We start from the raw sequence: 131,964 nt of genomic DNA, 5'->3' as shown, positions 1-131,964 counted from the left end.
GTTTGGTGGATTTCACATCGTGCTGAGAAGACATGAGCTAGACAATTACAAAATAATGGAGTTGGTTGAGAACTTTCCAGTGAAACTTTTTCCACTATAAAATACTTATTTGTTAACTTCTGTTTTTTCTTTTGTTTGTTGTTTGGTTTCATTTTTAATAGGATGCAGCCAATTTCAATGGATTGCCTGCTTTTGAAATGTTCTAGGGAAAAAAATCCAACTTGTCTTAAGATACTATCGTAACTTTTTTTTTTTTTTTAAAGTCCATTTTTGGTTCAAATAACTTCCATTCAGAAAGCATAAATACAAAAAAAAAAAAAAAAAAATCAATACAAAAAATGAAAAGGCTTTTAAAAAAATGCATATTGGTTACCCAGTCTCACCTGGGTGGAAGGAAAGAGGTCATAAAACTCTTCAGATATTGACTGTCCAGCAAATTTTTAGAAAGGAAAAGGAAGCATCCTCTCGCTCACCTGCTCATTATCAGTTTCATTTGTGCAATAGGCACAAGAGCCCTAATCTGCGATCACTGGACATACAACAGTGTCTGTACACAACGGTCAGGGAGCCATTTGCTAGAGAAAATACCTCTTAGGCATGTGCTTGCAACATTGGCCTAAAATCCTATGCAAACCTTGTTCTCCTTCATTGCTAGCTTGCCTCAGGGATGTTTTGGGTGGTCAAGCACAGGGTGTCAGGGCAGGCTACACATCAGGGCAGAGCATTGGAATCAGTCCTGCTTGGGCAGTACCTGAAGAAATTGCCTATAACAGAGCTAAAAATAGATGTTGGTGACAAAGCCAGCCGAGTGCTGCTACTCAAACACCTCATTGTAAATTTGCACAGGGCCAGGGAGAGGCTGTATGACTTATGCGCAGCCTTGAGCAGAGGACAGAAAAGAGACACACTATACTAAACCAAACATAAGCCAATTTCCATAGCACTTCACAGAGGACAGAAATGCCCATGTTTTTTTGTTTTGGGCATGCTTGTGTCATACTCCAGATAATCGGTGTGATTATGTTTTTATGAACACTTACAGAAATGCTACTCTAATAATTAGAACCCTATAAATGGGAACTATTTAAAAAAAACCAGGAGAAATATATATTTTAAAATATAAATTGTAAAATATGTGTCAACCTCTGTGCAGACACAGTTCAGAGTGGAAAGGGTTGAAAACTGAAAACCAAAGGTGTTTGCAAAGCAATATGAAGCCACAGCAATAAATGAAGATGAGGCACATCATGCTTCATCTGTCAAAAGTAGGGCATCCTCCTAGGAACATCGTAGAAACATAATTTTCTCTATAACAGGTTCCTTATTTAAACGGGTTGAAGGCCTCTTTGGATACAGTTGTTTCTGCCTATTCTGATAAAAGCAAGAGCCAGGGGGACTATCTCAGAAGACCTTTTGAACAGCCACAGTAAAATGAGATTCTTCCCAGCCCAGGTGTGCACAGCCCTGGGGCTTCAGTCTTTGTTAGATTTTATAGACGCAGCTGTAATAATAATTATAGTAACAGGTATTATACTGGGGAAAAAAAAATACTACTTAATTATTAATTAGTTGTTTGTGGTTACAGAGTCACAATCTCAGATGTACTTCTCCTGACATGTATTGCGCAATGGACAAGATAAAAAATAGAGATGGGAGGAAAGGAGTGAAATCCCTTATGCAAAGTTGCAAACTGCGTGAAGGGAGAAAAATTTAATTGGTTCTTATGCCTTTGCTCTGCATCCAGAAGTATCTTTGCACCCCTCTGGGAGAACACTTGGTTCTTATAACAGTTACTGTTGATGCTGTGATGTCCAGTTTTGCATGTCCTTGAACACAGAAGAGCCACCTTTGAGATGTTTCCCAAGGGCATAGGAGAACAGTCTTATTTCCTTGCTCTGATTGCAGTGGTCATGGCTGGCATAGAGCTGCCCTCCTCATCCTCCACAAAGGCTCTTCAAATGAAGTGAACAAAGAAATATGACAAAGAACTCCAGCTTGGTGCAGTGCAAGCTGAAAAGAGCAGAGCAGCACTGCTCTGCTAACACTGTCTGACATCCCCATCACGTTAGCTCCTCTCCATCACTCCCGATTAGCATGCATCTTACCGAAGGTGCTGGGAAAGTCACTTTGCAATAACATTACTGCATATGAATACTAACCTGAAATGAGAGGAGCCTTACAAAGGAATCTGCTAATCTGATTGCAAAGGCCTAATGTGACAAAGCCCCAAAGGACAAGGAAGGGACAGGCAGAAGTTTCCATGCACTTTTTCCATCCTCCCCTCTCTCTCCTGCTCTACATTTTGTGCAGAAGGGGCAAAAAATAACAGACTTGGATTAAATTCTATACAATCCACTGCACTTCCTGTTATGCTGACACTTAGGATAAGCAATGGATAAGCAATAAATATACTAAATAATAAAAAAAATTTCCATCCTTGGTTGTTCATTGCCAGGAAAAGCCCTGAGACTCTAGTTTAAAGTAATTTCAGTTGCATAGCCTATCTACTGCTGTATTACCTTTTCCCTGCTCTTCAAAGTTATCTCCTCCAAGGGGGTTATTTTCCATTAGGTTATGGGCCTAATCATGAAACAGTAATTCCTCAGGAGCCCAGATAATGCTGATTATCTTCTAATGAGATAAAGTACCTCTCATCTCTAGGTCACTGCCTTGAAAACATCTCCAGCTCCTCAGTGGCTAAAAGTGATCACAGTCTGTTGATGACAAAATATGTTAATGGTGGTGGCTACTGCTTCCAAAAAACAAAACACTTAAAGGAAGAAGCTAGATGAAAATATATAACTTAGGAAGGGAGGGCTATGATTTTTATCCTTAATTTCTGCTGGTTTTCAGCAGGTCAGCAGCTCATCTGAAACAAATTCAAAACTAACCTTCAACCCAGGGCAAATATAAGCCCAATAACAATTTTTGAATACATCTCACCTGTATATTTGTTAAGAAATTATATTAGGGTGAAACTTGGGTTTTTTCCACACTATCATACCTGTAGTGAATTAAACATCAGTAAAGAAATCCAAAATAGAACCAAACAAAAAAATCAGTAAAAACGAAAATTTCATTTAACACAATTCCATCACTTATTCATTGGGTTTTGTATGTATTTCTATATGGTGTTCTGACAAATCAGTGGAAGTCATGCACCACATAACATAAAATTTAAAAAAAATAATAATTCAGGATTTCTCATTTCATAATAAGATGTAGAAACAAGTTTTTGTACCAAGCTTAAACAAAATGAAATAGAAATTTCCTAGTTTTCCATGAATTGAAAAACTATATTTCAATGTCTCTAATATTTGCATGCCTTCTTCATATGCATATACGCAGAAATATGTACAACTAAAAATATTTTTCAGTCTCATTGAAAAAGTTGAAGACCAGGGTGTTGACATGCTGGATATTATACAAAAGCAGGCACAGAAGCTGAAGTATAAACTATGTAACTACCATCTCCTTACTACAAACTTTTCTCTCAAGATTCATATATAAATTTGTATTCGATGTAATTGTGCAGAAAGCATGGTTTCAGCAGATGGAAAAAAAGAAATCTACAATTTTAAACCTCAGGAAAATGCTGAAAAGGTACTATTTCCCTGTATGGAGCACAGATTTGCAGTCCATTTTTATTCTGTTCCTCATCTGGGAGGAGGTCGCTCAGCACCAACACCCAGGCTGTCCTTCATGCCTGGTGCAAATGTGCCTCTCCAGACACCTGGGAACAATGGATCCTTGTAAGGGTTTATGCCAGGTGAGCAAGGGCAAGAAAGACCCTTGTAAGGCAAGAGGGGAGCCCTCCACTCTGCGCAGCCCAAGTGCCAAATTCCCTGCACTGCCCTGTTTCAGGAACACAGCTCTATATATTGATCAGCACAATACAGCTGTCCACCCACGTGGTTATTAATGGATAATAAACAGCTCAAGCACCCACAAACAGCATTTTTCTTAGTAAGCACCGGCCTGGAATCAATTAAATAACAAGAAGAGCTCTAAAAAGTACCATCAATTGCAAAAGTTATTACACTCTCAGGATGTTTCACTGAAAACTCCCAGACACAGGAATCGGATGTCAAATGCTGCTGTGTCTCAATCAGAAGTTTTGAGCAGGGTCAGTGCCCCTTGTGGGCACTATGCAGTGCTGAGCTGCAGGTCTGTGCAGAGCCATCATCTCCCCAGGTTCCTCCCTGTTTAGCAACCTGGACTGACTACTGCATGATCTTAAAGAGTGAGAGAGAAAACTAGAGCAGCCTGAAGGGAGAACAGAGAACAAAGCACAAAAAAAATTATCTACAACTGGCTTCCAGTAAGGAGCAAACCCTGTTTGCTGGCCAAAAGGCCCCCAAATATTGTGTATCTTCCAAGGGAGGTATGAGCAAACATGCGCTGTCCTATTTTCACTGCTTCATTTAATAGGTTACTGTTGGTACATGTAAAAAAGGCAAGGATATCAAAATACCCAGCAAACTCAACTGATTTTAAGACCTATGCAACAAAGAACTACATAGATGTAACATCTATGTTCAGGAAAAACCAAGACAAATTTTATTTTCCTGGTTGTTTTACTTAGCAATAAACAAGTTATTTTAAGTAGCCCCACCTATGTTCTGTAATGTAAGGCAACTTCCATCCTGGCTTGATCACATTTCTCATACTGAGATCGTAACGGGCACATCAGAATGGAAAGGTGATTGACTTCAGGTCACCAGTCTACAGCAAGGGGAAAAAGTGAGCAAACCTCTTCAGCAGAAGTGAGCAACACCAAGCAGGTCTCATTTCCCTTGTGCCCGTACTTCTGACATAAGAAATAGTCCAGAAGTTTCAGAAAGAATTATAATACAGGGAGACAACAAAACATACCCAACTTACCTATACTTTCGGCCAAAAGGACAGAGGAGCAACCATACAAAATGGTAGAGAAAAATATTCTACTTAAATGAGTAAGAACTTGCATGGTAGCTGAGCAAGGACTTCAAGTATGCAAGTATGACTCTGAGTATGTAAGTATTGGCTGCAGGCTCCCTGTGTAGTAGAACCACAGGTGAAGAATTAGGTAGAGGACTGAAGAAACATGCCTAGTGCCTAAATACCTGCAGCTGCATTGCCAGAGCTGTCTCTGCCTTCTGAGTGCTGATCAGGGAGGCTCCTTGTTCATTCCCGAGCTCTGCTGAGACCCAGAAACTCATAAACCAGTATTCCACTGCCTGTCTGGCCTGAGGCAATACATATTCTTGAAGCAAACCTCCCAGCTAGGCTCTGCTGAGTGATCCACTATTAGTAGTCCTCCCCCATGACCATGGCACTTGAGCAGAGCATGTCAGTCTGGGCTCCCATGCTCCTGGAGTGATGAATGCAGGGCAGTGCCTCACAGCCATGCTCCACACTGGCAGTGAGACCCAACCATCAGCAGTGTTTCCTCTTATCTCCTAGCTGAACTTTTCCTCCTTTCCAAGAACTAATTAAATCAGTCTGGAGTAAAAGAATGACTTCTTACCCCCTGGATACCTGAAGTTACGATACTCACCTGGGGCAGAAAACACCTGTGGATGCTTTGATATTAGCTGGGCCACCCACCAGCACTGACTTTTCCCCTTTCTTTCAGTGCTTCAACCACAAATTTAGGTGGTTGCTCTGTTGAACCCAATAAGCAGAAGAGCTTTAGATGAATCAGTTGGTCTTACAGGTTCAAATGGAAATTGGATGCTTGAATCTTCTTGGACATGACAGATGGGGATGCAAACCAAGGTTTTATGGAGCTAGGCAAGTTTTTTCTGGACCACTGAAGTATTACTTCAAATCTGAGAAATAGGCAGCAAACTGGGACAAAGTTGCAGCAAACTGGAGCAAAGTCACAGCAAAATGGGGCAAAGTCACATCAAGGAATACAAAGTAGAAGAAAGTGTTCAATTTTATTATTATTTACCTCACTATCTCCAGTCAACTGAAAAAAGCAGCTCCTTCCCGGCAAATCTGCTTTCAGGTCTTCTCCCAGGAACTCAGCTCCTGAAAAAGGGAGATTTTCAGGGCCCTTTCATTGAAGGGAAGCGTGCCAAAAGATCTGGCACTGTAGTGCCTAAATTCTTATGTGGCTCTGAGTTTATTAATGAGGTAGATGGATGTTTTGAAGGTCTGCATCTGAACACGTCCCAGGAGGTCCATTCCTATCCATGACAAATATTGGAAGCAATTCAAACCCAACAGTATAACCACAGCAGTAGCATGGAAAAAAGTTAAGCTTACTTTCAGTGCTCCAAGAAAGCAGTATATTCCTCATGACACATTCATCATTACAAATGTGTCTGCAGCTGAAAATGATCATTGCTTGCTGTTTAATCAGAGAAAAATGCATTGCAACAATAAATCTTTCCCTTGGAGGAGTTTCACAGGCGGCTCTCTCAGCTGGGGACCCCAGGCTGCCACCCAGGATGCTTCACCACCTGTCCAATGCTTCAGGCTCTTGAAATCAGGATCCAATGGGGTTTCTTCTCTTCAGCCTTAGAAGAGGGATGTTTTGTATGCAGCTCTGAAACCTGCTTTGCTAGCCAATCACAAACACAAGGTAGGCTAATAATAATTACAAACAGAAACAGGCCTGATAGTGGAGATGACGAATCAAGTCAGGTTTCATTGCTCAGCACTTTTTTTTAATTAAAATGAAGCTCTTGATCTCACCCAACTCTTCCCAGCCCTTTCACCCTTTCTCTTTCCTCTTCTACCATCCTTCAGCTTTTACCTCAGGGAAAGATCTACTGGCAACCATTTGCCTTGTGCTGAGGAGCACAGGCTTCTGGAGTCACAGAGATGCCAGTGGTGGTGCTCTCACTGTGCAAGAGAATGCATTTGGCCAGTAACTTGCTTCCTTGTAGGCAGTTATCTTCCTCAAAAAACAAGTTTCAGAGGTTATGAGACCCCTATTAATCTTTAGGAGTATCTGAAATGGGATGCCAAAACAGACAGAGGTGGATTCTGAAACCTTTTCTCTTCTGAAGTCACAGCATACAAATTTTTGAAAAGAATGCATTTAGGTGATTACTACAGTTTTCCAGCTGAGATGTTTTTTGGATGGCACTAATTATTTTAGAAATAAAACAACAGTTCAGGCAGAGACTCAGATAATCCAAAGCATGTACTGAACTTTGTTTGAAACTTAATCCATTTGCAAGCTTCTCGTTTTACACTAGATGAAGCAATGTTCAAAAGAAATGTATTTTTAACACTGTGTTAGATTCACTGCACAGTAAGAAAGCATGAGGGGTGTCATTCAAGAATGCCATCTCTGTGGTTTTAGGTTCACCACCTCTCCATATTCCTAGGAGCTTTCCTCATTTTTGCCATGGTTAGTAGAAAACAAAGAGGATGCTTTGAAAACAGCTCGGCATGCATTTATAGTTAAAATCTTCTTATAATCTTTTTCTTTCATCTCTGGGGAAAGTTGCATGGATGCATCTCTGCGTAACCTTTGGAACTGTCCTATAAAATCTCAGTGAAAAAAGAAGAGTGAAATTGGGCAAAATAATCTGTTTCCTGTGCAGAAATCATCACTGATACTGGTGAGATTCAGCATTATTGTTCTCTTGTAATCAGCTATAACCTTATTCAGCAGTGAGTTGCTCTGATACTAGTTTGCCTCCATCATTTGTCTTTATCACGGCAATTTGGTACTCTTTATTAAGCATAACTAATGAACATTCAGATAAACAAGAATCTACAATATTTTTTTTCTATCGTGTCTCTAGAACGAAGATTACTGCTTAGCAAAACTTCAAAGAAGAAAGCTGGCATGTGAACCCAGGGCCTGTGTGCCCTTCAGTACAGGGAAAAGTACCAGAGAGTGAGTTAGGATTCTTCTCTCAAAATCCTGTCATTTGAACTCAGATGACAAAGTACAGACTCTTTCAGTGCTGGAATGAAAAATACATATTTAAGTCAAGCAAAGATATTTGTCTAAAGTTGCTCAGAAACTATACCTGGGAAATAAGATTTAGAATGAATAATAGAACTATTTTCATGAAAATGTCAAAAAAGAGCCCAGATTTTGAAAAAATCACCTAGATTTTATTTTAGTAAATGGAAAATGTTATGAGAGGAATGAACAAACAAGCTTTTTTTCATTTAAATAGATTTTGACAGGCTGTCTAGTGATCCATCATTTTGTTTAACCTAACATTTTTATTATTATAATTCACAGTAATTTATGAGTTAAAAAAGGTACTGCAGAATTTTATCTAGAAAAGACTAATATGATCACTTAATCTGACCTTTTGCATAAAACAGACAATGGGATACCATCAAGTGATTCCTACAGCAAGTTCACAAATTCCACTTGAATTAAACTGTATTTTATAGAAAAACTTTCTGGTGAATCTTGAGACAGCTTAAAAAATCCTGGTTTAATGACAGCAGTTGCTAGCAGATATAATCCACTTCCCTAAAAGACTCTTCAGTGATTGATTATCCTTATCTTAAACATTTGCCATTGATTTCTGTTCTGAATCTGAATAGCTTCAGCTCCCAAATGTGAGAGCCTTTTTGCAGTTATTTATGCCTTCAGAAGGTTAAAATATTGTCTCTTGGTAAATCTGTTCCTCTTATAGGCACTTATCTACTGTGAACAGGCACCGTTTACCTTTAAACTAAAAAGTCTGAATGTCATGAGTTTTTGTAGTAAAGAAGATTTTCCAGGACTCCAATATTTCTTGTAGCTCTTTTCTAAACATTTCAGTTTGCCAATGTGCTTTCTTAATATAAAATAGAGCTGATTGCAAATACTGTTTTATTTGAAACACCTTTTCTCAATGAAAGCCAAAGCTTTCCATTGAAACATATCGATTTGCAGGAGATTTCTTAACTGCCTCAGAATTAGGCCAACAATGAAAATATTTTCCAGGCATGTGGCTTACACATGTTCAAGTCATACCAGTTCAAAGCAAAGATCTTGAATCTTTAGTTCCTGTAATCTGAGGGATTGACCTAATCACTAAAACAGCAGTGTTCTATGTTGTAGTTGGAGTTATTGCAGTTTTTGTAACTCAGTGAAATTTAGACCCAAAATAAGAAAAACAGTAGTTCATAATGTGTCATGAAATACCTCTCCTGCCAGCACTCCTGATGTGAAAATCTTGTGTTCAAATCCCTGATCCAAACCCAGCAAAGCAGACACCCACAAGGATTGAGCCATGACCTGGTAGGAAGCACCACCATCGGGGTGTCCTTCTGAGGGACTGTCCAAAAAGACAAACATGCCCAGGCTTTGCTGCAGCACTCCCATGGGATGGGAGTTTTGCGGTGGCAGGGAAAAGAGGCAACTGTGGCTTAGGACCATCAAGGAAGCTCAAATGCTCCAGGTGCCAAGATGTACCCAGGCTTCAAGACACCCTGCGGGGCACTCAATCCATCCACTTGAATTCAAGTCCATGATGGCCCAGAGGAGCAGTACCACTACTTGTCACAGGTTAGTTTAACTTCATTTGTGTTCTCTAGCTTTCACACAACAAAACTCCAACAATTTCAGTTTGCAGGACTAAAAACAATGACTATGCCTTGAAACACCCTGCAAAAACAGATTTCCTGCTTTTCAGATAATCTTGGTTTTAGATACAAAAGCTGTATACAGTTTTGCTACATATAGTGATAACCACCTCTGCTTCTGATTGATCTTTATTTACACAATGACTGCATAGATTCTTTTCTTGCTACTACATCATCATTAGAGCTCATGTTGCAATGATTATCCACTCCAATACTTCATCCTATATCTCATAATGCTTTTTAAAATACAGCCTTCTTCTTATATAAATATGGCCTATAATTTTCATTCCTAGATGAATAACCTTGCATTTCGCTGGATTAAAAAAATATGTTTGTTGTTCAGCTGATCCCCCTATGCTGTCATCAACCTACAGCTTTGGAAAGTTTCCGCACATCTTCTCCTCCCAGCTGGAGACAAGATTTCCACAGCAGATGTGACTGAGGAAACAGAGTAAAGGGAAAGGGAGAAGGACGAAGAGGATGAAAACAGAAAATCTAGGGAGATTTGCCCTTCCTTACATACAGAAAGGTAATTCTGAAAACTGCAGTGAAAAGAATTCTAGTTCTTAATCATCTACTAGGTATCTTTCCCATTCAGGAAAAACAGACCCTGAGAAATGTGGAGCATCCCACACCTTCTAGAGTACCATCTCACTCTGTAAATTAGCATTAATACCATTCATCCCTTCTGCTGCTTCAGTCCCTCATACAGGCAATCAATTTTGAAAGGTAATCACGTCCTTCTTCCTCTCCCTGTGACAACAAATAAAAAGCAGTCCAGCAGGGAGATTTTATATCTCTGTGTGTGGGGTTGTCTATGTTTTCCCAAGATACAGATATAATAACTGGGCCTCAGGCAAAGAGAAAGAGAGACAGAGAAAGAATATGTGCCTAAAGGCACTCAGCTTGGCAACTTATCTAGGTCCTGCACAACTCTTCCAGGTAAAGGTATGGTTCAGCTGAATTGTTCTATGTCCAAAACATATGGGAGTCAGGCTCTTATTTTTCTGAAGCACAGGGTGGCATTTCATGGTTGGTTTTTTTTGTTGTTGTTTTGGTTGTTTTGGTTTGTTTGTTTTGGTTTTGGTTGTTTGTTTGGGGTTTTTGTTTGTTTGTTTGTTTGATTTTGCCTTTTTATGACTATTCAATTTGTGCTGTGTATTTTAGTACTTGTTCCAGCCTCCTAAAACAGAACAGCTTTCCCAGAAGAATGATAGGAACTAGTGAAGTGACTGTCTCTGTCCTAGGCAACATGGATGTACAAAGGAGCCTTTTCTGTTTGGCCTGTACTTTATGAAACTCTATTCCTAACTCCCAGCTCCCCTTAAAGTGTAGCTTTTCAAAGATGTGCATGAGCAATGTTGCAGGATTACACCCTATATGTACCAATTTGCCTGTGGAGTTTGTCTTTTCAGTATACTCACATATAGTGTATTATCTGCAGTTCATCAGCTTGAACGGACCTCTCTCATCAGTGTCTGTTTTTCCTATTTATCTATGGATGAACCCAAGGGATTTATTCACCGAAGCTTTTTTCCCAAGAAAACTTACAGCTTCTAACCTGCAGAGAGTGATCCCTTAAGCACTCACTGTGCTGTTTAGGCTCTCAAATTACCCTTCCATTGCAGAAGACAGTAACTTTCTGTCTTTTTTTGAAGACCCCAAAAAGTTTTTCATGGAATGCAGTTTCCTACAAAGCTCATTTTTGCCAACTAGTAACAAGTTTGTTTTTTTTTTTTTTTCTCTACCTTTAATTCATCTGCCCAAAGATAATGGACTTCCAGGGCCCACATAGCACAGCCCAAAGGAGCAGGCTATAACCCTCAATGAAAAAGCATAATGTGAGTAAACAAGAAAATGTGTTCAATATGTACAAGTGGTGTGACTACAGGTTGATCCACACTCTCCCAGTCCCTACTGGTAAAATGGTTTTACTCCTCATGGAAATACTTTCGTGGTCATACAGTCCAAATTTCAAAGTGATGATCTTTGGGAAATTTTTTTAAAATCCCAGAGTTAAAAAAATTCTCTCCAAAACTGCCAACACTCTCACCCTTTAACTGTAAAGAAAGCCCAATCTGTTGGTTTAAAAGTTTCTAAATACAAGCCAAATAAATTCCCAGGGAAAACAGACAACTTTTATGAAAGCTATATTAAAGGGAGAGAGCTAACATACCTATAAAATTGTATTTGAACAGGAAGATTCTCATTAACTCTAATTGCATGTTTTAAAAAGTGCAATATTTTCTTGGTCTCACAAACCACTGCATGTGCAAAAAGAAAATACAGAGAGCTCTACCTTCCCTGAGGCAGTGGTCAAAGGGAGAGCCTTTAATACAATGCCTGTAAAAGACACTGAGACAGCTCATGTCAGATGGGAGTAGCTCTCTATCATCCATTTCCCAAACGCTGAGCCTCCAGTCTCAGCAGTGAGGTGGCATGGGCTGTGGATGCTGTCACACAGCTACACAGGCACAACATCATTTCACACTAGGAAAACAATCAGTGTCACAGCAGATTAACATAAACCCCTTTTCTTTTCCAAAGTGGGGAATTTCTTGATTACCATAAGCTCCAACCTCATTAAAATATCACAAGGAAAAGGATATTTCTGACATTTCCAGTGCTTTCAGTTTTTTAATTCACTCATCCTCACCAGAAGCAGTTATCAAGAGTGTGGGAGGACAACTCCTGTTAACCAGAAGCAGCCTTCAAGGGCGAACAGCTCTGATCCAGGCTCTTGAGAAGGGGGAGAGACAATCCCCAAATGAAGTTAATCTTCAAAGGGTAGCATGGAGACTATTCTGAGCAAAAGCAAATGTGTTACCCCCTCAAGTTTAACATGCCTCTATTTCTTGTTTTTCAGCTTCTGAATCAAGTAAGAATATAAACTGAGAAGTTTTGTGGGGGCTTTTTTTTGGTGTTTTTTTTTTTTCTGAGTTACTGCTTTTGGACTCTATTGAGCAACACATCACAAAAAAAAAATGCTCAGAAAAATGAACAGTGTATGAGTTAGTGTGCATACAAAGTATGGATAAAATACTAGCAACCTTGTGAAAGGTGGGATGGCAGAAGGACAGTGGAAAAAGTCGCATGGAGCTACTAGCTTACCAGTTTGCAGTTGTTATGATGTATATGGGGAATGTCACTAGAAGAACATTTGATTCGCCTCCAGCTGAGGTGAACCAAAGAAATCCTGTTTAATTCAGACAGATTGTTTCAAGCTTTCACAAAAACAAACAAACAAACAAACAAACCCAAAGAAAACAAAACCCAAAGCAAACAAAAACAAACAAACAAACAAACAAAAAAAACCAAATCAACAAACAAAAAACCCACAACAAACCAAAACACACCAAAACAAACTAAACCAAACCAAAAAAACCCAAACCCAGACAGGCGGTGGCTTAGGGAGAAATGTGATGGATTTTTGGTAGGAATATGAGAATATGCATCTCTCCATTTAAAGCAACTTGGCTGCTATTTTTAAGCATTATATGTATTATTGGGCTGACTGAGCTACAGAGGGGGTGGAATCCAGTCCGGTGGTATAGTTCATTGACTCCAACAATGCTCTCCCGATCACTAGAATATGTGGGATTAGATTAATATCAAACAGAAACTGCATTTTGAGCAAAAACCTGAAGCTTTACCGCTTATTTTCCCTCTGCACTGGATTAAAGGCCAGAACTCTTTGAGATATTTGGTAAAAACAGACAGATTGTTCTTGAAGATCAGTGCAGGGCAGAGTGTCCAAGTTCAGGTCCCTGCTGTTCTGGAATTTGCTTTGTCCTTAGCACAAGCCCCCCACAGCAAGCTATAATATCAGTCTCCAGGGGGTTATCCATTTGGCACTGCTGCGCATTCCTTGCACATGCAACAAATAAGTTTTGAGCAAACGAGACCATGAACCAGACAGGTTCTGTTGCTCTCACATGTTGACATTAGCTGAGAATCTAGAGAGTTCAAGTAACCCACCCCAAGCAACAGTAGGGATAAAAAGATTTTTTTGTTTGAAACTGAAATGCAATGACTAAATAAGTAAATAGTATTTCATACATATCCTATCACACAGACATATAAAGGGTATTCAGCCAACAATTACATTTATTAAGGAAAATGAAAAGTGCATATGATATGAAGTACTGTATAAATAAAATGTTTCAAAAGAAATTAACTTAGTGAGCCATGAAATCTTATCCAAGTTACCAAAATTAATTAGCTAAATTCACATAGGTATTTTTAAAATATCAATAGATGTGAATGTCTACAGGAGCACAGGTTTAGTAGAAGGAGAGCACCTTCTCCATTATAGTCTTTCTTTAACCCTAATTATTGACATTAAACTATCTCATTATATACCTTATATAAGGAGGTCAAATATTACAATATTGCTTTATGTTAATCTAAGTTATAAAATAATTTAATCAGCTGTTTTGTAATCAGACCAAGCTCTTCTCACTTGTGTCTCTAAAGTTACCCAGTTATCTAACTTCCTAATATACTAACTTGAGTTAAACTTGCATGAGCTGCCTCTATTTTTACTCATTTACGCAAAATTACTATCCCAATTTTTATCTTGTTCTATCCCTAATGGTTTCAATATACAATTTCCTGTACTGTCATATGCAAAATCTTACACTCAGACCTACCAAAAGATTTAGGATTGAGTGATAGCTCTACTAATTCACATGTGCACTTTGACCAAAAGCACCTTCGGTCTGATGTGCCATCTTGGCAAATCTGCTCTATTGAGGAAAAAAAAACAAACCTCTGTTATGAAAGGAATTTCCAGAAATACATATTATTCAAGATATTTGCAAATTATTAAAATAACATTATCTGTTCTGCTCTAATGAGGCTTTGAATTTTTAAGTAATAGAAAAACACAAAAAGAAATAGCACAAACTTGTTAAAACAAGTTACTTACTTAATGCCTAATGAATGTCTCTAATTGAGCAGCTAGGTCATTTCACTTTGAGTCAGTTAGCACAAAGGATCCAAGACATGTCCCCTCTAGGATTCTTCATATCTTTTGTTGTTCTAAATACACAATCAAAGAACAAAACCAAGTGCATCCAAGTCATCTAAAAATCATTTCAGAGACAACCTGTAATTTTGCTCGTCATGCAGAGTGCACTACTGTATTACTTGTGAATGGAAATTTATGCATATTCAAATCCCAAATAGCTAACAGGCTTTGGCTGTTTTTCCTTTGGTCCTTTCCATTAAGTAATCATGGAAAATTTAGAAGTTCAGTTTTGCATAAGAAGTCAGATCTTTATTGATTAATGAACCGATAGTGAATTGCCAGGGTACATATGTTATCCCTCTGAAGAGAACATGCCTTTACATCATCATGGGCTAGATGCCACTTAATTCAGTGTAAGGCCAGAGAAGGGTCCAACTTCTAGTTTCCTCCAGCACACAGAATAAGGACTCATTTACCCGAAAACATTAGTTGCTCACCTCTGTTTTACACTCAATTTTCACTTGTCTATATTAGGTAGACGTAATTACAGCCATATCTAAACATACTCTCTTTTGCAACCCCTTTAAACTGCTGTAAACAAATGATGCTTCGGGACAAAAAAATTAAACCCAAGGAAACAAAATTCACTGGCATGGGAGCATGGGACTATTAATCCCAGGGTTGTGGGTCATGCCCCACGTTAGGTACTAAAAAGAACAATTGTGTATTAACCACAGTTGGCAGCTCAGCCTCACACAGCTGCTCATTTGCTCTCCCAGTGGGATGGAGGAGAAAACCAGAAGGGTTGAGATAAAGACAGTTTCATAGGTAAAGCAAAAGTTGCATATGCAAAATAAGGAATTAATTCACTACTTCCTATTGGCAAGCAGATGTTTAGTCATTTCCAGGAAAGCAGGATTCCATCATGCATAACAGTTATTTGGGAAGACAAGCACTAGAATTCCAAACGTCCCTCTTCTTTTTTCTTCCCTCAGCTTTTATTGCTGAGCACAACACCATAAGGTATGGAATATCCCTTTCGTCCATTGGGATCACCTCTCCCAGCTGTGTCCTCTCCCAAATTCTTGTGCACTCCCACTCTGCAGCATGAGAAGCAGAAAAAACCTTGATGCTGTCCTGATGATGTTCTCAACACTCTTTTCATCACAAATGCAAAACTTAGCATGGCACAAGCCATTACAGTATGAAGAAAATTAACTATCTCCATATCTTTTCAAGCCTACTCACTTAATTGGAACATAGATGAATAGAAATTTGAATTCAAAGTTACAATTCCATGTTCTGAATCCCAGGTATGGTGCCTGCTTCTGCCTCACCTTGCATTTTCTCTGCACATCTGTGAGAGGGAAATCGAGAAACTGAGATTATAAACATGAGCTATTTTTTGTTGGAAATGCACACACGTCTTGGGAAAGCATTGTGAGCAGATGGCTTTCTGAAGTGAAGCCCCATGCAGGTGCAAACTGCTCAAACTACCCTCCACAATTCCTTCACCTCAGCCCTCTCCATTTTCAGCTGCCCCAGTAGAAGCCAGAGACCACCAGAGAGGCTGGGCTGGCTGCTTATGCTTCAACTCATCTACTCTGTCAACACTGGGGCTGAGATAATTTATAATTTCTTTACAGGTTTTAACGAGGAAACCACCACCTCCTCCCTATTTTTATTTTCTTTCACCTCCCCTTCAGGGACAAATTGAATATTGTTCTTTACATGTAGAGAATTGCTAATTAAATGAAGTCACCTCTCTCTCTGTATGCCCACAGTCTTCTAATACTTTTACAAGGTGTCACACAAAACAAGTATTAGTCCTAGGCAACTGAAGAGAGCAAAATAAAGTTGAGCGAAATAAATGCACTTACACTCATGGTTCTCAAACGATTGATTATAGCTTATTACAGGATCCAGTGACATCTAATGAACCTTCAAGAGGATTTTAGAAGACAATCACCATGCTGTTATTCTGTGGATAGTCTCAAAAGCATGTGGCTAATAGAGAAGGCACTTAAAAATGGAAGACCTCTTTTAAATTGAGTGCACTACATGTCACAAAGCTAGTAGGAGCCTTTTATTCCCACCAAATGCAAGAAAGATGGGAAAATTTTTACCTGATAAACAAGTCCCAAGCAAGTGAGATAATTACAGCTACACTTGTCTTGGGGATTACATGTGCCACAGAGCATAAGAAAGAGATCCAAATGCCCCACCTCATTCTTCATTCCTACCTCTCTACTACATTTCTGAAGATTATAAATTACAGGAAACTGCAGGGAAATGGTTTGCTAAGTCCTTCCTCCCTTCCCTCTTTAGTGAATTGCCAGGTCCATATTATGTAATAACTCCCTTTTAATCCTCTGTCAAGGTTAATAATTTGCCCCTAATACTGAGATGATAAATGTATGAGGCTAACACTTGCATAATTGTTCCTCCCTGTCTAGATATTAAGTTCTGAAGGTGAGAAAGTAATAAGATTTTGTACATTTATGGTTACAGTGGAACGGAAAAATCTTTGCTTCATCTTACATGCACTTTGGGATATGTGCATGTATGACAATTTACATTGTGTGTATGCATATATGTGGACACAGGCTGGTTCCTTGGTAGGTGTGTGAGTATGCATCTTTTTTATGGCCTACTTTTCCAACAGAATATCTGCTGGCATTTGATAGTTTATGTATGTTTATTCATTGTGCACTAAAACTTCCAGTCATACATGGTCCTTCAAAGGCTCCCATAGCCCTGTCTGGGGTTTTGTTTTTGTTTTTTTTTGCAGAAAAACAGTTGCTGCCCACAGGAATGCCTTAAAGGAAAGGGAGAGCTTGTTTCCAGTGTCAGTTTTTATGCAATAAAACCTCTTTCACTGCCTCACCAGAGAAATAAATCTGTAACTTGTAGCTACTCTACAGGTTATTCTGAAATAGGTCAGTGACATGTTGACAAATGAACTGTATTCAGTCTTGCCTAATGCTAAAGCTGCATGGAACTTCAACTTCCTTGAGAGATGCAGGAAATAACAAGGTGGAACAATTTGAATACTATCACATACAATGTGCCCAAAATTCATCTTCACCTTCACGATCTCCTTGTATCACCTCTGACTTACGCCAATTCGCCATCAATTTAGAGAATAATTTTCTCCATGTGGAAACTAGAGATCAGCAGGTACGACTCCATCAGGATACAATGAGTACATTTAAGAAGCATCTTTGACTTGTTACAATCTTTCAAGATCTATTGTTGCAGTACAGCTGTTTCAGGAAGTAGATTTCCGAAGAGAGAGACAGACAGATGTCTTTTAAGACGTTGTGACGCATCCCTCAGTCACTCTGTTAAGTGCACTTCCAGTGATATGCCACAATGCCTTGTAGAAGATTGCAATTGGTGAGTACAACAATTGTGCCAAGTCTAATTAAGAGAATTATGAAAGCAGAAATTTGAAGTCAAAGCAGAGAATAATTTAAACCTCAAGAGTTCTAAAAAAAGCTAGACTGGTACAGATGATGGGTAGCTAGTTTTTGCTCTCTTTCTCAAAGTTTCTTGCTCTTCATTTCTCCATCTGTGCGTTAGTTAAAGTCTAGTTCAAATAACTGAAAAAATACTTTTGTTTAACAGAACCCTCAAAATATTATCTTAGATTTCCTGACAATTCTAATTCTTCACTTTTTGGGGTGGAGGAAAACATTGTAGGTGGATGAGGAAAAAGAATTAATATATGTGGCTACTAATTTACTGATACACCATATCAGAGATGGAAATATTCACAATGAATTTTTGTTTTTCTCCACAATATTGAAAATTTTAAAAATAAACAAAACACAAACCCAGCAATAACTTCTAGCAACAGCAAATTTTCCAGCTTCCTGAGTCCACCTGGGGAGGTAAAAATACTGTAATGTGAATTTGTATCCTGCTTTCTTTTAACTAAAGGAAACATTACCTAAAACAGTATTATCATTGGTTTAGTCACAGCATTTTTCACTTGGAGATTTCAGAACATTGCCAGTATTTATTTTTCCACTGGGCTCATCCTCAAGCTCTTTCTGAATACGCATAAATAAATTCCTGCCATATATACTCACTTTTATCAACAACAGTTAAATTGCTCTGGTCATAAGAGCCTATAAATTAACATTAACAAAGACGTTATGCTTTCATTGCGATCATTCCTCAAACAAAAATACTCCAAACACTCAAGAGAACTGGCCCAGGCAAAACTTTGAGGTATAGGAAAGAACAGAAGGATTTCACAGATCCATCTGAGTCCTAAAACATGAAAAGCCAAAATTTAGACCATCCTGGATGCATGTTGTAGTAATTTTAAAGCAAGAAACTCCTCTGCAGTCCACAGAAGCATTCACATGTCAGCAAAAGGGTTGTGTGCCGCTTTGCTCACAGCCACAGGAAAAGCTGGTCACAGGGTAATGGCTCAAATTGCTACACATGAGGAAGCAAGACCAACACTATGGATTTTGCACCATTTCAGTCTATTGCTGGTGTCAGGAAGAGAGTTTGAAGCTACTTAACACTTCACTTTCCTTCCTTAGCCCTTGGTCTGCTGGCAGCCTAGTCCTTGCTTCCTTCAACTGTTGCTTTATCTGGAGAACAGATGAATGAAGCACTTCCCCAAAGCTGAAACAGCAGAAAAAGTATTCCCTCATCCTTGCAATAAGATGTGCGTGCTGCTGTTGTCTGTGTCTGCACTTTGCTCGGAGTGGAGCTACCAAGGTTTCCAGCACAGTGAGCACAAAGAGGCCTCCATCACCCAATACACCTGACAGGCTGGGATAGCCCTTGCCTACAGCTTTCTGGCTTTCTCATCCACTCTTCTGGTTTGCAGTTAAGCAGCTGCACAAGAAAATAAAGACAAATGTTTTACCCTTTTCCCCCCACAAATTGGTAATTATAATTTCTTTCTAGTGCACAGTTACTGAGAAAAAAAAAAATTAAAGCCAGCAATCAGTGAAAAATTCTTGAACAAAAATAAGTGACTGATTATTCAGTAAGCAGTGCCTCACAGACATAGCCATAAATAATGCCAGGGTACCACTGTGACAGTCTAGTCTGGCCAGCAGCACAACACAGGTCATTTGACTTTGAGGAGTGAATTATTTCTGTGTGGACAAGTGTGTCCTCTATGGAAGAATGATCACTTTTAATGACTCAGTTTGCAGGAATGGAGAATCCACCAAAATTCAACAGAAATTCTTCCAGGCTTAACTGCATCCATGGTTTAAAATGTGCCTCACATTTTAAGGAATTTTCTCTCAGGTATGTCATTTGAAATGTTCAGATTGCTAGATGGCTTCAAGTTCAGAAAAAATGCAAATAAGCTTTCTGCAAAACAGAATGCATTGCTTGCCTAGAATACCTTTTATTATTTTGTTGGGGGCGGGGGGGGGTGTTTGTTTTGTTTTGGTTTTGTTTTTTAATGTTTGAAAAATATAACACTCAAACTGACACATCTGCCTGACTTCCAGTCTGTGTATTTGAGGTGTCCTGTAGAAGCACATAGGGCCTTTGCTTTTCCTTTAGTATTTTTACCACTTGGAACTGCTAACAATGTATGTGTGCTGGCTAACACTCCCCTGCAGGAACCTGGAGTGATCGGAATGTTTACCTCACTGGACAAGCTTCCTGTAAAATCTTATTCCTTATTACAATAAAGCACCTACCCTTGTTTGACCCCGCATTTGATGTCAAGATAATATGTTGCTAAGGATGTCACAGGCTCAGCATAATTTTCCTTCACTAGCAACTTAAATGCAGTCAAAGGAGGAGATGGGTTCAGAGAACACAAGATCCAATTTAATTGCAAATATCTATAAAATTAGTGAGAGTTAACTTAGTTTATGACTTATGAATAAAAAAGAGCTAGGATTTCAATTTCTAGTGTGGCCGTTGATCTTACTGTCTGGCATAGACATATACTTCTGCACTCCTTATGTATGTGATAAGTTAGTGTAACAACACAACACCAGCCCTATCCATTTATTTCAGAAGGAACTAGCATATTTACATATCTTACATTCACATATTATGTAACAAGAATACTATATTCAATCAATGGCAATACTCTTCAATTTTCTCTTCACTGAAAAATGTGCATCAACGACTACTACACTTTTTGTGTATTTCAGATAAAATAATAAAAAAAGAAAATTCTTATTTTCATATTTTGCTTTGCAAACTAAGGAGAAAACCCCACATTTTTTCCAGTGCAAGTTGGTTTTCTTCTAGTTTAAGGTTTATGTCTTCGAAAGTCCCTTTAATGGGATGTTTTGGTATCTGTCTTCACTAACTACAAAAAATCTTTTTCCTTTGGAACACAGAAAAAATGTGGAAAATGAAGTTTTGTAAATATTTAAAATACGAAAGAAACAGCTTTAGCTGTGACAATGCTAAATAGCTTTAGGTTTTGCAATACAATTGCACTAAATAGATTCATCCTCCCTAGCATCTTCTAATACTAAAAAATTGACCTATGCCAGTGAACACGGTATTGACACCACGTATCTTCAAAGAGATAAGAGAATTGACTGGTGGTTTATGAGCTCTAGTTCAGCAGAGGACCCTGTGAGAAGCATCTGCAACTCAAGTGTAACTGAGTGCTGAGATTTTTGCCTGAGAAGGGTAGGAGGTCAGTGTCATGCAGGATCCAGAGTCATTTATTTCCTTTGAACTAGATGACAACTGATGCTTCTCTAAAATTTTGCCCCCATCAGCACAAGGCCCGCAGACAAGATGCAGTCACTGTGATCTTTACAGAAGAGGAAAAATGGTGATCTCCAATTCGAAGTACTAACAATTGTTTGGAAAACCTTCACACAGGAAACGCATTTTTTGCAAGTAGATCAAATTCAGGGTAAATCAAACTGATGCCTCTCCTCTGCCACCTCCCACTGTCATTGACAGTTGTTGTTAACAACAATGAAATCAAACATCACAGATACTGTACTGCTTTAAATACTCAGATAAAATGCTACACCATGTACTTACATTTTTATGTCACTGTCATCTTTTACATCACTCTTAATGGCACAGCACAAGTCATTTCTCCACATGCCCACAAATCAGACAGGAAGTTCACAGGTGTATTTGTCTATTGTCATCCTTTATGTAAAGTGTAACATGTTAGCAAACGGTAGAGTGGTGAGTACAAATGATGAGAAATAACTTTAGATAAGACTAAAACTTATGCGCTAGAAGGCTTCACCAAAGATCATGTTAAATGCACTATTCTAAGAGAAAATATAGTATACTCATTAGATAGTTTCCAAATGGAACTAATTAACTTCTTAGGATGCTAACTGTACTCATTTTCTGAACTGTCCTCTTATACTCTTCCATAGCCTTTAGGTAAACTGCCAAAGTTCCTTATACAGCTGAACGTAACCAGATCCTCCAAAGGGTAAAACAGTCACAGTAGGACTCAAGACTGGATTAAAGTTTTGTTTCACCTCCTAAGAGACTGCTTGTTGCATTGATTTTTCTCAGTAATTATAATTGGTTCTTTTTCTTCCCTAAATGAGATATTTTCTTTGCATCATATCTCTTCCTACTGTCAAAGTCAATCTCTGTCCTTCTTTCCTGCCTTCATTTATTTCTTCAAATCATAGGCCACCTTCGGTGTCGATGAAGTCTAAAGGATTTTAGGACAATACAGAACAAAGATGTGACTTTGAAGGTATGAAAGGTTTATCACTATAATCTGTGTGCCATAAGATGCTATTATAAAAGGCACAAATGCCTATGACTGTGACAGTTTACATGGCACACACGACAATTCATAATAAATTATAACCTCTTTCTAGGGATGAAGTTATTTAGGTCAACTGGCTGTGACTCTAAAAATAATTATAAAAAAAAATAAATTGACATACCATATAACCAAATCAGAAATGGAGTAGTGAACCAGCCTATGGTTCTGCACCAGCTCTGGCTCCAGCTCTCTTTTTCCCATGTCATATTCTTTTTCATTGCAAATTATTTAACTCAGTTACAAAACAGACTTCATCAAACCGCAAAAGAGAGATATTATTTTAAAGAAAGTGAACCCTACTCTGTTCCCTAAAAGCAAGACTCAGTAAAAAGAACAAAACTTACAAAACCAAACCAAGCCACTGCACAAAATTCTGTAAGGTTGTATTGATAAATAATATTTGTATTGATCTAGCCAAAGCCTAGATTAGTAGCTATAAATTGTCAAAATCATCTTCACAAATTTTCAGATGACCTGGATTTGGCAAGCTTGCCAATCAGTTCAGATACATTTTCTCTTTGGACATATAAGCATAAGACATCTGTTATTCATAGGTGAAAGTGTCAGGCACCTGTGCTGCACTGATGCTCTAATCAACCCATGCAAGCCAGGCAGAAGAGCATCCAGTTATTATTTGACCAGTGTTGGAGAGAAAAGGACTTAGAATATTCTGGTAGACCAGGGGGTTTTTCAGGGTCACCACACCTCTAGGAATGAAATGCCCAATGACAAATCAAATTACTTGGAGTCCTTTTTATCACTTGAATGATAGGATATTTCTCTTAAAACATGGTTGTAATAAAATGTAAAGTTAACAAATACGAAACAACAAAGCAATTTATTGTAATACTACTTTGCAATATATATGCTTCTTCAGCATCTCAGCTTTCACCTCAGTTTCTCCTGTGCTAAATTAGAATATCTCCATCTGTTAAAATACTCTCTCTCTTGTTTTTGCGGCCTTTTCTATCTCCTTCTCTCTTGCCCTCAGAAGAAGAGGAGAGCACAGAGCTCCATCTTCATTAATACCAAGTTAACAGTATTCCTGCTAGAGTCATTTCCCCATTTCTTTCTGTAACTACCACCTAAAGGCTGTAATCAAAAAGGTAAAATTGGGAAAGAGGACTCAAATCCACCTCTATACCATTAATTTCTGAGTGGTTACTCTCCCAGGCAAGATAATTTCCTAACATACAGTCCTTATATTTTTTTCCTAAGCTTCAATTAATTGGACTTCCTTATTCTGGTGCACATGTAAAAATAGATACTGATATCTTTACTGCATAAGTGACTTCATCACTGACACTGGCTCCTCTCAGAGTAAGTTACCTGTTAGTGTAAGAGTACCACAGGTGTAACTTGTTGCTGGTAGAAATGGTAAAATATAGATCTTTGGAAAAAATTTTGAATGAAGATGGAGTGACAGAGAGACCACATTGCAAAGAGAGAGCATTTTCTCCAAATAGCAGAGAGATACAAGGAGGGTGAGCCCACAGATTTCCCCTCTGGAGGAGTATCTCCTTCCCTACAGTTGTCTTTAGAGATGGAGCTTCTTAGGAAAATGTTGATCTGGAAAATTTGCTTGAACCTTCCAACCTGACCCTGCAAAGTCATGTTCAGGTGGGGATTAATTTCGTGCTCTACTGGGATAAGACACCACAGTCATCAGACCAGCAATTCAGATTTCAGAGATTTCAGATCACCAAGAAGAAGAGCATATAACAAACCTCATTAAAACCTCAGTGTATCCTTCTGCAATGCTAATATCTGAGAGATCAAGGACCTCATCAGGATATGGCCTCCTTATTTCAAAACAATGAGATTTCCAGTTTGGAAAACCCCTATTCGTCCACAGAGTACCTCAGTGGATCACTGCACGGATTTATTCTGCCCCAGTGGTGACACAAGCCTTTCTGCATTTGCCAAGTCAGTGATGGCTTCCATTAGCTATGGAAAGGTTGCCATAACTAATCTCACTAATAACAGCAATTTCAGGCCTCAGTTGCTTAATGGACTCACAAGACGCATACAGCTAGAGATTTCCTTCATTCACTGTCAAAGCTCAGGTCAAAAATAATCTCAAGAGACCTCAAACTTGACCTTTTCAAAATTTTATGCTTGTCAAACTCTAGTGTAGATGAATTATCAATGCAAGCACTAGGAGAGCAACAGTTCAATGTGTGCAATACTGACTCAGATATACAGAAGTTTGTGTGTCAGCAGAATCAGAAACAGAATGATCCATCAGTGGTGCCCACAACAGACGTGTCTAACTCCCATCCAAAATGGACCCATTACCATTAGCATATCCTTGAATTCATTCTTCACTTTCTACGTGTAAGAGCAATCAGGCAAACAGTAATGTAATGCCATCCGTATTGCCTCCCACTCCTCAACAATTAACTTTCCTTTTAAAAGCCTGCTACAGGCTATAGCCACTGTGAGAAAGAATTGCAAATCGTGCAGGAAACATATTTCCCCTCAGGGAAGGAGTGGGATGTAATTTTATTCCTTAACATTATAAATTATGCTTTTCTTTGCTTTAAAGGTTAGAAAATGCAGTGAAGATTAATAACATCACTGTTATCAATTACGACCCACCAAAATACAAGTTTCCACAATAAGGAGGGAGTATTCTCAGTGGGAGACTATTCTGCTGGTGAGGAGAAATGACTTAGGAAATAGCTATGCTTTAGTCAACTGACAGAAAGCAATTAGAGCTTCTCTCCAGCACTTAGAAAATAGGCAATAGTATAATTGACTCCTTGTACTTTTTGAAATAAACCAGCCAGGCAATGCATAGGAAACAAAACCATGATACCTTGTGTCAAACCGCAGTCACAAAACCTGCGGAACAAAATGGTAGAAAAGAAATAAAGCAAGACTGAGGGCAGTAAGACGACCCTGGCATCAGTAGCGGATTAGATACCCAGACTGGCAGCCCACTTGTAAATAATAATGTAACTGTACTTAACATAGCATATGAAAATATTTCACTTTAGGAATCTACCCTCAAGTGTTATGTATTATTTATATTTTGTGCATGTACATGTATGAGGGGACAAAGATAATTTATGAACAGGCTGAACACACAGTCCATGTGATACAAGCGACACACCTGCAGTAGAGACAATATCATTTCCAAGAGTTAGATGTTGGATCTAAAAAGCTTAGGTCCTAGACCACTGAGCATTGAGCATCATAGATACCTATAGGAGGAGGCTGTTGGGTTCTGAGGATCTTTGTACAGTTTGTAGACAGTCTGGAACACATGAGGCATATTTTGAGTGTATATTCATAGAATTAGACAAATGGGGAATGTGAATTAAGGAATTAAGGTGTTATGCCATCAGCTTTTGTTGGCAGGCCAGTGAAAATCAGAAGATCCATAAAGGTTTTAATCTGGAAAACGTGGTGGTCAAACTACAGTCCCTTTCCTTACTACAACCACTTTTTGCTCATGTTCGACTAGAAAGAAAAACACACACAAAAAAAAAAAAAAAACCAAACCAAAACCAAAAACACAAAAACAAGAACAAGAACAAACAAACAAAAAAATCCCAAACCAACAACAACAAAGTGTATGACTCAGTTTACACCCGCTGCAGAATCATCTCAGTACATCCTTTGTGGCTTGTGGCATTTACTTATATTTCTAGGGTTTCGATGGTCATTTTTTCAACAATAATGCAATAAAATTATATTTTACAGTTCTAGTGGCTGGTCTGTTCTTCTTGTATTCTAGGTTTCCTGTAAAGTTTTTGGGTCAAAATACAAATGCATTTTTTGTTACTAGTTGAAATTCAAGTGATATTAAATACTATTTGGAACTAGAAAGCAGTGATTTTCAATTAACATTAAATAGGAAAGTGTTTAATATCAATTGTTATTAAATGGGCACATTAGCATTAAATTAATGCTAAATAGCATAGACAAACTTTTCCATTAGGCAAGCCAATATTAAGTGTATTCAATCTTTTACAGTATGCACTAATCAGTCTCAGGTTTCCTCAGCTGAAAGATGCTTCTTGATAAATGGACATTTATCCCATTTATGCCCTTTTAGCTACCAATTCCATCTGATCTCCATTATAAATACTCACTAGAAAAGACGTTCTTGTAAATTTTGCTGTGCATTAATTCTATGACTCCTGACGACTAATTGTCCTTTCCTTTGAACCTTTTCTTTGAGCTTTATCTCACACGTACCATTAATCAGTCTTTGCTGTTCCACGGGATGAATTCCTAGTGGTTAATACTTCTCCAATTTAAATGAGGGTTAACTGCAGACATAAATAAAACAATATTTCATAGGGAAGACACAAATTCAGAAAAAGGCTAGATATTGTTAGAAAGACAACCAGCCCTATAACATACTCCTCACTTTTAGGAATTGACAGCTTCCAAGATTCAGGAATCATTTTCAAAAGTGAGCACTGTGTGAATCAAAAAATGGTTGCATCAAGATATTTGTTCACTGGAAAACCTCGCTACTGGCTGAATGAAAAAAAGATGTTGAGCTGCATGGGGGAAAGGGTACATCCCATGTGCTTTACTGAGACAAAAAAACCTAAGAGGACTATATGTGTTGGACCATATCTGAAACCTCCATGTTTGGCTAGTCTTGAAGACAGAGTACCAGACTCCTTTGTGTGTCTGAGATTCAGAAGCTTCTCTGAAACCTTATTCGTTGGGTATGTTAAGATACATCTTGAAATCTGAATTATTCGTAATCAAAGTCTTGTGTTTTTTAGACACCAGGTGGGCCTTAAGCCATAGAGTGGACAAGACCTCTTGGATCTCTGAGTCCCATCTCCTGTTCTCACAGAGATCATATTCTTAATCTCCTCAAATAAATTTGTTAAGTTAAAAGTTATCGTGGGAGTCCCTCAAAAGAGGCAACTATGTCTGGCATCTTGAGTTTGGAATTGAAATATCTTCCCAGTAAGGAATCAAAGACATAAGCAGTGTATTAATGAAATCATGGTATAAACATACTTATATTTTAAAAGGAACATTTTCATTTTTCTCATGTAATGATGGGGAGTTCAATAGCTTAAAATGTATTTTTCAGTGAGTCTGTAAAAGCCTCAGCCTTCATGTTCTCATACAGATGAGCTGTTTTAGTCAGAATAAGCAGCAATTCTTGCAGTCTGCAAACATATAGTCTTAATGAATTCCCTTCAGAGAGAAAATAAAATCGCATTATACAGGAATTTTGTGCAAAACAGCTTGTCCTGTATTTGTGAAGCGGCAGCACGTTACAAAACTGGTGCGACAGTTTGATGAGTTTCCATGGGAACAGCTAGACTTGAATGCATGGGTGCACAAGCAAGCTTGCCAGGTGCCCATTATTGGTTTGGAGGAAGAAAAAATTACATTTCCATGACAGCTACAGATTAGCTGAGCAAGTCGCTTTCCAAAGTGATGTACTTGCAAAAATAGATAAGCGTCGACCAGACTAAAATTTGTTTGCACTCTCTACAGCAAGCTGCGTAATTTGATCTCCCCTTGAAAATGTCCAGATTGCAGTTTCTGCTCATTGACTGTTTCACCCAGGATACTATGGTCTTCTGCTGCAAGGTAATTTTCTGGAAAAAACTCATAACACTGCAGGTAGGATGAAGAAACTAAAATTGAAATGGAAGAGTTATTCCCTCAAAGAGAACCACACAAACATTTTGGACACCAGTGAGATATGTAATAGGATGAACCACAAATAGGGCTTATTTGAGAATCCTTTACATTCACTACACTTGTCTGTTGAGCTGCTTTTAAAAATACAAATATAACCAGGCCTTCAGCTAGCGTAAATCACCACTGCATTGATGAAATCAGTGTAATACTGAAAGATTCCCTAAACTGGAGATTTGACACAGTATTCTTCAATGGGCAGATATATTAATAGATTAGGAACAAAGGGCCGACTGAATTGTACCTGTTGCCTCATGTATGCTTTCTAAGTGTTAGTCTGTTTCCTTGGCTACCTCCTTGCATACAACTTATATTTGAATAAGCAATGCGAATGTCAGAATGTCATGGTCACACCAAGTGAGAAAGGGATTAAACGGTTCAGGAGGTAAAGACAACAAGTTTTAAACCTCTGAAAAACTGCATAGAAATATGACTAGGGTAACTGTCCCTGATTGCAGGTTGATTTACTTTGGGATCCAACAAATAAGTCTTCTCAGATGCCACTGTAAAAGTGCTAGGGATATGTGAACCAAACCTCACAGAAGTCAATTCACCAGTTCCAGCTGACAGGGAATTTGGTTTTATACACTGGGGAGTACTCAGGGAGGAGAAAAATGGACTGTAAGGAAGACGTGCATAAGAGGAATTACAGAGATCTTGAAGAACCTGGCCTAAATCCAAAGAACACAGTGCGCGGGTAGAAACTCAGATGTTTCATTGTTTTGTCTAGGTCCATGAGTCTCTTGCACAGTTGGGAGTGAAAACTTTGTCAGTATCTAAGAATCTTCTAATACTCGGTTTCTGGGAAAACCAACTTTTAAACAGACTGCCTACAGGGCTTGTGCTCTGGGAAACAATAACCAACTGGCGAACCATGCAGGACATAATTGTATCCCAGGAGCTTGCTTTTCTGGAGGGTGTCTGCAGTCAGAGCATTTACAAGAGATGGAAAAGAAGAGAGCACTGCATTTTACCCAGACCAAAGAAACCTCATAAGTACTTAGGCTTATTCCTATATAAGCCAAAACAGCCTAGTAAGTCACCTAATATGAGAGGTCCATTGAGGAGTCACTGAACAAAAGCTGAAGACTTTCATGAATGGACCCTCTGAGCTCTGCCATTGCCCAGAGGGACCAGTCTTGCACAACTGTTAGCCCAGATGGTGATCTCAGATTTTGGATCACTATACTATTAATTAAAGTCTTGCCTATAACAAGTCCAACAATTCAGGAACATTTTTTAACAGATTTTTAGGCATATATTTAAAATGGCTTTGTAACCTCCCCTCAAATTCAGCAAAGACTTTTCACTTAGATTATTCATTCCATTCAAATTCAAAAATCTGGAGGACTACCTGTATTTGTAATATGTACCTGTGATCTGGATGTCTGAACTCCTAACACAGTCATTGGAGATCTAGCACTGCTTCATTTGTCTACATATAGGCCCATAGTGCTGTTTCAATTATCCTGTGGTATCTTTCCTGACTTTCATTTATGCACAGAAGAGCACAGGATTCCCTTGTGCCAGTGCAAAGATGATACTTTGTATACCTTAAAGAAATTTCTGTTGGTTAGATATTTACAAAAAGACAGCTAAATAAAACACTGATCCTTCTCTTATTAGAATGGGTACTTAAGCACCCAGCTTGCATGGAGATATCTCTCTCAGATTCCTAATATAGGTGTCTACAGTCTGGAGCTGAATCTCATTCTTACTTCTGGCCTCTCTTCCTAAACCATGGTTCCTTGCTTACAGCAAATGGTATCTCTAGCATCAGGTATTGATGCCAATAATAAGTGATTGTTTAAAAAAAAACTATATTTCACACAGCAGTCTCCTAATTATATATGCATATGGCTATATATTAATTCAAGGATATCCTTTTAAAAAGACCAGCAGCTCCACAGAGATTAACACCAATAGTCAATGAAGCCTAGGTCTAAACATATTTTTAAAAACACTTGCTTAATATTTCATTAATTATTCCTTTTCAAAATGCATGTTGTGCCTCTCTTAAAGAAGTGGGTTACTGCATCTACTTGAAATATTGATCTGAACCATTCTGAAGGGTCCAGCTATGAGTCCTTTTAAGGGGTAGCTACTGAGACACACCACTGTTGCAGACGTTATTTCTTTTCACACTACTTCTGTTGCAGATGAGCCACCTATGTTATAACAGTAAAGGAGGCGGGAATGAGTGCTAACACTACACAGAGGGCAGCTGGCAGAGATACAAAACAGTCTCTGAGCCCCATACATTGTCCAGTGGGCTGAGAACAGGACAATGTAACAGCGTTGGAAAAAGCACAGATGAGTGTTTTGTACACACATCCATTATAGCACGTGGTACTTTTCTGTTCTTCAACTAAATCACAGCTTCAGGATATAAAATGATGGGACAAAAAGAACCTTGTACAAATGTATTTAGTATAGTGGCTGAATGAGCTGACTCTGGAGAATCTTGCATGTTCCAGCAATTTTTCCTTTCTGTTTTTGTTTTTTTTTTTTTGACACTAATTCTGTCTCTGGCTTCCTATAATATATAATTGATATGGAAATTAAAGCATGAGTGAAGATCAAACAAAAAGTCACAGTACTTGCACTGTGTTATTCTTCCTTTCCTGGATGAAGTAATTTGTATTACAGTAATGCAAACTCAGTTACACCAAGCAAATATCTATGTCTGAAACCAAAGACACAAGACTGGACAGAAAGATGTCAGCTGAAGGATTTTCAGAAGATTTTTGGGTTAATAAAAATTATACCTTTACATATTTCTGAAGCCAAAGTTCAAACCAGGAAGCCTTTTAACCTCAAAGTGCTACATTTTTGAAAGGAAACAAAAGACAAGACCTGTTAGCAGGACCCTGTAACTGTAACATGCATGTAATGTTTATTATAGTTCTTATCTCTTTAATGATAAGAAGCCTTTATGAAATGGGAGATTAACTAACTCACCTGTTCTTAGCTGGAAATGACACCTGGCAACCCTTTCAAGCCTAGAAGATAAAGAAAGCATTGGTCACATAATGAGTCTTGAATGTAGCAAAGGGTTGTTCTACACTAGATATAACCACTATCTCCATGGCATAAGAGTATCAGAAAAGCAGATTAAAAAAAAAAAAAAAGAATTATGAGAATTATGGAAACAAGAAAAGAAACACAAAACAATTCTGAAAAAGTACATTAAATTTCCCAGTGGACATCCAGAGTTTTAAGAGGCTTAAACTTAGCCATACGCTCTTACAGATATACATATCATCCAAATGCTGCAGTCATATGAGAATGTCTCAACATACAATGCCCTCCCCCCAGCTCTATAGAGGATTACACAAAAAAAGACTCTTAGATTTCCACAGGCCTGAAACACACTTTGAATTCAGGCTTTACAGTTTTCACTCATACTGACATGAGATGTTGTGAAAAAATATTTTTGGCTGTGTGACAGCAAATTAATTAGTATATGAATAATGAGTCGACCAGAGTGATAACATTCTTGTCTTTAGTGTGACAAGGCAAGAATATGATGAAGCACTAAGGCATGCCATGGACTTCTTGCAAGTTCTACTTTACCTTTAAAAATGCTTCTCAGCTGTTTTGGGTGGATTTTGCAAGGGACAGCAAACATTCTTGCTGAAATTGTTATTGTTTCTGCAGATGTTGAGAGGGCTTCCTTCAGGGAAGGACTGCACTCATGAGGACCTGGGAGTAGCTTGTGTTCTCATGGAAGCTTCACTTGGAAGACAGATATGCTGTTTTGTGAACCAGTAACCTGAATATGGGACACAGATGTGCACAATGTAAAATGTACATTCAGTTTGTCTGACTTAATTCTTCAGAGTTAGCCACAGCGGAGATATCTCAGGAATAGAACAACTACCAGGAGCCAGCTAAGGACTCGCAAATTCTTTGATTCATCAAATAATTATGCACATAGTTTTGGACTTTAACCAAACAATAGATAGATAGAAAGGCTTAAAACAAAGTCCATACTTAAATGTTGGCATGTACTACAAGTCTTCCAGAACTGGGGCACAAGCCAGTAGGAAAAGTTGCCCCATGTTAATCTCATCTGGGAGTTATGTACTCTGTTGCAGCTTTATAACACGTGAAGCACAATTTGGGAGAACAGTTTCCCCATTGTACATGAAGATGCAGTTCACTTCTCAGTAACACTTCATAACTATAGGCTGTTCAATTAAAGTTTGAGTGTGACAGGATTTTTTCAGATTGGCTTACTGTATCCCTCGAATTCATACAATCGTTGGAGTGCTGGCTGAAAGGGATGTCCAGATGCCTGTGGTCCCACCTCCCATAAGAAGCAAGGCTGTTACCAACACTAGATCAGATCAGCTATTGTTTTGTCTAGCTGAGTCCTGAGAACCTCCAAGGACAGAGAGTCCCTGACCACTTTGGGTAACCTGTTCCAGCGATGCACCACCCTCCTATTGAAGAAGTTTTACCTAATGTCTAACCTGAACCTCCAGTGTTGCAACATATGACTGTTGCTCCTTGTTACACAATCTCCCACTGTTGAGAAGAGTTTGTCTCAGGCATTTCTGTAGACCAAGTAGTTGTATGATGCTGTTAATTTGACCTATAGTCTCTTCATCAGGCTAGGCTAGCCCGCTCTCCAACCCCTCCTTGTTGGTCTGTGCTCCAGGCCCCTACTTATTATATTAGTCCCCTGACCCTCTCTAGTCTCTCCCATTCCCTCTTGGGCTGCAGAGTCTACAAACTCAAAACCGTTTCAAGTGCAGCTTCTCCAGTGTGAAATTATCACCTCCCCTTGGACTGCTGACCATGCTGCCCCGGCATTGGTCACCGTGCCATTTGTGTTGCTTGCAATGGGAGTGCACTTCTAACTCACAGCTTGGCCATAGTAACTCCCAGGTCCTTTTCAGCCAGTCTGCTTCCAGCCTGTGCTGATGCCTGATGTTATTCCTACCCGGGTGCAGATCTTTGCACTCTCCTTCTTGTACTTCATGAAGCTCCTGTTGGCCCAATTCTCAGGTTTCTTCGGATTGTAACTCTGTTGTTCAGCATGTTAAGCATTCCTCCATTTTATCATCATCTGAAAATTTGCTAAGAGTACATTCTGTCCCCAAAGTTGAGTAATTAATGTTAATACAAGCTACAGGAATTAGTACTGATTAGATGTTATTCTGTGGTGCTCCCAAAGCTCATGTGAGAAAAATGAAACATCCCAGTCAGGATTTCTAGTTGTCAAGAAAAAACCAAGTATGGAATGCCAGAGTCCGCAAAGCAGAAACATCTGCTGAATAGTTCTTGCTTGTTGTAGCACAGTGTACTCAGGATGATTGCAAAATGAAAAGAGAAAAAGACGTGCTCATAAAGAATTAATGAGAGCAGAATAGATAAACTTGCTAATAAAATGTGAATGAGAACTGGCAGTGTGGACAATATTTGCCATTTTTGTCTGTAGTATTATTATTCTAGCTGAATTCTTCACTGCGGATTTATCCTTTGCAATGAACAACATACCTTTGAGGTACTTCAGAAGTAGAAACTGAAAACAAACCTTTGCAGTCTCTAGTGGTTTTGTCAGAGGTTCTTCCATATATGTAAGGAATCAGTTTTTCTCTAGCAAGAGAATATTTTCCCAGGTGAGTGAGGGCTAACGATACCACCAAGGATAAAGTGCAGCTTTCTAGGAGTTAGGCTCAACTGCACACAGAAGAAAAAGAAAGAAAACCAGCTTTTGTGCTGTGCACTGACTAATGATTTCTTAAAGCAACTTCCTTGATTCAGTCTTCTTCTTCAGAAAAGGTATAAATCACGTTACTTTCACTTATCTCAAGTAACTGCCTTTCGGTAGCTTAGAACAGCTCTCTATTACTCCTGATGCTACCCTCCACATATCAACTTCCTTCAGGACAAGAAAGCTTCAGTGTTTAGTATCACACTTTATTGCAGGTTGATCACGGCAAGGGAAAGGAGTATTTGAGACCCACATGAGAGGAGTTTCTTTTGATGGAACTGAGGACTTTTATGTCTCCAAAAACAATATTCACACAGTTTTTCTCTTGAAAAAGGGAAGTAAAAGCCTATGAAACAGGTCCCTCAAGCCTGCATCAGGACTAGGTGAGTGATCAGTTTTTTCAGGGAACATGTTGATCCCAACTCCATTTCAGGCACAGCAAGCCTATTCTGTGCCAGGGTAACTCCATCAAAATACACAGTTACATGATTTCACCACCAAGAGGCTCCCATGTCAGCTCCTACAACTTGAAAATCAGCTTGCATCACACTACACATTAGCCTGTATGTCTGAAGGACCACTGAGGAAGGGCTGTCTGTTCCTCTGGTGACACAACGCTCTACCTTTACGCATGCTTTACCATTTGCATGGGGCCGTCAATATAGGCCATCCACACTGCATTTGCACACTCAAAGCAGTGGCATAGTCCTCCTTGCACTAATAAATATTTAATCCACAAAAGTGAAAAAACTACAGTCAGTTTTTTTGAGACTATTTCTCTATTCAAATGATTTGATGCATGCAGAAATTCAGCTCAATTCCTGCTCTCAATCGAGCTGATATAGGCTCACTCAAATTAGTGTTATAAATCAGGTGGCAGTGATTTGCAGGGCAAAGAACTACTTTTCCTTCAAACTGTTTTTGTTGACTACTGGAGATTAACTTCAGACACATTTTGTGAAGCGTCTCCACTCAGGCTATGCTAAAAGACCCAGGGAGCACTTGCAAAGACAAGAAGCATGAAGTGATCAAGATTGTTTTTCATTTGAAGCTTAATACATGACAGTAACTTAGCCTTTTACAGTAAACTTTGGCCTTCAATACAAAGCATTGACTAGTCTAGAGCCTCACACATGCTCCATCAGAAGCACAACTGCAAAAGCATTTCACTGCAAAGAGCAGCCCCAACAAGAAGCAGCTCTCCTCAAGGTGAAGATTTGCCCCAAAATGCTGAGTCAAGGAGAATCTGAGAAACTCTCCGTTGACCCCAGGAATACATTGCCATTTGCTTTCCCCATATATGGTATATCCACCCATTTTAATTCATGTCTCTTCTTGATCTGGTGCTAAACTGTTCAATCCTTCCTCTCAGTGAAGAACATTTACTCAATTGAGAATTATAGATGCAAGGGAGAACTCACTATCAAAAGCAGCTGTTGCAATGGGTTGGCTTACATTTGTTTGCAGGACACCTTGTGGACTCTGACTGGAGTGTCTGGGGAAGTCACCTACCTCCTCTGGGCCTGTCCCTTGCCAGCTGTTGTCATGTGATTTGGCTTTTATCATCAATTAGTACAAATTATTCCTGAGCTAAGTCTATACAATACATGAACTCACAGGTTCATTTCCTTGCAGGTGTGTGCTCAGCAGAGGTCAGTCCATAAAAGCTGCCATCAGCTATTGTCAAATCAGAAAAGAGAAATGTTGTTATTGTGAATTGTGATTCTTTTTTCCACTGGCTATGAATCAGTGCTCTCCTTCTTGTTTATTGAGTTACAGAATATTGGCAAAATGATGCCATTATGCTCATGGAATGTTCTTTCAAATTTTTTATACTAACACTGCACCTACTGTTATTGTGTAACTGCATTTCCTCTGGATTGAGACAACCTGCACTGTGGCATATCTCACAATCTAAGAACTAAAGCAATAAGAGTGTCTCAATCAAAAGCAATGGCCAGGCATAAGGGAACAAGAAGACATAAATTACCTAGAGCTATTTGTTCTAGTGTGCTCTTCCTTGGTGTTCCCATCCTCATGGTACTATATGGCTGGCCTCAAACGCCTCCTCAAAGTGCCAGCTGTTCTCCCTGCCCCAGCAGTTGCTCTCAGCAGACTGCTTCCCACCAAGCCCCAGCCTTTTCCCTGTAGAGAAGCAGCCCTGGTCAGCCATGCTCAGCTCCCTCTGCCTCCACACAGTGCTCCCCCAGGGAGGCACCAGGAACAGGGAGCCACTTTGCTGCAGCTCAGCACCAGGCAGAGGTTTGGGCAATCTTCCCTGAACATAGGCTTACATTTCTGCAGACCCGTGAGGTTAACACAGGAAGTTATGATTATGATATTGAATAAAGATTAACGAGGACGATATGAAATGCAGGGGTGCCACTGGAGAATATACAGCAGACATAAAATATTCACTCCCTCAAAAGATGAACCAGTGTCTAGACAAGAAGAGAGACTGACTTCCTCTCACCTAATTGTAACTGTCTACAACACGGACACTTGTAGAAGAGCTAGGTATGCCAGGCTCACTCTGCAGAAAATAGAGAAAACACAGTCATTTCCAGAGGAGCAATCCTCTCAACCTTTTCAGTGTCTCCTTTTGGATAAGGCACAGTGTACTCAAAGCTTCCCACTGCTCCTCAGAGTCTGCAAAAGGGGTCCAGGGTGATGCTGCTGATCACTATATGACAAGTCATCCTTCTAGCTCAGAGCTCTGTTATTCAAAGGCGAATGGTTCAAATCAGAAAGAAAAGAAAAGCTTTCTGAAGAGCCTGAAACTGTGACCTTTCTGGCATATTCAGCTTGCAAGAACTGGATGCCTTCCAAGAGAATTGTCCCTCGCTCTGAGACGCTGATGGAAGAAGAATTACTTACACAAGTCCAGCCCTGTCACCAGCAGCTCTAGCAGCTCTAAGCTCCTGGCACACAAAAACCTGAGCTCAGGACCTGGGGACAAGCATATTGAATGTAAAAGAAAACAAAGGTGGTGTCCATGTGGGAAGTGAGACCTGGAGAACAAGGAACTGTAGATGATGATGTCATAACCAATGCACCCAATGGCTGCTTATCCAGTGGCATAAAGGTTGGGTACATCTTTGTCACAAACCTGCAAAGGATCTCTGGACTAAGATGGTTTCTGAGTGAACTTCTGTCTCCTGGAAGACAGTGAGTCTGGTATAAATTAGGAGAAAGAGGAGCTCCTACAGCATCTTCTGATTAAAAAACAGGGCTTGACTGGATACTGAAGAGAAACTTGGCTGATATTTGCTGTCTGGAAAAGTAACAACTGAGAAGAAAGGCTAGGAAAGAGATATTTTTCCAGCTGTAAACTCAATTGCTGTTCCAGATGGTGGCATAAGAAAGTCACAATATAATCACAGAGTATTTGCATCCCTGTGTATTCTGGTGATTGGATGCTACTTACAACTTGCTCCCTTCTACAAAAACAAAAGGTGTCACAATCAAAGAGGCATATAAGCTGAAACTATTCTCTTACAAAAGCAGGTTGCTTTCTGAAGATCTCAGTTCATCTCTCTGTTCCCCACCCTGTTCATATAACCCATAAAATATTGTCTTCCTAAATATGATAATTGCACCAGGCAGGGAACAAGTGACCTGCATAAGAAAGTAACAAATCAGGAATGCTTCTCCAAAACTCTCCACTAAGAACCATCTAAATGATATGAAAGGGTAAAGTAAGAAGGAGGCAATGTCCCGGTCTGGAGCCGTCATCATGCAATGAATGTCAGAATGACGCTATTGGTGTAAAAAGGTCCAGATCTGCCGCTGAACACTGACGTATGAAACTGCCCAGCTACCAGGGGTTTGCGTATTGCATGGCATAAAAGCTCACTTCACTAAATCTGCAGTGCCATTTTTTAGAATCAAAACAATATTTTTGTCTGAGGAATATAGCAGTCTCTTCCACTGCCTGTTTATCAGGCAGATCCAAGCAGACAATGCAGAGGAGCAGGCCAACTGGAGCCTTGGTATTAATAGCCGTGAAGAAAAGAAATTATCATGTCTAATATATTTATGGACAGATGGCCTGCTTATAACACAGTAAATCCTTCATTCCAGTTTCAGTCTATAAAATAAGGCCTCTGCTACAAAATAAAACATACCAAATAATTACTTGGGACCCCTGCTTCCTTTCCAGGGGCAAATCCCGTTACAGAGATAAGTTTCCACTTTTCCCGGCTGTTTAAATCAGCAGCTTTTGTTATGTTGACACAGAAGGTTTAACATCATAATTTTCTATTCCAACATCCATTGTTTTCCTATTGAATGTGACTCCCTCTGCTCAATTTTAGTTGCCCTCCTTCAATCCCAAGCAGTCCATGAGAGCCCCTGCAGAAAGCAGTAGCTTGCAGCAAAACCCTTACAGGAACAATTCCCCTGTTCCCTCCCACCACCACTCCACCAGCGTCTGTGAAATCTCAGCAGTTTGGACTTGTCAAGCTGCACTAGAGTTTTATGTAGCCTCAGCTTGAAAGAAGCCAGACAAGGTGAAAAGGAGTGGAATTTTTTCCAGCTCCTCTTGTTTTTGACAAGTTGACGGTTTTATATGGGAAAAAAATGAGAATACGATGATTAAAAAAAAAAAAAAAGAAAAAGAAAAAAGAGAAGTAATAATTAGAGAAAATGAATGAGAGGGGGTTAATCACATGATAGCTGAGAGGCAGTGAATCACTGCTGGCATGTGTCATGATGGCATCTCTGGACTGTGCTGAAATGTCTTGCATTAAAAAGCCATATGTACCCCCTTGAGTTGCTGGGTGATGTGCTGGGCAAACTGGCCATTCTGAGACACAGCTAAAGGCAGCTTGAATGTTTTTAGATTGCCTTTAAATCTCATTGGTTTCCTAGCAAGTGCATGCATCCGCTAGAGTTTTGAATATGACCTTGGAAGGGCAAAGTGTAAGGCACGCTGTGGCAGGGTGCCCTCCTAGACTGTCACAGCTCCAGGTTCCTCCATGTGCTCAAATCTAACAAGCCTGATCCTGAATTCCCTGTCTTCCCTGCTACATTGCTATGATGATTAATAATAGAACAAGCTTCTGTGTTGTCTTCCCTTTTCTCACTCCTACAGTCTTTTATTTAGATTGTTGCTAATAGCTGTGGCTGCTGTTTTTCCAGCATCTTAGAAATCTTTACAGTATCCAAAACTCACATTGGCCTTTCTATTCTTACTGCCAAATCCCTTTGTTACTGCTTTTGTTGGCTGATAGTGCACTATGATTCAGTCATCTACCATTTAGTACATACTTACGCTGGCATGGACTATAACATATCTCAGATGACCTTTAAACCATCTAGCCTGGGCACTGGTAGCAGCCTAACTATTATAAACTGAGACACACAGTAAATTAATCCATGCAGGAACGCAGCTGAAAAACTGCATGATTCTGTGGCCAGCCCATGGGATACCATGATTAAAAATGCCTCAAATATCCATATACTTGCAAAGTACAAAGTGAATATAACCATAGTTTTCTGAGGAGCACCACAGGCACACATATCCCCTCCTTCCAATGCACTTTATGTTGAAATAAAGCAAAAGTTCAGTACAACGTTAAAGATTAAAACCTAGCAGCAAAAGCATTAAATTAGAAACAGAAGATACTCATCCCTCAGTAAGTTGTGTTCATCTATAAAGTAAGATATAGATTTTGTGTCCTTAAAAATATATGGAACTAAACTCTGCACTGAAGTGACTCTCATTTTCTCCTTCCCACCTCTTCCTGCCATGTTTTGACTTTGTGGCTGACTTCACACCAGTGTAGGGATCGTAATTTTCACGTCTTAATTTTGTGACTTCCACTCATTGAAATCCTCATCTGTGAAGCTGCATGTTATTTCACCACGAAAAGCTCCTGAAGTCAAAAACACAGCAGCCAAACAGCAGAATGATGGCAGCTTGAATGAAAAGCAATAGCAAAACAATAAGGCTCAGCCTGGTCCTGTCAATCTGCCATGCTCAGCCAGGCTGCTGTTAGCAGGGCTCTGAAAGGGCTCACTGGAGCTGTGACTAGCAGGCAGTTCTGTCTCCTGATAAAGAAAGCAGACGTGCTGCAATTCCTTGTAATCTGTGATGCTGGATTTCACATCTTCCACAATTCGATCAGTTTTTTATTGTAGAGAATAGAGGGTGGAGAACAGAAGGGAAGAGCCTGGATAAAAAAAAAAATCTTTTATTCTTCCCTTCTTTGGACAGTCTGCTTTGGTTTATTTAATCTTGACAGTAGGAAAGGACAAAATAGCCTGCCTTAGGACTCATGTAAACATTATTAGCAGAAAAGATTTTGTTTGCTCTTCCCTTCATGATTGAAAGCTACAAGTTATTAACATCAGCTGTCATTTTTAAAAAGGCAGAGTATCAACTGGTCTCTTGACTGTGCATTTTAGATACAGCTGTACCTAACAGTTGTCAGTGTTCAAAAAGCCAGACACCAACATCAGCCTGGCAAAAGAAGTATAGAAGAGTAACACTAAGCAGCAAATAAAATATCGCTGAGGTAACAGTGCCCACACCACCCTCTTTCTTCCCTCCTCTCTGTCCAGACTTCCTACTTGTGTTATTTTAAAGTGTTTTCCAAATTCAGTTCTTAATGACACAGAGGTTTACAATAGAAAAGTCCTACAGTACTTGCTGACCCAAATATGCTCAGCTCCTGCAAGCCTATTCATTTCTCTTGACTCTCATGAAGTGATACCAGGAGAAACCACCACAAAACTGGCCGATGCTGCAGCTTTCCACAGCTCTGCTGTCCTCCCTGCCCATAATACGGCTCAGCGAGAAAGCTCTGACAGCTCAGGAGCTCCACGCTCTGCTGGTCCTGCACACAGAGCTCCTCTTCTAACCATATTCATCCACGTACCTGAGCCACCATGCGGCCTTCAGAGCTCCTCTGCTGTGATGGGAGCCACCACCCCTCCTGCTCTGCTTGTCCCAGCTGGAGACAAACTCATTTTTGTTCTCTACCTGGTAGCACTGAATATCCTTTCCTACCTAACAGATTCCCAGTTCCTCTCCCTACTGGGACCTCTAAGCTTCACTTTTCATTGCCACTGGGTACTCTTTTCCAGGGAGTGGGACACGGATATGCTTGATGCTGCTCATGATTGCTTGGCTATGAATGCTTCAAGCTCTTTTTCTGCCCCTATGTAAAAATCACATGAACAGAGCTGGAAACAGAGATACAGCATTAGAATTATTCTAGAACATTTCCACTGACAGAGTATTTCTGGAGCATCACCTTGATCCCAGAATACTTATTGTTTAACCAAAGCAGATTTTTTGCAGGGGGGTCAGTTTGTGCAAATGTAAACCTCTCCTCAATTCTGGAACAGTTATTGCACAAATGCTTTTTGCTCAATAGCTATTCTTTCAATTGCCCCACACTATCATGAGAAAGAAGAAAGAGAAGAAATTCATAGCAGGAGGGAATTGTGGTCAGACCATTCCTAAGTGAAGCTGGATTGACGAAGAGTGCCTGCTCCAGTCTATTTTTTCTTTGTTACCCTTCAGAGAAAACTTCCAAATCAGATGGCTTTCATTGCCTTGCTGTCAGGTTAGTAACTGATTCTACCACCTCATTAACCAATCCATTCCCAAATTAAATATGGACTGGGTTCAACAGGAAGGGGTAAAGTAGACAAGTGTAATGCAAGTGCAATTGGTTTTAATGTGATGTAATGTCAGTAAATGCTCTGCATTAGTGTTCCAGGGAAATCTGTCTGGTCTCCTACCTAACTGCCCGCAGAGGATGTTAGCTTATGGAAGAACATATACAGAGGAAGCTTTTTGATTATTACCCTGGTATAAATGTCAGAATCAAATTACTTTGGGATGGGGAAAGGACATTGAATAAAATGAAATGTCTAGGATGGCAGTGTGCTTTTTTTTACTTATATCATAAAGCAGATTTGCCCTCACTTACCTAAGGTTTTACAAGCACAATGCTATGACTTGCAGTCTCATTTTCCCCCCAACATTGTCTCAATCCTCACTTGATTTTCCAGTAAAGGTGGCAAGGGATAAGACTGTGCCAAATGCAAAAATGGGATGGAAGGGGCCACATTACCTTATGGCAAGTGTAATGGGGAACTCCTGGAGATTGCCAAGTGGCAAGAGCTCAGCCACAAGTGCTGCTAGATCAGGGAGCACCAGAGGAGACAAAAGCGAGCATGAAGGTGTCCCAGTCAGAGACTGCCCTGAGCAGTGACCCTGCAAAGCACTGTACTGTGTGCCAGAGACCCTTTGGAAAGTAACAACAAAGGTCTTGTGCAACAAAGGTCAGGTGCCAGCCTGGCTGGCACCAAAACATCTTCACTAGTCTACCTACCAAATGATGTTTTTCTAGTCTATTCCTTGTAGGGAGGAGATGATGGTTTTGCTGGGAGAGCTGGTCAGCTCTTGAGCTGCCCGCTGGAAGTCTGCAAAATCACAGCGGATTGACTTGTTGTCAGCGTGTTTGCAGTAGGAGGCCATCTTAAATGGCAGAGATGGCTAAATGCTGAAAATGTGTTTTCACAGCTGTGATAGTGAGAGGGGATAAATTCATGGAGTGCACTTTGTCCTTGAAAATTTCATGACAACGTAAAGAATGGGAGTTACGAAAAAAGTCAGTAATGACGTATTCATGGCAGAAATAGGTGGAGAATAAATAATTTCACTCTAAGGTAACGATGTGTCTTTCAATCAAATTCATTTGGATGACTCTATTTTTTTTGCATTGACTGAAGAGAAATGCTTCAAGTTATTACTAGTCCCACTGAACTACCTGGACCTTTCCACTTCCCTTGAAAGCTCGTGGGTTTTTTTTCAGCAAAACACAGACACAGCAGTAAAATTTTACTGTTTGCTCATGGGGTCACAGTACATGCCAGCCCTTGTCAGCAATAGCTGGTTTGCATTCAAAGTATATGCCACCACTTTATAAAATCAGCAAAAGTTCAAATTGTAACTACACTACAGGGAAAAAAAAGGCAGATAAGTGCATTCCCTAGGCAGAAAAACTATCTTCCAGTTCATATTTCAGAGCAGGCAAAATAATTAACTATACAGGGGTGTTCACCTGTTACTAAAGCTTTCCAGCATACTAGAACTGAAATAAAGCATTTCCTAACTGATGAAAATGAGGGCATGATGGTTCAATTCTTTTGATTGTCAGGCTCCCACGTAGCTCGGTGGAAATTTAGCCAAAAGCAAAAAGTCAGGGAGCCCCAGATAAAACCAAAAACTCTCAATAAATCAAGTGTAAAATGTCTTCCACTAATACTAATTCAGATTATAAATGGGTTCTATCTGAATGCACAGATGCCCTTTTTCTGCTTGCTTTCTGGAAAAAATCCAACCGTGTGGTTTGCTGGCAAAAATGTCAGAATAAATAGCTCATTTATGTCAATTTTTGAATCAGAAAATGTTATCATTCCTGCCAGTGGGGCAACTCTAATAGTTTTGCAGACTCACTTATGGACAGAGACACAGCCCGTGCCATACTGTGTGTGTCCAGCTAAAAAACAACCAATGCAGCACAAGCTTTCACATAGCAAATCCCCGCAGGAAGATGCTTGCAATTAACTTCCAATAATTAATACCTCCCATGTAGAACAGCATATAGGAGCTGTTCAAGAACAACAGAGCTATAGGAGAGTGGGATCAAAAGAAGAAAAATAAGTGGGAATGATTTGCTCATTTAGAAAAATGTTAGTGAATGTAGGATAAATATAGCAGCTTAAAAAACATTGACACAGGGTTGATACATGACATCTTAGGCTGTACTCAAGCCTGTGGCAAGGCTCTCCCTCATGCCTAGAGGAAAGGAGTGCAGAAGATGTGGAAGAGTGGCAGCAGTCCTCACCTTCATGCTCTGCAGCAGCAGGACACCCTGCCAGGCTCTCTGGCCATGTCTCTGGGCACTGGTGCCTCTGGGCTGTCTGCTCCCTTTGTTTTCCTCGAGCTCTGTTTCACTGCACGCGCTGACACCAGATTGCTGTTGATGAGAAACAGAAGGAAAGCTTGTCTAATAAAGGTTGCAGTAAGGGACTCAATGGCTTACAGTTAAACATTGGAAACATTACAGAAAACATAAGGAGAGACAACCAGGTAAGAGCTGAAGTCCAGTAACTTCTGTATGCTGCCTCCACCTGGTCAAAATTTGTGGCCTTTTTTTTTTTTTTGTTATTGCCCCTCAACACCTCTGTTTTATCTCCAATTTTTCGCCTTTTTTTGCCTGGTGGGGATGGTACTGTGAAATAGTTTTAGGGGTCAAGCATCAGACCAGCCCTAAGAACTGTCAATACACACAGTGTCTGGTAGCACCAAGAGAAAAAATAAGGTCAGGGCAAGTAAAACAATCTCTCAACTCCTAATTCATGCCTACTGCCAACTCAACAGCTGCATCTTGGAGAATACCTAAATTACAGGTGGTAACTTCACGTATAGCAATCCTGAATGGATTTTTTTTCCTATTAATTTGCCCAGTCACTCTTTGGACCTGTTTAAATTCTTAGCTGATGTAACAGCCTGCCAGAAACAGTTCCACAATTTAAAGCACACCCTTAGTTTTCAAAAGAGAACCCACCAAATATACAGATAGGCTACGTAAAAATATATTTAGATATAGGTTATATATCAAAATCTATATGTGTATATATGCCTCTATGTATACGTAGTCATGTATTTATATATATCCGTACATAGTCAAGTTGGTCTTAGATCATCTCAGTGTGTCACATACCATGCAAGTCTTAGCACGTTGGCCAGCTTGTAGGACAGAAGAACCAGCTGTCCTGTTGCTCTCTTACTACTTAACATTAACCTCTGTCCTGGGTAATACCACTTCTTACTGTTCCCTGTCTTACCTAGACTTTTGTCTGCCCCTTCTATGTACATGAAAACAGTGCTGATGACTCATGTTCCATTCCTCCACTGTGTTTAGTGTTTTTCCCCTACATGTACCTGACAGCCTCCCTGGTTGGAGCTGGTGGGGCATGTTTCCAGCTGGCCTCCTGGTCTAGGTGGCAGTCGCATGTACTGGGCATTTCTTGGAAACTAATAGCAGTGTTCTACATTTTGTACCTTATGAAAAAAATACGACCTGCATAATCATTACATAAAACAGTAATCTCCAACATATTCTCCACTTGCGCTAGATAGCAAATGGACTCTGCACAACACCGTTAACATAAACAGTTGATAAAGAAATAAAGCAGACTGAAAACATCCGCTATATTCCTTTTCACCATGCCACTTCATTTCTTTACAGCCCACTCTTGCAGAGAAATGGAGAGAAAAGCTGTGCCAAATGGTGCTTGTAAACACAATGCCTCTTGCAGAGCATCCTGCCCCTGAGATGTTGCAGTTTGGTAAAGAAACATCCAGGATTAGGTCAAACCCAGTCATTCCCCAGAGGACCAAAAGCCATTATGGGAGAAGCTATGTGAAGTAGGGCTCAATGCTCTTCCAAATCAGCTTTTCTGAAAAGCAATTAGTGTTAGCTCTTATTCAGGGGCCATGTTTTCTTTCAGTTGCATGGAAAGAATCCTGATTTGCTTTTAATATTTTTCAACATGCAAGCAGATAAAAAGGAGTTTGGAAGGTTTAAAGAAGTCACACAGAGAAAGCCAGTGAGAAGAGAAAAGCCTTTACCTCCATCCCATGACTGTTGAATATGTTTCACGGAGCAGTCTCTTCTGACAAGGTGATGACTAGGAAGTAGGTAGCTTGAAGAGGCATAATGAGCTATGATAGAGAGCAGAGTATCTCAGCAGAGGTATCACACCAAAGAACAGCAAGTTAAATTCCCTAAGCTCTTGGTATCATATGAGCCTGACATGCTCAAGTTTTGCTGGATGTTTACAGGGATAAATGATTCTAAGGAAGCTGAGTTTATTTCAGCTTTTTGTTCCAAGTCAAAAGGTACCTGCAATCCATTCTCTTCCCCATTAAAATTTCTTGATGCAGAGCTATGAACTTGTGAGCAGTAGTCTGTCTAATTTTATGAGTGCTGTTTTGCAAGCCTACCTGGCAGACTATGAAAACAAACTTCTCAGGAAAAGATGCTTTCTCTGGCAGGAGGCCAGGGCATGCACTGCAAGTGCTAGATACACGTAGGAAGAAAACGTATCCTGTCATCTCTGCAACTTGCCAGGCAAAACTTCCTTCGAAACTGCGGACCAAGCTTGAAAGTTTATTTTTCTTTTGGCTCATTTTCTTTGTGCACTTCACTGTGAATATGACACTTTTTTAAACCAGTGTTTATTCAGATTTTCTCATTTTGTTCTTTCCTCACATGATTCAAGTTGACTTTATGGTGTAGATAGCAGTTACAGCTTTTTGTCACTGGGGTGGAATGACTGCAAACGACAAACCACATCTACAAATTGCCCAACTCTGTTACCACCTTTTTTACAAATAGAAAGCTGTGACTTTTAGGAATGTCACTTTAGTATTTCCAAAATTACATGATGGTTGGCAGTATAAAAATTCAGATTCTTGCATACACAATTTTTCTTTTTCCATGTAAATGTATAAAGTGACTTTTCAGGTCTAAAGGCAGCTTTACCTTCTCCTGTACCCATTTTTGGTGGGAATTTGTGTGTGTTGTCTTTTTCCTATACTTTTTTCCATCTCCCATCTCCCTGAATATCTGATCTGTCTAGTCCTGCTAGGAGGTCTCTAGGACCTGTTGGTTTCACAGGTCAGAGACAAGGCCAGTTTTGCACAGCTTGAAGAAGAAGGCTCAAATTCAGGTATTTGAGAGGAATGTAAGCCAAAGCCAAAATGGATTATGTTTTTTCTCATACTGTGTAAAAAATTATTAGCATGAAGACTAGTGTGGTAGGAATACAAGAAATCGCAGGAATGGTATATAGCCTATAAAGTTTATGAAGTCCATTAACAGCGTTGATTTGCTGTTGTTGCTTTGCAGATGGAAGTCCCTCACTGAGTGAACAGTTAGCTTATAGAGGTACCTTTATTTGGTGTTCTAGTCATCAGGCATGTAACCTCTAAGTAAAGCAGCTCTGACAACCAGCAACCATGTTACTATGGTACTCCAGGTACATTTGCTACAATTCAGATTGTGATGACAAAATTGAATGAATAAACCTGTGTATGTAATTTGGTTTCCCCTTCCCTGCTCAAGAACACAAAGTGATCTCTATGCCTACCACTCCCGCTACTGCCTTTAAGAATGTGACATGTTCCTCTTGTTTCCCTCAGTTCTCTCCCATCACAGACTTCAGCTATGCTCACTAACTTACTTCTTCCATCACTGATTGAGCCAGGTCAACTTACATATTCTGAAAATCAGGTGGTCTTTCCAAAACACATGACTGTGATGGAAGATGTGTTTGCTTTATGATTTCTCATTTCCTTTCGGCTTAACCTCTCCATCTCACCTCTCATGTTTTATATTTCAAAGAGGCGTTTGCTTGCAGAATCTCTGTTTCAGAGTTCCTGAAAGTTCTCATCTGATTTCAATTGGAAAATCTCTCCACAGGTGAAAGTGCTGTATCGGAAGAGAAAAAGCTGCACCAGCAGAGATTACAGAGTGCCTGAGAATTAGTGATAGCAGGACTAGTAATTCATATCAGATAACTGAAACCTTTTTACTATAAAGCATTCCAAAGTGAGCTGTTGTTAAACACATGAGGGAAAAAAAAATGAAGAACATGCCATCAGAAGGTTTGCCAAATGAACAGATTTCCCCACTTCTCCCAACAGGTCACATCCTTTGGAAACTACTGCTTGAGGTGGCCTGATCTTGTCCCAGTGAGTCCTGATCTCCACACTGAATACCATATCATGCTCAATCAACTGACTACAGAGCTTTAAATTCACAATATAGGAAAGGCTATCTCTGTTCACTGTCTTGGCCACCACATCTAAGAAATTTCAAGCACTTTTGGAACTAGTTGACAAGGACCCTGGCAGCCAAAATGTCTGATTGTCTCTAGCTCAGTTCTTACACACCTGCAAAGCAACAGGTGGGAGAAGTTTGAGATGGAAGGCAGTTTGGTATCTTCAGTTGCATCTTATCCACAAAAAACACAAGTCTGTTCTGATTTCCAGGTTTGGGCTTAGATCCTCAACGGTATTGTTAGGCACCTAATGAAGTCTTACAGTGTTTCAGCATGTGAGTCAGAAAAAAAAAAAATGGTGACTACAATCCTCACATCATCATCAGTTGTTAAATCTAGGAAACAGTAAATCTAGAAGCTTATCTGAGCTCCTACCACTTTGAAGCTTCTGGCTGCTCAGGACTTTGTACTAAGGGTCCAGCTTACCTGGACTAATTCCTTCTTCAGGTCTCAGACTGCGTATTTCCTGCTGGTTTGCTCTTCACCTCCAGAAAAGCCCAGTCAGTAGGCAATACTGTTCTCAGGGACACAAGGAGAGTTAAGGCCATCTGGACATAGTCCTGGGTGCTTCAACACACCTGAGGGATGGAACACTTAGTTCAGCACATCTTTTAGCTCCGACAGCTGGATGTTCAGTTGCTAGAGGCAGTAATTTTCACAGCCCAGCCTACTGTATCTGATACAGAAAAGAAGACAGTTTTTTATTTGCCTAGATTGCTAAAATCGTACTCAAAAACTATAATTTAAAAGTGAGTTTAGCCTTTCTTTTGAGAGATGACATGATTTGGCTCTGAGGCAAAAAGAGCACCAACCTAAAACACGTCAGGAATCATGTAGCAAATTCAGTGCCCCAACCCATCAGCTCTAAATTGTGTTTAATTCTGTGTTTCTGAAGGTCCCTGACAGTGGCTGACCTCTGGATGAACAGCACAGCCTGCCAGCTGCAGCCCCAGGCCTCCTTTATTTGACGCTCGTACCTCCTACCTGGCACTGAAAGCACAGATCTAAATATGTGGTTTTGTCCTGGCAGAGGCTCTTGCATGCCAGTCATTTGGCTTAGAGCTCTTGTCATTGCAGCCACTGATATGGATGCAGGGGGAAGTGCGTTGGGCTGGCAGGAGCTCGTCTGTGCCAGAGAGCAAGCAAGAAACTGGGGTGTGAATAAGAGGGGCCTGTGGCTACTGTGATTTTTTTTTCCAAGTTTATGTAGCCCCTTTCAACTGAGGAATTTAGAGAGATTTTTTTTGGCTAGATCAGCTTTTTGCAGAGAAAAGTAGTTAAGATACCAGTTTTAGGTCTCTCAGGAGATGCTGAATGCCTTGTGGGATAAAGCCCTAAATCTGTCAACAGGCAATGCTAGATAAGGAGTGGTCCTGCAGAGCTATTCCCAAACCATCCCCATTCGTGCCCCACGGCCCCTTCCTGCGCTCACTTGTTTCCAGGAATTACTGGCCTGCTGTTGAGAAATGCGGCTTTGCTCTGGTTCCCAGCATGGCCATGAAAGAAGTGGGGGCATCTGCATCCACATGCCCATTCATCCGGGAAGAGGAGCTTCCCCTCACACCTGCTGTGTGGCACAAAGGACCCAGAGCCTGGCGGGGTGCACAGCCCCTCGCCTGGCCTCCCTCCCTCCCTCGACTGAGGCAAACAAGCAAACAAAAGCGGGGATTTTCTCTCCCCTCTGCCTCAATATGGATGTCAGGGTCCAAGCAGGAGGCAGCGAGCTCTCCTCTTTCACCTCTCTCCTGCTCTCCAGTATCACTCAGAACTGTACAATGTGGGCAGTCCTCCCATCCCTCTGAAAATAAAGATTTGCATTAGGACTTCAGATCAAATCACTCGCTGCTGCGATTTGCAGCCTTAGCCAACTCGCCCTTTTTTTTTTTTTTGGGCCCTGTCATCAAAGCTGTTAAGATCCCTTACTTTCAAAATTCCTAATTACATTTTAAGTGCTGGCCTTCAGTGTTGCTAGCTATCTTAATGGCAGGGCAAACTATCAAGAGAAACTCAGGTCAGCCTAATACATTTCATTTCCCTAAACTCCCTCCAGAGCTAGTGAGGAATCCTCATTCCTTCATGACATCTTTCAGATTTGGTAAATTAGTCCTTTACTCTGAATCACTTTCTGAATAGACTTGTCATGCTGCATTGACTACAGAGGGAGCCTAAGTAAAACCTCTGAGATAAACCTTCCTCCCCTCCCCCCAGGAATGAGGGGTACTTAGCATTGACAAACTGCATAGAAGTTTCTGTACCAAAGGTGTTAACTGAGAGTGTATTACTAAACTACAGCACAAAGCACAATAATGGCTGTTAAATTGTTGTTGGCATTGCTAATAACAATGGAAAATAAAGTATATTTCTAGAGTGTTTTTGATCTCCCTTGGTGAAATCCATCAGCTCCAGGGACTCATAGCATAAATGCCACAAAGTAGGAAGGCGGCTGCTTTTTCTTCCTCTAAAGGCTTGTCATTCTGCCTTTATTGTAACACTTTATTGTGACCCTAATGTTAAGGTCGCAGAGCACTTACTCTTTAGGGTACATGCTGCACTGGAAGAAAATTTACTGGTCTTTTTCTTCCCATGACGGTAGATAGAGCAGTGGCTTATTTAGGGAGCTTTCCTGATAAGACAGCAAGTAGCAGTGATGATACACAGACCCAGTTCAAATTCAACTACTTACAAAACAATCTTTATCAGAGGGAGCATATGTTTTGTCTTTGAGACACTCAGTTGTGCAGGCGACTTGATGGACTCCTGTCATCAAAGAAGGACAAGAGAAAAGAGACCAAATGTGGTACTTCACTCCCAGCTAAGGACAAACGGAGACCTGGTCCTGCTCCTCCTTGAGTTTTTGCACTAGGAAGTGTCCTGTTGAATCAGTAGGACTCTCTGCAGCACATAAAGCACAGCACTTGTGTAAATTGTTACAGGACTGAGATATTACATATTCTAGGATCTTTATACATTATATCATGAGTCTCAAGACATTTCTCCAGGCTGAAAATGGGCCACTTCACATTCAGAATATATCCAAAATCAGGTCCTGAATTCAACATAAATATTTTTTACTATACCTTGTCAGAAGACAAGAGAAGAAATCTCCGGCTTTCTTTGCAGCCAGTTCCATTAACTGCCCAGGTAATCCTATTTTTGGGACATCACTTCAGTCTGGACCCATTTTTGTCTCTTTCTCTGACACATATACCTAGTCTTTTGTTGTGTTGATCTTTACATCGGGGATTCTATTCCGACCTTGCTAAATCACCTCTCTTCCTCAACATTTCTTCCCAAAACTTCCAGCCCCATAGACGTTTGGAGACTACTTACAACAGTGACTCTGTGCAATTGCAGACATCATGGACATGTCCCTTCCCAGGTAATCATTCACTCCCCAATTCTGGGTGAGCAGTATGTGACCTAAGCCCAAACAGAGAGTGGAAGGAAGAAAGCAAGCAAGGAAGGAATGGAAAGAGAGGGAGAAAAGCCGATAGGGATAATAGTGCCCTCTGTGACATCTATTTGGCCACTACCTCAACCATAAATACTTTGACAAGAAAGTGGAAGTCAGTCCATTCTTGCAGTTGGAGATTCTCTTTGCACCAAGCACATCCCCAGGCAGCACCTTCGTCAGACTGAGGCCCACTGTGCACCCTGGAGTGACACCAACTGTACTCGACTGAGGCTGAGTAGCTAGGTTCCATGATCATCTATAATGGATAATAGAAATACAAGAATTAGTGTAATAAAAAAGCTAAGGCTTTTCATACAGAAAAAATACATATGCATATATATATAATTACTTGGGTGCAGAACTCTTTTATTATGAACAGTAAGATTTTTCAAGATGTATATCAGGGTAAAAAAAAAAAACGGAACAACAGCCCACATTTCAAAATGCAATAGTATGCAAGTTAATTATCATTGTTATGGAAAGCTCTTTTCCTTCCCTTTATCCCCAGCATACTACATTTTTCTTTTATTCTTCCTCCAGAACCTCCAGTAACAAACAGTTAGCCACTGCTAAATATCTGTCAATTAACTGAAAATGTTTATGATTTTACATCTACATATATATTTAAGAAGGATGCTTTCTTGCACACTGGTCTTGGTAGGTTTTATCTACTGAACAGGACAAAAACCAGTTACCGACCTTTACAGATTCAAGCTCTTATCATTTGCTCCTGGGGTAGAAATAGAGGGAAGCAGCAAATTAAAAGGACTACAGTGTAACAGAGACTGAATAAATACAAATAAAACATATTCTTTGCCAATGGAGACAATAATTTCAAAGCGATAAGGTAGCAGTGGAGCCTTCTGTAATGCAGGGTACCTGGAAGGGATGGAAATACTTTCTGTAAAAGACTGTGTGTGTGTACATACATTTGTGTGTGTGTATGTGTGCTTATATTTCATGTCAAATCTCACAAATGTAATGATCTTTCTTAATAAATGCTCTCAGTAAACAGTGATGATTTTATAACAGACTTGTGTTTTACTATAAGAATACAGGTTTTTTTCTTTCATTTGGGTTTCTCTAGAGATGATCAGCATAGGCTAAGCGAGATAAACAGAGAGAGGACCTCTGTGTAGGTGACTTCCACATCACCATAAAATATGACAATGGACAAAGAGTTGTATTAGTACTTTGTGAGAATGCTTCATCTTGAACACAAACAGTTGATTGTGCAAATTCTCTCTTCTCAGTGAAAATTAGGTGTTGCTCTGTCGCAAGGCAAAGGTGGGTGTGTCTCTGTGTGTGTGCACGTGTGACTATCATGCATTTGAGTATTAATTACAATTCTACCTGTGCAAGGCCAGAGGGATGACGAAGCACAAACAGTTTTCTAACTTCAGTTGTAGTAGTGCATAGGTTGAGCTCCAGGCTCTTGCAATTCTCAAAGTGGCCTTCACGCTGCTAGTGGTTAGTTTTGAGGGAAGATCTCATCTTACTCACTGCTGGTGGTCCTCCTTGCATCCATACACCCACTTAATGAACCACTACTCCCAGAAGATTGGAGCACAGAGTGGCAGGAGAACTTGAGTCTCTTCTGCACAAAGTCCTCTCCGTTCATATAATCCACGTATAACGAAAAGAGGCTACGTAAAGACAGAGATGGCCTTCTAAGACCCTATTCCATGAATGTAACCCACCAGAAAACACCTGATCTAAAAGCTCTTTGCTAGGCCTGTCTATCGCTTAGTCAGCATTTGGGGACAGAGATGGGATGGACAGGAGAAAATAGAGACCTGTGTTCCCTGCATGATGAACCTTTGGGAAGCTAAGCATGACTTGAGACAATTCTCAAGCACCCCAGGCTCACTGATGAGATCAGAGAGCTCCCACAGAAGAACAATAACATCCTAAAACTCATTATTCAGTAACCTAAACACGTAACTAATTGCCAAGTAGCATATAAGAAATGAATTGAAATTTTTATTTTGTAATTAAGGAATAGTGAGTACTCAGTCTCCTTTCCAATGGTAGGATTTAGGTTGCTGAGTTCATTAGTGGTTTGAAGAATACACTGTCAGTTTTCATATCTTATAATACTTCACTTTCTTCCAAATAGTTTCAGAAGCCTGTATAAATCTCCCAGTCTTGTAAACAGTGCGAAGCATCTCCTTCTTTTGGCAGTGAGTGATGGAATGGCTTGTATGGAGTAATTAATTACTCTGACATTTTAGCTAACAGTTGGACACAGAAACAAAACCAGGAAAAGTATTTGGAAAAGAAAGTAGATTTAGGAGAAAAGGATAGTGAAAGAACAAAAAAAAAAAAAAGGAGAAGAAATTAACATGCAACGAGCATTACCTGAATTTCTGCATAATTCTATTTACTCCATTAATGTAATTTAACTCCTTTGCTCTACTCTTGAGACTTAATCATCTCTCATGGAATGCACACACTCATTAAAGTCACTGTTAAAGCAGAACAACTGAGCATGACAGGGCTGGGGATAAAGTTTTCCCACTGTTTAGCTGACAGAGTAATTTAAACAAAAAAAAAAAATCAAACTCCTCATCTGTAACCCATCTTCTGTGTCAATATTATACAGGTTGAAATAACTGTGTACTGAAACAAACTGCTTTACAGAACTGCTAAATGTCAGGAATTGGGGCAGACAGACTTCAGTATGCACAAACCAAATAACTGTTGCCTGCTAGAATCGTTTTCTGGCAGATTTCTTTCTACAGACTGGCACTGTCACTACAGGTGACAAGCAACACCTATAGCTGACAGGAAATTAGTACAATAAAGGAAAAACACTAAGTACACTTGGAATTAATTTCAGAAACTTCAGAAGTCCCCTACAGCTTTCACAACCAAATGAGAACACCACACTTCTGTGTATTAGTTTATTTAATTCTTTATCGCCACTAAGAGCAAGTAAATTATGTTGATACAATTGGTAAACATATACATTTGCTAGAGTCTCCCACAATCCCACAGAACTAAGGGAAACATTGAGGGATGTTACAGGATTAATGCTTTCATTCTACAATATGGATATATGGCTTTCATAAAGTTTAAAAAAAATCAAAAAGGTAACACACTGCTAGCTTACAAAATCAATATACAAACTGAAAAAAAAAAAAAAAGAACAGGAAAAAGAGAGTAACCCATGAGAAGATATCATATAGCAATGGTTTAATAGATATATACAGAATCAGAAATCCATTGAACACAATATTCAGGCTTTAACTTGTTATTTTGACTTTAATTTCTTCTTTCTGTTTAACACCCAAACTACAAATATCAAGATGATTTCTGTTTTACCTTTTTTTTTTTTCATATTTTTTTCCCATTTTTCTTAATTTTTTTTATTGGCAGTAAAAGAGCTTTTTTATGCCAGGATTTCTATGCTCACACCTATTTGAAGCAGTTCATCCACTTTGAAGCTTTGAACAAAGCCCTTCCACATACTTGGTGTGACAGAAGAGAACATCACTCTGATACTAAGTCCTATTGGCCATTTCATTGGCATGCATTTTCCATTTTCCTTGGACACAGCTATCCCTAAACTGATATGCTGAGGAATGGAAAGAAACCTAGCTGTTCATACTTGATACTACAATTTTATCCTCGTGTAAATAACAACATAGGACAAAAAATTCTTTCACTACTTTATCTTGAAAACATGGCAGCACTAGTTATGAGACATATTTTGAGTTACAGATGCACTTTTTTATAGAGATTTGCTTCTCCATATATGGACATATGTATGTATGCATGTATATTTAGAGAGCTGCAGTGTCTGATGCCAACATACTCATTAGGTGGTTTCTAGTTCCAAGCGGCAGCAGCACTAGCCTGCATCTGCTTCAGGTTCCCTCAGCAACCACAGCACACACTGGATTATCAGAGCCATTCCCTTCACCTGTCAAAATCTAGATGAACTATATAACTATAATATGGGAAGTGTAATGAATGATTTAATGAGAAAAGTTAAATATTGTCTTATTGCCAGGTAGATTAGGGTGAGGGAATTCAAACACTGTAATTAACTGAATGAAATTGGGTATGGGTAAGACAGCCCTGTAGATGCTATCCATTTTCCTGCATTTATATTACAGAATTCAGGGATAAAGCTTTTGTACAGTCCTTAACTTTGAATGACCTTCTGAAATGGGAATACTTGGGAGCCTCTGTTTTATCTCATCAGTGAATTCATACACTGGACACATGCTCTCAGTTTTGCTGTGAGTTTTGTCATTGTGGGAGTTTTTTGTTTAAAGAAAGGAATAAGAACTGTAAGTACATTTTTTTCACAGGCAACTCACTCAAAGCCAAGTGATTGAAAGGTTAAGAGATACCTACTGAGTACACCAAGACACTACATATTTAAATGGCAAACTGCAGAAAGGGCAAAAGGAATGCACAGCCCCACCAATGAGATGGTGATTGCTGATAATAGTTGAATTCTCATGTTTTCCAGGAAATATCTAATTTCCACTCAGGTCAGAGTGATGAGGCACAAGGCAGACAGTCATTTTTGAAGAGGAGCAGAAAGGGAACATTAGGAAAATGATTAGATTTCAGCACTGTTTAGTTTTGGTCCAAAAGCACACAGTTTTCTGCTGCTAGGAACAAGACTGCCTAGACCTTCTCCAAACGCAAACACCCATAGGGAGAAGTGGCTCTCTTTGCACTCTGCTTTGCTCAGGCAAGTTTTCCACTATCCCTGAAGCTCTATGTGCCATGTCTTTTCCCTTTAATGTGATGGTAAAAGAGAACACGACAGGAAAGAACGCAGCTTCTTGCTGCTGTTTATCTAGATAAGGTGTTTTTCTAATTAAGGGTAGACATTCTTTCATCATAATCTCTGATTTTTGATCAAATGTGATCCATTTCTGTTCCCTAGGAATTTTTGCCCAAGTTGAGCTACAACAAAGGTTTTATCTGCAGGTCACCCTCCCAGTTACTGCAGGAAATCTCTTAGCTCATGCTCATATTTCCTTGTTCATTGTCATCTTCTGATTAACAAGTTGCTTCTGTGTCTTTTAATCTTAGAAGGACACAATGAGTGGTACCTAATGGTAGGGGCTTGTTGAGGCTGTTTTGCAACAATCCAGTAAGAAATGGAGAACACAGGCTCAAGCATGAAGAAGGATCAACAATATCCACAGAAGTTTGGCTCAGAGGTAGAGTGCCTTTGCAGAACTGACAGAAAACCTACAAATACTAGAAAAATTAGTGGGGAAATTAGTGGGGAAAGGCAGATAACAGGTATAAACTGTGCCCACAAAGGAGAGAACACAGCCAGAAGTTCACAGAAGATGCTGTCCTAGAGAGTTTAAAAAGACTGAATGCAAGATACCTACACCCGTTGACATCCTGCTTCCCCTTCCTATAAAAACCTGGAGATGCTAAAGACTATTGTCTTATATCAAAATAGTGTACCTCACTAATATTTTGCTTTAGAAAAGTAGCAGTTTTACATTGTTAATGCTGTTGAACTTCTTAGGCTGAGGCAAAGTCATGTTGGCTTTTGTCTCACCCTCATCATTGACATTAGACTAAGGAAACTCATATAAAGATCATATGTTAATGGAGTCCATTAAACAAATGGGAATGCCATACAATGTTTATCTTCCGGTGCTATCTGCTAACAGCATGGTTAGTATTGGGGGTTTCATAGGCTTGTTTCCATAAAGAGTCTCCATTCACTTCCCCTTAGTTCATCCTAATGTTCTGTTGTTTTACTTGAATTCTCCATTGTCACATGCCAAGTGGTGGAGGATGTACACCAAAGTTACAGAAAAGTTATGTTTTCTCCTATCAACATCATCATAACTTGTACTCCTAAACCAGAAAAGACAGACATGCTATGTCTCATTTTGACATTGCATCCTGTTGGACACGTTCTTTTGAGATCGGAGTGGAATTTTACTTCTCCGTATTTTTAGTAACATTCTACATCTGATTAGTTTTCATTAAGGCACAAATCAAGGAAAGACTGAAAACAAATGTGCCAACCAGTAATCCTGCCTTTCCTACTCAAGAAGCATGCAAAAGAAGTTTGTATAAAATGCTCCTGACTCCATACCTGTCTCTTCTTTATAAAGTCTCCAACACAGTCTGTTGATATGTTTTATAATTATTATTCTTCTTTCATTTCTCATTATTTTTCTCCTTTGAAAAACAGTATAGCCCAGAATACGATTATGGAATTAGATGATGATAATCAGTAAGTTACAACTTACTGTCTACCTGCATGTACAAGAAATGTTTTCCCTTCCTGGAGCCTGGCCCTGTGGTTTTGCTGTATTTAATATACTGTTAAATAGGCCAGGCTGACAAGCAATGATTCTTTTTCAAGATGGGCACTTCTGTCAGGAGACATGTCAAAGTCAGAAAATGCCCCAGTTCTCAAATATTGTTCTGACTCAAAATATAGACAGGTCTAATTGCTTAGAAACATGGGTCAGCCTATGTAGAGGAAAGGAAAGGAGCTATACCCAAATTTCTCTAAGTTTAAAGCTGCTGGGGCCCAGAGTCTGGATGCATATTTAACCTTAGCTGTTGTTCAGCAACTCATCCCTCTCTTTTCTGAGAGATCTGAGTCTTCAGAAAAAGGCTGTTATTTAGGGATTTCTGTCATCTCCCCATATCATATTACAGCTGTAGCAAATGAAGATAGAAACTGCTTCTTGAGAGGGACATTAATGAAACAAGCTTCAGTCAGTTAAACTAGCTAAGCAACACATCTATGCTAAGTCATTTTCCATTGTAAGAGGATAGCACCAAGAGGGAAAAACACATATTTCATCTGAAGTAGCTGCCCCCACAGCACTGTCAGACAAGCTTGCCTCCCAAAGAAGGGAGGGTAAAAGATTAGAAAGCAAGTAGGGAGAAATTTCAGAATTACTCAGGTGGAAACTGAGCAAGATGGACTGAGAAGAAGATTTGTTCAGAATCTTGCCTCTTGCTTTCTTGATAATATCACTAGTGAAGCAACTGCCCCTATCAGGTACCAGGCACCTCCTTTCAGAGCTGACCTAACTGACCTATTCCACTCAACCTTCCTCTGTGTTCTGCCATGGATTACTTTTATCATCTCCTTCATAGCCAGTTTCCATAGAATGTTTTCTGCTGGTTTCTTGGAAACTTTCTTCATTGTTTACAAACTATGACATACACAACTCCAATTACTGTCAACAATAAGATGTCAGTACAGATCCAAATATATGTGGCTGAGTAATACAAAGAAAGCATTCTCTTATTTCCCACCCTTTGCTACCAGGACTGCTGCACTTTGTTCTGGTCCTAACACGGCATTTTTTTGTTTGTTTGTTTGTTTTCTGTAAACTCTCTCCATGAAGGCCCTACACCACTATCGCAAGAATGGGAACTTGACCTGGCCTCCTTCAAAAACTGTTACGAATGTTCTTTTAACAAGACAGATTGGCAATTAATTATGAGGGCCATAAGGTGTCAGAGGAAACACAGGGGAATTTGTATTTTCTTCTTACTCACAGAGGTGGATATTGGAAGTCACATCTAAGGCTTGCTAAAGGATAGTCAAGGTGTTGGTCTCAGCATCATTCCCAACTCCTGCCAGCTCCCTATGTAATATGGACTAGATTACTCAGTGTAAGACCATGGTGCAACAGCATTTGCACTCAAAGTTGAACCACTTTAAGTGAACTGATGCAGCATTTAGACAGACAAACCTTTGGTGAGTGAAAAAGCTTCTTTCTCCCTTTGATTTCAATCAGACCTACCAATCCATTAGTTTAAGTCTGAGGCACAAACACTGGCAGACCTGATTAGACCATGAACAAACCAAATAGCACCCAGAACCACCCAAATATGAACCTTTCTATTATATTTTGGATTTGGTCATTGCACGTCCACCACATCATGAGGACATTTTTTACTATACCACTGGTTTAGGTATGTCTAATAGTGTAGTCAAAATAACAAGAACATCAACACAGACTGCAAAACACACCCAAGGAGTCTGGGAAATACTTGTATGGCTAATCTATCTTAAGCTATGTGCAGCCATGGCTAGCTGGCTTCAAAAGGGTTTGGGAATGTCTACAGAAGGACTTGCCTCACTGTGAGTTCAAATCAGCCGCACCCTCCATGTGAGAAAAAAGAGGGTGAGCTCTGCAGTGGTTATGATTTTTTTTTTGTTTATTGCATAGAAAAGGGGAGTGATACGTTAGTTTGGAAAAGGACTCTCTGCTTGCCTACAAGCTAATTCTAAAAGAGCGATGTGATTTACTCAAATGAACACACCCTGCTGCAGCTTGGCTAAAGTCAGTGGGTACCCACAGGAGTACAAGGGAGCAAGCCTGCAGCCTACACAAACAATAAAGCTTATTTCCAGCTGTTGAACTGTAAGATTTAGAATTTAAAAGCAATGATTTTGAAACTAATTTGGGCACTGAAGTCCCTCATGTTCCCTCTAAAAAGCCTGGTCTGATGGTTTTTAGTTTGTTAAACGACCCTTTAGCTGTGGACAGACCAGGCCTTTGTCAGATCTTTTTTCTACTTTGTGATTATTCTCAGAACTTATCATTTAAAATAGGTTAAATTAAACTGAAAATCAGTATTTTTTTTTTTTTTCCTGCAGACAATTTAAAAAAATTAAAACCACGGAACTATTTTTATGTTGATTGAACTTTTCCAAGGTCCTCTTTCTTACATAAAAATGAAAGAAAGCGACAGGTACTGGTTTATATTTCCCTTCTGTTTTACTAACAGAGAAAAAAAAAAAAAATTCCTGTTGGTTTCAAGTCCCACAAATTGTCCTTTTTTTGGTCAAAAATAGGAACTATCTCAGGCAGTTTCCAAAGAGATTTCTTCCGTTTCTTCCCACCAGACATACTATTTTTCAACCATCAACAGGAAGATTCCAGCTGATACAAAAGGGAGTTGGGTCAGGCAGAATCACAACAATTCCAACTAGATTTTTTGTGAAAGGGATATTCTCCCTTCTGGGAAACTAAACAAACAGAAGAAAGTATTTTTCAGCTTTTACAGGTAAACCAGAAGAAACTACCACCCACCAGCACAGCTATGCTAAAAAACGGAAAGTTTTGCTATTACTTCGTTTGGAAAAATCACTGCTAGAAAACAGTGAAAAAGTAAGACTCTTCTATATCCAACTGTTCAAACATTTCATAATTTTGACTGCCAACATCCAAAATATGGCCAAGGATAGGAGTGCTACTGTTTTTTACACAGAGATGGTGGCATTTTGGAATGAACATTCACCACACATCCAAAAAAAAAACAACAAAAAAAATCTATGCCTCTAAATACTCAACAAAATGCCCCCATCCTTTCCTTAAACAAATAATTTCATACAGTTATCCAGATGCAATAAGAACTTAAGAAACAAGCCTGGTTTTTTTTTCAGATGTAAGGTCCCAGTCTTAAATATAATTGCATCCAGCCAGACTCCTGTGTTCACACAGGGCACCACTGGCTTCAGCACTGCTCCACACAGGTTCAGGTTCTGCTTGCATGGAGTAATTACCAGATTGAGACCTATGGCAAGACTAGAGAAAAAAATATTTTAAAAACCTCTACATTGTTCAATATACAATAGACATAATTTTCTAAATGAGTTTGGAGTCCTTTATTATAGGCCTCTAAAAATTGTTGTTAGGGTTATACATTAAAAATACTAAAGTAATTAAAAAAAGATTTTTTTTTCTGTGTTTGCTTGTTTCCTTCTATGGTACCATTAATCTATAAATAATTTTAGGATAAAATGCCTAGGTATAAATGAAACTGTTAACCAATTGTGTTTGCTGATGTTCCTTTCTCACACTGCCCAAGTTGACTCCTTTAATCCAGCATCTTCTCTTGTTTCTTGCCTTCCTTTTTCTTCTTCTTGGATTCTGTCAAGATAACAATAACCATAAAAAATTAGCATCTAACAGTCACTGCAATAAATTGCATTCAATGCCCCTGACAGTTCCACTGGTTTACTCTATGCATATAAGAAGTAATTTTGATTCCTCGTTCTGAACAAGGAAAGGGAAAACAAGAGGAAAAGAAGAAAAAAGGAAAAAAAAAAAAAAAAAAGAGACATTGAGTTGCTAGAGAAGGTGGAAACGGGGGTGCATGTCCAGTTTGGAACCCTTCCTATCTGAGCAGCTGACCCTGTTTAGCATGCAAAGCATTGTCTCAGGAACTCGCTTTGAAAATAAGAAAACAGCAGGCAGCTCCTGGAGAAACCAGGTCATGGCTCAGTGGAGAGCTGGAAGAAATCTCTGCACACCCTCCCCACACACATACCCTTCCCTTCGCTTCCTTTCTATTTAATTGTTAGTCATTGGCTTTCTCTGAATACAAGAGCAACTCCAGAGCATGGTGAGAAAGCTCACTCATTTCTTCAGCTTCTCCATCGCCAAACCTTCGCCCTTTGTCTGGGACAAACACCTACATACAACTTGAGAGGCAAGTGAAGCCATGAGAGCATAGTCTGTCCAGCCAGCTGGTGCCGATAGGACAGGGAAGGGACTGGGGAACATCTGCTTCTCTGATTAATTTGGGGTAAATAAGGGAATGACGTGCAGGTACAAGTGAAAGTTTATAAATTAAACTACCATCTGCAGTATCTTTCACTGTGCTTTAGGGCAGTGTGGTGGTGTACAGGTAAAAGAAATTCACAGAGGGGCCTAAAAATAAATATTAAGAGGATTAGGTACTCTTGCATCACATGTCACCTTGTAATAAGGGAAAAAACAGTTCTCACTGGGAATGTAAATAAATCCTTGTGGATCCCACCACAAAACACAACACCAACAGGCACTACAGAGAGATGGAAACTGAGTTGCTATGAAGTATCTTTCCTGGAACCAAAACAGCAAGCAAGCAGACCCACGTTTGCCTTAACCCAGACTTCACTTTCTTCCTTTAAACCCTGTCTTTGTTTCTTCCTTCTCAAAAAACATCACCTCTCCATGCCTGTCTCCACCCTCCAAAAAAAACCAAACAAAAAACAAAATAAAAAGCACAACCAAAACAAAACAAAACAAAAAAAACCAACCAACCAAACAAACAAAAAAACCTAACAAGCAGAGAAAAAAAAAAGTCTCTCCGATTAAATAACAAATATCACCATAAATGAGAAGACAAGCATTTGGCCCTTAGTGTGGTATTATTTTTTCTGAGTATTAATCTTTTTTTCTCTGACCATAGACAGTCAAGCAATCATCAGCTCTGGTAAAACTGGCTTACTTGCATTAAAGCCAAGGGAGCTGCACTGACATCTTTCAGCTATGGATAGGGTCAGTGTATCTCTAGAAGAAGGGACGTTTAGGTCATCGCATTTCTTTCATGGTTGTTTTTCCTGGTTTTTAGTGTTTCAAAACAACATTTTTTTCTTCATCTTTTTCAACAAGATAAAAATCTTTTCCAGTAATTCCTTAGTCAGAGCAATATAAAATACCTGTTTCATGTTTAGTCACATAATCTGCTCTAAAACCTTACAATCGTTGCTTAACATTTAAAGGCATAATAATTCAAAACAATAAGTAATTTGTAAGTCTGAAAATGTGAACATGATATTATTATTATTATTATTATTATTATTATTATATTTACCCATCTTTGTATTTGCATGCACGTATCTATGCACAACTGTAGTCTGGTGCCATTCACAAAATCTGGCACTATTTACAAACTGTCATTCCAAAATGTCCTTTTCCATTAAGTTAATAGCCGATCTGCTTTCAGCTAAAGCTTTTTCCGTCCTACAAATTTGCTGTCTCCCCTCCTATTCTGTTTTACCCAGCCCCACCCCCCGCTTCCTCTAATTTTCACTCTATAACACTGACCCTCTTGGATTCTGCATTGATTGTGCTCTCTCTTGCACTCTCTGCCCCACCTCCAACACTACTTTTTGTGAAAGAAACAGCAGCATTTTGTCAATAAGACCAACACTGGAATTTGTGAAATCTGTTTAGACTCAGCATAAGCAGAAAGGTGTTTTCTGCAGACTTCAGCTAAACTCACTAAAAGCCAAGGAGACACATGAACATGGACAGACCACCAACAGGACTCTGGAGGTGTTTAAAAGATGTGTAGATGAGGTTCTGAGTGACACGGTTTAGACGTGGACTTGACAGTGTCAGGTTAACAGTTGGACTCGATCTTAAAGGTGTTTTCCATCCAAAATGATTCTATGATTCTATGCCTTCTCCACTTCGGACCAGGCTTCCTTCACCTCCAGGAAATACTTAGTTTTACCATCCTTGTGCACCCTTGCAGTAAAACAAAAGTACCCAAAGAGCTATGTATGTTCCAGAATATTAATGAGGGTGACAAAACTGTCCTATTTTTTGTGTCTGTTTTACAGCATACACTTTCCTCCTTTCCTCTTGTCCCACAGTGAGAGGCTGCCTAGCCATGCCCTTGCTCAGATGGAGGCCAGAATCCTAGACCAGGGTACATGCAGACAGCAAATTCAGAATACCAATCCTTAACATTTTGTGATTCTGTGTGAATACCTGGCAGTTCCTGCAGGGCACGGCAACCAAGCATTGCACAGCCATCCCACTCCCCTCAGCACCCAGAGCATTTCCAGTGAGATAAGAACACCCACACAGCATTGTACAAATAGCCTTGCAAGAGCAAACTGTGTCGATGCACACACACCAGATTATCTAATCATTCATCACCTGAATAACCCTATGAATAGTTGTATGCCTAAGAGTTACTTGCAGGATTAAAAGGTGTGTGGTCATGGACTAGCACTGGACCCACTTCTGTGGGTCTGTGATGACCAGTAACAAATATTCCAGTAAGCATCTTACTGTTTAAACAAATTAATTTGATAAGCAGAATTTTTCTATGCAATTTGGAATGGCAGCAGCCTTCTTTAAATAGCAATCTTTATTCTGGAGCCTCATTCTTACTGTAGAAGCAGCAAAAGAAAGTAATTATGTTGAACGGGAGCCACATACCATTTGAAGCCACTCTTAATGTATAAGGCACAAAAGGGAGGTAATTACATTTTAAGAGAAGCCAAGCTTTGTAAGGCAAGATTTGCAGGTATTTATTTTAACTTGTTGAGAAGAAGGTAACAATTCAATCATGGCACTACTGAACTCCTATATATAAATGCCAAGCAGTGTCCCCAAAAGCAACAGAAATTATCCAAAATAGCAAAAGCTGTGCTGATGGCAGGTTAAAGCAAAGAATTTCCGCAGCAGGTGTTCAGGACACAGTTTTTCCAGGAACTAGCACTCAGTCCCACTGAGTGCAGAGGAAGGCAGGTTTTCTAAAGGGCTCTCTACTTCTCATTGTGGCAAATTTTCCAACACATACGGTTGCTATGGTGGTACAGGGCAATGGAACCATTTGGTGCAGGACAATTTTGAATTTTGGGGTTGAAATGCCAAACCACATGGAAGGGGCAGTCTTGACTTTGACAAAGCCATGGATTTTACCCCTTGATCAAAAAAAAATAATCTCACCCTAAAGCACTTCACCCAGCCCCAAGGAACAGAAATTTTACTATCTTGTGATTTCTACGCTTGTAGAAATAAATCCCTTGATTTCCGAAATACCCTTTAAATACAGCATTTCTTCTGCTTACAGAGAAAGAGAATCTTTCATGGCTAATTCCTTTTCCTTCTATTTTCCTGCATTATATAAAGCATTTATGTATTCCAAATGAGTTTAAGAAAGAAAAACTACATTATGATAGCAATTTTGTTCCATAATGAACTACTCTGAAAAGCCTATTTAAGCAACACACAGTTCTACTGGATGGAAAAAAGGCAATGCTCCACTAGCTAAACAGCAGTAGAAGGCAACTTTCCAATTAATCAATGACCTTGATGTGACTTTTACTTCATTAATATATTACAATTGATTATATCCCTATACTTTAGCTCTGTGCTGTTTAATGACTTTCTGTAGTTGCCTGTAAGTGTTTCTTGATTTCTCCACTCTTCCAGTCACTCCTCTCCATCAAGTTGTGTTCTGTTTCTCACTTTGCTAGATTTCCATTTTGGACAGACCTGTATTTGTTCCCAGTTGAACATATGATGGACCCAATTTAAACCTAAAGGATGGAGCTGCATCACATGAGCCAGGAAGGCATGCTGCAACGTGTGTTATGAAGGAGGGAACAGCTAGATTTATGCCTGTCAGAAACACCACTATATCTGACAAAGAAACGGGCCAAAGAGCCACTCATGGAAAATATTTCACCCATTTCTTTTCTCATTGGAATTGTAGGAAGAAATAAATCCAAGGAAAAATTAATCCAGTCTATTCTAAAAGCATCCACAAGGGTCCTAAATTATCTTAGACACACAGAAGCCATTGCTTGAACCTGACATTTGGATGCAAGATCTAAAAAAATTTCACTTTTAACAGCCTTATATAAAACTCACCAGGAATTATAGGAAGTTTTTTATAAGAGGTAATTTGTTGAAGCCAAGGATTTCCATCAGAAAAGTTTAATTTTGGTGATTTCCATCATTCAAAAATGTAGGAGAATAAGCTTCAAAATTGTCTACACAGAGACACATGCATGTTCTCATTTTGCTAGGTGGCCTACTTGCCCAAAGACAAAGATCAGGAAAGTCTGATCTCACTTTCTTTGAGTTACATGTATCTAAGATGTTAGTGCCTTAAGACTAAGTATTTGGAAGATTTCAATGGATAAAATTTTCAAGTGAAGCTTGTTTTGCAATTGGAGATTGCTGAAGGGGTCTGGCTAACTGGAAGGTGATTTCCAGAAGTAACTGCTCTTCTGTTTGCTGCTGCTTCTCATCTGCCTGTGACACATTTGTACAGCTCCCTCTGTAGGGTATGGACTTTCTTACTGTTCTTTGTCATGTTGTGTGCCCAGCACAAGAGGGACCCAGTCTCAGCTGGCTTTTCAGCCCTCTTTCTATGCTGTACACAAGATCCCTCTTAATGCCAGTGAGACAGATGCAGGCACAGACTGACACATTCAGAGTTTACTATCTGCATTCGTACTTTTGCAGGAGATCGCTGGAAACAAAAGTATTAAGAATTCATTTAGAGTTTGGCATATACCTGTATAGAGAAAAGATCACACTTTGAGGCAGTGTATGTGTCAAACTGAGATCTATATCATATATAAATATATATTCTATATCAATAGTTATTTAGCAGAAAGTTATTTGTGATATACTGTGAAGAGAGACCCCATTTTGTTTAATTAGTTTTTGAAAACCAGGCATGCGCATTTCTCCGTATTTCTCAGTTGTGCTTTCTGCATCCGCCCCAGATGGGATGTGAAGGGATCTACCTTCAGGGCAAGGGATGAGGGCTTGGCTTTGGCCAGTGCTCCACATTCTGAAAAGTTTGCAGTAAGCACAGATAGAAAAAAAAAAAGACAGAGAGAAGGTGACATGCAAAATGAAATGGAGGGATAAAGAAGTGGGGGAAAGGAAGGGAAGGGGAAAGGGAAAGGGAAGGGGAAGGGGAAAGGGAAGGGGAAGGGGAAGGGGAAAGGGAAGGGGAAAGGGGAAGGGGAAGGGAAAGGGAAAGGGAAAAGGAAAGGGAAAAGGAAAGGGAAAGGGAAAGGGAAAGGGACAGGGACATTTTCACAGCTCAAGGGTACTGACTAACACCAAGAAGGCTGCATTGCTCTTGCAAGCCAGGAAAGTGAGACAATGAGCATGTAACAGAATTGGCACACACGAGGCTGTTTAAACTTTCACCCACAAAGGTCTGTATTAAACCCTGAAAGAAACTCCTGCAGGCACAAGATGGTTAAACAAGAGCACTGGCCACATCCCAGTTTTTCATCTTTCAGGGTAACACAGAGAAAAATATTTGAAATACAAACCAGGGGGTGAGAAAACCTCAAGGTCTGGGTTTCACATGAAAAGTTCCAACCTTTTATTTTCCAAAACAGCATAAGAGCTGCAGAACAACTAAAAAATTAAAAATATTTCTTTGAGAAAAAAAAAAAATCCCTTTCTCCCTCTTCTACAGGCATTTCCTGTTCCCTGGAATCAGGACTATGTCAATCAGACTGACAGTATGTTACGATCTGACAATGCATTCAAATTATTGATCCAAACAGTTTAATTTTTCAAAGATACAGAAGCCATCTCAAGGGAGACTACAGTGCAAAGTCTCCAAGAAACACATGGAAATGGAAGCAGAGAAAAACATCAACCAAACTTTATTAGTTATGGGCTGCACTGGCAGCTTACGAACAGCTTGAGGTTGGTCCACACTGTAGCCATCATCGTGTATATTTTTCTTATATGGCTTACTCTTTTCCCCACTTAAATTAAAAAAAAAAAATCTTTTTTCCTCATGTTACGGCAGCAGGAGACAAATCACAGAAGAGTGTCTCGGAGCCTAAAGTTTCCAGTGAGTTTTACTTCATCTTGAAATAACAAACCTTGTCCTCAGATTAGCAAGTGGCACAAGGAAACCAACCAAACATTTAGTACCCAGCCTCATCCCTCCGGACCACTGTTTCTGCTCTTGGTTTTCACATTTCTCAGCTCCATAAAGCATAAATTATTCATGGCAAAACTGCCTCTCACAATGTTTATGCAGTGCTTAGCACAATGGCACTCTTTTTCAGCTGGGGCCTCTGGGCACTCATGCAATACAAATAATCATGATGATAGCAACAATAATAAGAGCCAGCTCTGCTGTTCCCACCGGGCATCCACTGCCAGTGTCTGTCCCACAGAGCTCAGATCACTGTATTTCACTGCAGGCTCCTAGTCACTGCCACCGGCCATTCTTCAATAAACCTGCCTCATCCTTTAAACCAAGATAAAAACCTCAGAGTTTTGGCTTTCAGGTTTTTGTTTAACTATCACAGCTGTTTCCTAATACGAGAAAATCCCTCATTTTTATATTTAATTAGTTTGAGCAGATCCTATTATTCTGCCTCCTGTAATACTAATTATTACGCTAGCTGCATGCCTGCACAACTAATGAGTTACATTAAAGATGGGGAATGCTGAAACCTACAGAGGGAGATGCAGCACAAGTGTGATGCCAAAACAGGAGACACCAGCATATTTCAAACAAAAGAAAATCACAGTCCTAACAAGTAATTTCTTCTCCCTCTGTGTCTCCTCCAGTTATTCTTTAGAAGCAGACATCTTGTTGCTGCACAGAGGCAAGGCTGAAGGAGGGCACCGCAGAAAAAGTAGATTGTCCAACATGCACAATGGAGTGGGCCACAGGTGACAATTTTTCTCAGTGCAGCATCCAGTTTGTCTGAGCAGTGAGTATCTGCTGATCAGATGAGCGATTCATTCAGACATCACTGCCAGCTCCTTGCAACAGTCAGCAGCCAAGTCACCCCGTCAAAGCGCAGTCAGTCTGTCCTGGCAGTAGTGCACTGTGAGTAAGATGTGCTCTCTGAAGGTAGAAATCAAGACTGTCACTGTAGTGCTCAAGAACCACAGGTTTTCTGCTCCTGGCATCAAAGTAAGGCTGGGGATATACCTGCTCATTAACAGAAGTTAGCTCTATTTTTTGACAACAATCTCCCTAAGAGGACACAAGGTAAATCAGTGTCCAACACTGTCTTAAATCCACTGAGATTAATAATGTCAAAACCAAAGACCCTAGTTAAAGACTGTAGTTCATACGCTCACCTTGAAGTAAATCGTCACATTCTGATAATTATAATTGCAGACTAGGATAAAAGGGAGCAGCAGATACTACCCCGAGCATGGAGCCAAGAGTCATCAGCTCCTAGCTGAGTGCCTGGATCTGCCACTGATGCTGTGCAAACCTGGAAACTCACTTAGCCTTTCTGACTTTCAAATATTACTTTTCTTTCAATTGTACTTCTTCAGCTCCAAGGAGTGACGGAAGGATTAGCTAATTGCTACCTTTAAAGATTGCTAAATAAAATAAACAAGGTAGTGCAGATTATTTATATTGCACTAAACTCTTAAGTAAAGTTCTTCAAACAGTATAAAATTATTAAAAACATATGGAGCACAGTCTTTGCTGCAGTAGCACACACTCTGCCAAACACAGGGAACTGCACTGACATCTTGCTAGACTTTCAAATGCTACACCTGATCTGCATTACAGTAAAGGGATTAGAGCCATTAACAACTTGAGTAGGTCTTGCCTTAACGTGAGCAACCTTTCCAAACACTGTGTGTTGGAGGATGTGATCCTTGGATGCCACTTCAATTACAAAAGACAACAGTGGTGTAAGCAGTGTTGTTTGCCAGCTCTAGTTGGAGCTGTTTTCTTATGTGGCAAAGACTCAGCCAAGCCAGGATAAAGTAACTCATAGATCAGATGCACAGTAAATTGCTAAAAGTTGGGAAGGGAGATTTACTAAAAGGAACTAAATACAGCTGGGTGAAAACTTTATCAGATAAAAAAAGGAGCATAATTCAAAAAAATGAAGAGTACATTGCAGAAAGAGCAGGCAAACAGCTTATTCTATTTAATGTTATCTTAATCAGGAGAATAAATAGCTAAAAGTACAAGAGATACTGGGAAAAAGAGAGGAAGAATGAGAGTTACTGAAAAAGTGGAAAAACAAAGCCTATCAGGCAACTCAGCTCAATAAAAATAAATTCCTCCTCTCTTGGTGGTTAAAGCAAAGTGTTTCCTGAATCCTGACAATACTCCATTCTTTTACTTTCTGGCTGGCTGGAACCCGAACAACCATCAATCAAGTTTGGGGGGTTGTGAAGTAGGCCAGACGGTGTATGTTGGAAGCATTTTCTGCTCTTCAGTGCAAGCTGGCCATTAGAGCAGCCACTCGACAGAAGTGCCTGAGTTTTCACATCTGTCAAGATAGTTTAGGGAGACCTTGAACATCCCAGGCCTTGCAGACACTGATTAGAATATACAGTTGCATGCGCTAGAGAAGAGGTGGCTGTCTCTGCTGGGATTTTGTGATAAAAGTTATCCTTTCATCCTTTCTAGCCTTTGTGACAGGCTTTCTCATGACCTCATTTGTGTACTAAATACACAAACCATGGTGACAACCTCTCTGTCCAAATGTACAACATTCAAGAACGAACGACAGTTTTCATCCTGTGTTAACTACACTTTAGCACAGCAGCCCAGGATCAACATATTGTCTTCCAATCTGAGAACACCTCGGCAAAGCTATGGAGAAAAGAACTTGTCAGAATTTCAGATAAAATTCAAATTCCTGACTCATCCTCCACTCTCCTCCTTAAATCCAATATACAGCGGAGCTTCTCTGCAAGCAGTGAGCTGCAAAATGTCCAAGTGTCACGGACTACAATCCCTACTCAAAAGTTCGCTGTTCAGAAGAAAAAGTACTGAGACAGAGGAATTGCTGATAAGGAAAAAAATACTTTTTTTTTTTTTTTTTTAAGTTTCCAAAATAATGAGAGTGCTTCAAAAACTTTTAAGGCTTTTCTGAAAGTGCTGACTAATGATAAACCAAATCTGTAAGAACACCTAAATCACCAGTTTATGAGGCAGGCATTGATTCCCAAGGTTAATGAATATCTCCTAGTTTAATTTAGCGTAAGTTTTGCCACAGCTCACAGAAGTTCCTGGAAAACCAAAATATACTTTTATCAGCAAATATGTAAAATGGTAACCCTTGGGATTTTTCTGCAGACATAATTTTCCTTTCTCTTAAGCATAAACTCCTATGAAACAGCAGTCATCTTTGAAATAGTTAGGTGAGAGAAGAGAAACACAAGATTCATCCTACCAGCAAAGTTGCTGCATGTTCATGAGCTGGAAAGGAAGAGGAGCAATGAGAGAGCAGCAACTACAGATAATATCAATTTATTAGACTTTTTTCTCAAACAACAGAGAAAGCGAGAAGGTACTTCAGACATCAAGCCACACTTAAGAAGTATCTCAGGCGAAATCTGATACACAAGCCTTCATTGGGCAAGCCTAGATGAAATAATCTGCTTTACCCACACACCTTCTTGGGTTCTTAACTAACTGCATTAATTAACTTTTTTAAAAAATGTAACAGTTAGGGAGAATTGTGAAGGTCTCAGATGAATATATTTGTTCCACATGCAAGTGGTGATTAATATAAAAAAATACTTGAGTTATTTTGTGAGTATAATGAACAGAAAACGAAGTACTATAATGATAATTTATTTTTCAACAAAAATCTGTAGAGGACATGTTTGGAATACTACGTACAGTACAGTCTCTTCATCTCAAAACTGATTTTGCAAGAATAGAAGGAATTTAGCTAAGTCAAATAGAGAATATTCTTATAATGGATAAATTGTTACACAACAAAACATTTAAGTCAGAGGATTTAGCTTTGAAAAATGGCAAGTGACAAGAAGAAACAGAAGATATCTAAACCTACCGTTGATTAGAGAAGCTAAAGAGGGGCTTTTTCTCACCCGATTTTCAATATGAAGTCAAAAGGAAAAGTGATGTAATGGAGAGGTTACAAACACAACCTAATAGAAGGAAATTTTCAGGACCCATGAAAGGGGCTTAGTCAGGAAGATCATGAAAACAACCCTTTTCTGAATATACTGGTATTTTTCAGTGCAATATTCTCAGTCAGTTCACATCTGCTTTTGGTACTCCCAGCCTATCACTGTCAGGGATGTATTCAGTGATGAAGCTCTTGAAGTGAACACCAGACAGAGAGGTAACCATTTAATGGTAGAACAGATTCCTGTAATCAATAAGCTCCTCACTTGCAATTCTGCTGCCAGAGCTCCCAAATGCCAGAGAGCCACTGAGCTGCTACTCCAGGCAATCACAGTAGGAACGTACAGCACTTGATAAGTGTTCACAGGTCTGGCTGCATATCAATGCAGACCTTATGAAACACATAGAAAAAAAATGCTGTTTCCAAATAATGTATCATATACTTTTTCTCTTGAAGTCTTGAGGCATTGATGTGAAGCTATGGGTGAAAAAGCAGGCTAACACGTAACTACAGTCCATTCCAAGTGCTCAGATAATAATCTAGATCTTACTTCTCATCTCCAAATAATTAAATTTGGTTTATTCTAACTACAGATTGAATACAGTTTATTTTTTACTTTATCTAGATGTAGACTTCACTCCAACCTGTAACTTCCTTCAACTCAGGAAGAAAATAAATACTCTCTTTCCATCCAACATGTAAGCACTCAGATTTTTAACTCAGAAATAAAGTTCAGTAGGGCACAACATTTCACACAGTACTAATCTGCTTGACCTGATTTCTTACTCTAGTTCCTCTGACTGCTGCCAATATATTTCCCAGTGTAGCTCCCATGTAGTTGTACCCACAGATCTGCAATATGGATTTCTTTTCTTTAGCTAGGGCCCAGGCAGGCTGCAAGTGTGTGACTTGAACGCATGCTGCTCCTACTAATGCCAACAGCAGATGAACGAGCAGGTGGCATTCAGGAAGATACCGTGAGATTTCTAACGCAAATCAGGAGAGCAGAATTTCTGCCCACAGTTATTACGATCACAAACCTACATTTGTACCTGTTTCTCCTTTTGTATTTCTCCAAATCAAATGAAGTCAAGATTTCTATTTAAGTCAAACCACGTTTGCTGCAGTCAGTCCCAATCTGACTTTCAGTTTTAGCTATAACTCACTCCTATCTACAATCTGTTAAAGTTAACTTGAATCCAACAATTTCACAAGCTCTGCCTTTCAAACTATAACTTGAAAATGACCCTGTACCACCCAAGAGCACTGTTCTCACAAAACTATGCTGCATCAATGCTCCACTTTGTCTTCCTCTCCCCTCTTCTGACAGCCATTGATAGAACATACTGACTCAGCGGGATCAGAACAAGGCAGAGGGCTACTAGTGGCAACACAATAGGAAGCTTCATTCAATAAAGTCCCAACTGCCAATGGAAACTTACTCAAAAAACCCACCAAAAAAAAAAAAACCCAATACCCAAAAACCAACCAAAAAACAAAACAAAAAAAACCAACCCAAACACCAAAAATTCCCCACACAAACACACACACCAAAGTTCTTCCCCTCAAAATAAGAAACAATAAAATCACACAGTTCAAGGCCGTTCCTGCATTCACACCCAGTCACTTCCATCCCCAGATGAAGAATTTCATTGTTGCCAACTCAACCAAGTCAGCTGGTCTCTGAAAATCTAGTTGTATCCTTTCTGCTTCACAGCTTGTCATTATTTACGCAGGTTCTAGACTCAGCACTTATCTGATAACTCCGTGGATGGTGTATGAGGAAGACCAGTTACAACTATACCGACTGCAAAGCAGATGGATGCATGCACACACACAGAAAGCGTCTGCAGGCTCATCAGGCACGTCTCTGGTTGCACAAGCAGAGCAGGCCACCTGCAGGTACTCCTCAGATCAATGGTGCCCCACCATGTACAATGTGAAAATCGCTCATCCCAGTTGTACCTGTCACTCCTAATCACATTTATTTTTATAATTATCCAAGTATTCAGAGCCTGGATTGTGTTAAACCTAGGTGGTTTTAAGCAAACAAGTGCCAGGGTAGCATAGCTTGTATAATCCACTTAAAACACATTATTGCTGTATCTCGAACAAGATCTCACAGTTTTAGCTCCCACTTGAAATCATCCTACACACATAACACCTGCTACTCCAACAAAATAATACATCAAAAGGCTTTAACAATTAGAAAGAAATTAACTTTGTCTAATGGACACCTGGAAACACAAATGCATGGCACATGCCTTTCTGTGTCCTAGGAATTACGCTGTCACTCGCATTTAAATAAGTTATGTACCGTATTCTTCTTCCTGCTATCTTTGAATAAAGAATATACAAACCCAAGAATGCAGAGCATCCACATATTTCAGCATGCAGTGAGCAGAACATTGCTTCAATACTACCCGTCCAGAAGGAAAGCAGTCCTTTATTCCACTAGCCATTATTTGATACCAAACAAAACCTATATAAAAGGTATCTTTATCAAGAGATATTTTTCCATGCTGTTATTGGTCTGTTCCCATCACCAGGTGAGTTATGGAAAGCATCTGTGCTCTGGAAGTCTAGTCGCATCAGCAAACTGGTAGCAGTACAGGTGGTCTAAGGTTAAAATTCGAGTTCTAATCTTCAATTTACCTCTTATGCATGAGACTGACCTGACTATACAACCTGGGAATATTGTCAGCCTGACGGCTGAGAGATTGGAGCAGTGCAGAACTGAGGAAAGGCCATGAAAGTACAATCTCCTGTATTACTGAGCTCCCACTGAAGCACGCAGGACATCACAAATCGAGTGATTTAAATGAACTGGTGTGCAGCTTTCAGCAAATGAAATTTACCTTGAGGTTTGGTTTTGGTAAGCTTCCCACAGGGTTTTGAAATTGTGACAGTCTTCTGGCAGTCAGCATTATGAAGGGCTCTCTTTAGGTTCCCGGTTCGAGTCTTCAAGGCAGTATTCAAGTCACATTCTCCCCAGGCCTGGAACTGGTATTTGCACTCCGCTGCAAGGAGTAAATAAATGGCATTTTTTAAAACAGAATGACTGAGTGTGAAAACAAAGATGTTACGAGTCTAATAGGATAACATAGACAGTCAGTGATTGTAGACAAAAGCATCATGCAACTGAAGAAAGGAATCCTAAGAAAAATTTAAAGATGATTTGCAATGATAACTGAAGTCTCCACCCCTGCCTCAAATATTTTAAAATTTAATCCTCTTGCCTTTGCATGGATATTGCATTATTGTCATATAAAGAACAAAATATTCAACTATGAAGATACACAACAAAAAAGGGGGAAAAGGGAAGGGGGAAAAGGGAAGGGGGAAAAGGGAAGGGGGAAAAGGGAAGGGGGAAAAGGGAAGGGGGAAAAGGGAAGGGGGAAAAGGGAAGGGGGAAAAGGGAAGGGGGAAAAGGGAAGGGGGAAAAGGGAAGAAACAACAGCAGTGGGAAATGTCATTCACATTTTATATGACTGTTCCTCCATTTGTGTGATGTCAAAGGTTACCAAATAAGGCTTGAATGGTTTCAAGAACATATGTGCAAGTATGAACTTGCCAAGTCTGAAACTAGAGCACTGATTGCCTTGGTAAAGTCACAATGGTGTCAAAGCCTGTGGTTGTTTACTAGAAAAAAGCCACATTTACAAGAGTAATCAGATCTGAGTGCTGGACAGACATCTTGTCCAGGACAGAGTTGACATATCTTTCTGAACAGTTATTATATATGTGAACCTTCTGAATGGAATAATATAGGTGAAATACACTGGTCTTCATTCACTTGTTTCACTGCACACACCTGTAGCCACCCATGCTCCATGCTGCAAATAACACATTGCAAGGTCACATAAAGCCTGTGGTAAGCATCACAGAGATTCACAGGTGTGAGCGAACACACAACACTTAACATTGCTGCCTTAAATAGGGTTGTTCACCACAGGACAGCAGATTTCAGCAAGCTGCTGGAAGACTGAATTTGCAATAAGAAGGCTATATGGACTTTCTGCAAAGGAGCGGCTTCTCTCTGAAGAAGCTGCCTTCTGATGCCTTACGTGTTCTAGCTCCGATGAACTTGAAACATATGTACCCCTTACCTCCAAATTGCTTTTTCCAGTTGCAGGGAATCTTGCACTTCTGAGTCTTGGTGGTTTGTTTGCACTCAGCTCCAGTGCGAGTGCCCTCACGTGTCCCCAGGCCACAGTCACCATTGGTGGGCACACAGACACTCCACTGCCATTCTCCACAGTCAGACTTCTTCGCCTTTTTCTCTGGATGAAGACAAGGAACCAAACCCAAGCAAGAGAAGTGGTCAGTACCCAATGCCTATGGAGAAGTTCCCTAAATTTCACTTAACAGTCACAGCACCTGAACGGGTGAATAAGACAGACATTTGTAAAACAATTGCTTCAAAAGCAAAAGGTCTTGAATCCACAGTTCTGCAGAGACAGGTCAGCCTCTTTGACTCCAAAGCAGGTGGATTATTTAAATTCAGTCCCACTATCATATCTGCTAGTCCACTTAGATATTCTCAAGTGGATTCTCATCTTCAGAGTGAAGACCCATCTAGAAACACTGAGGGATCACTGCCCAACACACACAGGAAGGCGTACCCAGCAAGGACACTCCTCTGTCTCTAGTGGCTGATGGCATGCAAGTATTTTCAGTTCCAACCAAAGCAATATACACTATATAGATTAGAAATGGATGTGTTGATGTTGTGTATCAGGGGATTTGAGAACCTCCAGAGAACAGCTGTGGGATACAAACTTTGCACTTGATATACCATGGTCACATTTCATGTCGGGATATGACCAAAAGTTCAAAGGTGAAGAAAAAGCTATACGGACAAATGTACTTGAAATGCTGTCAATACAGGTGGGTTTGTTGCTCAGGAACAAAAGTAAGAATCATGACTTCATTTGAGTCCTTAAACTCACGTCTGACGAGAAAAGACAGCACTGTTATCAAATGCAAAGTTTTACAAAAATAATTAGTTAGGCCACCAAAACATCACAAGTAACTTTAAATAACCTTATATAGAATTATTTCCTTTTAACTCTTGTATATTTAAGTCAATATTTTCTAATACTTCCATACAGTCACAATGGTTAGAAGCACTTTTTTTTTTAATGAGAACACTAATCCTGATAGACTCACAGGTCTTATTAACTGGTGTGTAAGTAGCCTGTAAATAATAAGACCTTAAGCAAAACACATAAATGTATTTTCTTTAAAAAAAAAAAAAAGTCAAAACTGAGTTTGATAGATATGAATTTTCCACCCCAGGCCTGTCTCTCCTATAATGAGGTCTGAGTTCACCACTGACAGAAAGCAATTACTGCTGGATGTCCAGCTGCCTATAGGCAGCAATGAGTTAGTTCAATTCTTTGTTGGAGGATTTCCACATCACACAGTGTTGGCGTAGCATTGTCATACACAACACTGAATGAGTGACATGATAACTGCTCTTTCATCACGCCTGTTTGGTTCTCCCTAAGTCAAGCATGAACCTACCCCTAAAGCAAATTTTAAGCTGCCTTGCAATGCACACTCTGTGATAAGCTAAGGACTCCATTCTCCAGGGCTGTCAAGCTGCCAGCTTTCATGGAAACTACTTTCTGTTTTCATATTTAACACAGAACAACATGTCACAGCCACAAATCCCTACGCTGTATGTCAAAAGGTTAACGAATGACCTGAATCTCATAACAAAACCAGAAGCATTTGACATTCTCCCACACATGCAATCTCTCTTGGGGATTAACTCCTCTAAATTATGCTGGACCTTACCTGGTTTCTCTTTTTTGCCGGCCTCAGCGGTACTCACAGCTGCCAGAATGAAAACAAGTGCCAGGAGGGCAGCTGTGAACATTCGACGTTGCTGTTGTTGCTGTTGCATTCTGGGGATTAATAAAACAGAGGGAAAAAAGGTTGGTTAGACTGCAAAAGGTGAGACCCATCTAAAGCGTTGCTATAGCACTTTTGGGAAGCTTGGTAATTATTGCTCACTTTCTAGAAACCTGACAGAGAATCAAGGCTCGTTATGGGCCTGGAACTTCTCTCTTCTTTCCTGACCCCTGTCTGGGATTCATTGTGTAAAACTAAACATAACATATACTTTGTGCTTCAGCTTACCCATTCATGTAAGTAGGGAATGCTACACTGGCAATCTTGCAAGGGTTCAAGTTCTTATTAGGCTTACTTGACATCTGGAAAGGTCTTCTTTAATGAAAACTTTTATAGGTAATATGCGATGTTTTATCTCAATTGGCATTGGCATGTTGCTACCTACCTTTTCCTTCCTTCTCCACTTAGTGTCTCTGCTGATATAAATTAAGCTAATTGCCAAATGGGAACAGAGATAGCACTTGCACACACAGCTACAGGCTATCCATAGAATGCTAATGAGCCCAAAATCTGGGTTTGGGAAGCAAACATTAAAATATAAAAGTATACTTAAAACATGTGATTGGTGGTGAAGCAGCGGGTATTAGCCAATCAGCTGCCTGACTTCAATGGCTTAGACACACATTTCTCTTTCACTTTCCTATAATTTGCATTCTCATTTTGGCACTGTTTATCAGAAAGCAGGGCCGTAACAAACATGTACATGGTAGACTAGAAATTGCTTATATAGAAGGTTTTTCCAGGTTGTTTGGGGATTTTGTTTGGTTAGCTGGGGTTTTTTTTGTTGTTGTTGTTTTTTGGGGGTTGTTTGTTTTTATTTTGTTTTGGTTTGAGTTTTTGGGGTTTGGTTTGTTGTTGTTTGTTTGTTTGTTTTCCAAACTAGGGCCCATGACATTCATGCTACACCAGCCCTCTAAAGAAGTGTCAACAGTCAGACACTAAGATGGCCTTAAAACCTCAACTAGACTGATGTTGCAGAGAGATAGAGGCAACCTGATACCATTTTGCTGAGCACAACAACCTTAGGGGAGAAATAATGAGCAAAGAACAAAATGTATTAGAAATTTAATTTGGCACTCCTCAGTATTCCCTGTTGTCAACCTCTTACTCAAAAGCAACGTAATTGTAATTGACGTGGAAAACAGGAAGGAATCCCAAACACAGAGACTTTTAAGTATCCGGCTTTAATATAATGCTAGAAGACATATGATAAAACTTAATAATTTTGTTGAAATAAAGTTCATGTGAGGACTGCAAAACACAGGGCATTCAAATGTCTGAAAGAGTTGTCGTTAGTACCAGTTTGGTTTGGAAGTACCATTTCCCACCATGAAGAAAGAACTACCAGTGTTTCCAGTGAACTCAAATAGAGCCTGGAATTAAAACATACGTGAGTCCTACAGGAGCTTGGGATTGTTTTTTCCTTTCTTCTACTACATATTTCCACTTAGACCCTCTCATGTTTAAACAGAAAATGAAATAAAGAAAAATAAAATAAGCGATAACAAACAATAAATATGCAACTTGCCTTTTAAATCAGCTTACTTCAAACTCACTCTTTATAATCAACCACAGTTGCAATATTGTTCAGACACCAAACTTCCCCCTTAGCCCCTTTCCCTTGGAGAAACTTCACCACCAGTAGCACTGCATCTCACCTCACATCCCATTTTTACTACAATTTATCTATCTTCTCACTTCTGCTCTTTCAAACGAATCACCAGAACCCCTTGTTGGAGTTAAGTGATTGTGTGGAAAAACATATGGAAAGAGAGACAAATGCTTCTATAATGTTAAGACACCATCTCAGCATGCTGCCTGGGGGTGGCAGAACCTGAAGCAAGGCAGCACCAGTGAGTTTGCTGCACAGGATGTCGCCACACGCAAGAGATGCCCACAGTGGGCTTGGGGCTCCCTCCTACACCCCTGCTGCCCACCTCAGGGACTTGGGATGTGGTCTCACATACCCCACGGGCTGCTGGCAGTCACTGGGAGCTGTGGATAACTGCCCATAATGAAGCTGCCTTATATTAAGTTGACAAATTCAAATCTGATTGACATTCTTTTCATTAGTCAGGGAATATAGTTGGGTTTTGGAATCTGAAACGTTCCAGAAGCCCTATAAACAAAAGCCCACAGAGCCTTAATATAGTATGTTTTTTTAAGACTCCTAGTCTCCCTACAGCCAAAACACTTGCCAAGTTGTCTAAGGCAAACACTAAACCTGCAGATATATAGAGAGAGATATATATATATATATATATCCCTCTGGCACAGAGAGCCAGGCTGCTTCCTGCAGTGCCTTCACTATTAATTACCAACAAATGAAAAGCCACATTGTACAGATGGAGGCCTTGCCTGACACACCAATACCTCAAACTTGATGTAAACAGTATGACCACAAAAAATTGAATAGTTTTTTTTGCATGTGGTAGATCAACAAGGGCAGGTGCTCCCACAAAATTACAAATGGCCTACAAAAGGTACCCATTAAATACCAGATATTGTTTCAGAAGGTCAGAAAATCCCACCTGTCAGTAATCATTTGAGTCCAGTCTTCAATTTTCCTTGCAAATATTTCATCTGGCCATTAAAAAGATTGTTAAAGAGAAAAACTTGCCAGACTGGCCTTGTTTTTGAAAACTATTCCACTGAAAATAACTTTGACTTTTTTGGTTTATTTTTTCAAAAGTCAAAGGTGACAATTTCTCAATTTCATTACATTCTTTGATAACATTTCCAGTTCAACCTTGGAATTAAAAACTGCCAAAACCACTAATAGCAATGAAAAAAAAATAGTGTTTCACAGTATGCAAAACAGACTCCTCCTCGACATTTTGATGTTTGTAATGAGCCTGCTATCTGCACCAATGGTAACAAGTAAATCATGTGCCATGAAGGGAAAGTATTTCTAAAATCCTGTATGACAGCCCCTAAGCAGAGTAAGACAACAGCATTTAAACAAATGGCAGTAGCATTTACAACCAACAGGAAGAGGTGAAAATAAAAGTGAAGGAACGAAAAGAGACATTGGGGGTGAGGGGAGCTCCAGGAAACTTCAGAAGGGAGAAAAGTTTATAATGGTTTAGATGGTAAGCTGAAACAAGATCAGAAAAAGAGAGTGAGTAATCAAGAAAAGTGCACCAAAACAGGAATGAGAGAAGAGAGAAATAGTTAATGATGGTTAAAGACTACAACACAGTGTGTTAGGAAAACATGAAGTGTTTAGCAAGGTGAGAAATGAAGCCCAGCTGAGATGCACCCTAGCAAATGGCTTCTTCCAATGAGGAATTACTTCAGTCTTACAGTGGATTTCACAGCCAAGCTCTGCTTGGGAGCAAAAAGTGAAAGGAAAAATAAAAAATGAGAGACAAAAAATTCAAGAGTTCATCAGCCATCCATCTGTGGGTTCAATTACATGTTGAGCACCAGAAAGAGATCCAGGCAGAAGTCGCATTACAGCTGCAATTTAAAGGACCTTCTGAGTGGAGCTTAAGCCTCTCACTCCAAATCCCTCACTGCTCCCAACCTGATTTTACAATCACACTCGTCTCTCTTGAACCTGATTCATTAAATCATTCATTTGCTGTGGGGAGGGCAGTCCACACAACTAAGCATACCAACTCCTTTAGAAAATATCTATCCCTATGGACTGCAGCACACAAATCCCAGCTCTACCAGAGACCCAAACCAACATCTACATAGTGTAGCACACTGGCATGCAGACACTTCCATTTGGGTCCAGAAATGCTGCAAACACTTTCACGCAGCTCCAGGCTTTGTCTAACAGCCCAAGAGAAAGTTTACTCGTTCCAACTCAAGACCCTGCAAATGGAGCTTGCTTCCTTCATACCCAAGTTGGCAGCCCAGGCATTTTCATGATGTGCTCCTTAGATCTTCGGATCTCAGTTACTGCAAGTCGAGCTGGATGGAGCGACTCTGTCTGGACTTAGGCAATTAATTCTTATTCAGGTTCTTAATTTCTCACATCTGAACGAGGCTTTCTTGAACACAAGCATTCAAACAAACCAGACAATTTCAGATCAAGCTCTATCAGTGAGCAAGTGTTTATTTTTCTTAGCCTCACTGAAGCTAGCATATGCAGCACATCCTAGGTTCACATATGCCTTTTGCAGGTGGCTTTTTTGCTATTAATAACTATTACTCACAAGCCCTTCCCTTCATCTGTTTCTTCCAAAACAACTGGCAAGATCCCAGATTTTAGAAGCAAGTATTTTATTATTAGTCCCTATGAGTGTATCTCCCACTCTGAACTATCAGGTTCTCTCACATGGTTTAACCCATCCATATCCTCCAGCTCTTTCAGTATAATATGCCAAAAATCAACTGTATTGATAATGACAGACCACACACTTTCTAGTGAGTTTGCAAAGCCCCAGAACTGAGGCTTATGAAGTCTTGCTCTGTCTGAGCTTTCCTTTGCCTGTCTGCAGCTTTGTCACATTTGGTTTAGCTGCAACAGCATTTTTTCTAATTGACCAGCTAGCTATGGCTAATTTGATTTATTTTTCTTTGCCATCATTTGGAGCCACCAGGTTTTATTATGCTTTTAGAATAAAGTATAATACTGTGGAGAAATACAGGAGTGGTATCTTGAAAAAGGACTTGAGAAGTGGAGACATGGAATGCAGTGTAAGAGAAGTACAGGTATGGGAGATAAGAGATGAGGCACAGGCTTGACAATGGAGACCCCCAGCTATAAAAAAAAACTCACTCATGGTCCAATAAAGAAATGTAGAGCTGGACAAAACTGGGTATGTGAGTAAGAGAACACAAAAATAGTTTCCAACACACCTAAAAGGCACCAAATACAGTAAGTATGGGTACAATGTGGAGCTGCAGACAGACGAAGAAAGAGAAAGGCATAAAAGCACATTAGCGAACACAAAAACCAACCCCAAGTTGATCCTAAAGTGCGTAATGGTCACCATAACCATCCACACCACCATCGTAATGAAAGCACCAACCTTAGTGCCAAGAGGAGCTGGGGAAGGGTCAGCATAACATTAGGAAAAGAAGGTGAATCTAAGTGTGCATATAACAATTTTAACTGGTGGTAGTATTGTTGTTACCATGATTGTAACAACTGCATAGACATATTCTTTTTCTGTAATAATTACACCTACACTAATAATTATTCTTGGATTACTATTAAGATTTCATTTATACTAACAATATTTTAAAATTTATATTAAAATATTTAAAAGGTATGGTTCCTTTTTGCCCATTTTGGACATAACTATGACTCCCAGCTTTGCCTTTTAGTGCACTATCATTTTCATCCCATGATCACGAATAAATAAAATGCATCCCAAAAGCAGACTTAAATTCCTAAAACCCATTATTTCTCTTCACAAACACATTTTGAGTCCTCTTTCAGCTCCTTACCCATGTTAGAACTACCTTTCACATTAATCCTTCTTTTTTTCCTGCTTGAATGGATAATTTCTCATCAAGTCCCACAACAAACACTTTAATAAATTACAGTTTGATTAGTCCCAGATTACTCATATCTACAAAATCAGTTTTTAAATGAGCTAGTTTGGGAGATTAGTCTCCTTTCAGTAAACACATGCTGTGTTTAATGAAACTTAACTTTTACCTCCACTTCTTAAATTATTCTTTCATTCAAAATTTGTTCTATTTTGTGGTTCATCAAGGGCAGATGAACATCTCTACAGTTACCCAGATCTGCTTCTTTCCCCCTTCTTAAATATAAATATTATATTTACTATGCTCCAGTGGTACAACAGCAGGAAGTATTTGACGCATGTTTTAACATATCAAGTGACGCTTTTGCAGTGCTGCAAGATGGAAACACACAGTTTTCTTTGTAAAAGAGAAGTTAAGAGAATTTGGCTTTTAGGACACTGACCTCCAAAACAGTTGCGGGAACTTCTGCTTCCCCAGGTATCTTTCTCATTCACCATCGGGTGCATGTCCCTATGTCCTACCTGAGCTCCCATATTGAAAACCAAGGCAAATGCTCATGCTCTCTTGGATCCATAACTTAGTGACCTGTAATCTTCCAACTATAAAATGCTCCGTCTTCCCTGGCAGACATAAACATTTCTTTTCTTGTCTTTATTTGTAGGACTAAGAATAAAAATAGATGTAGGTTTACTTTTTATTTCTTTGCAAGACTACAGTCAGCTTAGTTTTTGGTGAGTCTCAGCAATCTGTCGCTTCTGAACTTCCAAGAGACTACTTTCTACCTTTTTCTTAAATTCCCGCAAGCTCCCGATAGCGATTTAGTGGGTTGATCTCCAGTTAGATTTGGTATTCCTCTCTACAGGCTTCTTTTCCTCTCTTTATTCTTGAGGAAGTAATTTTTTTTTTACTTCGATACAAAGACATTTGAAGAAATCCTTTATTAAAAATCTTGCATTGGTCCAACACACATCACCAGTTTACTTAATACCTTAAAAATCAACTTTTAAAATTCAGAAACTGAATTAGCTTTATGTTCATGATTCTATGTAATATAAACTGAATCAGCCTGCTAAAACTTGATACAAGTAGTTATTTTTAAGGATGAGCTTTAAGGATAAGCTGTAAGGTCATACTGAATTGAATTCTAAAATAGCATCAACTTTTTTATAGTCCTATAGTAGGTAGTGAAGAAATTACATCCACAAATAATTAGCCTCTATTATTATTAGCAGCATTTACCTTCTAATCTAAATTTGGAAAGATAAGGCCTTGTATAATGAGAGATCTCCATATTATATTTTCCTCATGCATAACACCACAAGGACTTCTAACTAAATTCACATCCAACTTTGGGTTGACACAAAACCAGTAGATATTTTTCCACATTCCTCCAAAGTAGTTTTGAGTTATACGAATCCTATCTTATGCATACTAGTAGCTCTGATTTATTTACAGTGTATCATTAATTTCCATCACAGCTCTATGACTTTACTGTAGTTTCTGTCTTTATTGGACCCTTTCTGGACCTTAAAGTCCTGTCTAGCAGTCATGACTACCATTACAGAGTGTGTGGGGGCTATCTCAATAATATCCATTTGCAGGTATTACACCTCTTTCCAGCTTCTCCAACGCATTGCCCAGGACAGCTGCACCTGATATCTGATCTCACCCAAGTGTCTTCCAGGTATCACCTTTTCATTAAGTATTTTCCACTCTGAAAACTGCAGTTTTCAAGAACAGTAATTTATTTCTTTGTCTTGGCTACCCTGCTACTGTCATGTTGTTTCTTTATCTAATGCTAAATCTTTATCCACCTTATTTTTCCTTCCTGAGTACTAAAAGTAGACTCAGACATCACATGTGTTTCTCTGTATGCTTTCTTACACGTGAAGATCCCCAAACTTTCCTCAGAGCACAAAGCCTTGAGCCAGCTTGCTGATATTCATCATTTAGTTGCACCTTCATAGACCAAAGAAATGCTATGTTCCTTTAAAACAGAACTACTACTAGAGCCATAGTAGTCTAAGCCTAAAAGTAAGCCAAGAATTAAGGAAAGAAGGAACTTTTAATCATAACAACTCATTCAACTGATTGCTCAACTAAATGATACTATCTCTGATTGAAAAAACATGCCTTAATCTAATTTCTAACAATGGTTATGTTTCAGAATGATTTTATTAAAGAAAACCTAGTAGAATAATGATGAAACATGACGTTTTCTTCTTTGGTCTAATAAGCAATGGAATGATATTTTACTCTTGGAGGTAGGGGATGGGTGAATTGGTCAGTGTACCAAAAAACCCACCCATATTAATTCAGATACCAGCAGGTACTGCAATCCTGCCCAAAACAAAATCTGTGCTCACTTACCTTACTCCTTTGACTTTCCCGTGAGGAATCAGTATTCTCTTGTGATATAATCATGAAATTTCAGGAACCAAACCATGGACACCAATGTCCTGAGTCTGTGTGTTAACAAGTTAGTTCAACATCGTGTAAGAAAACCCCAAACCCTACTGTAAAAAGCTCTTTGTGTTTCAGCCATAGGAGGATGGCTGTGTAGCCTGTTCAGCACTTCAGCACCAGCCTCCGGGTCCCTGTTTCAACATCCATGACATGCTGCAGCTGGCAGGTTGCTCTGCCTGGCAAAATAACAGAGAACCAGGGAGTTTCAACTAACAGGCGCTTCTCAACTTTTCTTTTTTCTATCCTCTCCTTTGCTTCCATACTAGGGGGAGAGAGGGACCACCCCACACAGAAGCAGCTCCAGCGATGCTCTCCCTTCATGCAGGAGAAGGGAAACTGGCAAGCAGCAGCTGGTAGGGAAGAGGCAATTGCTTCCCAGGTCAGTTTGTACTGCAAGGAGTTGGGTAACCAGCAATTTATTCAGCACCATAGTGGCAAGTTAGAAAAAAAATAAATCAAAATTGAGTATAAGTATCTGTTTCTTGCTGTAGAACAGCCAGGGACAAGTTAGAAAACTCTAGAAGGGTGAAATTATATTTGGCAAACTTTTTTTTTTTAAACAGCATTTATGCTCAGCTACAGCACAGGACACCCATAATAACAAGCCAGAATCAAACATGTAGCTAAAAAGGGAAAAAATCACAGCATGACCCTTCTGATAAGCCCAAATCAAATACTTTGCTTAAAAAATTGCAGTGTGCAGCTCAGGGACTACATTTTGGAATATGCAATCAACTTCATATTCTCTTTTCAACATGGACAACATTAAGAGCCAGAAAAATGAGCAGAGGCCAGCAAGTAATGTCAACACCATAAAAATAAGCAGGGAACCACGAGTTGCATGACTGTAGAAAATTATTAACATATAAACAACAAAAAATCAAAAGTAATGACCAATTAGCATGCCCCATCTAGCTTTGTTCAAGTAAATAAGCTAAAGTAATTAGTTAAGTTGTGGATAACGGTTGCCCAAGCCTTTGATATTTGCATAGTTGATTGCATGTTTGTCTCTCACATCAGGCTAAGGAAAACACACACTGGATATTTTATATTTCTCACTCCCCAGGCATAAATTAATAGCCTGGGTACATGAATTCTGCCTTTAGTGCTAAGCATAATTTAGACTGACTCAAGACTCAAGAAAACAGCCCATCCAAACAAATACTGACAGAACAGTTTTTTGTTTTACAAAAATGTTTACCAAAATTGAAATATTTTGCTGAAATAAAAATATTATGCCAAAATTAAAATGTTTCATGCGAGAACATCTCTTTCAACAAGACGGCACGTCTTTGAGAGCATTTTTATGAATTAAAAGAAATTTATTGTTGTTCTTACAACCTCACTAAGATCAAACTGTGTTCTCTCCCACTAAAAATATAGTTTTATGCAAGCTATACAAAGAATCCTACTGCTTCTCAGAGGCCAGTTCTCTGGATACTTCTACAACATAACATCAGACCTAGAAATCTGAACCTCCATTTGGACTTCTCATTAGCCAGCTCCATTTCTCAGGGAGCACCAAGAGCTGTGCAATTCCTTCACTGCAAGTTTTAAACAACATTTCTCCAACCCAGGACACTATAGACATTCATCTGATCACAGAAGAAGGAATCAATTCTAAAATGTGTCATTTTTGGGGGCTGAAAGTTTAGCATTCATGCAGTAGTGTTGTGAACAAAAATATAATGGTAACCAATCGTTTCCTCCTCAGAGGAGAAGTGTAGAAAGCGGAAACACAGTGCTGAATAAACACAACAGGCAGTACAAATGGTTAAAATGCCAGGGAACCAAAAATCTAATAGAGGTGACCAAAATCCTCCAAAGGGGATTAAAAATTTTATTATTCTGTCTTTCCAACATCAGATTTTACAAAAGTGATTTTATTTTCAGAAAACCTAGGGAACACACCTAATATTTATTAAATGTTATAATTGCAAAAAACGCATATTCAGTATCATAAGCTGATGTCAAGAAATTAACCATGTCAACAAAAGGGTGAAAAACCATGCTGTCCCTTTCAGAGAAGCATTACATCTATTAAATATAAAAAAGACAGTTGATATTTTCTCTCTTAGTCCCCAGTCAGTGTATAGAGATAATTTTCTCAGCCCTGGCCTTCAAACTTTCACTTAGAAACTACATCATTGACATGAACATCACTGTTGGAAGCAGTTTTCTCTCCTCCTTCCCTGAGCTCTTATTTTGCTCTCACACTTTCTTCCTCTCTTTTGCTCATGGTGGTTCTGAGCAAGCCAGGGCTCTTGAGCAATAACTAATGCTGACTTCTGCACCTGCATCTTCTATTAACCTTCCCGCCCACTGGTCTAGCTGAGAGGCTGAAAAAAATAAAACAAAAACCCCCAAACTAAGGCTGATACTTTAGTTTGTTCTGATGTATTTCTTAAAAAAAAAAAAAAAAAAAAAAAAAAAAAAGACATTTTAAGCCACTTCTGTTACTGTGATGTTTTCTTCCTCTCCCTGCTCTTCCCACTATGATCACAGCTGCTGTGTCAGTATCTATGAAGTCACACTGAGGTTCTTTACACTTTCATGTCTTCAAGACTAAAGATCAGATTAGAGTGTAGGATTTAACTAGCCAACAATCAACCAGGAATATTGCTGGAGACTCACCTCTATTCTCTCAAACTACTTTCCTTTCAGTGACAACAAGTCCGAGCTGCTGATTCAACTCTCCTAGGCATCTCTTGCATCAATGTGTCTCTCATGGAGAATCCACAGGTCATGGTCATGAGTTTCCTCAGCCACAACTACTAATAGATCTGTTCTGTCTATTCTCTTTTGACTTCACCACTCCCTCAAAGTGCAAAAGATACAATCACCTGAGAATGACAGGGCGGGGGAGGGAAAACAAGCTCTTATCACAGTTACACTTTCTGCCTCCTTTCTCACCCCAAACTGGATGGTATCATTGCTCTACTAAAGTCCTTTTGATTGCCTGAGATTATCAAAACACAAAGTATTTTTTCATGGTTTTGCAATGACTCTATGTGTCCAGATCTCTACTACTCAGATACCATGATGTTACTGGGCCAGAAAAGGTCAAATAAACACTGTAATACAGAGTTTTCTGGTATAAGGAGTACAACTGATGTCTGTTCAGCTAGCTAATGTATTTTCATCTATGAGGCATTATTTTGGGTACCTTCTGATAATGTTAAAGTAAGACGTGCCATATTCCCATTTACTTGCGAAACGGAGGATAGAAGAGTCTCTCATTGTCACTGTCTGGCCAAGAGAAAGTTTTCTTCACAACAGAATAAATTTATGAAGTCTCATTTACTTGACTGCAGCAGTTGTAATAATGTCCTACGGATATCAAGTCAGGAAAAAAACAGGAGCGATCAATGATTATAATTGTTTTTGTAATTAGATCCACAGCCAAATGTTATTATTACCACAATTATGAGGAAAAAACGGTATGCATATATACACCGATGTCACCACAGCCCCAGTGGTCACACCATTATTGTGAATGCATCATGATTTGAGAGCTGTTTAAGCTGTGACATGATTTTCATAACGAACAGCTGTACTCTACAAGCCAGGCAGATGCCTCCACTGTATTCTTATTCTCTTTTTCTCCCTCTGCCTCAACGAGGACATTTTCAGCTCAATGGCAACAGGCAAATCACAACATCTGTTATTGTCCTCACTTCTCCATCTATGAAATACGGATAATAGCACTTGCCTCCTTCAAAAAAAAAAAAAACAACACACTGAGAAACCCATAATAAAAATGATTATGTGAAAGGAGGATAATTTTATTATCCAGCATCAGCTGAAGCTTGCTTTGCTTTCCTGGATCTCCTGCCTCTGTTGTTCCAGGCCTTGAGCAGTGTGGCCAGATTCCTCCAAACAGAGGAGAACAGCAGCAACACTGCAGCTCCCAGTGGCTCAGCACATTTTTGAGGGAAAGTTGCAAGACACAGTAGAACCCCTGTCTCTTTTATAAGTACCTTTCCTTGGAAGCAATCAAGTTTTGTCAAATACTTAAGTTTTGATTTGACTGAGCTGACTGTCAGTTTGAAGATCTTTTTTTTTAACCTCTAATCAGACTCCAGAAAATACTCTACACTGCTAAAGAAAATGGCCCATTTTATTTCCTTTACTCATTATTACTCCCTGTCTCCTTTGCTGTCTGTCTATTCAGACAGCACTCCAAAATACGCAGTGAAGTCAGAAATCTGTTTAAGGTGAAAGCACATGGCCTCTCACCTATGCCCTCTATTAAACTTTTTGAAGGATTACATTTATTATTTTTTTTTCAGATAAATCATCTTATTGATTCAAGTGACAAATCTCAGGGCACTGGGACATCTATGCAAAAGTGAATACGGAAAAAATTAATTCAACCAAAACAAATGTGGTGTGCAAATGAAATGTATGTTTTGGCTGTGTTATAGCACAGGACTAGAATGTAGTTTTAAATCATTCTCCTCCAAATGCAGTTAGTGAGCAGAGGGCAACAGTTGTGTAGCATGTTTTCTCCTCTTTGTTACTCAGAAAGCAAGTAGCATCTCTGAGGCACATACACCCTTCAGTATGATACCAGTCAGCAAAGACAGAGTCCAGACCTCACCTTCTGCAACTAATATTCATAGAATCATTTATGTTGGAAAAGACCTTTAATTTAGAGTCCAACTGATAACCTAACACTGGCAAGTCTGCCACTATACCACGTCCCTAAACACCGCATCTACATGCCTTTTAAATACCACCAAGGATAGTGACTCAACCACTTCCACGGGCAGCATGTTCCAGTGCTTGATAACCCCTTTTCACTGAAGAAGTTTTTCCCTAATATCCAATCTAAGTCTCCCATGGCACAACTTGAGGTCCTTTCCTCTCATCCTATTGTTTATTACTTGGGAAAAGAGACTGACACCTCCCTCGCTACAACCTCCCTTCAGGTACTTCACAGCCCTTCCTACTTGGCTAGGGCTTTAAGAACTGCCTCTGTTATTCCAAGTGCAATTTAGGAACCACCTTGAATTACAAGGACATTCACTGTGGTATTTAAGGATAGCAAAAAATGAGCAGAGATGCAGCACCACTGCCTTTTTATGTATGGGAGCCCGGCCAATGTTTACCATGACAATATTGCTGCTAGTAATGGGCAACAGCTTTTGATGGTTGTGGTGAAGCACTGTCAGGCACTGATGCTGAACAACTGCATTTTGTGATAGCACCTCAAAGTCGTGCCTCCATCCATGTGAGATTGTCATAGACACACGAGGCCAGAGGAAGAAAGGAAAGTCCAATCACCTTCACTTGGCTGAATACAAACTGTGGTTTAGGGACATAAATCTACTTGTGTATCATTATCCAAAAAGTGTGTGACAGAGAGAGAAGTTTTTTCAGAAAATGTTAGTCTTGCACCTTAAGCAGAAAAACATTGTAAACAGAAAACACCACTTTCAAATTTGTCCAGGAAGACCAAGTGCCCTGCTGCAGTTACCTTATCTGCAATAAGTTTCATATTTTTATCAAAGGTAAAACAAATTCAAATGATATTGTAGCTATACCATTCAATGCAGGTGGCAGAGGATGAAGTTGTATAGTGTGCAGTATATAAGAGGCGAGACTTCAGAGCAGCCTTTTTGTTTTTTAGACTGTTGAGCTCTTCTGCTACATTCCATAAAATCTTTCAAATTTGTAACTCAATACAGAGCTGTATATTTGCACCAAAATTTTGGTAGCTACACAATAAGCGTGCATGCTGCTGTAGGTGTACTATTCAAAGGACACTGTGCCGCAGGTACCTTTCAGCCATGAAATGGGTCAAAATACATTCAGTCTTTTAAATACCTGTTTTCATCTACCCAAGGAGGGCAGGAGTGTGTATTCATGATTAATTAACCTTCTCTGCCATCATCCTCATAAGCTGGAAGGTATTTGAAAAAATTAAGAAACTCCATTCAAATTAAAAATTCTTGTTATCTGACATCCTGGCTGTAATTTGATGGTCACCATTTCACCTTGTTCTTTTAATTTTCCTTCGAAGTCTCATTTTGTCTAATCCCAGATGATGTCTCCCCTCCTCTTCATTCTTTATCCTTATACACACATTTTTACAGAGAATCTCTTTATAACTTATTCTGCACCTATGGCCGCTTCAGGTCACAAAGTTCTCTTAAAACCACCAAAACAACTCTTTTAAAACAAAAAGTAAACAAACCATTAGAAGGTGACAGTTCCTACGGGAAGACATGTCCTTCCAAAATCAGATACATATCCTATTCCATCTATGTTCCTGTAATAAGGAATAGCTTCTAGCATAGGGAGAACATTAAGGAAGAGCACAAGAGAAAAAAAAAAAATAAAAGGAGTAGTTATTTATATTATTAAATACTTAACAGCCTCATTGGATGGAAAGATCATCCACACCAATAATCAGAGAATTGAAAATTCACTGAGTAATAGTAATATAAAATTTCAAATGCAAAATGGGAACTCTTCTTATAATGTGGTCAAACACATATTTCACGCTGTTCCCATAATCTTCACTTTGCAACTGCCAGAGATTGCTGTATTCACTGTGCAAGTGCGAGACAAAAATTCTTGGGGAGGCAACTGGAGATTTTGGCAGCTGAGGGAGAACAGGATACTCAAAAAGAAGTATTAAGCTTGTTGAAATTTAAAACTATCATATTTGGTGTACAGAGTTAGTCTGCTGAGAATTTAAAAAAAAAAATCCAAGTACTATTTTTTCAGTTTACTCAAAATTCAAATAAATAAAAATACAACCAGTCACACTGAGCTTTCTTCAGATTTATTTCCAAACCCATAATTGCTGAAGAGCTTTTTGTCTTATTTCTTTTTAAAAAATGAAGTCCAGATTCTGCACAGACCTGTGTGACAGGAGTTATACTTAAGACCTATTGTATCATCACAGTATCACAGAATAAGCCAGTAGATTCCAGAAAGAGAAGACTGCATTTAGGAATAATAAATTGACATTTTTAACCTCCAAAGGGAGGCTACAGCCCTGGAGGAGGTTGAACTACTGCTGGAAGGCAGGTTTTATTCAAATTGAGTTCTTATTAACATACTAATAGGGTAATTTTTAAAAGCCTTACCTATGCCACATAACCTAATCTAATAATAACTAGAAATAAAAGGAAAAAAATGCAGGTTGACAGCAGCTCAGATTTGTTGTTGATCTACTGGTTGATTGTTTCCAGACAATATCTTTTCCCAGACTGTTTTTCAGCTTTGGATTTTGTATCACAGTGACCAGGCTCTTGCTGAAGCTCTTTGAGAACCATCCCTTTGGGACTCTGAACAATCAGTCACACAAACTTTGTGCTCATTCACCAGCAGAAATTAAAAGAGAAGATCACTTATGGTTTTGCTTGTTTTGTTTAATTTTCTGTCTTCAGATCCTATCTGCGACTGATAGCTGAGGTTTTGATTACTGTTTCCTACTCCTCAAGAGAGCCCTTGCTACAGCTCAGAGATTTCTCCGGCAGGCATCTCAGTTGCCCCTATAGAGAATTTGTCTCATACTACAGATATTTCTAATGGCCTCAAAGGCATTTTCCTGTAAGGTGGGATTATTATGCCCTAGTGAGTATTTATACCACATGATTAACTTCTACAGGAGATGTGGAGAAACTACTACTATAAAAAGGTTTACAGCATTCAGATACACGAGTTTTTGGCTGAAAAGAAAAACTTCTCTGGTCCAGAGAGGTGATGTGACTCAGGACCTCCTCATCAAATATCCTGTCAAAAAGATTATGATATAGAGTAGCCTTACTGCTCTCTGCTCCCTCGTACATGCAGCGGTTACTCCATAAACTTTTTAAATGAACCTGTAGTTCTGTATAGCTACATCTCGTAACTGAATTTCTCAGTGAATACAATATTTGTCAAGTGTGATTCAACAGAATTTCCTTGAGAACGTGTCTCTCAGCAGAATTGCATGACAGTCCTCTTATCACGTGTGAAAGAAACTGCTCGTAAGCACTTCAACCATCATAAAGGAGGATTTTAGAACAAACTTCCAAATTTTTCTGTTTGCTGCATGCAACACTCAGGGATACTTAGAGATTCAAGTGAGAGGACTCCACAGCCAAACTCATCTTTTTCGGACTATATTCCTGAAATCAAAACCCAGGTGGTCTCTTTAGAGCCTGCTCATGAATGGAACTCTAGGGATCACATTGATTACACCATTTGGGATGTACATTTTTATTCCCTTCTTCATTCAAACCATCACTTCTCCTCCTCCCATTCTTCTGCATTGCTATTACGTGCAGAAATTCAGTACAGTATATCCCCATATGAAGAAATTGGCAAGAAAAGACTGAGTGCTCTTTGCAGAAGTTTATCCTGGAATTATGCCAATAAACAATCGTTTTTCAGTTGCCACAAGCATTCCATTATTTCACTTTGGCCATTCAGTCCACTTCAGTTGAGCTCTGTTAGTGCTTCCTTAATAAACCCTTATTATGAGGGGCTTAGGCCTCAGTCATTTGAATTCATGCTCAACTTGGTATTCAGAGGCCCAGTCTGAATGTCCTTAAAAAAACATATAGAATTAAAATACTTTGCCACAGAGAAGAGACAATGGAATTTTTTTGGCTGCAAGTTATATTTACACTCTTAAAGACTTAAGAAAAGCTGGATTTTGAGGCTTGTTTTATAAACAACACTTAGAGGGTTTGGTTCTCACAAGAAGGGAAATGTGACAGCAGTCTTTTGTCTTCATCCTTCTTTGCATGTATATGCCTGCTGTTTACAGCACAAACAGTTTTCATTTTCTCATCCATTTTATATCATCTACTTTTGAGGCTAGATTTTGGGGGGGAAAACCCAAAAGCACCTTGAAGCTCCCATGAGGCCAGGTACCAAGCAGTTACAGCACCTTTGACAGCTCCTCCTCCCTTGGCACAACTCCCTGTAGCTCCCCTGTCTTGGTGTCTACTGAGGAGGCAGCTCAAGCCGCTCATCTGTACATCATGGGCTTTACAGCTTGGATCCAGGGCCCTAAGTTTTATGAGAAAGCAGCAGGCAGTCTGTATAATTAAGGGCACCGCACACACACAATGAATTAGCAAGGTGACCAGCTCCAGACTTTGAGTGTCGTTGCTGCCCAGATCAATTAAGAAGAACAGTTTGCCCAGAGATTAGTTCTAAATCCTGGACTGTTGGGTTTGCCACTGAAAAAGCTCACAGTCACCTCACTCATGTACTCCACTGTCATAAACCCCTTAATGTTTAACTTGTTCCTGATTTTCTGTTCTTTACAATAAAGGTGTAAAAGGCATTAATCATAGAAATTTACTGGCCCCAGCTTGGATGTCTTTAAGCAGTGCCTGTGCAGGGCAGGAGTAGTGGCATGTATACCTCTGACACTGCTAGAATTTCATCTGTCTGTTCTTCTGCAGCAAGTTCACTTTGTACAAGTTGGATTCTACTGTAGTTACAGTAGCAGCCTCTAGAATCTGACATTTAAATGCAAAAAGGTCTGTCACCCATGGATCAAATTAGTAAGGCTTTACACTACATTTATGCTCCTTCCCTTCCAAAATATCATCCATCAATGTCATACCATCCTTACTGTTCTAGAGACAAGCATCAGTGAAACACATTTTCATCCACTCTACCCTTTCCCCTCCTTTGCTCTCTGCAATTATAATCAGATTCGCAAAACACAGAAAATGGAATCTCTGCCATGCATCCTAATAAGGATGGTGGGTCCCCTAGAACGAAATGGCTGGCAAGATGTGGAAATCACTGCTGACTTGTTTTGGAAGCAGAACTAGGAGAAAACAAAAAAAAAATGTGATTAAAACAGGTCTGTATTTTGGAATTCTAAAGTGAAGTCCTCCATTTGCTACTGCTAGTCACTCTGCAGATTCTTACAAGCAGTAGTCCATCCTGGGAGGACAGAGAAAGTACAGAAGGTTTCTCAAAGAGGTGTTTCTACTCCAGACAGAATCCCTTGGGAAAAGTTTTTGTCTGTGTTCCCATAAACACAGCTGAAACCCTTTACTATTATTGTTGGTTGAACAATTCAGAGAACACTATGGTAAAACCAGTTTTCCAGGGATTTCATTACTACTGTGAGCTGCCATAATGGTAACAAAGGGGAGCTGGTGTGTAGCTGAAAGATCAGTTTCACAGGCTCCTCTCTGGGCCCAGGGGTCCTTGTCAGAGCAAAGAGCTCCTGAAGGCTCTGGATTCTTCATTTACACCAGAATTACACACAGGTGAGTCCTGAGACAACAAGAGTGCAAGTGACCTCACATGAAATCAGAGACATATAAATCTGAGATTGCAGCTGTCTAAAAACCATACCAGCGCACCAGACCTTATAAGATCTCCACTGCTTTTTATACTCTTCATGAAGGAGTAGAGAGCTGAATATATTTGTAACTCTAAATGGTACTTCCCCTTGGTCATTTGTTTCAAATTTCTTCCCAGATGTTTAATGGACAGAAAAGTACCATGGTATGCATAGCTGTTACAATTTCTGTAAAACAGGAACTCACTTTCAATGAGTCTCCAAAGAACATGGTTGATTTTAACTACTTAGTTTTGTCATTTCTCATTTTTGTGCATTTGCAAGAAACGATGGGTGAAAAAAGCTTTAATAAAAGTGCAATAGCTGAAGAAGTTACCAGGTAAGTACTGGTGAGAGGTGGGATAATGAAAAAAGAAAAAGTGTGGGATGTTAAGTCTTTATAGTTTTGGTGGAAAGTTATGACAAGTCATGATTGTTTTATTTCTGTGCAACTCAAACATAGTCCATTCTTGTATCTGCAACACACCTGTCACCACTAGGAGTGATTTCCTCAGAAACACACCAGGACTTTATTGCAAAACTCCAACCACAAGGTTAGTATAATCTGTCCTGAATTAAAGGCATGATAACTCATCAGGGAAGACAATTCAAAGGCCCTCGAGGTAGACTCAGTTGTGATAGCTGCATAGGTGCAATACAGCATTGCCCTCTGCTGGATTTTAAGCTGCCTACTCATGCAGAAGTTGCCTCTGGCTGAGCTATAAAGGATGATATTTTTAAACAAGTACTGTGCTAATTATCACTAGGGAATATCCTCCCACCAAATAAGGAATGAAACAGTGAATTAATGCTTATTCCTATGCCTTTCTTTTCCACAGGACTAGTACTGCTTCAGACAGGGACAGTGTTGTCTCATTCACCCCTCGCCTGGTCCAGCAACAGTCACAAACTATTATGCATTCCCAGAATCCAAACACTGAACAGAATCAGTGCACGATCAGATACACAACATCTAAATAGGCAGAGGCTGAATTTTAGATTAACTCTGCCTAAATCCATGCCACAGTTCTGGTACGTACAAGAATGGTCCATCTTGCATGACTGTCATATCCAACTGGCTGTTTCCCAGCACACAGCATTACCAACAGACAGAAGCCTGTTGCCACCAACTCCTTTCTGAGTACCTCCTTATGAAAAGCCAAGTGCTATTTCCAGTCTCATCATAGGTATGAATATGAAGACTACCTCAGTGTAGACTAATGTATGATGAGTACGACAAGAATGAGGAAGGGCAAACTGGATGCAGCACTGAAATGTAAGGCAATTTTTTTTGTCTGTTCTTGTTGTTTAGCATCTGTCGTTTGCCGACTCTTCCCTGGCTCATTGGCATTTGGTATAACTAACCAAATGCACACACAGGTGTATACGTATGCCTATATGTGTAAATACATTTGAACGCAGTTGCCTGTGATGGGTTAATTATAACCATATGATCTAGATTAAGGCAACAAATTCCATTTATGTACTTCTTCAGCTATTATTCTTGCTGATCATGTAAAAGACACAGCAGGGCATTTTGTACCCTGTAGCTTGATGCTGTGCAAAATGGGACCACATCCAGAGAATTGGGACATCTGCTAATTCAGACTAATATATGGGAAACTGAGAGTTAGCAAAATACTACTTCAGAAAAGAGTGCAAAAAGAAAGCCCTTTTCTATGTATACTAATTTCCAACCCACAGTCTACCCTTGCACTTCTTAAATTGTCCTTCATTGGGTTTCTTTTAATTTTGCTTTTCCTACCACCTTTCTCTCTTTCAGTTTCTACTTTATTCTCCCATTCCAATCTCATTTTAATGTTTTACTCATTTTCCCTCTTCCACCAAAAACAGCTAATCTACAAAAGTAGCTGCTTATAACCCTGATTTTCTTAGGATTCCAACTCTGTTCTATATCTGATCTGTACTAGTTGTTGTGGAAGCAATTCACTCTTCTTGGTGCGTGGTGTTGTTAATAGTAATAACAACAATAATTATAATAATAAACAATTCAGTTTCTAAAGATACTTTTTTTGCTTTGTTACTTGATGGAAATATCTGTACTCTAAAAAGCTCCCTCTAGTCTGCTCCTCCCTGCAAGGTATTCTGCAGCTCTCTGGGGGAGGCTTCTTCCTAAAAATAAATGTGATGATTTGTTTTCTCTTATGTTACAGCTAATTAATTTTTGCCAACATAGCATTTCACCATTTCATTATCTGCATTTTCAAAGTATCAAAGAGCACTTTGACCTTTTCCTGCTTCTTTTTTCTTTTCCCCTGTACTGTCAAACTGAGACCAATGGCTGGAGTTTAATATCAAGATTATCAACCTCAGTCACGTGCAATGAAAATAAAAAACAAATCCCACATTGTTTGATCTCTTGAAAGAAGTTAGCAGAAGTAGTCAAGAAGATCTGATAAACTAGCAACTGCAGCTCACAAACTGTGGAAAGTAGGAAATTTAAATGTAATAAAAGGTCTGTGTCACTACATATGAAAGCACTCAGACATGAAAATATGAACAATGTACTGAACTGCTGACAGATAGAAGATAACAATTATACACTTAGAAAAAAAAAAAAAAAGAATGGTGATAAGGTTCATATTATCCAGAACCCAACTCTTAAGTACAAAGTTTATATAGCTGCCAAAAGATAATTTTATGAAGTAGGCAAGGATTAAAGAACACAATTTACAGCATCAGCCCAATTTTTCACTGCCTTGTGTTTTATCTAGTTACACATACTTGTGCAAATGGGCAAGCAAACTGATCCATTAACATTTTATACTGCCCTTGAACCAATGGCTGAACAACATGAGAAGCCATAAAATGGATCTTGTAATGGTGTCAGAAACCTAAACATGCAGTAAATCCAAATAGTACCAATTATCAACTGTGTGGGAAATATCAGCAGTCACTATTGGTCAGTGTTCCTGCTCCAGCAGGGGAATTGGACTAGATGATCTTTCGAGGTCCCTTCCAATCCCTAACATTCTGTGATTCTGTGATGCAGATGATCTCTCCAGATTAAGACTGAGGGAATAAGTCTTAATGCAAATGGTTCAGCAAAGCAGTCAGAGATAGAAGGGAGTATATAAAATTCTCAACATGTCACACTCAAGTGCATTCCTTAACTTTATGTTTTAAAGCACAACCATTCACATAAAGAAAAAAAAATAACATGTAAGTTGCAAAGACATACTTTATTTAAGACTATAATCTTGAACACTGGACACACCATACATCATGACCAATTATATTATAGTCCGTATTTTCTACACTAGCTATCCATTTTTTAAATCGGAAAATGCTTCGTGATGATGATGTATCAGAATGCAAAAAATCTCCATGTGACGCTGTCCTGTCTTGAACCTATTTGTAGGTAAACTACCACAGAGGAGGGAAAAAAAAAAAAAAAAAAGAAAAAAAGACTTTGCAAAGCTATAGATGGTCACAAACAGAAGAGTAACAATATATCCCTGATACCTCTTAATAGCTATGTCAGCAAGCCAATACAAGAAAGCTATAAAACTGTCTTTTCTCTCCCAGGGTGTGGGTGTCTCAAAGGCCTTAGCACATTCCAAAGCGGTTTGCAGAGTCCCTGGAGGTCAGGACTGGAGTGAGAGTGGACTCTGGCAACATGCAGCCCATGTTTGAGTCAAATGTTGCCAATAGGGAAGGTGGGGAAAAATAGTTTGTTCTCTTTATAGCTATACCATAAAACTGAATTTGGAAATTATTGCCAGCAAGCAGGTAGAAAAACTCGCACATAGATTTGCCTAGAAGAAATGGTGATATTTAAGCTTTTCTGAGACTTTTAGTCCCCATCAGACAAAATACCTATGAGGATTGAGTTCAAGTTTCACCTGTAATAAGGCATGAGTCCAAGCTCAAACAGTAAAACCCTTTGACTGACTTACATGCCCTCACATCTCTTGGCACCATGACTCTTAAATGTGAAAAATAGAAGAGCCATGCTGATAGAAGGGCAAGGAACAACCTCTCACTGTTGAAACTTTCTGAAAATTATGCTGTTTGTTATTGCTCATTACATGTCAAAAGAAAGCAGAGCCAAAAGGTGCTTGGCTTACAAACAAAACCTAAAGTACTGGCCAATTTCATGCAAACACATTCCCTTCCCACCTCAGCTTTTGCAAAAAGAAAAATAATAATTAGAAACACCCAAACCAAACCCCAAAACAATCAATGGACCCAGGTATTGGATCTTCTCTTCCATACAAAACTACAGGTTCACATATTCATTTCCATAAGGCCGCATTCTTTAGAAAGTAAAAAACTACATTAAGTAAAATTGCTGCTTTTAACGAATGAAGGTGGAGATGCCCAAAACTGTGATTTTTTTCCTTTTTTTTTTTCCTGGTAGCTTGCTGTGCTGATGGGGTTAACCAGGCATGTGCTTGGATATTCAGTTCCAAGGGAGTTAAGACCTTACAGGCACGTGAGATATCTAAGATTCACAAAATGTGAATCTTTTGTACCTCCGCTCAGTGCTCAGCTAGTGCTGATAACGTCTCAGATGGCAGCACAGTTTAAATATAGCTAAACATAAATGTAGCTCAGCTTTATCCTGAATAGCTAGAATACTGGAAATCTCTGGCTTCGTAGGGTTCATTATAAGCTAACTTACCTCGTTACCTTTTTGTATACCATAGCCAGACAATCTTCAGCACCCAAGCTACCACACAGGCCTTTATGAATTCCAGTCATACACTCTTAATTCTCCCTGTACATCAATCTTAATCACTCTTGATTCCACTCCTAAACAATTAGCTCAACAAGGCTGAATACACCTTCTATGATGTATGCCCACACAGGAATCAAACCCCAAATCCAGCCTAACCAGATTATTTTTTTTTTTCTTTCTGGGTAGTTTGTGATGCACAAGGTATACTGAAACCTGTTGGCTCTTTTCTATTTTTACTTTTTGCTAAGAAAAGAGTTCAGCTTTTGGGTAAGACTGTCTCCCTCTCTAATAAAGAGCAGTTGGCACACATGCATGCAGGAAGGCAGGGTTAAATCCAGACTTGCTTACAGCTCCAGACCATTTCAATTAACTTCCTTCTCTACCATCCCCTCCTTGGGCCACTTCATCACATTTACTTACATGGAAATAAACACTGTGTATCTGTTTACCAGTTACTTTCACACTTTTTTTTCACCAACAGACTATTTCTGCCATTCTTTCTTTGTTCTAGCAATAAGAGAAACAAAGCCACACAAGGCAGAACATAGAAAGAAGAAGAGTTGAGGAAAGAGGATATTTGATCCTGAAGCATTCCCCTGTCTCCATTTCATTCATATTTGTATCTTCTTCTATGATGGAAAGAAGGAAGAACAGCTTACATTGCCAAGGATCATAACACCAGCTTTCTCATGTGTGGATTCAGGATGGCAAGAGGGAGCATTCCTGCAAGTAATTAGCCTTGACTGCTAATCACATCAGCCAAAAGTGATGAGCAAATTAGAGCTTCAGTAGAGCAACTAGACTTATGCTCTTCCTGGATCCCTAGAGCAGCACTGCTAGTTACTATGATGCTCTAGTGCACAGAGACATGCAATACATTCTCACTACCACACCAGGACTGGCCCTTGGAATGGATGGGAATAAAGACCGCGTGTCTGCTATCAGCATCTCGCTCCACCCAAATGACCATGTTTCCTTACAGATCAGGGCAGATATTATACTTCTGATTCACGTCATTGATCTGCCCTTATGCTGCAACAGTACAAACCAAAGAAGAGCAGAAATTATTTGCTTGATCTTTTCAGAGTCAACATTTGCCTGATTTGCAGTGCTCCAGAAAAAGACAAAAGTCATGATCCAGTCACAACAAACACAGTGAGAAGAGGACAGGGACTTGGATTCAAATTTGTCTGTATCCCTTGTCTACTAATCCTTTTTTTTTTTTTAAAAAGGCAAATATAATAGAACACTGTGTTTGTACATGACGTGTCACTTGAGGTCTTATTCATTGCTGAAGATATTATTACAAGGTAAAGTCTCAGCACACACACCTCACCTGCAAAAAAAGAGCATTCATTCAAAAGTTATATAAATAGGAAAAAAAGCAAGCATGTAGAAAGTACTGCACAGTTTACACCTACAAGGTCTATACCTGGGACCTGAACAAAGTGACCATGCAAGAAGCCCCAGAGCCTATTTTTACAGACTTCTCCTAAATTATCTATATGAAACATGAGATTCAAGAGTTGATTCACTTCAAAAGTCCTCCCAGAGTCAGGGCTGGATCTCACACAGGTCAGCTGCAACGCTTTGTAACCTTATTCCCACCCCTTGAGCCACCACACCTGCATCCATTTCCCAGTGAATGCCACCTTGCTGACTGACTGCACCTAGATGCAAAGAAAAGCCCGGTTCAGCTGGGCATCAGACTGGTCCTTCTCTCCCAGGGATATAATTCCTAGAGGCAGCCTTGTGCCATGTCCCCTTCTTCATCTTATGCCCCATACTTGCATTACTGCAGACATCTGCAGCAGAGGGAGAGCAACAGGGCCCTTGCTTCAGTGTTGCACAGCGTCTATCCTACAGCTACCCCAAAGGGGTGAGCCGAGCTCAAACAATGCAGGGATTGACTCTCTACTACAGCTCAGAGGTTCGCAAGAGCGGGTTGGGGGGGAATCAGGCTCTGCTTTTACAGATGTTGCCTATATATGTTACACAGACATGTGAAACAGTCTCCAAAAGCTGCCAGGGATGGGCCAAAAGCTGTCTGTATGTTAAATACACTGAACAATCAGTCCCAACTCTGTCACTCAAGGAAAAGACTCTGAAAGTTCTCAGGGTAGAGGACTGTATCACAGGCAGCAAGGGCCTAAAAGAGATGAGATGAAATGGACTTAGAGGTGATCATTAGGAATGGAATGGGCCAGGAGACACAGCAACAAGCAGGCTATGCATTACAGAGGAAGGCTGATACAGAAAGTACCTGCATATGAAGCTCAGCCCAAATGTGCTGAGGTAGTTGCTCAAACATCCTAAGAGGAGGCGACTAGTTTCTGTGTTCTGACATTTTTAGAAACTTCGTGAAGAAAAAGGAGAAAAATAAATAGTTCAGAAAATTATCTTCTCAATTACGCTGGAACTTATTAAGGGCTAGACTTTAAAGAAAAGCACCCTGTAATATTCCAAATGATGGAAACACAATTTAATAGATATTACCACTAAACCCTACAGAATTTAACTGAAAACAGTTACAGGTAGATGTCAGGTTTCCAACTGCTAGAAGGTCAGAGGAATTTGACTCTCCATTGTATAAACATTTACGTAAATCAAAGGCTGTGAGGGATTTAAGGATGGGAGTTCCACGTCAGAAGAGTGGGATTTCCAGTACCTATTTCCAGAGCTACCCCACCCCATTTCCTCCACACTCCCTGCTGCCACTGCCAGAGAGAGGCTGGTTGTAAGGAGCTTTCTGCCAGAAGAAGGTTGGATGATTAAGCTAACTGCCTCACAGATTTTATCTTCCTCCTTAATGACCCAGAAATAACTCTGGCTAGAAAAAGCAGAACTCTTAGTAACAAAGGAGACTGGGGGCAAGAAGGAGCGAGGAGTTGAAGCCACCCCAGTGCCGAGCTGACAGTAGCCCATTCTCTTACCGTTTTTTCTATCAGCAATTTACCCTCATGGGTTCCAGGAAAGCCGTATTTAAACACTTCATGCAATCAAGACCTCTGCACACCACCCAGATTGTACAAAATATCCAATTGTTCCTCTGTATACACTGAAGGTTTTGCCTTTCCTCCAAAGCAAAGACAATTCTGATTTAGATGGCTTCCCATCAAACCTAGCTCCTGGCTATGTTGGCTTCCCTGCTTCACCACTGAAGACAACACAAGGATGCCTAGAAAGCATGGCAGGCTTAAGTGCATCAGTGTAAACCACAACATAAGACTAATTTCCCTGTAGTTCCAGGCTGTCATACACCACAATTAAGTCCCTTTGAATGAGTAAGAACATTGTCACTTCAAACACAAAACTTTATCAGGATGCCAGTCTGCGCACATGACTAGAACAGTAGTTAAAATGGCAACATTTCTTATCTTAGTTCCCCCAAGTAAAAAGTTAATATAGTATAATTTGTCACCTTCTCTTTTAACATAATACACAGGTGCATGCCCTTCTTTTCAGCTCTACTAGCATACACCTCTATTCTGTAACATAGAAATTGACCAGCAGAAGGGGGGAGATGGGGTGCAAGCCCAAACAAGACAATTGCTTGAGAGTCACAGAACTGGTCTGTTTAAGAATCACAGAATGGTTGAGGTTGGAAGGAACTTCTGGGAGTCATCTTATTCAATTCCCTGCTCAAGCAGGGCCACCTAGAGCCGGTTGCCCAGGAACATCTCCAAATGGCGTTCAAATATCTCCAAGGGTGTAAACTCCAGCACCTCTCTGGGCAACCTGTGTCAGTGCTCAATCTGTGAGCTCTGTTCAGTGGTCTGTCAGTACTGTTCTCAGCCAGGAAGAGCCCCACCATCTCCCTTGTGCCTGACACCACAAGCAGGCCTGGTTTTGTATAAGGCTGGACACTTACAGAGCTGGTCAAACTCCCTTGGTGTGATGTTAGGTTTTGCTTCTCCCAATCCTGGAGCATCCACATCACTGTGTGGCATCCACACTAGCATGTGCCAGTTTTACAGTATAGACCAAACCAGCTAGGGAAGCACAAGTCCTGTGATTTAATGTTTTGTCATGTCTGCTTTTCAGCAAGATACATCTCTAAATAGAAGGCATAATTATTATAACTTACGCAATGCTGTATTTCTGCATCTTAATTCTCAGAATGGCTTGACAGAGGAAGGAAAACTGCTTGTGCTTCACCCCGTCCATCCTATTACAGCCTCTCCAAGGCAGAGTACTCCCACTCCTCAGATAACACACAGATTAGCAATGAGGTCAGCTTTGTGATTACTTCTGGTACTAGCTTTTTTAAGCAGAATCAACATTAACAGGTGGGTTTGCTACAGAGAGGGGAAGAAGGTATTACAAACAGGCATGAAAATAAATAGAAATGTAGGATGAGTAAGTAAGGCAACATCCCACTGGGTGAAACTACAGGACTGTCTCACGAAGTAAAGTATATGTGGAAAAGTAAGATTGAGCACAGCAGAACAGGTAAATCAAGTCTCTGAATTAAATCAAATCCCTGCACTTCCTCCCCATTGTCTTCATTTCTTGTTTATTCTCTTTCAGGTGAAAGGATTAGAGGACTAACGGAACTGAAAGTCCTGCTGGAGCAGATTTATATTAAACAAGCATCTCACCAGCAAAAGCAGATTAAAAAAGGAGCCAAATCTCTCAAGGGGGAAAAGACAACAGCCCTGGTTCATGGGCCAGTACACTTGCTACAAGAGCTGCTGTTGGGGCAGTTTCCTTGCATTGAGCACATGCTGCAATGAGCATCACCATCATTCAGATACAGAGAAACTGCCAATCAAATGCTATAATTACAAATAGGAGAGCTGAAAGGATAGCAGCTCCCTCTCATTCTGCTGCTGGCAGACAGAGAGTCTGAGTCTACTAAAATAGGCCAATATCTTCCTCATTAAGAAAGAAACTCCCCTCCCTTAGCCTTTGCACTGCTTCCTTCTACCTTTCATGTAAAAAGACCTACAATGCTTTTATTCTCCATTCACTTCGTCTCTGCCCTATTTCTGAGGTCCCTTCGGCCTGAGTTTGCATACCTCTGAACCAGTGGCTGCTGTTACAGTTTTGATCCTTTCCCTGGCTGGTCTAGTTGCCATTATTAGCTGCAGCACTTCTCCAAAGTTAGAGCTGTTTCTCTCAGCAGTCTCTCCTTTAGCATGGAGTAATACACATTACAGCTGATGTTCTCCCTAATTAGAGGACTTTTAACATCTTTAGAGTTACATACGACTGACAGAGTTCTCATTAATTCAGTAATATAAGCATCTACTCCTCCTTTGCTTCTCAGTTTTTCTGGCACATCAAACTATTCCTTCCCTAGCTTCTCCAATCATGCTCCCCCTGAAAAAAAAAAAAAAAAGGAAAGAGGAAAAAAAGCATATGGATGTGAAACTTTTCTAATAACTTTCGTAATTCATCATTTTCATCTCCTATTGTCACTATTCACAGTCTCAGTTCTTACTTTTATTGCATCACAAAGACGCAGGATTTGTGCATTTTAATCTGAAAAATCCAGTGTTCCTTATGGTTTGGGTCTCTGTTTATTGCTAGTTAAAAAAGTGAAGAAATGCCAAAGAGAAAAAAACAATTATCTTACTAGACTACTACTTACTGGCTACTACTGTCTTATATATCACACAGAGGGAGGAAATACCCACAAAAATATGGGTTTAAGGTTGCTATTTTAAAATATTCTGGAAATAATTTTTGATATTAATTAAATAGTAATGAAAAACACAATAGCAAAACACAGGCAAGAGTCCGTCACAGTTTACTTTCAGCAAAGAACCCGAACAGCCTCCAGCAATGAAAGCCGCAATTTTCTAGCCACAGAAAAACCCCAGAATCCTCCTCCACCTCAAACATGTTAATCCATTTGCTACAGGGGCCACAAGGAAGCTCAGGGATGCTAGTAAATGGTAGGACAGGCAGAGGTATCATAATGATGAGAAAGACATAGCTAAGAGGTATCAAGTACCCTGAGAGATGTGCCAACTTGACCTGGATGATGAAGGCTTTGTATCAAATGTGATTCAGAGTACAAAGAGACTTTTATAAACCTTGGCTGCTGAGCACACTGCACAGTTTTTGACAGTGACATCCTCAGGATTGGCAGGAAGAGTATTGTCCAGCAAAATCTGAACAAATTTAGCTATTTCAGAAATATTATGTCTGGGTGAGGTTTCAAAGCAAGATCCATGAGGAGTTTAGTACCAGACTTATGCATTTTCATTTAAAACAGAAAACAGATGAGACCAATGAGAAAAAGCTTTATATACTACAAAATTAGCAGGTTTTCCTGCTCATACACATTAGAATCAAGACATCATAAAAGAAGAACTGGATCACCTTGAGGAGAGAAGAATAACAAGTACTGCAACTCAATAGTGCCACAAGAAAGATTACGCACTTGGAAAGTAACAGCAAGTTCTGCTTTGAACCACTGACTCATCAGATGGCACGAGTGAGAAAGGGCAGTTTTAACACAAACCCTGATTACCATCATGACGAGATGATTCAAAGAGTAGATGTGAATTCAGAATATATCATGCACATGCAGCACAAAGTCCTGGTGCCTGCTTTCAATTCCTTCCCCATGTAATCAACCTTCAGAGAAGTACCTTCTGAGAATGACAAAGTCATTTTCTTTTGGTTTAGATTTTTTTTTTTGATACAGAGATTGGCATGTTTCCAAATTTAGTGATTTCAATACCCCTAAATTTTAGATGTTTGGAAACAGCTTGGTACACTTTGCTCTACTTCACATGCTGTCTTCTGGAACACAAACTTTCTCTCAGTGACTATTTGTACAATGCCAAGAAAACATCTCTCATCTTTGTTGGCTGAGTCTTCCTGGCATCTCTGTGAAAGAAATGAAAAAATAACATAATGAAATCCCAAACTGGCCAGGATACTTATGTATACTCAGTTCCCCCCTCCCATTTCTTGGAGACGAAGGATTGTTTACTTGAACAGACGATTACATTTGTTGATCAAAGGATGAGGGGAATCCTCTCTACTTTTCTCACCATATCTGCATGCAGATTTTGGAGCATGGTCTCACTGAAGCCCAGTGTATGGCAACACAAATGAACTACCCCTGTATTAAGTCACCAGATGTAATCCTGACAGCAACTCCAAGCACTTGGTTTCCTCCTCCTCTGATCTCTCTCATTCTCCTGCCTCCCTCTCCTTTTGCTTTGATAACTTTGACAGCCACGTTCTTGGAGAGTTACTCCAGGTTACAACATGTCACCTTTAATGGAATTCAAAGCTTTAATTCAGAAAGTGGCCACTCTTGACCTCTGGCCCCACTGCCACCCACTCTGCCACCCCCCTCCTTTCTCCATCACCATGGAAATGAATAGCCAAGCGAAAAAATGGGAGCAGGCAAAATCTAAAGCTTTTCACAGAGCCCCCAAAAGAAAGATGAATGAAACTCATTCATCACTGAGCAAGGGACCTAGAAAGCAACGCTGACTGAAAAGCAAGCCAGAGGGAGAGCAAGCAAGGGAGAGAGACAGACTGAGATAGAAAAAGTTACCTCATGCAGGAAGTTATGTGATTTGAAAAAGAAAAGCACAGGAGGTGTGAGGGAACATAGTTCACTTGCAAAAACTGCAGATTCTGCCAAGAAAGATGCTGTTATTTGGGAAGGAGGGGTTATTTCCTCAGCCTCTTCCCCAGATAGATTTTCTTGTCTGATTACCAAGAAAGGATGGAAATTGAAGGGGAGAAGGGAGAAATGCCTGAAAAGAAATTGCAGTGAGAGCCTAAAGGATAAGCAACTCATTCCAAGTCAAAAATATAACTAGAAACAAAGCTCTGTGTGTAGTGTTGAAATTCCCTTCATTGAATCTTCTACTTTAGAGTTATTTTGCCCCTAATGCATATACTTGCCTTTCCTCTACATCATCTCTGCATCACATAGTTCGATTTGTCTTCCTATGTGATATTAATCGAATATCAAGGCAATTTTTAGCACTAGGGAGCAAAGGCACTTGAGAGGCAATAGCTCAGACATAGCATCAGTTTTCTGGTGTGTTCCTCTAATAACACCATTTCTCACAACCTTACTACAACTGCATTGGCAAACAGCTCCTTCTTTCAGAGCATCTGAAACAGATGCATAGTAAAAGAAAAAAAGTTAAATGACACCATGTATCCCAATGTCAGATGAAGGAAAATGTGCTATTGCACGCCATCCTACAGAGCTGAGGGAGCTTGCTGATGCTAGTGATAGAGAAGGAGAGAAAGGAAAGTCTGAGAAGCAGCAGACCCAAAGAACTTACTTACCTACAGCACTTGAAAAAGAGGTAAGCAGGACAGAAGGAAGGCAAGAAGCAGTGGCAAGTGATTCCCTAAACCCTGAATCTTTTGTGAAGGTATTAGATAAGAGTGTCATAGATTATACTGGGATATTTATATCACTGATTACTTCTCAGAATAACCAGTCAAAACTCATCTCAAACACACCAAAAATTAGGCAGAAGCCAGCAGCACATTCTGGGATGCTTATGGGAGAAAAGCTGTGAAGGGCAGATCTCAGCAAGAGGCAAATTCTTACCCAAGAATGCCTTCCTGCCTTGTCCTGACAGAGAAATGGTAATGCAGTTCTCCTTTTCACTGAAGGCCAGTCCAAAGCTTACCCATTAAGTACAACTCAGAAGAGAGCCTACCCAGAGATTAAGTGATAACTCCAGGAGATAGTTGCCCCTTGCAGAGCAATTACCGTTCTGAAGCATGAGATTTTTTTTTTTCCTCCTTCCGAAAGCTAATCAGGCATGATTTCCTTTCATTCGCCCAATCCTTTTGCCACAATTTAATTCCTTTTTTAGTGGCCTGGTGAAAAGATATTCCTCAAGAGGCAGCAATCATTAAACTTCATTCATCCTTAATTCAGTGAACAAGCCAAGCTTCCTGGGAGTGGCACTAGCACCTCCACTGGCCAGCGAGCTCAGACCTAGAGCTAATACTTAAGCTTCAGCTTTTCGATAACCTGCATTACCCTCCACAGTGGCTCACACACTAACTCTAGCCTGAGCCACACGGTGGATTCCCAAGGGAGGGGAGTTCAGGCACAAAAGGAGAAACATTCACTTCAATATATATTGTATACACAGCCTGTGAGTCACAGTAAGAGGGACCCAGTATATTCATAAAGCCTTTTGAAAAAGAAAGAAAAATAGATGTGACAACTTGCGTACAAATAAACTGAAACTAAAGCTGGCGTTCTCCATTTCTCCCAAGTCTCTCTTGCACAGCTATCAAAATGTGCCTATCAGAAATGAAAGCAGACACAGATAACGCTCCTTCTCATCTGCTGAATGCCTGCTGTTGAAGTGGGGGTTTTACCTCATTGCTCATTTCCTATTATTGGGGAATCATTCCCTCCAAATATCGAAAGGCTCACTAAGGCCACAGGCATCACCTGTTAAAGCTAGTGAAGCGTATTTCACTGCAGAAGGATGTCAGCACTGAAGGCACAATGCAGAATCACTGCTACCCCTCTCTATTTCATCCTTTGTGAGAACCCGCTTTGCAGCTGTAAGAGAGCCAGGAGTAATGCTGCAGGCTTATAGACTGAGGACAGAAGGGAGAGCACTGCAACATAGCAGACAGGGAGAGGAAAGAGCCTAAGAAACCTCGCAGTGCTGCTCCTCACATCTTGCCTCATCCTTCCCACTGCTCTGGCCTGCAGACCTCTCCCACCACCTTCATGGACCTCTGGCTTTGCCTCTTCAAAAGCTGGCTTGCAAACAGAAAGAAAGGGATCACTTAGGAAAGGTTTTGCTAGTTATCAAAACCAACTATTTATTCAGGGCATGACAATAGTTAATAGGAAGACGCTATTCCACACAGCTTGGGTCTAAACCAACTTTTTTAGGGCTAAAAACAGGTAACAGTATTATCTCAGTGAGGAATTACCATCTAAATGGTTCTTCTCCCTGGTGGCCTCAGCCTAAGGCTTTAAATTGTCTTCAATGAAGATGTCTCTGGTTGATCCCTGCTAAATTCCCACTGTCGGGAAGTTCAGGTCATTCCTGTGCTGCACATCTGTTCATGTTAAATTGATAGATTTTGGTAGCAGTAAATCGTGCCATAAATGGGTCCACAGAGGTGGGAAGCTTCATTTGGTCTTCAAAGTAACCAGCTTCCTACAGTAAATTTAAAAACTTCAGTGCTCCAAACCATGAAGGACACCTGCATGTCATTAAGTACTTAATGCTGAGCATACAGCTTTCTGGGTCACCATCTGTTCAGCAGGAGCACCAGCTCCTGGCTGCTGTTCCCCAATTCAGTGTGCTCCAGGGTTTGAACTCTCAGCCTTGGCAGCTCACAATTACCCAAAGGTAGCATGGATGGATCTTCTGTGTCAGCAACACAAATAATAATAATAATAAAAAAAAGTGTCTCAAGAGAGAACAATTCATCCAGGCAGAGTTCAGTAAAGTCTACTTAAGGATTAGGAGCTAATCAGAATAGCTCATAATGTATATATGCCTTTGTTGTATCTACTGCTGCGCTTTTAATCTCATCAAGATGCCTACTTACCTGCAGTTATCTAGCTCTGGTAAAACTTATTGTCTGTGTTGTTTAAACAAAATTCTCTGTTGTGCTAGAAGGCTTGTTATCTAGGCAACTACTCACAGAAGAAAGTTCAAAATTAGCATGCCCTCACCTAAACAACAAAACATGTTGAAAACAGTTTTCATAGCAATAGGAGGAGCTACTTGCATTAAGCTAGAGAATGAATATCAGCTCGAGAAAACCAGAATGACTTTCCCTCTACCTCCACAGGAGACAATTTGGCCCAGGGTTGGCAGTTCTATCAAAAGTTTTCAGCCCAGAGCTTCGGACTTTTGAAGTTAAATCACCAGATGGTTCCCCTAAATAAACATCATTAAATTAGAAAACATTAATCACAGAGATAAAACAAAAGGTAATGGGTCCTAATGGTCACTGGGGAAGCATGACCTTTGCATAAAACAAGACAGGAGAGCAAACAGATGCTGCTCTAAGGTCTGGGGAACTGCTGTTGGCTATAACCACTTTCCACATCACAGAATAACAACTTCTGCTTTTTGCCCCGTGTCCTCCCCACACAAGTTCATCACACATGAAAATGAAACTTAAGGAAATGTACTTTGTGGAAGAGTTCCACAGTTTCAGAGGGAGGAACAAACCAGTTTTTCCCATTTGGGAAAATCCTGTTTGGGATTTGATCTTTCAGAATCTTCCTAAGTAAAGCCAGCAGTTTATTACAACTATAGCCATAAATATGGTCCCTCAGTCCCACAAGCAAAGAAAGACAATAAAGTTGATATCCTCTTCCTCTCTAATGCCTCTGTTTCCCTAGTCTTGCAAAATCCAGAAGATCTCGTTATGCCTACATAGCTTGTGCATTCCCCAAATGGCATGGATACTCTTCACTGAACTAGCAATACTTAAGTATGATCTAGTTTATTTCACCCTAAAGAGCTTTGTTTACATTAAAAAGTTGACACAATCTACCTGTTTCACAAATGCATGGGTTTTTTTCACTCAGATTTACTTTTCCAAGAGTCTTTATACAGGGCAAGAATGAGAGACAGTAAGACAATGCTTGGATGGAGACCTTTTGTGATAAAGGACCAAAGTTTCCAGCATAACGCCTGTGGCCTGCCTGTCTGCTATCAAGAAAGTCATTCTTGATTAGAAAGAAAAGCACACATTTAGCTACCATTCCACTAAGGTAAGGTAAGCAGGAAAACAAAACAAAACAAAAACAACCACACACACACCACACTCTACACCACACACTTAGAAAGGAAAGAGTAAGCAACTCCATACTTTGATGATAAATGCTCACCCAGCATGGCCCCTTTAGTTTCTATAATGCATATTTCCCTGTTCACTCTTGTTTTTCACATGATGTTTGGCTCTGTTTTACTAGGTTTACAGCAGCTGTCTTACAATTTTATATGATAAAGGGCAACACAAGAGGTGTGACTTGCAACATGTTACAGCCTTTGCAGGAAGCAAACTGGCATCTAAATTACAGTATTTGTGTTACAGTTAAAAAGAGAACTCCATTATTGTTAAAGCAGGACACATTTGCTATCTTTTAAAACACAGATTTCTGCTTCATTGACCTTCCCATATTTCACCTCTGAGCAGCTGAGAAAAACTCTTCTGTCAAGATCAAATGAATGGCCTTGTGTAAAAGCCCCAAGTTAGCTTCTTGTACTAATCTTCTGAAATCCATGACTCCACACTGGCCATCTATGCTTTGTAAGATGAGGGATCCACTGCCTTCTATGAAAGCTTTTGTGAAATTTCTATCCTTCCTCCCACCATCAACACTATAAAATAGTAAATTAGTTTGTAATTGAATTTTTCTTATCATGGCTTTCCCCACTAAGTTGCAAAAGCCTTCAGTACTTGTTATTTTTCTTCCCTAAAAGATATTTATAATGTGGTTATCTGTTCTCCTTGAGTCTGTCAGGCAGACTAAGCTCTTTAAGCCGCAGAGCAAATTTTCTCCTGCCATTAGTTTGTAGGAAAGCTTTTCCATTCTTTTTTTCATTTTTGCACCTTTTGAAAATGTTGACACCAACACACAATGCCCTTATCCTGTTATCTTCCTCATCAGCACCATTGTCCTAGTCTGGCCCTCTCATGTATATGCCTAATAATTCATTTTAGGCATTTCTCTACAGCACTACCTTCAGAACTCATCTGCCAATGCCTACCTCCTATCACCCCTAAATTCCTTTTTAATCACTGCTTTCCAGATATTTCCCAATATACGAGTTTCATTCATACATATGGACCTAGGAAAGACTAAAACATGCTGTGCCAAGATACCTGTATCTTTATTTTCAGCCCTGAAAACACAACAGGGAAAATGTCACCCATCCCTAAGACACAAACATAGAGACAGGAAGGAACAGGTGGAAAGAGGCTCCCTGCTTTTTCCTGGCACCTTGCCCTATTTCCAAAAAGGTAGAAAGAGGTCCTCAGCAGCCTCAGGCTGTTAATAATGATGCCAATGCTCAGTTTGTAATGAGGTTTGCAATATTTATCATTTTCCTTAAAGAATAAAGTCTAATTCTTCATTCATTTTTAAAAGAAAAAAAAAATGAATTTTCAGTGTTTAGCTTTAAAGAAAATACTTGGAAGTGTGACCAATGAGTTACATTAAAATATTAAAAACCTATGTAGATGGTCAGAACAAAGAATCCCAACATTGTTTTGGATTTTCTTCATCTAGTGATTTTTAGGTCAGTATCCTGACAGGAAAGGGGGAGGAGTGGGGCTGTCAGTACTGTATTCAGTGAGTATAATTACACTGAATTAGCGCTAAGGGGTTTAGAGGGAGAGAAAAAAATACTATTCCAGAGAGTTAATATAAAGTGGGCTTTCATGTACATACAAACCCGCAAGGAGTAAGCTACTGCCTGCTGAGACCTGTTTGGGAGCCAAGGGATTGATCGGACTCGGACAGCCCTTGCTTAAGAAAAAAGCTGCAGTTGTGAATTACTGTAAAGCAGTATTCACATGACTGATGGGTTTACCCCCACCATCACATTTGTTTCAAAGATCTATTTTCTCTTCTGCGGTGATGGTGTGAATTAACCCCCTCTCACAATAGCTGGCTGGATTTTGCAAGGCCAGTCCAAGCTCTAGGAGCTTCATGAATCTTTTCTCTTCTGCAGTCCTGTGACCAGGAAAATAGGAAAGAGATGCTGTTTAACACCCAGGCTTCTGAAGAACACCATGACACCAACCTCTTCAAACAGTCTGCAAACTCTCTGCCATCAGACCAGCCAGCTCCTCACCTGCCTGTAGAATCACCTTTGAAGGAACTCTCTGATCTCCCTTGCAGTCTTACACCACTTGTCCTTACATCCAGAGGATCGTAAGGTGTATTTATTTAATCTCTTGCCTTTTTAACCCAATTTGTTATGAGTAGTAGATTATTTTTTTTCTTCTTTTTCTCTGTGGAAAGCAAAAGAAAGCCTGAACAGTAAAGAATCCAGAGACTTCAGGTAGATTTGTGATGTGATTTGTCCTCAAGCCTCAGGCACTGTAAATTTAAAGAAGTAGTTAGAATGGCCAAGGGAATGGGAGAGAACAACCAGAAATGGGCCCAGATCATGACCAGCTTTTTAAAAGCTCCTGTAATCTTTTGAATTGACAGTATGACACAGAAAGCCAGATTTCCATGGAAGCCCGATCACACGCCTGCTTAGGAACAGGCCCACAGCATCTCAGGAACAGCCCATTCAGCCAGGAATAAATCTGTTTGTGTCAACCACAAACTGCCCTGTGCTCTTCCTAGTTCCCAGGAAGGTACTACATGTATGAATAAGATTTCTTTTTTTTCTTTATGAGGTAAATACACTGCTTAAAAGGGGGAAAAAACCCAACCAAACAAACAACAGAGCATTAAATACTATTAGTTACACCAAGCGGGCTGCAGGCAAGTGAAATGCAACCTTCCCACACACAACTCTGCAAATGCATTTCACACTGTGTCTGCACCATTTCATTTCTCTCGCCCTGGACTTCCACAAAACTGTGTGTCTTATCCTACAGTACCTCCTGTGCATTCACAGTCCTGTTAAAGCCACAGGGAGAAAAAAAATATATATATTCATTGCCATCTGTGTCACTGTACTCCCCACTAGCACGCTGCCAGCAATTCTTAACTGCTAGCTGCAGCACCTGCCGCTCCCCACAGGGTGAGAGCCCTCCATCCCAGCCCCATCACTCCACCTGTCATTCCAGGCCTAGCCCTGGGAAAAGGGTGCAAGAGCACAACTGTGAAGCTGGTTTTACAATCAACATTAGGCAGAGGAGCTTCTCAGCGTGTCCTGACTTGGCTTGTCACAACTCATTGTAGAAGTTCTCTGCCCTCAGGTTTAGACTACCTTGTAATCCTCTTTCATCCTTCCTCGGACAACACCTTTATCTGCATCAGAAGAATCACAAATGTTGAAGCCAAACACTCTGAAAGGTCTCTGCCTGAATAACCCAACTTCCAAAGGAGCACATGCTAAAGCAGCACCAAATGGGGTGAAACATTCTCCAGCCACTACACTTGATTTTCAGTTGGAGATAAAAATTCTGAGGCTAAAATGTGTAATGACTTAAAGTATCCAGTAAGCAGACTAGACCCTGTGCAAAGTTATTAGTGACCCATACAAACCACAACTAGAGCTCAGCTGTCCTGGATTGACCAAGTTAGCAGATGAATGTCCAACATCCTCAGCAGCTTACAGAAACCTCTGTCATACTTTCTCCTGCTATCCTACAACCATGTTCCCAGATTTCATATGTGTACATTTTATTAACCACAAAGAGCAGCATGTTTCATTTCTCTGTGGAAAAGCTCTCTCAGTTGCAGAGAAACCATCCAGTCTGTCACGATCACTTCAACTTTTACTGTGCTTGTGACCTCTGTTGCTGTGATTTGCAAGTTCTACATGTGTGGTTTCTGCTCCACCATGCAAACAGGGAAGGATGAGAATGGGATTAATGGCAGACTACGCCAGGACCCCACACACTTGCTGGCAGCCTGCAAACCGCACATATGGAAACACACACCATAAGACAATGTCACGTTCCCTGCCGGCTCACACAGGATTCAACAGAGCAGCAGAGTACAGCAGCATTATTGGTGTACTAATATGACACTGCTGTGTTAACAGAGCTGTCAAATCCCATAGACCCACCATACCAAGCTGAAGGCTCATGTCACTCCCAGGAAGTCGGTAGTCAGTCTTTCTACTTGTCGAATGACAAAAATGTTTCCACTGAGCTCTGACAAGCACACTAAGTTATTCTCTTCTCTCACCCACCAAATCCCCTAACTGTGCGGTTCAGTTCGGTGGCAAGAGCAGCTGGATGTGAAACACAGGTGTGCTGTTAAGAAAGGTCAAGTTATTTCATTTCCAAAGCCTATGCCCAGTGGAGTACCATTAAAACCAGACATGTTGCTCTTCTCATTCCAGCTAAACAATTATTTACTTTGAACAAAAGCTACTCATCACACCTTTATTTCCCACACTCTGAGGCATCATAGGCAAGTGATCTAAAAGCACCATCAACAGAAGCAGGAGGTTAACTGAAACCCTGGTCAGCGTCTGCTACTGCTGATGTTGCGTGTGTCATGGCAAAAGCTGCAACGCATTTAGTGGCTTGCATCATGGCAAGGAGCACTAAGCTCTTATGCCTATTCACAGCACCCTACATAAAAAGCCACTTGAGCTCATCAAGAATAGGAACGAGCTCTTTCTTAAGTCCGGCCCAATCCAGTTAACAGGCTTATCTTTAAATGCTGAGAGACAGGGCTTACAAATGGCAATGCACCTAACTTGCAAGCACTAGTTTGCTAAAAGTTAAGGAAAAACTTGTATGCACTGCCTAGCTTGAGTTCATAACTGCCTCTTTCCTCTCCATATATTCCTTTACAAATGCTGTTCTCTAAAGCTATGAATTTAAGAAGGGCTTGAATGATCTTTGTGATTAGTAATCATTATTATAAGTCTTGTTCCACTAGCATAAAAAAAAAAATACTGTTAAATACAGAAGCCCATTTCAGTCTTCCTGTTCAATTAGCCTTCCCTTCCTGCTCTTGGCATATGTTTGCATAAGTTGATTTGGTTCTGCTAAAGAGATGACAGGATGCATCAAAATAGAAAAAAAAAAAAAAAAGATGCACAGAGCCTTTGAGATTGATTGTTGTGACATCAGTTGGTGATAACACACCACTGTCCCTGTCTCTCTCACTCCACCTGTGCAGAGATGTGACCTGAGGAAGGGCTCATTCCTGACCTTCTGCTGAGGAGCAAGCACATAAGTGGATGCCTCTCCTGTCCTACCGACCACCACCAGGCATGCAGGATAGCTCCAAAATGAAGGATGCAACATAAGATTGTGTTGGGATTCATTACTTAAAAGGTAATAACCTGAAAGTACCTGTAACTTCAATTTGCTAAGTCTTGATTTTCTGTAATAGAAATTGGGGAGGAAGGGGGGGAAGCATCAGTTTTGCCCACAGTATGAATAATTCTAGGAGTTAAATAAAAAGCATTTTAGAAGTATATGTGTTACTATGAGAAGTTAATATTAAAAATATTCTCTGTGACATCCAGGGTGACTAGACCAGCATCAGATTAATTGAACATAGGCAGATTCAAGAGAAAATGAGTAGTCTTCAAAGGATATTTCAACTCTGACAACATACTTGTTTTCAAATAGTTGTCCATTTATCACAGCTGGAAAACATCAGGGTGTCAAATTAGATGAACAAGAGTGCAATCAGCCTCCATTTCTGATATCACAAACACCTTCCTGGAACACAGTTTGCTCAAGTGTTAATCAGAAAAAAAAAAGGCGGTAACAAAAAAAAAGTGTTAATGATAAATTACACAGCCAATCTAAACCACAAGCCTATGTACATATACACATTTATTTTTACATATACATTGGTGGACTTTAGACCAGGCCTTCAGCTAACATGCCTTGAGGGGATCCTTTTAAAAGGATAAAACATACAATCTCGAGCCATACTTGCACACATATCAAGCAAGAAAGTGTAAGAAGTCAGAAGTACAAATTTGACTTTTCAAGCTCCCTTCAATGAGCATTTGCTTGTGGGAAGGTATATTAGGGTAGTGTTTCCAACTACAAACTCTGAGCTGCAGTCCTGACGATGATAGAAGACAACCCTTCAATTCAAACCAGAGATGATCAATGCAAAATGCTTGGTGATCAAATGATGATGACATTACCATTTTCTAGAAATGTGATAATTTTTATAAATTATTTCTTTTCAGTGTAAACAATTCATATAGTGACAGCTGATTTGAAGCTTGCAAAAGGAAAAACTACAAATAATTAGTCCCAAACAATGGAATATAATTGATTTAGAAATTAGACAAGGCTATGTTTCTAGACTAATTTTCAAAGGGAGAATTGCACAGTTCAGATAGAATTCTATGTTTACATCCTATGGAAATGTCTCACTGCCCTTTGAAAACTTCACCCCAAGGTTATTGTTATGGTGGATGCTACGATTGGGAGGTTGTTACCAGCCCTGCCAGACAGAGTTAGGGAAAATAAAAATAAAATTAAAAAACAAACAAAAAACCCAACACACCACAAAAACAACAACACACACACACCACATGCAACCAACTTGAGAGATTTGGTTGCAGTAAACTGCACTTCCAGAGCTGAGAAAAGTCAGTTAAAGGCAAGTGTAAAGCATCTAGCTTGAAATAGAAGCCCCACAAACTAGAAAAGCTTAAAAAACCGTATTTTTCACAATGGTAAATCATGCCTTGCTAATCTACGTGAAGCATTGAAGAACTTACCCTGGCTATTTTTCACTAGATGTAAATTGTTTGGATTTTCAAAGACTTGGGAAAAACAACAACAACGCTATCAGGAGAGCTTGGTAATCTTGGGATAAAAGGTAAGGTCCTGTCAGCATTTAATTATTAGTCAAGGAACTGACAAACCAAGGGTAAAAACAAAAATTAGTTTTTCATATGGAAGGTGGGGTTGTAGCACCCAATGTTCAGCCTAGCATTAGTGTTATCAAGTGCATTCATGAATCATTAGAAAGAATAAAAAACAAGGCAACCAAATATACTGCCCATATAAAATTGTATTAGTCAACAGTATGGAAGTCCTTGTCTTCACAACTATCCAGGCAACTGGAAAACACAAATATCACGTAAATTTCACCACAGACGCGTTGAAGTCTAATGGAACACACATATATATATATATATATGTATGCTTACATACCACTAAATACCAATATACTGAATTAACTTCTAGACATCAAAAAAGTTCTAGAGACAAGAATGTCATATCCCTGTGCTTAGCGGAAAAGTTGTTCCAGACTAGACAAAACCTTAGAATAGCCCTTCTAAAATTTTAAACTGTAGTATGAAAAAATGTTTGACTATGGAAATTAGAATGCAATTATAGAATGCCAGGTTAAACTTCGAGTAAATGTACTCACTAAAATAAGGGCATGAATTGTGAGCATACCTAGAAATAAACACACTGAAACATTTTGCTGATTTAGAACCAGGTGTGGGGATGTAAAAGGCCACTGAAAACGTTAAACATGAGGGAATATGTAATATTTACATAGGGTGACCTACTACACTATTTAAATAGAAGAGATGTTAAAACAAAGAGAAGTTTGTGTTATGAAAATAAGGACATTAGAGACAGGAATTCAGAATTAAGATTAAGGCACACATCAGCTATGCAGTTATGGAAATATACCTTCAAAACAGTTTGGGTATCATTTTATCTGTTTGGGGGAAAAAATCCATTTCAGATCCATGCACATTTAAATTTAAGGAAGATGAATGCTACTTGCAAAAAGTTTTAAGCCACCCACATAACCATGGTTTTTTAGACCCTGACCCATGCTCTTCCATCCACTTTTGTATCTTGTACAATTGGACTGCTACTCGTAGGGCATAATCCATGTCTTAGAAAAATCCAGAGCTATTTCACAGCCCTATACAGCTTCTGCCATAGAAGCAGTGGCAACCTTCAATGGTTTAGCTTTGCAAGGCAGCAAAACTGGGACCAGAGAGGAATCTGAGCAAGGAAACTAGAGAAGTAGGTGAGGCTGCTCAAAGTGGGCAGATCACTTGGGATCAGCTGTTGGAGTAGCAGAACTTCCAAGCTGCAAAAAGTTTTTAGGCCTGAAATACTTTTTTTAAACCTGGAAGAACAGAAGACATAGAAAAGAGATTAAGAAAAAAAAAATCCCTTTCATTTCACAAAAATCACACGCTGCATCACGCAGTGAAAACTATGTGTGTTCTAGGCTAAGGGTCTAGTTAACACTGCGCAAAGGCTAAAACGTCTTTTGCAACAGAAGCTATGATTATATAGGGAAAAAAATCCCAAGCACCATGTCCTGTGGAGTAATTCAAAAGAACTTGCACAAGTCTTTGGAAAAAATGGAATAAAAATTACATTTTTATTCAATTTTATAATTATAGTAGTCATAACTGTAAATAACAATTGTAAATTATCCCAATTGTTTACAAATATTTTGTAAAAAACAATTTTGTAATACAAATATTTTTGTAATAATGTAGAATTGTTTACAAATGTTTACAATTATTACAATTATATGTACAGTTAAAATTGTACATATAAACTATATTTAGATTTTCAAGGATATACTTTGAAAAAAAAATTGGTCAGGAAAGGATAAATTTGAGAAAAAGCTCCTCATTCCCTATTACTCTATACTATACTACTCTTTTTCTGAGATATTGTGATCATAAAAATGCCATAATAAACAGTATCAGCTGTACATCATAGGGCATCATGAAGATTTTACTGTAGCAAACGCATTTCTCATATGTAGGCTCAATCTCTTGTTTCCATTCCCTCAATTCTCATTAAGTGCTACAAGTGTTCAGGTGCACACTAGAATTTCATTGACTTGGAACAGAAAACTTGGATTCAGTAACTCAAGAATTTCCATCTCAATAAGCCTGATGTGAAATATTTCAGCCTCAATCTTTCTTGGCTTAGACTCGTAATTTGCACATCACAGACTTATGCTTTGGGTTTTTTGTCAGTTTCAGAATTTCCTATTGAAATAAGACAAGAAATTCCCACCTACAATTACTTGAGAAACACCAGTTGGTAAAATCCCAAGTAGAATTAGAGCCGTATTGCACATGCTGAATGTGTCAATACAGAAAGATGCAAACTTGTCAGTTCTAGTACATGTTGTGCAATTGGAAATTCTAAAGTTAGATAACACATTTTTGCTACACGTCCCTACAGTTTGGGAAGTTTCTCCAAATGAAGATTCACTTTTGCTGTGCATGTGTAAAGTAGGATGTTGGGGCAAAGTATCTACACATCTTTTTTTTTTTCTATATAAAAATGCACTGTTTCCATATCCACTCAACCTACAGTTGTGGTTAGCACAAGACGGGTTCTTATTTAAAGGACTACTTCCTTGTAGATATAGTCATAAATAATTCAAACTAAACTATAGTACACAGCAATTAAATGAACAAAGTACGTGTTGCAATGTTCCACCTTTGTTTTTCAGTCCTTTCCTTGTATAGCAGCATTCAACCTCCAGCCATTCTCAAGAGCTCCCATCCTTTGTGAAAACAGCATAGAGAAGCTGTATATGGGCACAGAGAAGCAGCCAAAGGAAGGCCAGGATCATGTAGTACATTGTGCTACTGTATAAGATGAGGTGTTTGTAAGTATTTACCTCAGCTGCAAAATACTGAAAGGTTCTGTAAATATTTTTTTAAAACAGCCTCAAAATAACTTTTCTAGATCAAAGTTATGCTTAACAGCAAGGAGTTCACCCACTTTTCCTCCCATTCCCAACCCTTTCTGAACTTCAGATTTTTTTCATCATGAAAACTTGACAATTTTGCACGTAGTTAAGGACAGCGAGAGAAAGTGTTGCCCACTTTCCTACATTACCAATTCCAGACAGCTTTACAAAATCATTTCAGATGTTAAGCCCAGAGGTTTTCTCCCTTAAGAGGTAAAACCAAGAGCTGATCCCAGAGGGAAGATAGCAGCCTCCACCTCTCATCAGGATGAAGTCAGAACTTTCACAGCACCAGACAGTTGTACAGGGACAGGTTTTGGCAAGGGGTTATGCCCAGCCCACCCCATGCCTTGGAAAGGCACAGTTATTAACACGGGCCAACAGAAGATGTTTATGTCAGAAAGCGGAGGAGAAAACCAGCTCACCAATAGCTTGTATTTTACCAAAAAATACAGGAGCAGCTCATGCTTAAACAAATCTCCAGAAAAATACCCAGTGAAGGTGCCAAAGACTCTCATGGTAAATGTATTGCTATAAAACTTACCACAAGAGATTTCATCCCCACCCACTTATTAAGGGCATGCACCTGAACACATACTGTATTACCAGAGATTTTTACATCTGCTAACTGTGTCAATCTTATAAATCGAGGCACTGATCAAGCAAAGTTGTCACCTGCACTTTCATATTTACAGTGTCTAAGTAAACCCCACTGTTGTCAGTGAGGTAACTCATAGCTCATAAAACTGTTTCAATGCAACAGATGTGAAAAGACTATACCTCAAATTACAGGCTACGGAGAGGAGAGTCTATCACCTGTTAAAGCATCTACCTAAAATCCCAATGTCCACTCACTATTAATGAGTCCAAAACAGAAACTAAACTCCATGTCCCATTTAAAGACAGGTTCTGGAGATAACAAACATGAGGGGAACAGAGCTTGCCTTCACTTCTTTGTCACCGCATATACATGGTTCCCATGCTATTTTTGAAGTGCAAGGAAATCCCTGAAAATTAGATGCCCTATTTAGGCAGACCACAATCCCTACAACTCTTTATAAATCCTCTGTTGGTGGCTTATCTATTTATGATTGTTAACAGAAGGAAAAAAAAGAGCAGCCTTTAGGCTATTCCAAACTCTGTAGATCTTTGGTCAAACTGGCCAGAGGATCACTGTACTCTAACTGGCTTCCTCATAGTCTTCTGTTGATTTTTTTTTCCCTGCTGCACAAGTAAGCCTAGAAAAGAGGAGGAGGTCTGCAGCACAGAGCAAGTATGCTAATGCCATATCATACTGACTGCCATGCCAACGGCAATCACACACGCACCCGCTCACACGCTTCTGCCAAATAATCACTTAAGCAAACATCAACTACAGAGATTAGCAAAAGCATCTGACAACGTGCAAATCGGACAAGAAACATGGGTTGAAGGGACAGCTTAGGAAAGTGAGGATTTAATAAGCGAAATGACATGAAGTTTCTGAATCAAAGCTTGCAGTGTTTCTGAAAGATTGCTGAAAATCCTATCTGTTGGCCTTAGAGGGAAAGCTGGTAAATTTTTTCCATCCCTCTGTCCTTACTGCATATCAGCTGCACCAAGGCAGGCTTCTAATAAAAGCAAATGACTCCTGTGCAAACAACATCTTCATGACCTCTGGAAAGGCAGCAATCCAAACAACCAACCAGGCAGTCAGGTGGCACATGCTATTGGGAAGCAATTGCTGCATCTCAGAGGCCTTTCCACAGCACCAGAAGGAAAGCTAAGCCACAACCATAGAAGACTACATTTCCAGGAGAAACAACCCTAGGCAGGTGGAACAAGAAATTCACACTATCTCTGTTTAACATGGTGGGGGTGTGGAGGCTACTTTGGAACACAATTTTTGTTGTTCAAACTAGAGGAACAAAGTGTTTTCCTATCAGAATTAAGGCAGAGTATCAGAAGAATCTCTTGATTTATCTTTAATTTACTAAAAGGTGCCTCATTCCAAAAGCACTTCCAATGAAAGTAATGAGATTCTGCTGCAAGGAAGAGTCACAACCACTTACTAGCATTGTAACTCGTTTGTGTGTTATTTTGAAGAATTTGTCACCAAAGGGATGAATCTTAGGTTGAATTCTACAGTCCTTATTCTGATGAAGCTCTTGCAGAAGCATCAGCTTTGCCTGAGTAATGGTTGAAGGAGGTGTGCCTCGTTTAGAATTAATCTCTGTTTGACAGGAAGAATATGAGTCTCAGGAAACTGAAAAAGATCTCAATATGGAAATAGAAGAAGTTCAGTTGTCCAAAAGCAAACTGTGACCTTGCAGTGCCATAATGCTACAGAGACAGCACTGTATTGGAAGTGCCATCTTTCTACCAAAGTTAGTTCTAAGTTCCTTCCTATATCACTTTCAAAGACAGCAGACCTTTCTTAGGACACTCATTCATTATTGTCTAAAAAAATGCCTAAAAGAGAATAACAGAAATGTTAAAATAGGGATATTGAGCCAATGACACTCTTCCCATTGTTGCCTGCATGCTGTAAACCTGTAAAAAAAAAAAACAAAACAAAACAAAAAAACACCCACCACACACACACACAAAGAAACAAGACAAACAAAAAACCCAAACAAACAAACAAAAAACAAAGCATCTGTATAATAGTTATTTTTAAATCCAAAGTTTTTGATATAAGAACTACCTACACAAAGTATTGAGCAAATTTTGGATGCTCCTGTCACGTAGGCAAAGATGCTCCAGACTGTGAGCCTTCTGTTGCCGGCTACAGATGGGCACATGCATTTGCATTGCACTACTAAGGCTCTTTTGCACTTCGAGATACATGTGTGAGAAGCACAGCTAAAAAAATAAATACATAAATAAATCTGTTGTACTAGTGATCCATCAAGACAAGGAAGCCTTAAATGCAATAGTCAGAGCATCTTTAGTTGGTTATGAAACTAATGCCATTGTTTGTATGGCTCTGAGATGCAAAACCCAAGAACAAAACAGGTTTTGTGCCTGCTATCCAGTGACTGAATTTGAGAAGACAGTTCAGTAATTTTCATTGCTTGCAATCAGCTAGGGACATTCTGACTTCCACAGATAGCTACATATTTACTGCTTGTGTTGACATACAGGGAATTCCTCCTGTCTTATATATCCACAGAGCATGATTATCTGCTTTTTACCTTTCTAATCCCTAGGTATGGTATCAAGCAGCAGGCGGATGCAGGTAGCAAACTCAGATGGTGAAAACAACACCAGAGTGGTCTACCTTAACAAGCTCAGAAGATCAAGACCAGCTTTGCACTCAAGCCTGAGAAATAGGCTACTGCAACCTCATCGCCAGCATCACCAGCGCTGTGCCTGTCTCCACTGCCAGCTGGACCAGCCCCACTAAGACAACAGATCATCAGCCCAGGTGTGTAGAGAGAGGTTTGCTGAAGGAAAGAAGAACCCATCCAGTCTCCATCTGGTTTTACTCCTGGGAGGAGAACTTGTACAGATAGCAAGTTCCTCCAAAAATATTGTTTGAAGGCGGTAAATAGTCTATTTCATTTACGCTGCTAGCTGGCTGTGGACTAGTACCAAAACAAGCATTTAGACCGAGGTATTAGAGAACTGTTTCTCCTCTATCTCTTCTCTCCCCACAGGCACTTGAGGATGGTACCATCTACAACTAAATAGGAGATGTTTACAAGGTCCAAGCCACACTGGAACTCTGCAGAAACTAATGAGGAAGGAAGATTTTTATAATGATCTCATGAAACATTTAATGAGCTCTGAAATAGTGCTGGCAGGCCTCAGAGGAGAAAGGTCTAGTTTACAATTGAACTTTGCAGTTTACTAAATGGCAGCGGACTGGAGCCTCAAAGCACTATTTATTTTGAGGGACTATTTTTATCAGAAAAACCCCAACTCCTGTAATGCACTTCTGCTCTGGAAGTCTTTACCCCTCTGTTGCAGCTGCCATGCAATCAATGGCATTTGCCAAGCAATGTGCTCCTAGGGTCCAAATTAACATATTAATGCATTTTTTGTAATGTAACGGAACTGGATTTTGCCTCAGACACAGTCAGCTCTACTTCTCACCTCCAGAGGTTATCCACATTGAAACCAAAATCTGCTATTCTGATACAGCAAGGAAGAGCAGAGGCTTTTTGGAGCAGAGGGACAGAGGGGGTGGAAATCACCTGGTTGCATCAGTAACACGTCTAGCTCTTTATTATGTTCACATTCCCCCTTCTCATCTCCCATGAAACTGCCTACAGCTGTGTTCTCTCAACCTTCGATCTGAAAGACATTAAAAAGCAGTCTGCAAGATGATTACAGTTTCTAAAAAGTCACTCCCACATATGTAAGCAAGCAAGGAAATGAGAAAAGTTAACAAAAAAAAAAAAATCAAAAATCATCACGATGCCACTGCAGGAGGTAGAGTTAGACATTTTAAATGGTTCAGTGATTTTATTCCTTGGAATAAAATGAGGTGAGGCATATTGGCCAGAGTCTAGTTTGGTAGATCCCACTGACCCTTTCTACCATGATAAGGTAAGACACTGCTAGAAATGTAACGAACTGAACGACTTCAATATCACTAAGTCAAACACCACCTGCATCAGGGCCTTTTAAGTCTTAAGTGTCCTTACTCTTCACTAGTGAAAAGACTGTAGGAATTTTAAGCAGCAAATTCCATGCTGAGTGCCAACTCTTATTTCCATGGGATGGATCAAGCTAATGTTGTGGGATGAAAGAGTTTTTCTAGCTGATGACCACCTCTGTTTGACACAAGATCAACAGTTTGCGAAGCATATTTAAATAATCATTAAAAAAATAATAATAATCTACTGGTCTTTGTTTAGTGTCTATTACTCTTGGCAGAAACAACAGGTATCAGTCCTTTGGAAGGCAATGACACATAGATGTGCCTTTTCTTATCTTGTATAGTTGCTGCTGTGCTGATCCACAGACACGCAGCCATACCACTTCTTACACAACTACAATGCTTCATGGGTTATCATAGTAAAAAACAAACATCCACATACAGAAGACATCACTCACTCCTTTAATTTCATTTTTCCACAGTGCTTCTGCTGAAGAAATTGCTGTGAGACAACTGATTCAAATTTCCCCCAACTCTCCTCAAATGCACATTGAACACTTGACAATGGCCACTTTTCTACTTTCCTCTCCACGCTCCACTGGAGAGGACCCTCTATGCATTCAGAACAGCACAATGGAGAATGATTTCCAAAGCATTAACTTGGAGCCATTGAGACTTGGAAGTTTTCAAAATGACTCTATTGTGCTCAAAGGATTCTAGACTACCCCAGCTACTCTAGAAGAGAGTCTTTCTCCCTTTCTCAAAAACATCCATCCCTCGAGTCATCCCTGGAGTGCATTGTTGGGGCTGATTCGTTAGTGTAGCAAGTTCCATCAGTCAAAGCTCGACAGATACAAATAATATCAGGATATGGATATAAATTAGTGCGACAGACCCTAAATAGTTTTGACAGGTTTAGTAAGTATATATAGCAACACAGAATGCTATTCTTGCTGTCAGACATCAATATGTAGACAGAAGATTGGGGGCACCATGGAAACTCAGCGACATAAGAGTGGTATTGATTGGGCAGAAAATGAGGCTGCAATTTAAGTTTAAGGCTGCCAGAGATGCCAAGAATGGAGAATGACCTCCAGCAGTGAGTTTTCAGCATAAGCTCCCTGTGAACAAGCTAGTCCAAGAAGGATAAATCAGGGACAAGCTCACCAGGGATATGGGTCAACCAAATGCAGGCTACCCTAAGCAGATGAGAATCACTTTGTGTGTCTGCGCGTTACAGTGACCTAGTTCATTCAAAGACAGCATTTTGAATGGTTTATTATAGAGGCTTGAAACAAAGAGATTTCCTCAATTAAAGTCCTGAAATGAATCCTCAGAATGAAAATGCTTTTGATACACTGATCAGCAAGAGGCTGTAAATACCGAAGCAAAGTGTACGTTGTTAAAGACCAGTTCCCACAGAAAACACCACAGTTGGGAGTATAGGTAATGAGGGGGCCTGAACCAAGCAGGAGGTTCCGTGAGGAATGCCAGCTCCATCCCTATTGCCCTAGGGTTACACAAAAGCATTTGTTACACTGCAACACTTGATAAATCATACCTTCCCTGCCACAAAAGCATGCTAGAATAAAAGAGAGTACAAGTTAAAGGAGTGCATTTTCTGAGCTCCTGTAAAGGATTATTTTTAACTGTTATGTGAGGACTCAGGAACAGCCATTCCCAGAATGATCCCAGAAAACAAGGGATGTGTCAGGGAAGTACCTTGCTGGAGTCATAAGTGCTGGAAGTCGGCTAAGTAATAATTCTCACATTAGTGATGAAAAGATGAATCTACAAAAAACATCCATCAGTACAGCTGTGTCAGGAATAAGATAAGCCTCCAAAGCGTCCTCAGTATCAGTATGGGCATAGAGTAATATAGGCATGTGGCACTGGGATAGCAGCACTGCGTTTTGTAACACTATAGGAAGACCAGCCTTCTGCTCCAAGGATGTATCAGCCACAGGCCACGTATCAGGCAACTGGTGATACACATCTGGATAATTGCAAAAAGTCTGGTTTTCCTAGGCAGCTTCTACACTGTAAACAAAGACTTAGTATTTGTAAAAAAAGATTTGTTTCTGGATTCTCTTTTTTTCTACCCAAGAGTTTGCTCGGGACCACACTGAAGTCAGTAAGTTTCTCTCCTTCAGTTTCATCCAAAGCTTCATAAGTAGCAAATCACCAAATAGCTTGGCTTACTCTGGAGACAGTAGTATATCAAACCCCAGCTTTCCTTCTCTTTAGGAAGAGTCACTAAATTATTCAGCAGATTTTTTTGTTGCTGCCTTTGTTTGTTTGTTTAACCTCCCCAATGTAGTACCCTCTCCATTCACTTCCAAATTTTCATTACTACAGCAAATTAAAAAATTTTGTCACAAATATGAAGGTTCCTTTTTCCCTCCGGATCACTTCTGATTGAAAGGTCAGACTTTTTAATTGTTGTTTTCTTTTCTTTTTTTTTTTTGTTTAATTCTTATTTATTCGCAGGGAGGAAACAGGAAAAAAAATTGTTTTGTAAATCAGCTCATGCACACTGTCCAGAAAATGTAAAAGGCATTTATTTCTTTACAACAACTTTTCCCATATTTTTCCCTTGTCTCTCTTTCTCTCTGTCCCTTCCCTCCTTCTCCCTAATGCAAGAAGTTACACACTCAGGCTACTTCTTGTGCAAAAAGTTGAACTTTGCTAAAAGCTCAACAAAATCAAGGCACAAAGGGAAAACAAGGAAAGGGCAGGGAGCTCAAGAGCTGATGACCCACAGGTAAAGCACTTCCACTGTAATACAAGTCATGTAGAGCAAACAGGATCTAGTTAAAAACACCTACCACTATCCATAGCTGCTGGTTTATCTCGCAGAGAAAGATTTAATGCATGTCTCAAATATTTCTACAATGGTCCCAAGAACCAACTAGTCTCTAGGGTTTACCAGCTTCAGAGTGTACCACTAAGATAATGCACAGTAGACATTCACTGCCAAGGCAACCACTTGCAGTGCGGAAGAGAGGTGTGTGACAGCCAACTGGGACATGTAAAAGGAGCAGATGAGCTCCCGAAGAATGAAGACTACCTCTCCTGTATTAGAAGCTCTACCTTTACAAAGGAAAGGATGAAAGAGGGCAAGGAGTTGGAAGCATAGGTATTGGAGACCATAACACATTTGCAGAATAATGTGTGTGCTCAACAGAGGGAAACTGTGCTTTCACCGTTAACTCAGCTTTTCTCCCAACCCATCCCTCCTGAGGAAATAGAAGGCATAAACTCACAATGCCAGTTTTAAATAGATCTATCAGCACTTGCTAGATTCAGTTGTTCTACCAGAAGTAAACTATGGATAAGAAGGCAAAGTCCCAAGAAAAATATCAGTCCTCGGTCTGAGGGTACAATTTAACCTCATTATCCCGAATCTCAGCTGGGACATTCCTGGCACAGAGCAACTGAGACCTGCAGGGGGTTTGTCGCTCTGGGGTCACTCCGCTGCCCTTTTGTCCTCTCGAAACGTATCAGCCCGTGGACTCCCGCCTCCCTTCCCCGCCGGGTCACATCCTCCACCACCACCTCTCTCCTTCTCACCCTGCCTTGGCTTTTTAACGCTCCCGTATACCGGCCCACCGCCGCCACCCCGAGCGTGGCGCCCGTCAAGCGGACAGCGTTCCCCATCACGGCAAAGCCCAGCGGAGACCGAAGCGCTCTCCGGCACCCTCGTCCTGCTCCCAGGCAACCCCGGATGCTCGGCCCCGCCTGCCCCTCGGGCAGGTGTCTCTGGGGCCGCAGGTGGTCCCCACCACCCCGCTGGGTCCGGGCTCCCACCCAGCTCCATGACCCCTCTCCCCGGCACCCGCTGAGCGACGAGAGGAGGAGAGGTGGGACCGGGGCTACGGAACCCCGCTGGGACAAGTCCCCTGGAGCCGAGATAGAGGGGTGGAAGCACTTCCTACCCTCCCCCTGGGGGAGCGAGTGCGGGGGGAACCAACCCTCGGCCAGCCCCTAGAAGCCCCCGCCGCCCCCTCGGACTTACTTCGGGAGGCGAAATGTTCTTCTCCCGCAGCTGAGAGGGGCGAGCCGCGGGCGTCCCCGGTGAGCAGCGCCTGCTGCTGCTGCTGCTGCTGCTGCCGCAGCGGGTCCCTTCGCTTCCCCACGGACGGGCTCGCCAGCTGCCTCCTCCCGCGCCCCGTCTCACTCTCCCGCCGGAGATTTCTCGCGGAGATTTTTATAGTGGAGGCAGGGAATCTGATCCGCGCTTTGACTCAGCAGAGCCCGGGCTGCAGCGAGGCTGCGAGAGGAGGGAAGCAGGCGGGCGCCGGGGCAGAGCAAGCGGTCGCGCTGCCTCCTCGTGTGATGCGGTGGGGGCCGCGCCCGCCGGGCGGGTCACCCGCGGGGCAGCCGCGCCCCCGCCGCCGGGGGCGGGGGGTGGGACGGTGGGGAGGGGCCGGGACGGGACGGGACGGGACGGGACGGGTGCGGTCCGCGGCGAGAGGGGCTCGGCGGCAGCTCCTGCAGCGCCTGCCGCGCCTGCCGCCGCGGGAGGGCTCGGTGGGGATAAGCCTAAGCGAGTTCCCCTTCTCGACGACACCCACGGCTGCTGAGGGGGGGAGCCGAGGGCGAGGGAGCACCTCACAGTACCCCCCGGCCGATGCGGGGGCTCGCACAAAGGCACAAACATGTACAGCTTTTGCCCAGGTAGCCTTTGGCTGTCGGGGTATGGGGAGCTTTAACTTCAGCGGCTCTGACTTCCAGCTTGGCACTTAGACCGTGGCAGGGTTGGACTGGAAATACTGCTGGGGAAAGGGTTGGAGGGAACAAAAAATAAAAACAAACAATCCAAAACAAAACAACAACAACAAAACACCCAGCTTTAAACACACCATTTCTAATTTCAGCTTGGGCTGAAAGTGCCATGAGAACAACTTTTGCCACAGCGTTTCAACACTTCTGGTTGTAGTCGTTGCTGGAGTTACATCAAGGCTTTCATTTAGAAGCAGGCTTTTCCAGCTTTTAGGTTCATTACATCCATTGAATAAGAGTGTTCCTCAGTCCACAGCTTAATTTAAAACTAAGTGGACTTGTTCCAAACTCCAGGCAATTTCTATGTAATTCCTGATTCCCCAGAGCAAGTCACTGCCCTGATTTGAAAGACTGAGCCCATTGACTACTTAGGTCTCTGCTGGGGTTTGCAGCTCGCAGCTCCTGCTCCAGGTTTGCGCAGAAATCCAGTTCAGATTCTTCTCCTGTTTCCAGAGGAATGAGCTAAAACAGTAATTTGTCTGGCACCATACACATTGCATCATCTAACACCTACCATCTGTGACAATGAAAAGCACTGTGCAGCTAGTCCCAGCGTGGGCAATTGCACCCACCTGGAGTCTTTCCTAGTAAAGTAAACTATTCCCTTCCATCCACACCTTGGCATCGTCTTTTCATCACACAGTTATGTGCTTAGTCCTGGCATGGCTGTTCAGGATTTGCACCACTGGCAGTTTTAATGACAGTGATGTAATTTAAAACAACAACTTCTATTTGCAGTGTAAAATGGTGGCTTCAGATGGAGCGAATACTCTTTCTAACAGCTGGATGAGTGGAAATGAGCACTCAACAGTACCCTTCGTCTTTGCATTTCAGACTACGCAAAGCTGAATGGATTTTTAATGGCTAGCATGTAACTTCCTGAGGGCTTCTCGATGAAATCCTGGTATCACAGTGTTAAACACCACAAAC

General features: G+C 40.0%; 1 protein-coding gene and 1 long non-coding RNA gene across 2 annotated transcripts; both read right to left on the bottom strand.

Annotated features, from left to right (window-relative positions):
* Positions 1 to 26,473: 26,473 nt before the first annotated feature.
* On the bottom strand, positions 26,474 to 31,751 carry LOC139827053 (uncharacterized). The gene is made up of 3 exons (XR_011737238.1): positions 31,563 to 31,751; positions 30,948 to 30,988; positions 26,474 to 26,575 (listed from the first exon to the last, which is right to left on the bottom strand). It is a non-coding gene; the product is annotated as an uncharacterized lncRNA (long non-coding RNA).
* Positions 31,752 to 60,425: 28,674 nt separating this feature from the next.
* PTN (pleiotrophin) lies at positions 60,426 to 130,606 on the bottom strand. Its single transcript, XM_065839785.2, has 5 exons — positions 130,268 to 130,606; positions 77,265 to 77,374; positions 75,569 to 75,742; positions 74,318 to 74,479; positions 60,426 to 60,951 (listed from the first exon to the last, which is right to left on the bottom strand). The coding sequence occupies exons 2-5, from the start codon at positions 77,371 to 77,373 to the stop codon at positions 60,899 to 60,901; spliced, it is 498 nt and encodes a 165-aa protein (XP_065695857.1). The 5' UTR covers position 77,374; positions 130,268 to 130,606; the 3' UTR covers positions 60,426 to 60,898.
* Between the last annotated feature and the right edge of the window lie 1,358 nt (positions 130,607 to 131,964).

The sequence above is a fragment of the Patagioenas fasciata genome, chromosome 1 (genome assembly GCF_037038585.1).
Source record: "Patagioenas fasciata isolate bPatFas1 chromosome 1, bPatFas1.hap1, whole genome shotgun sequence".
Lineage (NCBI taxonomy): Eukaryota > Metazoa > Chordata > Aves > Columbiformes > Columbidae > Patagioenas > Patagioenas fasciata.
This window is presented reverse-complemented; position numbering and strand designations above follow the sequence as displayed.

Excerpts from the sequence above, each read along its gene's own strand:
- PTN (XM_065839785.2), bottom strand. The coding sequence starts at position 77,373 with ATGCAACAGCAACAACAGCAACGTCGAATGTTCACAGCTGCCCTCCTG. Across the intron at positions 74,480-75,568 it reads CTGGAAAAAGCAATTTGGAG|CGGAGTGCAAATACCAGTTC; the intron begins GTAAGGGGTACA and ends TACTCCTTGCAG. Across the intron at positions 60,952-74,317 it reads TACCAAAACCAAACCTCAAG|AATCCAAGAAGAAGAAAAAG; the intron begins GTAAATTTCATT and ends TTATCTTGACAG.